The 111354-nt window shown below is 43.0% G+C and overlaps 1 protein-coding gene across 4 annotated transcripts; it reads left to right on the top strand.

Annotated features, from left to right (window-relative positions):
• Positions 1-243: 243 nt before the first annotated feature.
• Positions 244-85315, top strand: LOC129831882 (CMP-N-acetylneuraminate-beta-galactosamide-alpha-2,3-sialyltransferase 4-like). Of its 4 annotated transcripts, XM_055895434.1 has the most exons (13): positions 350-585; positions 9709-9804; positions 12062-12118; positions 55792-55863; positions 57058-57130; positions 57490-57582; positions 66195-66292; positions 73926-73989; positions 74485-74580; positions 76749-76938; positions 77345-77482; positions 84563-84715; positions 84841-85315. In XM_055895434.1, exons 4-13 carry the CDS (start codon positions 55842-55844, stop codon positions 84928-84930), a joined length of 1017 nt encoding a protein of 338 aa, XP_055751409.1. In that variant the 5' UTR covers positions 350-585; positions 9709-9804; positions 12062-12118; positions 55792-55841; the 3' UTR covers positions 84931-85315. The 4 variants fall into 4 exon arrangements, 3 of the variants coding, with proteins under 3 accessions (XP_055751408.1, XP_055751409.1, XP_055751407.1); XM_055895433.1 differs by lacking the exons at positions 350-585; positions 9709-9804 and adding an exon at positions 244-331; XR_008755827.1 differs by lacking the exons at positions 9709-9804; positions 84841-85315 and adding an exon at positions 78015-84087 and having other exon boundaries at positions 346-585; positions 84563-84646.
• The last annotated feature ends 26039 nt before the right edge of the window (positions 85316-111354 follow it).

Raw genomic sequence — 111354 nt, 5'->3', positions numbered from 1 at the left:
CTCTTCACACTAAAATATATTTTTTTGTTGTTGAACAAATATTAATTAATAGGCTATTATAAAATATGATGACTTGAGAATGTGTGAAACTGTTTGTAGTTCACAGAAAAAAGCACATTTAGTTATACTTAACTTCAGAACTTATTTAAATACAAATAGCATGCATATCAGCATTCAATCAATCAATTGATGGATCCTTTTCTGATGGTCAATAGCTCAAGAACTGCATAGGCTGCGCATGCGTCCAGAATACATATTTTGAAAAAGGGTACGCGTTGTACTGACTACGTTCCAATGGACGGTGCAATCTGCCTGTGGAGTTAGCAGCCAGGTAGATTATTGCCAACCAATTATTCATTTACTATGAAAAATCGATTTACTTCTCAAATGTGGTATGTGGCCATATGTTTTCAAGTCGTGTAGGCCTAATCAATGTAAGGGATACCACGGCGCCTCCCACTCGATGCATAAAAACGCCTATTTCTTGCATCTCAAAGACAGCGTTCAACGTTACTAACGTTAGTTTACTTGCCTATGATATTCTGCTTGTGTTTCGGATTGCCAAATGTGTTAACTACATTGCTGGTAAGTGAATTTACATGAGCTTTTTCAAGCTTTTTTTCTCGCAACCACAGCTGCCAAATACTGTGAGCTAGCTGGCTAATTTTAATCATTCAGAAAATAGCGGTTCCATGCCCAGCAATCGCATAGAGGCAACTAAAATACATCTGTTTATTTTCAAATGTATAATTTCTTTAAAAGTTCTCATTGTATAATTTTATGAAAACATTCAATTACTTTGACATCTGTTTGCGAATGGATTTATTTAGCATAGGATTGATACTTTGTAGCTAATAATTCATTTGTCAATTTGATGCTGTTGGTTGGTTGGCAAGTTACATCACATCAATTGAGGCAGAAAGAGGAACGCTCAACTTGGTCATCTTTTTTAATAAAATATGAAAAAAAATATTTTGTTGGAAATACTTTCCAAAAATTAAAAGTGAAAAACAAGTGCAACAAGGCTGTTTGATGGGTTCACAATTGTTCTAGGAAAGTTTGCAGAATGGTTGAATGCTTGTGGAACATTGAAAATGCGGTCAGGTGAGGTGGAAGATGTTATCCTTTCATCTTCACCTTCCTATAATCTCCCTAAGCAGTGTGTTAACAGATTCTTGAGAGTGCATATTCTGTGTTGATTCCCCACATGCTGTCTGTCTGACAGCAGGGACATGTCCTGAGTTTCCCCCTGGTGAAATGAATTTTGGCCCCTGAAATGGAGAGCAATGATGTTGGCTGTGGCAGTTATGACTCTCCGCAAACTGTCATGCACGTTGACAAAATGCAATGTCCATTGTGTTATATTCGATTTGAAAGAAGATAGCAAACAGGTGAAGCTTCACATAACAGGGGAAAAAATAAATAATTATATACATTTAATTATATAATTACTATATTTTACTAACTTTAATTCTAAGGGTGCTGACAGTCTTCTCTTTTCTATTAATGTCCCCAGCATTCTTGGATTAGGCCTGAGAATGATAAAAGACAGATCAATTTATAGGCCTATAGTCTTATACAGCAACACACACAGGGCATGTTCAGTTTCTTGTAGGTCAGCCCACTGGTCCTAGTGTTGAAAAGTATAACTCATTTTTAAAAAAAGTAGCATAGTTGGTGTATGATGAGATGACCAATGTTAACTTCAATAGATTTTGTTTTCTCAGATGAACATTGAGAGACATCCAGCAACCCGAGGGTTTTGTGTTGTTTTCTTAAGCGTCGGTGGGATGTCTTTATTGGATGAGTTGCCCTTTGCCCGTCTGGCTCGTCTGGCTATCTGTCATTCTGATCCTCACAGCTGGATTAAACAAACTCACATCACATCAGTCCTCTGGACAGTACGCTATGGCTGCATTTATTACACAGGCAACCAAATTCTGATATTTTGCTCAGTTAGGGGCTGCCTGTGTACACATGGCCTAAGTCAATGTGCAAAGGTTGCATTGGAGAGTTGACTCATAAACTAATCCATGCCAGGCCCACCCACTGGGGAGCCAGGCCCAATTGATCAACAACAAAAAATGGTATGCTCTTTACTTGTCAGTATTCCAAACAGGACATTATTAGTGTTTGCATGTTTAGGTAAAAATACAATCAGATAGAATTCATAGCAAGCAGTAAACTGGGTTAGTCAGATTTGATTAAATGTAACAGTAACTGGAATGACATTCACTCTCACAGGATGGGTGGCAAAAATAACAAACTAAAAGTCACACCCCCAATAAGCCACGAATAAGACAGTATGTCACTGTGCTTCTATGGCTATATGCACCATTCCACTGCCTATTTCATTTGTTCATTTAGCAAAAAATACAGCTCATAATCCACTGTCTTTATCACAGTCAACACACCTATATTTTAGCTTTAATTAGCACATTTTCTCTCAGCCAGATGGCAAAATGTGTAGAATTGCAGGAAGTTAGTTGCGTTCACAAATATGTATTTTACATGTATTCTACATGCATTTTTTGGGGGGGCCTACCCAAATTTTTACAAGCCCACCCACCAATGAATTTTTGGCCACACCACTCATCCATGCCCACTTCATTCACCATACTACTAATCTGGTGTAGGATGCCTGGTAGCCTGGTAAAGGTGCGGTGTTATCAAAGAACGGAATAGAATAAAAGTAGCGATGCCAATTGTCTCAATAGACTGGCAATCACAATGGTTTCTTGGCAACAGTGGAAACATTGATTAATGTGTTATCTCATAGGCATAGTCCTTTCTCATTATCTATAGTTTCCTCAATCTACAGCCATGATATGATATCCAAGTTTTGAACTACTTATAGGTATGCATAACATTTTAGAACGAACAAACTAGGGATGTACGATATATCGGTGAACATATCGGAATCGGTCAATATTAGCTGCCAACATCGGTATCGGCCCGATGTCTAGTTTAACACCGATGTTAAAACTTCTTAGGGATCAAATCCCGTTAATGGGATCGATTTGACAACATCCGGTGAAATGGCAGAGCTCCAAATTCAAATAAAATTATTAGAAATATTTAACTTTCATACAATCACAAGTGCAATACACCAAATTTAAAGCTTTACTTCTGGTTATCCAGCCTCTGTGTCAGATTTCAAAAAGGCTTTCCGGCGAAAGCAAACCATGCTATTATCTGACAGCACCCCATCAAACAAAAACAGACAATCATATTTCATCCCGCCAGGCGCGACACAAAACTCATAAATAACGATATAATTCATGCCTTAACTTTGAAGAGCTTATTCTGTTGGCACTCCAATATGTCCCATAAACATCACAAATGGTCCTTTTGTTCGATAAATTATGTCGTTATATCTCCAAAATGTCAATTTATTTGGCGCGTTTGATCCAGAAAAACACCGGTTCCAACTCGCCTGACATGACTACACATTATCTAATAAATTACCTGTAATCTTGGTCCAAACATTTCAAACAACTTTCCTAATCCAACTTTACGTAAAAAAAATACCTAAATCGATAAAATTGAAGACGGGATAAACTGCGTTCAATAGCGGATAAAAACAATGTGGAGCGAGCTTTCAGGTCGCGCGCCCCAACCACAACAGAACACTTGGCTATCCACCCAGATAGGAAATGGCTACTTCTTCATTACACAAAGGAAAAACATCAACCAATTTCGAAAGACTTTTGACATCCAGTGGAAGCGATAGGAACTGCAAGCAGGTGCCTTAGAAATCTAGATCCACATAGAAACCCATTGAAAACACTGTCACCTTACCCCCCAAAAATCCTGGATGGTTTGTCCTCAGGGTTTCGCCTGCCAAATAAGTTATGTTATACTCATAGACATTATTCAAACCGTTTTAGAAACTGCAGAGTGTTTCCTATCTAAATCTACTAATAATATGCATATCCTAGCTTCTGGGCCTGAGTAACAGGCAGTTTACTTTGGGCACGCTTTTCATCCGGACCTGAAAATACCGCCCCCTAGCCTAGAGAGATTAAAAACCAATGTCAAAGCTACCGTGCATACATGTATAACGTATGGAAAATGATGACGCCACGTAAAATGATGTGCTACACGTGCAACACAGCATTCCTAACCTAGCCCACAATGTCTGCTGTGTGGATCGAGCAGTTGTTGCGTAGAGTGGTGAGTGTGGAGTCAGGTGCAGAGAGCAGAGGATTCGGAAAAAAACACTTATTCCGTACAATAACCGCGCACAAAGAGGGTGACGCTGAACACAGGCGTAAAGTACTCCAAAATCATGTACTAGCCACCATAAGGATTAGCCACAATAGTGGACTTTGCGGTTTGCCTTCAAAATAAAAGTACGGCATAATTCTACTATTTGTATTAATTTGCATCACTGTCAATGACATTTTTATTTTGACGGAAAACCGCAAATTCCACTATTGTGCTTAATCCTTAACACAATACCCGGTCCGGTCGAGCCAGCTAAAGCTAGCTGGCTGCTTATAACGTTAGCTTTGGACAACAGGGTTAAGTATCTGGCTAGCTATTTATTTTCATGAACTGAAGTTCAATTTCAATAGGCAAACAACAAAGTGGCAACCTAGCTAATACTTAGCTAGCTAACTAACTATAGCTACTGAAACAGTTTGTCGTTTTTGCTATATTTTTGGGGAAAAACATTGTTTGCATACATGAGATAGCTAACTTTTTTTGTTGTGACATATGAAATACAAGTGATAGTGTAATCAATATGTAATAACTACGTAAAAAATGTATGAACACATTCAATTGTTATGTGACGTGCAGTCATATTCAGGTCCTGATTGACCAATCAAACTTTATTTGCCACATGTGCCGAATACCACAAGTGTAGACTTTACCGTGAAATGCCCTTACAAGCCCTTAACCAACAGTGCAGTTCAAGAAGAAGAAAATATTTACCAAGTAGGCTAAAATAAAAAGTATAAAAAGTATATAAAAAGTAACACATTAACAATAACGAGGCTATATACAGGGGGCACCGGTTCCCGAGTCAGTGTGCAGGGGTAATCTGTACATGTAGATGAGGTAATCTGTACATGTAGATGGGTGCGAAGTGACTATGCATAGGTAACAAACAAACAGCGAGTTGCAGCAGTGTACAAGAGTGGGTGTCAATGTAAATTGTTCGGTGGCGATTTTTATGAATTGTTCAGCAGTCTAATGGCTTGGGGGTAGAAGCTGTTGAGGAGCCTTTGGTCCTAGACTTGGCGCTCCGGTACCGCTTGCAGTGCGGTAGCAGAGAAAACAGTCTATCACTTGGGTAACTGGACAATTTTATGGGCTTTCCTCTGACACCGCCTATTATATAGGTCCTGAATGGCAGGAAGCTTGGCCACAGTGATGTACTGGGCCGTTCGCACTACCCTCTGTAGCACCTTATGGTCAGATGCCGAGCAGTTTCCATACCAGGCGGCGATGCAACCAGTCAGGATGCTCTCGATGGTGCAGCTGTTGAACCTTTTGAGGATCTGGGGGCCCATGCCAAAACTTTTCAGACTCCTGAGGGGGAAAACGTGTTGTTGTGCCCTCTTCACGACTGTCTTGGTGTGTTTGGCCATGATAGTTTGTTGGTGATGTGGACACCAAGGAACTTGAAGCTCTCAAGCTGCTCCACTGCAGCCCCATCAATGAGAATGGGGGCCTGTTCGGCCCGCCTTTTCTTGTAGTCCACGATCAGCTCCTTTGTCTTGCTCACATTGAGGGAGAGGTTGTTGTCCTGGCACCACACTGCCAGTTCTCTGACCTCCTCCCTATAGGCCGTCTCATTGTTGTTGGTGATCAGGCCTACCACTGTTGTGTCATCAGCATACTTAATGATGGTGTTGGAGTCGTGTTTTGCCACGTAGTCATGGGTGAACAGGGAATACAGGAGGGACTAAGTACACACCCCTGAGGGGCCCCAGTGTTAAGGATCAGCGTGGCAGATGTGTTGTTGCCTACTCTTACCACCTGGGGGCGGACCGTCAGGAAGACCATGATCCATTTGCAGAGGGAGGTGTTTAGTCCCAGAGTCCTTAGCATAGTGATGAGCTTCGTGGGCATTATAGTGTTGAACGCTGAGCTGTAGTTTATGAACAGCATTCTCACATAGGTGTTCCTATTGTCCAGGTGAGAAAGGGCGGTGTGGAGTGCGATTTGAGATTGCGTCATCTGTGGATCTGTTGGGGCGGTATTTGAATTGGAGTGGGTCTAGGGTGTCCGGGAGGATGCTGTTGATGTGAGAAATGACTAGCCTTTCAAAGCACTTCATGGCTACCGACGTGAGTGCCACAGGGCGGTAATAATTTAGGCAGGTTACCTTCGCTTCCTTGGGCACAAGGACTATAGTGGTTTGCTTGAAACATGTAGGTATTACAGACTCAGTCATGGGGAGGTTGAAAATGTCAGTGAAGACACTTGACAGTTGGTCCGCGCATGCTTTGAGTACATGTCCTGGTAATCCGTCTGGGCCAGCGGCTTTGTGATAAAGGTTTTGTTAATGTCAGCTACCGAGAGCGTCTTCACACAGTCATCCAGAACAGCTGGTGCTCTCGTGCATGCTTCAGTGTTGCTTGCCTCGAAGCGAGCATAAAAGGCATTTAGCTTTTCTGGTAGGCTCGCATCTGGGTATCCCTTTGTAGTCCGTAATAGTTTTCAAGCCCTGTCACAGCCGACGAGCATCAGAGCCGGTGTAGTAGGATTCAATCTTAATCCTGTATTGATGCTTTGCTTGTTTGATGGTTCGTCTGAGGGCATAGCGGGATTTCTTATAAGCGGCCGGATTAGTCTCCCGCTCCTTGAAGCGGCAGCTCTAGCCTTTAGTTCGATGCGGATGTTGCCTGTAAACCATGGCCTTTGGTTGGGATATGTACGTTCAGTCACTGTGGGGATGAAGTGTAACATCCGTCTCATCTGACCACTTCTGTATTGAGCGAGTCACTAGTACTTCCTGCTTTAGTTTTTTCTTGTAAGCAGGAATCAGGAGGATAGAATTGTGGTCAGATTTGCCAAATGGAGGGTGGGGGAGAGCTTTGTATGCAACTCTCTGTGTGGAGTAAAGATGGTCTAGGCCCCCCCCCCCCCCCCCCCTCCACTGGTTGCACATGTGACATGCTGGTAAATATTTTGAAAAACTGATTTAAGTTTGCCTGCATTAAAGTTCCCGGCCACTAGGAGCGCCGCTTCTGGGTGAGCATTTTCTTCTTTGCTAATGGCCTTATAGAGTTGGTTGAGACTGGTCTTAGTGCCAGCTTCGTTTTGTGGTGGTAAATAGACGGCTACGAATAATACAGATGAGACACGCTTATTTGACACGACAAATAGTGTTTTTTGACACACAAAGACCCAAACTGCGTTCATTAGAAATCCTGGTTGGTAATGAAACGACTGAACAAATGAACAGTGAAACAGCACAGCAAGTAAGTGATAGAAATAGGTTTTGATTATGTTTTACTGGTAATGGGGACATACGTAAATGCTAACAAAATAACTTTTTGTTGTGTGTGTGTGTAACCTTTATTTAACTAGGCAAGTCAGTTAAGAACAAATTGTTATCTACAATTACGCCCCGGACGACGCTGGGTCAATTGTGCGCCGCCCTATTTGACTCCCAATCAGGGCCGGATGTAATAGAGCCTCGATTTGAACCAGGGACTGTAGTGACGCCTCTTGCACTGAGATGCAGTGACTGTGTCCGTGTGTGTGTTAACTATTTTACTTATTGGTATAATTTTTTTGGGGCGAGGAAAATATTGGATTTTGGTGTCCGCCAAAAATATCATGTCGGTGCATCACTACAACAAACAAATATGGGAAATGCTTAACCCATGTGGTTTGTCACAACATCGGTGCATCATGTTTGTGCAGACTAAATTTACTTTACAAATGGAAGGTTTGTTATAATATTGTAATAACACATGAAAAGTAAGCACTGTTCATCACCAGTGCAGGCTTGCTCTGTACAGTAGACTATATGTATTTGTCTTTTTTAATGTGATGCTAAGTTTAAACAGTGACAAAATGCCACACCACAGAGCCCAGGGAACTGGAGAGAAAATATGCAATCCTGCTGAAACTTTATCTTCTGAGTCAGGGAGTCATCTGTTGTTAGCCTAACTCAGGAACATGACGGCATCACTCTCCAAGCGTCCTCCATTATGTTAGGCCAAATGTTAAAAGGAAAGGCTGTTTTTGGTGTTGCTGCATTCTCTCATTTTTCACTCTCCTCTATGAGGCCCTCTGGTTGTGTTCGTGACCCATCGTTTGTTGTTATCTCAATGTAACATGCAGGGTGCTGATGTGGCACGCGGTGATTAGACTAAGTCTGGTGTCTCTCGCCAAGTAGTGTTCCTTCTAGTTTCTTATAAGAGCTGTTCAGTTAAACTGTTTTTCAGATACTAAGCACCTTGTTCAGACCTTACCTAACCTAATGCATACTTGAAAGTTTTTTTCACCCCGTAAAAGCTCAGTCATAACATTATTGTTAGGCTATTTTCTAAAGTTGCATGGCATGGCTGCATATGTTATATTGTTTTGTTTTATGGATTGAGTTGTGTGAGCTGAATACATACACACATGGCTTTGTTTTATTCAGGATTGAGAGAAATCAGATGGCCAGTAATGTTTGGATTAGATGGTAATGTTCCTTCAGTATATTTTCATATTGGCTGAAGGATCAAGGCCTGTAGCCTTCTTGCTAGTATTAGCAAGATACTACAATAAGGAGGCCTAATGGTAATGCTTAGACTATTAGCAAGCAGAAAAATGACAATCAGACAATTTCAACTAATGTGTTATAACGGTTTATTAAAGATTATTATTAGTTGATATATTGTTTATAAATAATAATAAACAGTCCAACTACTTATAAACCATTTGTAAATCATTCATAAAGTAGGCTATACCTTAATGTAAAGCGTTGTTACCAGCTTCTATCCCCAAGCCATAAGACTGCTAAATAGCTAAATAAAAGGCTACACAGACTATCGGAGTTGACCTTGGTATTTTATACTTATTTTTGTACTTTCCCTATGCACACTCACAGGGCCTACCCCATAATCACACAAGGGCTGGGCGATATGGCCAAAATATCATATCCCGATATAGGTAATTTCATATTCCGATAACGATGCATATCACGATATAGCACATTTTCTGTAAATTCAATGACTTAAATGACCACATGTAAAGGCCTATTTCTTATTACATGTTTAATTATACTCAACAAATAAAAAGGTACTTACTCGTATTTGAATATTTATTATATATAGAACCTGTGCAAATTTTCAATTAAGCATGTAACAAAATTAAAAAAATTAATGTATAAAATCTAAAAAGGTAAATAGAAAACACTTCAGCTATAGTTCCAAACAAAATAACAAAATATATATAGGCCTAAAATATATATATAACACTTCAGCTATAGTTGCAAACTAAACAAACTAAATATATTTATTTTGTTTGCAACTATAGCTGAAGTGTTTTCTATTTACCTTTTTAGATTTCATGAGTTGGTGCTATATATCGCCCATATATATATATATATGGGTGCCTGCCTGTTTTGCATGTTATTTTGGCGTTAATACGTGTCACATATCAATTTGCATTTGGTACCTTGGGTCGAGTGTTAGCACCAACTCATGAAACCCCCGTTTCTCGACCGTGTAAATTGGGGCCTTGTCTTTGCAGATGTAAGTGGTAACGGCAGCTGTTCTCCTTCCATCTTCGTGATTCTTTGCCATATGGTGTGCCGCTGGCAAAAGCCTCTTGCAACGTCTGAGTCAGGTTTGTTTTGAACACTAAACTGTACTTGTTTGGGTCTCATCCGTAGACTCTCTCTGTACTGTTTCACATGATTCTTGCGTAGGTGGTAAAAGAGGTTAGTGGTGTTTGAGTCTGTTGTCAGGACCGGCCTGTGGCCTATTTTGCAGTGGATGGTTTTCTGGTCCGTGTCAGATGTTTCATACTCAAACCACATCCATGCGACCGAAGTTCCCCCTCTTAGGTACGAGCTCCGTGTCTCTGTGCTCTGTGTCATGTTCACTCTCTTCCAAGTTTGTTTGTGTTGCAAATTCCGTGTGGAAGAACGCAAAGCGTTGTCCAATTGACTAAAACTATTGCCGTAAAGAGTGTGATTTGCGACACAAAGAAATAAACTATAGAAAAACGTCTATTGTTTCATATTATGCTCTATCGTCACACGATATATATCGCCCAGCCCTAACTCACACTGATATTCCAACACGCATACAAACACTCACGCCATAATTTGCTCACACACACATAATATGCAGAAACTGTACATTTATACTGACTCTACACACACACACACACACTCTCATACAATCATCATATAGGCTGCTGCTACTCTGTTTATCATATATCCTGATGCCTAGCCACTTTACCTCTATACATATCTACCTCTATCGACCCAGTATCCCTGCACATTGTTAATATGGACCTGGAACTGACTGACCCTGTGTATAGTATGCTTGCTTACTTACTTTATTGTGTTTTTCTTATTTTTATATCTTGTGTTTTTGTTCTACCTTGTTATTTTTAGTATTACATTGTTATTTATTCCTTCATTGTTTTCACTGTACTTGTGCATGTGACATTGAAACTTAAGTAGACTTACAGTATAATGCTCATCTCAAAATGTTGCAGTTATTTTTCCCATGAAAGGAATTTTTCTCAGTTAAAGACGTAATCTCAAATCCAATAGCATTGGTCTATCATTTCAGGTTGTATGACTCCTTAGGGAGACTATTGACATCTTTATCTCTGCTGTGTTTGCCTCAGCCTGGCCAAACAGCTCCCATCCACAGGTAGAAGACCACTTACAGTTAAGTCGTAAAAAAATCAGCGGTAGCTGTGTGGTGCCTCAGACAGACCTGGATCGGATCCCCTCCACATACGCTAAGGGGCCTGAGGACTTGGGCCTCTGCCAGCCCCACTGTATCCTACCCAGCACTTGGCCCTCTCTTCTCCCAGGCTGCTCCCCACATGCCACACAGACAGTCATTGTGCTGCCTCTGAGGACCTGTGCCTCCTGCTCAGAGCAGGCATGTGGAGCTGGTTAGAGCTCCCCCAAAGAAGTTCTCTCACACACTGCGTCATGGAAAAGAGCACTGGGGCTCATAGAGGCAAGAGTTGTCAGGTAGCATATGGCACCGTTGGTTAGGGAAGGAGCCTTTATACCCTCCTGATGTTGGCATTTTGGTTACAACTGAAAGACAGTGCTAAAAGTTCTTCACACAATGCTTGACTCAAGGGTGGAAGAGTTAGCATTGGAATTAAAAGTCAATTGGGGTTCATTTTAAACCACTTGGGAAATGATTCAATTTGCCTATTCATGATTTGTGAGTCAGAATCTTGTTTAGAAATACTAATTAAATATACTAGGTTGAATGATGAGATCCCTGCATTCTGCACTTAAAGTTGAGGAATGATAATGTTCTTAGCATGGAGATAAAGCAAGCATCCTTTCTTACTGGTTTCCACCAGTCATGCACTCTGTTTGACAGTATCTAATACTGTGTCACGCCCTGACTGTAGAGATCCTTTTTATGTCTCTATTTTGGTTGGTCAGGGCGTGAGTTTGGGTGGGCATTCTATGTCTCGTTTTCTATGTTGTCCTTGTTTTGAATTTCTATGTGTTTGGCCTGGTATGGTTCCCAATCAGAGGCAGCTGTCTATCGTTGTCTCTGATTGAGAACCATACTTAGGTAGCCTGTTCCCACCTGTGTTTGTGGGTGGTTGTTTTCTGTTTAGTGTTTGTTGCACCTTTCAGAACTGTTCGTTGGTCGTTTTGTTGTTTTTGTTCGCGTATTCATCTTTATTAAAAGTATTATGGATACGTACCACGCTGCACTTTGGTCCTCCTCTCCTTCTCCCGACGACGTTCGTTACATACTGGTTGTCTTCATTGTATAAACCACTATTAATGATATTATCTTCTTATAGTCATACATTTGATCACCACATCAGTTACCACTTTATATCATTCCTCATTGTCTTAATAATTACCTTTGTTTTACAGGGAGGAACTCAGAGTCTCAACACATCCACCCTTTAAAGGACATGGAGAAAGGCAAAGGTATGGGATTTAGGTTATCGACAGGGCTTTGATTGCTTATAAGACTGCTTAGTAATATACAGTGCCTTCGGGGAAGTATTCAGACCCCTTGACTTTTTCCACATTTTGTTACGTTACGGACTTATTCGAAAATGTATTAAAAATAAATACATCTTTAGCAATCTACACACAATACCTGATAATGAGCGAAAACAGATTTTTAGAAATGTTTGCAAATGTTTTACAAATAAAAAACAGATTACGTATGTAAATAAGTATTCAGACCCTTTGCTATGAGACTCGAAATTGAGCTGAGGTGCATCCTGTTTCCATTGAACATCCTTGAGATGTTTCTACAACTTGATTAGAGTCCACCTGTAGTAAATTCAATTGATTGGACATGATTTAGAAAGGCACACATTTGTCTATATAAGGTCCCACAGTTGCTCGTGCATGTCAGAGCAAAAACCAAGCCATGAGGTTGAAGGGAATTGTCCGTAGAGCTCCGAGACAGGATTGTGTCGAGGCACAGATCTGGGGAAGGTTACCAAAAACATTCTGCAGCATTGAAGGTCCCCAAAAACACAGTGGCCTCCATCATTCTTAAATGGAAGAAGTTTGGAACCACCGAGACTCTTCTTAGAGCTGGCCGTCCATCCAAACTGAGCAATCGGAGAAGAAGGGCCTTGTTCAGGGAGTTGACCAAGAACCAGATGGTCACTCTGACAGAGCTCCAGAGTTCCTCTGTGGAGATGGGAGAACCTTCCAGAAGGACAACCCTCTATGCAGCATTCCACCAATCAGGCCTTTATGGTAGAGTGGCCAGACGGAAGCAACTCCTCAGTAAAAGGCATTTGACAGGCCGCTTGGAGTTTGCCAAAAGGCACCTAAAGACTCTCAGACCATGAGAAACATGATTTTCTGGTCTGATGAAACCCAGATTGAACTCTTTGGCCTGAATGCCAAGTGTCACGTCTGGAGGAAACCTGGCAACATCATGCTGTGGGGATGTTTTTCAGCAGCATGGACTGGGAGACTAGTCAGAATCGAGGCAAAGATGAACAGAGCAAAGTACAGAGAGATCTTTGATGAAAACCTGCTCCAGAGCGCTCAGGACCTCAGACTGGGGCAAAGGTTCACATTCCAAGTGGACAATGACCCTAAGCACACAGCCAAGACAACACAGGATTGGCTTCAGGACAAGTCTCTGAATGTCCTTGAGTGGCCCAGCCAGAGCCCAGACTTGAACCCGATCGAACATCTCTGGAGAGACCTGAAAATAGTTCTGCAGCAACGCTCCCCATCCGACCTGACAGAGCTTGAGAGGATCTGCAGAGAAGAATGGGAGAAACTCCCCAAATACAGGTGTGCCATGCTTGTATCGTCATACCCAAGAAGACTCGATGCTGTAATCACTGCCAAAGGTGTTTCAACAAAGTACTGAGTAAAGGGTCTGAATACTTATTTGAATGTAATATTTCAGTTTCTATTTCTAAAAACCTGTTTTTGCTTTGTCATTATGGGGTATTGTGTGTAGATTGATGAGGGAAAAAACGATTTAATCCATTTTAGAATAAGGCTGTAATGTAACAAAATATGGAAAAAGTGAAGAGGTCTGAGTATTTTAAGAATGCACTTTATATATACATATATGTTTTATACAAATCGACTTAGTCATGCGTGCATACATTTTGCGTATTGGTGGTCCCAGGAATCGAACCCACTACCCTGCCATTACAAGCTTGTGTCCCTCCGTTATGTAACATGTTGTACAAAGGACAATTTAAGCCTACTAGAAAGTGTGTGCCCTCAGGCCTGGAAGGAAGCAAAAGTCATTCTGCTGCCCAAGAATAGTATAGCCCCCTTTACTGGCTCAATTAGCCGACCAATCCGTCTGTTACCAACCCTTACAAAACTTTTGGCAAAAAATATGTTTGACCAGATACAATGCTATTTTACGGTAAACAAATTGACAACAGACTTTCAGCACGCTTATAGGTAAGGGCATTCAACAAGCTCAGCACCTACACAAATTACTGATTGGCTGAGAGAAATTGATGATAAAAATATGTTTTGTTAGACTTCGGTGCAGCTTTTTACATTATCGATCATAGTCTGTTGCTGGAAGAACTTGTCTAAGGGCTTTACACCCCCTGCTATATTGTGGATGAAGAGTTACCTGTCTAACAGAAAACAGAGGTTGTTCATTAATGAAAGCCTCTCTAACATAATCCAGGTAGAATCAGGAATTCCCCTGGGCTGCTGTCTAGGCCCCTTTTTTCAATCTTTACTAGTCAAATCACATTTTATTTGTCACAAGTGCCGAATACAGCGGGTGTAGACATTACCGTGAAATGCTTACTTACAAGCCCTTAAGCAACAATGCAGTTCAAGAAATAGCGTTACTAAAATATTTACAGGAAATGTACATAACAATAACGAGGCTATATACAGGGGGTACCGGTACAGAGTCAATGAGCGGGGGTACAGGTTAGAGGTCGACCGATTAATCGGAGTGGCCGATCAATTACGGCCGATTTCAAGTTTTCATAACAATCGGTATTTTTGGACACCGATTTGCCGATTTCTTTTTTTTTTTTTTTTTTTTATCGATGCGGTGCCTGTTAATTTCTCATTGAATCACAGCCTACTTCGACAAACAGGTGATGATTTAACAAGCGCATTTGCGAAAAAAGCATCGTCGCTGCACCAATGTGTACCTAACCATAAACATCAATGCCTTTCTTTAAAATCAATACACAAGTATATATTTTTAAACTTGCATATTTAGTTAATATTGCCTGCTAACATGAATTTCTTATAACTAGTGCAATTGTGTCACTTCTCTTGCATTCCGTGCAAGCAGTCAGGGTATATGCAGCAGTTTGGGCCACCTGGCTCATTGCGAACTGTGTGAAGTTAATTTATTCCTAACAAAGGCCGTAATTAATTTGCCAGAATTGTACATAAATATGACATAACATTGAAGGTTGTACAATGTAACAGCAATATATTTAGACTTAGGGATGCCATCCGTTAGATAAAATACGGAACGGTTCCATATTTCACTGAAATAATAATTATTATTATTTTTCTTCGAAATGATTGTTTCCGGATTCGACCATTTTAATGACCAAAGGCTTGTATTTTTGTGGGTTATAATTAAGTCTATGAATTGATAGAGCAGTCTGACTGAGCGATGGCAGGCTCGTAAGCATTCATTCAAACAGCACTTTCGTGTCTTTGCCAGCAGCTCTTCGCAATGCTTCAAGCATTGCGCTGTTTCAAGCCTATCAACTCCCGAGATTAGGCTGGTGTAACCGATGTGAAATGGTTAGCGTGGTGCGCGCTAATATCGTTTCAATCGGTGACGTCACTCGCTCTGAGACTTGGAGTAGTTATTCCCCTTGCTCTGCATGGGTAATGCTGCTTCAAGGGTGGCTGTTGTCGATGTGTTCCTGGTTCAAGCCCAGGTAGGAGCGAGGAGAGGGACGGAAGCTATACTGTTACACTGACAATACTAAAGTGCCTATAAGAACATCCAATAGTCAAAGGTATATGAAATACAAATCATAAAGAGAGAAATAGTTCTATAATTCCTATAATAACTACAACCTGAAACTTCTTACCTGGGAATATTGAAGATTCATGTTAAAAGGAACCACCAGCTTTCATATGTTCTCATGTTCTGAGCAAGGAACTTAAATGTTAGCTTTTTAACATGGCACATATTGCACTTTTACTTTCTTCTCCAACACTTTGTTTTTGAATTATTTAAACCAACTTGAACATGTTTCATTATTTATTTGAGGCTAAATTGATTTTATTGATGTATTATATTAAGTTAAAATAAGTGTTCATTCAGTATTGTTGTAATTGTCATTATTACAAAGAAAAACAAAAAAAAATTGTCCGATTTAATCGGTATTGGCTTTTTTGGTCCTCCAATAATCGGTACCGGTGTTGAAAAATCAATCGGTCAACCTCTAGTACAGGCTAGTCGAGAGAATTTGTAAAATGACTATGCATAGATAATAAACAGCTAGTAGCAGCAGTGTAAAAACAAAGGGGGGGGGGTCAATGTAAATAGTCCAGGTGGGCAGTCTTATGGCTTGGGGGTAGAAGCTGTTAAGGAGGCTTTTGGTCCAAGACTTGGCGCTCCGGTACCACTTGCCGTGCGGTAGCAGAGACAGTAAAACCAGTGTGTCCATGTGTATAGTGTCAAGTCATCCGCATACGTCAGCTACTACAGCGACTGAAATGACTGCAACACTTAACAAAGAGCTGCAGTTAGTTTCAGAATGGGTGGAAAGGACTAAGTTGGTCCTAAATAGAATACTTAAAAAAATATTTAGGACAAATCATTCACTAAACCTCAACTAAATCTTGTAATGAATAATGTGGAAATTGAGCAAGTTGAGGTGACTAAACTGCTTGGAGTAACCCTATTGTAAACTGTCATGGTCAAAACATAGTGATACAACAATAGCTAAGATGGGAAGAAGTCTGTCTTTAATAAAGCGCTGCTCTGCCTTAACAACACTATCAAGAAGGCAGGTCCTACAGGCCCTAGTTCTGTCGCACCTGAACTACTGTTCAGTCGTGAGGTCAGGTGCCACAAAGAGGGATTACAATTGGCTCAGAACAGGGCAGCACGGGTGGCCCTTAACCTTAGACACATCATCATCTGCACATCTATCACTCCAGTATTAATGCTAAATTGTAATTGTTTTCGCCTCTAGAGCCTATTTATTGCCTACTTCCCTACTCTTCTACATTTGCACACACTGTACATAGATTTTTCTATTTTTCTTTTGTGTTATTGACTGTACATTTGTTTATGTGTAACTCTGTGTTGTTGATTTTGATGCACTGCTTTGCTTTATCTTGGCCAGGTCGCAGTTGTAATGAGAACTTGTTCTCAACTGGCCTACCTGGTGAAATAAAAATAAATAAATGGATGTATAGTAAACATGACGCCCCAAGAATACACATGCCGGGTTAAAATGACCCGATAATGTTATTTGTGTTTTATTTATATGGGTCTAAAATATTATCCATTTTGTTGAACATACTTATTTTGAGTTATTATTTGGACCTTTTCAATAATTATTTTATTGTTTGAAATGTTTTTAGTCACTCTTCAACAGTTTGATATACACTGCTCAAAAAAATAAAGGGAACACTAAAATAACACGTCCTAGATCTGAATGAATGAACTATTCTTATTAAATACTTTTTTCTTTACATAGTTGAATGTGCTGACAACAAAATCACACAAAAATTATCAATGGACATCAAATTTATCAACCCATGGAGGTCTGGATTTGGAGTCACACTCAAAAATAAAGTGGAAAACCACACTACAGGCTGATCCAATTTTGATGTAATGTCCTTAAAACAAGTCAAAATGAGGCTCAGTAGTGTGTGTGTGGCCTCCACGTGCCTGTATGACCTCCCTACAACGCCTGGGCATGCTCCTGATGAGGTGGCGGATGGTCTCCTGAGGGATCTCCTCCCAGACCTGGACTAAAGCATCCGCCAACTCCTGGACAGTCTGTGGTGCAACGTGGCGTTGGTGGATGGAGCGAGACATGATGTCCCAGATGTGCTCAATTGGATTCAGGTCTGGAGAACGGGCAGGCCAGTCCAAAGCATCAATGCCTTCCTCTTGCAGGAACTGCTGACACACTCCAGCCACATGAGGTCTAGCATTGTCTTGCATTAGGAGGAACCCAGGGCCAACCGCACCAGCATATGGTCTCACAAAGGGTCTGCGGATCTCATCTCGGTACCTAATGGCAGTCAGGCTACCTCTGGCGAGCCCATGGAGGGCTGTGCGGCCCCCCAAAGAAATGCCACCCCACACCATGACTGACCCACCGCCAAACCGGTCATGCTGGAGGATGTTGCAGGCAGCAGAACGTTCTCCACGGCGTTTCCAGACTGTCACGTCTGTCACGTGCTCAGTGTGAACCTGCTTTCATCTGTGAAGAGCACAGGGAGCCAGTGGCGAATTTGCCAATCTTGGTGTTCTCTGGCAAATGCCAAACGTCCTGCACGGTGTTGGGCTGTAAGCACAACCCCCACCTGTGGACGTCGGGCCCTCATACCACCCTCATGGAGTCTGTTTCTGACCGTTTGTTTCTGACCATTTGTGGCCTGCTGGAGGTCATTTTGCAGGGCTCTGGCGGTGCTGCTCCTTGCACAAAGGCGGAGGTAGCGGTCCTGCTGCTCGGTTGTTGCCCTCCTATGGCCTCCTCCACATCTCCTGATGTACTGGCCTGTCTCCTGGTAGCGCCTCCATGCTCTGGACACTATGCTGACAGACACAGCAAACCTTCTTGCCACAGCTCGCATTGATGTGCCATCCTGGATGAGCTGCACTACCTGAGCCACTTTTGTGGGTTGTAGACTCCGTCTCATGCTACCACTAGAGTGAAAGCACCGCCAGCATTCAAAAGTGACCAAAACATCAGCCAGGAAGCATAGGAACTGAGAAGTGGTCTGTGGTAACCACCTGCAGAACCACTCCTTTATTGGGGGTGTCTTGCTAATTGCCTATAATTTCCACCTGTTGTCTATTCCATTTGCACAACAGCATGTGAAATTTATTGTCAATCAGTGTTGCTTCCTAAGTGGACAGTTTGATTTCACATACGTGTGATTGACTTGGAGTTACATAAGTGTTCCCTTTTATTTTTTTGAGCAGTGTACATTTCAATGATAACATATTATGAAAATTCATAACAGCTATTGAAAATATTAGCATATCTTTCTTACAATCAAAGTTTCAAATTGAACCTTTTAGTGTGAACAGAATAAAACCACCTTAAGTTAAGCATATTTTATAATATTTCAAAACATTTATTTGAAAATCCAGAGTTCATCATCAATATAAACGACAACACTAACAATTGTGAATTTAGAAAACATGAACACTAAAAGGAACAGAGTGTATGTGATGCTTACTTATGCTGTCTTAGTCCATGCATTTGTTACAAAGAACAAGCATGTGACTGTGCTCTTTGCAGACGGGTGTGTTGCACTGAGAACACCAGCAGCTGACTTTTCTATCCTTTGCACTTGGGCAGAGCTGGCACCTCTTCCTCTTCTGGCCCTGGCTGCTCTGAGTGGTGGCTCTCTTTCATCACCCCACATATTTCCATTGCCTCAGTTCTTCTGTGGAGATGGGAGAACCTTCCAGAAGGACAACCATCTCTGCAGCACTCCAACAATCAGGCCTTTATGGTAGTGGCCAGAGGGAAGCCACTCCTCAGTAAAAGGCACATGACAGCCCGCTTGGACGGAATGCCAAGCGTCACGTCTGTAGGAAAGCTGCTCATCCACTGTGACGCAGTCGCTGGGTGGCCACATGGTGGCCTAATACATTGGATTCTTCAGTGGATACAAAAATTGCTCCTGTGTGGAGACACCCAGCTTTTCTCCATGCCGGCAAGGAGTGTTAAACAAATGAAGGCCTTTAGTTCCTCTTTGACTTCTCTCCACTCTGTCCCTTTTGCTGTTGCTGTTCTCCGTCCTTCTAAATGTGTACACTTTAGGACCTCCTCAATGATGTTGTCGCTAATGAACAGCTCCCAGGCATCTGTTGGTTGTATATCTGGCAACATTCGTATGAGCCCCCTTATGAAACTCCTTTTACATTTACATTTACATTTAAGTCATTTAGCAGACGCTCTTATCCAGAGCGACTTACAAATTGGAAAGTTCATACATATTCATCCTGGTCCCCCCGTGGGAATAGAACCCTGGTCCCCCCGTGGGAATTGAACCCACAACCCTGGCGTTGCAAGCGCCATGCTCTACCAACTGAGCCACACGGGACCACATGTATTTTTACTCAATGAGTTAAAAAGGAGAAATGAAAACGGTGATTAATGAATATTAAAAACAAGATATTTGGTACATATTTTATTAATTACATTAATTTTATTGTTGGAGCAGAAAGATATGTCAGTTTGACGAGTGCAATGCAGTGAATTCCATAGGAAATACATACGGGTCATATTTGACCCACATATGAAAACTTGGTAGTGATGCAAAAACAATTTTTACTTAAAAAAATAAGAAATTAAAAAACAAAACCAGGATGTTAAAACATTAAAGACACATGATTTACTGGAATATTAGATGATGACATTTTTTGTGAGGATCAATACAGAAAAAAAAAAACATTCGGCCGGGTCATTTTGACCAACATATGCATCCTAGGGTTAAAAGTACACGGGGAGCTAACATTAATGATATGCATGTCAATCTCTGATAGCTCAATGTGGAAGAGATATTGACTTCATCACTACTTGTTTTTGTAAGAAGTGTTGACAAGCTGAATATACCAAGCTGTCTGTTTAAACTACTAGCACACATCTTGGACACCCCGCAAGACATGCCACCAGAGGTCTCTTCACAATCCCCAAGCCCAGAACAGACTATGGGAGGCGCACAGTACTACATGGGGCCGTGACTACAGTCCAACAATAGACATAGGTAGATACTGGTTGATCCTGCGACATGGCACACTTTTTACTACAAACAAAAAAACTGTGTCTCAACGAGCTTCCAAGCTGGGGGTAGAACACTTCCTCTCTCGTCCCACTGTCACAACCCCCCTTTGCACAGCTGATGCTGGCTATTTAATAGGGAATTAAAGGGGAAGCGCCCTATTATAAAGAGAAGCACTAAGACGGTTCAGACAAATTCAGGGCCGTCACACACTCCCTCCCCTGGAAAAAGCAGACCATTGCCCTGGAAGGCACATCCTTGTCTGGCAAACCCGAGAAAAGTCTCCTCATCACTTTCCTCTACAAAAATATTCAGGACATAGCGGCGGTCACCCACCTCAGCTGAGGGGCAACAGGCCTTAAGGCGTGAGACTTCTTGGTGTTGGAATTCAAGAAAAGTCTCCTTGTCACTTTCCTCTTCAAAGATATCCAGGACCTTGTGGTGCCAAATCTCCTCCAATTCCTCCGCCACGGGGATAACAGGCCTTAAGGCGGGAGACATGGACAACACGCATACCTTCACGTGTGTCCTTTTTCTCCACTCTGTAGTTCAGAAGGCCCATCTGCTCCACAATCCTATATGGGTCTTGCCATTTATGAGCGAGCTTGGCTTAAAAGAATTGTTCAACTTTTGAGTATGGATGATCGCGAAGCCACACCCGATCACTAACCTGGAACTGGATGTCTCTTCTTATCATAACTTCTCTTCTGTTTGAGATGAGCCTTGATCATGTTCTTTGAGACGAGCTCTCAAGTCGTGAAGATGGACTACCTGGTCATAGCAGAGTCTGGAGTAACATGCTGTAGCACCATATCCAAGGGTCCTCAGAAGGGACGACTGGTTCAGCTCTGCAGGGGTGACTCTAGTGGACTCTTGCACAGCAGAATTCAGGGCAAATCGTAAACTCATGAAGGTGCTAGTCCCAGTGTTTTTACTTGGTCCCTACATAGGAAGCAACCATTGTTTTCAAGGTTCTATTAACCCTCTCTGTGAGGTTGGTCTGTGGGTGATCGGCCGTGGGAAACTTCTGTCTCAGGTTCAATCTTTGGCAGGTCCAGCGAGTCAGGATCTCTTTCATGAGGATGTTAGGTCCTCGCTGTGGCCTGACAAAGGGCAAAGAGCTCCACCCACTTGGAATAGTAATCAACAAAAACAAGAATGTACACATTCTGATTGGAGCTTCTTGGAAATGGACCCATCAAATCCACTCCTAACATTTCCCAAGGTTGGGTAACCACAGTTTTCTGTAACAAAAGCCAGCAGGCTTTCTGCCTTGTGGTTTGTACATTTGACAAACCTGACAGTTTCGGATGTGTGACTTCACATCCATGCTCAGATGTGGCTAGTACAGTAATGCTTGTAACCGCTTGTAGGTTTTGAACCTGCCCAAATGACCAGCTAACGGGTCTTCATGGAAATGTTGCAGCAGTTGAAGGTGTGGAGGTTCAGTCATGTACATTTGGTAGAGTGTTCTGTGAGGTAGTTGTACAACACGGTAGACTTTGTCTTCAATGATGGTCAGCTTTGTGGTAGGATTGACCATCTTTTCTACATCTTCCAGGATCGTCTGGTACAAAGCCTGTACTTCTGGATCATCCTGTTGGGCCTTCCATAAGGCTAGACAAGACAGTAGCACATGTAAGATGAGGGCCACTGTTACCACCAGCAGGAGCTCTGGATAAGGCATCTGGAACAGTGTTGTACTTTCCTTTTCTTGTTTCTACAGCAAAGCTCAACTCTTGCAACTGTAGAGCCCATCAATGGTTTTGATTGGAAGAAATGCTTCTCACTCTGATTGTGTGGAAACCAGTAGCAATTGTGTGCGATATCAATCTGGACACCACTGAAGTACATTAAATCAATTCCCAACATGACAGGAAAAGCAAGGGTCGTGGAATGTAGAATAACAGAAGGAATCAAATAGGAGTGGTTACACAGGCGGAACTCGACCTCACGCCGTCCAAGACGTCGTTTAGCCTCACCGTCAGCCAGATATAGAGGACCTTCTGTCCACGGCTTCAAGTTGTATTGTGGACCTTTTTAACTTCCTTCCACAGCTTCTCAATGAGCAGTGTGTAGGATGACCCGGTGTCCAGGATGGCTCTCCCTGTCCAAGGACCTTTGGACAGAGGTAACACCAGTTGGTGCGATATTGACTGAAAGGAAGGGGATGTCGATAGGTGGGCATAGGCAGTGACTGTTGGGGTTTCATCTCTGGTCAAAGCACCCGGAGTACGATGGTCGTTCCTGTGAAGGGAGTTAGGTGTGTTGGCCTGTTGTGATTTGTTGTACTGTTTGTGGTTTCTGGAAGGGTTTACTTGATACTGATTTGGACATGTAGCCGAAGAATGTCTCTACATCTCCAACAGAACATGGGAGGGTTCTTGGCTGGAGACTCTGGCTGTTGTTGATGGTCTGGCTTGGGTAACTGTTTGGGTGTCTTTTTCTTTCTCTGTTCATATTGCTGTTGGCATTCTCTGTCCTTCTCCAACTGCTGTGCCAGGCGAACTAGTCCATCGACAGTGGTGACTCTTTCTCTGAGTTGACTGGCTAGTAGTGGGTTGATGTTCTTCAAGATCAACTTAATGACCTTTTCCTCATCAATGCCAGGATTCCGCCTTCTGCACAGGGAGTGGTAACAGTATGCAAAGTCATGGATACTCTCTCTCTTTGCACTCGATTCCTGACTGTCTGCCAGCTCATCTGTGTAGTCCTCAGACAGAAATGCAGAGGAAAAGTTTGCCTCAAAGCCAGCCCAGGAGGTAGTGGTGAGGCGTGCCACGTCCCACCAGTCTCGATCTGTCCCATGCAAAACATTCCTTAATGTGGCAAGGAGTTATTTGTCAGCCAGGGGATTGAGGGCAAGAACATCATGACATCTTTCCAGATACATTAGTGGATCAGTATTGTCATCCTTTTTCCCCAAAGGTGGGAAATTGCAATTTAATGGGCTTCACCCCCACATGACGTCTACTCAAATCACCGTGAACAAGAGAGCTAGGAGGGATTGAGGATGTAGAGGGTGATGGAGTTATCAGACCATGAAAATGAACACTAGGATGCATCCTGAAGGGAGTGGCTGCAGCATAGCCTTGTCTTGGCTGTTCTGCCAGCTTGGTCCTCAGTGGTCTGAACAGAAGTGGACACCAGAGAAGCTCTGTGCAAGTTGTGCCTAATGGATAAGGCACTGGCCTAAGCCAGGGATTGTGGGTTTGAGTCACATCTGGAGTGCCATTTTTTCTGTAACAGTTTTGACATGAGGTTATTGTTTGTAGGGCTGCCAGGTAGGTTGTGCCTACCACAGAAAATATAGATTTCTCATTTTCCAACACTATCAAGAAAGCAGGTCCTACAGGCCCTAGTTCTGTCACACCTGGACTACTGTTCAGTCGTGTGGTCAGGTGCCACAAAGAGGGACTTGGGGAAAATACAATTGTCTCAGAACAGGGAAGCACGATTGGCCCTTAAAAGTACACAGGGAGCTAACTTTAATGATATGCATGTCAATCTCTCATGGCTTTAAGTGGAAGAGATATTAACTTCATCACTACTTGTTTTTGTAAGAAGTGTTGACAAGCTGAATGTACCAAGCTGTCTGTTTAAACTACTAGCACACAGCTCTGACACCCATGCATACCCCACAAGTGTAATGACTTTCGTCGGTAGAAGGAGAGGAGGACCAAAGCGCAGCCTGGTACGTTTCCATATTTATTGGAATACTTTTTCAATACGAACAAAAACAATAAACAGACGAAAACCAACGAAGCTACAGTCCTGAACTAGTGAACATAGAACACATGAACGCACGAACAGGAACAATCACCCACAAACCAACAGTGAAAACAGGCTACCTTAATATGGTTCCCAGTCAGAGAATGCAAAACACCTGCCTCTGAGAACCATATCAGGCCAAATGACAAACCTCAACATAGAAACACATAACATAGACTGCCCACCCCAACTCACGCCCTGACCATACTAACTAAAGACAAAAACAAAAGAAAATAAAGGTCAGAACGTCCGGGTTAGGGAGGGTTTGGCCGGTAGGGATATCCTTGTCTCAGTATGTAAAAATGTAATGAAAATATAAAAAATGTAATAAAATGTATGCACTCTACTGTAAGTCGCTCTGGATAAGAGCGTCTGCTAAATGACTAAATGTAAATGTAAACGTGACAACAAGACATGCCACCAGAGGTCTCTTCACAATCCCCAAGTCCAGAACAGACTATGGGAGGTGCACAGTACTACATAGATCCATGACTACATTGAACTCTATACCACATCAGGTAACTGATGCAAGCAGAAGAATCAGATAAAAAAAAGAAGGTAAAATACACCTTATGGAACAGCGGGGACTGTGAAGAGACACACACAAAGGTACAGACACACACAAACACACACAAGCGCTAGCACACACTTACATTGTAATATTGTTGTATGGTGGTATTATACATTTTGTATTGTGGATATGTAGTGGTATAATAATGTTATATGATGTACTGTTTTATATTTAGTTTTATATGTATTGTAATTGCCTTAATGTGTTTGGACCCCAGGAAGAGTAGCTGCTGCCTTGGCAACAGCTTGTTGTCGTTCTTTTCCTTGTTCCTTGTCAATCATTGGCTCATCGGTGAAATTAGCATTATGACAATATCTTTAATTAAATCATTAATTAATGCAATTGCAGACAGAAGTTGACAACAGGAATATAACACATGTTTCCTAGTAAGTTCTGCATCAAAGAAAAGGTCCCATGTTATTTTATCAAATCCGAAGTCCAGCCCTCGTGATGTCACTGCCGACGTGATTATCTTTAACTCATGAGACATTTTACATTTTTAGTCATTTAGCAGACGCTCTTATCCAGAGCGACTTACAGTAGAGTGCATACATTTTATTACATTTTTACATACTGAGGCAAGGATATCCCTACCGGCCAAACCCTCCCTAACCCGGACGACGCTATGCCAATTGTGCGTCGCCCCACGGACCTCCCGGTTCCCGCCGGCTGCGACAGAGCCTGGGCGTGAACCCAGAGACTCTGGTGGCGCAGCTAGCACTGCGATGCAGTGCCCTAGACCACTGCCCCACCCGGGAGGTCATGAGACCAAAACCAAGCCTACACAGCTAGAGTGGGGAGATGCTTGTTCTCCCCACTGTATATAAACAAGGCTTTTAGTGTGTTATCTAAAAGCTTAGCAGTAAATGTCCAAGTTGATTTATAGGGGAATGTCTGACTAGTCTTTTATATCTTACACTCCCCTGCAGAGTTCTGTCTTCACAGTCACATTTCTCAGACAGTTTCTTCATAAGAGGCAGAGAGCCTAGAAAAGTACTGTGGAACAATATTAAACCTCATAATGTATGTATATTGTTAATCTGTAGTCTAGGACCCTATACATGTAAGGAGGCAGGGTTCTTATAGTCTGTCTCTGTCTGTTTGAATAATAATCTCATCTAATCCGTAATTTAATCTCGGCCACTCCAAAGCACAATTTAAAGTAGCAGATTGTGGTGAGCTGTATGCGGCGGTGTGGGATTGAATGGATGGTGATGAAGTGTCATCTCTCCCGTTCATCCTCTTACTGATCTGACCCATTTCTCTCTCTATATGCCTCACTCTCTATTCATCTCTCTATCAATGCACTCTCTCTCTATGCGCCTCTCTCTACAGTGCCTTGCAATAGTATTCACCCCCCGTGGCATTTTTCCTATTTTGTTGCATTACAACCTATAATTTAAATCTGTATTTTATTTAGATTCCATGTAATGGACATACACAAAATAGTCAAAATAGGTGAAGTGAAATGAAAAAAAAAAAATACTTATTTCAAAAAATTCAAAAAAATAAAAAACGGAAAAGTGGTACGTGTATCTGCATTCACCCCCTTTGCTATGAAGCCCCTAAATAAGATCTGGTGCAACCAATTACCTTCAGCAGTCACATAATTAGTTCCGGCGCCGGCGCCGACAGATTCGCGTTACTAGGAAACTATGCAGTATTTTGTTTGTTTATGTGTTATTTCTTACATTGTTACCCCAGGTAATCTTAGGTTTTATTACATACAGTCGGGAGGAACTATTGGATATAAGAGCAACGTCAACTCACCAACATTATGACCAGAAATACGACTTTCCCGAAGCCGGATCCTCTGTTTGGCCCACCACCCAGGACAATGGATCAGATCCCAGCCGGCGACCCAAAACAACGGCGCCGTAGAAGGGACAGACGGAGCGGTATTCTGGTCAGGCTCCGTAGACGGGCACATCGCGCACCGCTACCGAGCATACTACTCGCCAATGTCCAGTCTCTTGACAACAAGGTAGACGAAATCCGAGCAAGGGTTGCCTTCCAGAGAGACATCCGAGACTGTAACATTCTTTGTTTCACGGAAGCGTGTCTCGAGTGAGACATGCTATCTGAGTCGGTACAGCCACCTGGTTTCTTCACGCATCGCGCCGACAGAAACAAGCATCTCTCTGGTAAGAAGAAGGGCGGGGGAGTATGCCTTATGATTAACGAGACGTGGTGTGATCATAACAACATACAGGAACTCAAGTCCTTTTGTTCACCTGACTTAGAATTCCTCACAAACAAATGCTGACCGCATTATCTACCAAGAGAATTCTCTTCGATCATAATCACAGTCGTGTTTATTCCCCCTCAAGCAGTCACATCGACGGCCCTGAAAGAACTTCATTGGACTCTATGTAAACTGGAAACCACATATCCTGAGGCTGCATTTATTGTACCCGGGGATTTTAACAAGGCTAATCAGATAACAAGGCTCCCCAAATTCTATCAGCATATCGAGTGTGCTACCAGGGCTGGTAAAACCCTAGACCACTGTTATTCTAACTTCCGCAATGCATATAAGGCCCTCCCCAGCCCTCCCTTCGGAAAAGCTGACCACGACTCCATTTTGTTGCTCCCTGCCTATAGACAGAAACTAAAACGCGAAGTTCCCGCGCTCAGGTCTGTTCAATGCTGGTCCGACCAATCGGATTCCACTCTTCAAGATTGCTTCGATCACGTGGACTGGGATATGTTCCGCATTGCAACGAACAATAACATTGATGAATACGCTGATTCGGTGTGCGAGTTTATTAACAAGTCCATCGGTGATGTTGTACCCACATCGTCTATTAAAACATTCCCCAACCAGAAACCGTGGATTGATGGGAGCATTCGCGCAAAACTGAACGCGCGAACCACTGCTTTTAATCAGGGCAAGGTGACCGGAAACATGATCGAATACAAACAGTGTAGCTATTCCCTCCGCAAGGCAATCAAACAAGCTAAGCGTCAGTACAGAGACAAAGTGGAGTCGCAATTCAACGGCTCAGACAAGAGAGGTATGTGGAAGGGAGAGCCCTGCTTGTGGCCTGCTGGAGGTCATTTTGCAGGGCTCTGGCAGTGCACCTCCTTGCACAAAGGCGGAGGTAGCGGTCCTGCTGCTGGGTTGTTGCCCTCCTACGGCCTCCTCCACGTCTCCTGATGTACTGGCCTGTCTCCTGGTAGAGCCTCTATGCTCTGGACACTACGCTGACAGACACAGCAAACCTTTTTGCCACAGCTCGCATTGATGTGCCATCCTGGATGAACTGCACTACCTGAGCCACTTGTGTGGGTTGTAGACTCCGTCTCATGCTACCACTAGAGTGAAAGCACCGCCAGCATTCAAAAGTGACCAAAACATCAGCCAGGAAGCATAGGAACTGAGAAGTGGTCTGTGGTCACCACATGCAGAACCATTCCTTTATTGGTGGTGTCTTGCTAATTGCCCATAATTTCCACCTTTTGTCTATTCTATTTGCACAACAGCATGTGAAATTTATTGTCAATCAGTGTTGCTTCCTAAGTGGACAGTTTGATTTCACAGAAGTGTGATTGACGTGGAATTACATTGTGTTGTTTAAGTGTTCCCTTTATTTTTTTGAGCAGTGTATAATGTTTACATACCCTACATTAGTCATCTCATATGTATACACTGTACGCTATACCATCTACTGCATCATGCCATCTTGATGTAATTAAACAATGCTTTATATACTGTAAACAATGCCACTTTATATAATGTTCTCATACCCCACATTACTCATTACATTACATTACATACTCATTACATTACATACTGTACTCTATACCATCTACTGCATCTTGCGTATGCCGTTCGGCCATCACTCATTTATACATTTTTATGTTCATTTTCGTATTCTTTCCTTTACACTTGTGTGTATAAGGTAGTTGTTGTGGAATTGTTAGGTTATATTACTTTGTTAGATATTACTGCATGGTCGGAACTAGAAGCACAAGCATTTCGCTACACTTGCATTAACACCAGCTAACCATGTGTATGTGACAAATAAATTTGATTTAGATTGCACACAGGTGGACTTTATTTAAGTGTGACATGATCTGTCTCATGATCTTAGTGTTTATATACACCTGTTCTGAAAGGCCCCAGAGTTTGCAACACCACTAAGCAAGGGGCACCACCAAACAAGCGGCACCATGAAGACCAAGGAGCTCTCCAAACAGGTCAGGGACAAAGTTGTAGAGAAGTACAGATCAGGGTTGGGTTATACAAAAATATTCAAACTTTGAACATCCCACGGAGCACCATTAAATCCATTATTAAACATTGAAAGAATGTGGCACCACGAAGACCAAGGAGCTCTCCAAACAGGTCAGGGACAAAGTTGTGGAGAAGTACAGATCAGGGTTGGGTCATAAAAAATAATCAAAACTTTGAACATCCCACGGAGCGCCATTTAAATCCATTATAATAAAATGGAACGAATGCGGCACCACAACAAACCTGCTAAGAGTTGACCGCCCACCAAAACTCACAGACCAGGCAAGGAGGGAATTAGAGAGGCAACAACGTGACCAAAGATAACTCTGAATGAGCTGCAAAGCTCCACAGCGGAGATTGTAGTATCTGTGCATTGGACCACTTTAAGCCTTACACTCCACAGAACTGGGTTTTACGGAAGAGTGGAAAGGAAAAAAAAACATTGCTTAAAGAAAACAATAAGCAAACACGTTTGGTGTTTGCCAAAAGGCATGTGGGAGACTCCCCAAACATATGGAAGAAGGTACTCTGGTTAGATGAGACTAAAATGTAGTATTTTGGCCCTCAAGGAAAACGCTATGTCTGGCGCAAACCCAACACCTCTCATCACTCCGAGAACACCAGATACTGGGAACTGGTCAGAATGTAAGGAATGATGGATGGAGCTAAATACAGGGAAATTCTTGAGGGAATCCTGTTTCAGAGGTTCACCTTCCAGCAGGACAATTACCCTTAGCATACTGCTAAAGCAACACTCCAATGGTTTAAGGGGAAACATTCAAATGTCTTGGAATGGCCTAGTCAAAGCACAGACCTCAATCCAATTTGAGGATCTGTGGTATGATTTAAAGATTGCTGTACACCAGCAGAACCAATCCAACTTGAAGGAGCTGGAGCAGGTTTGCCTTGAAGAATGGGCAAAAATGGTTAGATGGTTAGATGTGCCAAGCTTATAGAGACATACCCAAAGAGACTTGCAGCTATTTTAATTCCAGGTTGTAAGGCCACAAAATCTCCCTTTAAGAGTGTGGTCCTAATCTCAGCTCGTTACCTGTATAAAAGACTCCTGGGAGACAGAAATCTTTCTGATTGAGAGGTGGTCAAATACTTATTTCCCTCATTAAAATGCAAATCAATTTATAACATTTTTGACATGCGTTTTTCTGGATTTTTTTGTTGTTATTCTGTCTCTCACTGTTCAAATAAACCTACCATTAAAATTATAGACTGATCATTTCTTTGTCAGTGGGCAAACGTACAAAATCAGCAGGGGATCAAATACTTTTTTCCCTCACTGTATATAAATGTTGTGACCAACAGCAATAATAATAGTAGTAGTGGACATGGGATTACCATTAACAACAACAATATTAATGAAAAAAACAATATATTAAAGCAATGGTAGTAGACCAGTCTCAACATGACTGAGAAGACACGTGACATGGTATGAAAGACAAAACAAGATTATATAATCGACATTATATTGCACTTTTCACTGGCTGTCCCTCAGGTTGTGGCAGGAGGACACATATTTGGCTGCCAAAACTGCACATTTTGGCATTTCACGCAATAAATATTAGATTTTTTCTCGATATTTTATAGTTTCAATATCTTTGTATTGAATTATAATTATGGGAAAGACATTCTCTTAGGTCTGAGTATTTGTCACAGTGTAATAGGAAATGCAGCTCTGTCTCTACCTCTCCCCTGGAGCAAAGTGAGCTCAGCCTGTCCTCTCTGGGCAGCCAGGTTTGTCTGTGTCGATCGGTCTCTATAGCCAGACTGTGCTCACTGAGTCTGTACCTGTGCTCACTGAGTCAGTGTTTTTCTCAGTTTTCTATCGTCACAGTGGTCAGATAGTCTGCCAACATGTACTGTCTGTTTAGAGCAAAATGGCATTGAAGTTTACTTTGATTTTTGTGGTGTCTCTCTTTGTGGTGATATATTTTTATTTTTGTTTTGTGATGATTTGTTTCGGTCAGATTTTCTGAGTGCTGTCCTGAGGCTCTATAGGGTTGGTTTGGGTTAGTGAACTGAGCCTCAGAACCAGCTGGCTGAGGGGACTCTTCTCTTGTTTCATCTCTTGACATTGTAGAGCTGTGTGATGGAATGTTTTGGGGTCACTTGTTTTTAGATGGTTGTAAAATTTGATGGCTCTTTTTCCTATTCGAATGAGGAGGGGGTATTGGCCCAATTCTGCTCGACATGCGTTATTTGGAATTTTTCTTTGCACTTGCAATACAGTCTTGCAAAACTCTGCATGCAGTATTTCGATTGGATGTTTGTCCCATTGGTAAAATAATTATTAGAGAGCGGACCCTATACTTCGCTTCCATATAGAGCAATTGGTTCTATAACTGATTGGACATTTTTTTGCCAGATTCTAATTGGAATTTCGATTTTAATGTTCCTTTTAATGGCATAGAATGCTCTTCTTGCTTTGTCTCTCAGCTCATTCACAGTCATGTGAAAGCTACCTGTGTTGCTGATATTTAGTCCTAGATATGTGTGGTTTTTGGTGTGTTCTAATAGAACTGTGTCCAAATAGAATTTATATTTGTCATCCTGATTTCCAGACCTTAATTTTGGAATATCATTATATATATATTTTTTAGGTTAACGGTCAGAGCCCAGGTCTGACAGAACCTGTGAAGACGGTCTAGGTGCTGCTGTAACCCTCTTTAGTGGGAGACAGCAGCACCAGGTCATCTGCGTACAGCAGACACTTGATTTCAGTGTTGTGTAGCGTGATACCAGGTGCTGCCGATTCTTCTAATGTTTTTGCCAATTCATTAATGTAGATGTTAAATAGTGTTGGGCTTTTTGGGCAGCCCTGTTTCACTCCCCGTCCCTGAGAGAAGTCTGTTTGCTTGCTGCCAATTTTAACCGCACATTAGTTTTTAGTGTACATTGATTTAATAACATCATATATTCTCTCCAATACCACCTTCTATTAGTTTATAAAAAAGACCTTCGTGCCAAATTGAATCAAATACTTTCTTGAAATCTACAAAACACGAGTAGATTTTGCCTTTGTTTTGGTTTACTTGTTTGTCAATTAGAGTGTGGAGGGTGTAAATGTGGTCTGTTCTACAATAATTTTTGGGTAATCTAATCTTGCTTCTGCTCAGGACGTTGTGTTCGTCAAGGAAATTATGTAGTCTGCTATTTATAATACTGCAGAGAATTTTCCCCATGTTGCTGTTCACGCAAATTCCTCTAATTATTTGGGTCAAATTTATCTCCATTTTTATAGATTCGTATGATCAATCCCTGGTTCCAAATATCGGAGAAAATACCTGCAGTGAGGATAATGTTGAAGAGTTTGACTATAGCCAATTTGAATTTGTGGCCTGTATATTTGATCATTTAATTTAAAATACCATCAGCACCACAGGCCTTTTTGAGTTGGAGAGTGCATAGTTTTTCCAATAATTCTTCTTCCTTATTTGGGCTATCCACAGGATTCTGACAGTCTTTGACTGCTGATTCAAGGATTTGTAATTTTTCTTGTATATCTTTTTGTTCTGGGCTCTTTGTTATATTGCTGTAGATGTTTGCAAAGTGATTTCTCCACATATCCCCATTTTGGATAGCCAATTCCTCCTGATGAGGTTTAATTTATTCCAATTCTCCCAGAAGTGGTTTGATTCTATGGATTCCTCAATTCTTTCCAGCTGATTTCTAATGTGCTATTCCTTTTTTGTTTAAATATAAAGTTTATGTTCCAAACGGCCAAATGTACACCTTCATTGCTGTAGGAGAATGTTAAGGCTAAAAAGTTGTCCAGGAGAGATTGTATTTTTTGGCTACTAATTGCTTTTTGGTAGGTGTCTGTACTGTTTTCACTCCATCTATAGGCCTGTCTGGTACCATGTCATTTATTGGGCCGTGATGCTTCATGGTTGGGTTCTCCTCTTCTCAGATACACTGTGATTTTACTGTGGTCTGAGAGAGGTGTTAGTGGGCTGACTGTGAAGGCTCTGAGAGACTCTGGGTTTATGCCGGGGAGGAAGTAGTCTACAGTGCTGCTGCCAAGGGATGAGCTGTAGGTGTACCTACCAAAAGAGTCCCCTCTCAGCCTACCATTGACTATGTACAGACTAGAGGTCGACCGATTAATCGGGGCCGATTTCAAGTTTTCATAACAATCGGAAATCGGTATATTTGGGCGCCGATTTGCGGATTTTTTTTCTTCTTTTTACACCTTTATTTAATCTTTATATAACTAGGCAAGTCAGTTAAGAACACATTCTTATTTTCAATGACGGCCTAGGAACAAGGCAGAACGACAGATTTTTAACCTTGTCAGCTCGGGGGATCCAATCTTGCAACCTTACAGTTAACTAGTCCAATGCTCTAACACTGATTACATTGCACTCCACGAGGAGCCTGCCTGTGCCGCGAATGCAGTAAGCTAAGGTAAATTGCTAGCTAGCATTAAACGTATCTTCTAAAAAACAATCAATCAATGACTGTCATTGCTCCAATATGTACTTAACCATAAACATCAATGCCTTTCTTAAAATCAATACACAAGTATATATTTTTAAACCTGCATATTTAGCTAAAAGAAATCCAGGTTACCAGGCAATATTAACCAGGTGAAATTGTGTCATTTCTCTTGCGTTCATTGCACGCAGAGTCAGGGTATATGCAACAGTTTGGGCCGCCTGGCTCTTTGCGAACTAATTTGCCAGAATTTTACGTAATTATGACAACATTAAAGGTTGTGCAATGTAACAGGAATATTTAGACTCATGGATGCCACCCGTTAGATAAAATACGGAACGGAATATACGTTTTGTTTTCGAGGTGATAGTTTCCGGATTAGTCAAAGGTTTAGAGAGAAATAGTCTTGCGGCTGAACTTGTCAGGGGTTCCTTCGTTATTTTACATTTCATGTCTTCCATAGAGAATGTCTTGATCTACTTCAAATAAGGTCTGTGTTTCGTGCAGGCTTAAACCGCCTCGACGTTTTGATACCCGTGTAAATCTCACTAGGATAAGGTAACGTTTGTCAACATATTTTCATAAATCCACTCTACAAAAAAAAAATGGTCTTCGCTTATATTTAGCCAATATTGATCAGAGTTACCTTGTCATATGGATATCTACACAGTTATAAAATTGGCAAGGTGTTGTAAGCCTACACGAAACACAGACCTTATTTTAAGTGGATCTAAAAATATCCTAAGGAATAAATGAAGAACCGCTTTTCAGATTTTGCTAGAAGGTGTCATGGGAATTATGACTCGCACTTTGGTCGTCAATTCTTACCATGCCCATTATTAAAATAGGATTTCCTGCATATAGAAATGACAGTTTTTGTTTTCAACATTAATCACAGGTAACTTAAACTCTATTTATATTCAAACAGTTGAGAGTATTTGTCTCCTAAGCAGACTCTTCAGTATCATTGTCACTTCAGAGCTGTGTGTGTATTTATGTATTATATTAAGTTAAAATAAAAGTGTTCATTGTTCATTCAGTATTGTTGCAGTTGTCATTATTACAAAAATGTGTGTGTGTATGATATATATATATATATATATATATATATATATATATATACATTTTTTTATAAATCGTACGATTTAATCAGTATCGGCTTTTTTTTTGTCCTCCAATAATCGGTATCGGTATCGGCGTTGAAAAATTATAATCGGTCGACCTCTAGTACAGACCCAGTGTTCGACAGAGCTTCACGAGCTGTACTCCATTTTTGTTTTTCACTTTGTCATAGTTGTTTCTGTGGGGGTATGTGGGGAGGGAAAGGTTGTTGCTTCCTGGTAGGTGTTTATCCCCATGAATGTTAATAGTGTCCTGTTCTTCTGCTGTTCTAGCATTCAGGTCTCCACAGACCAGTACGTTGCCTTGGGCCTGAAAGTGACTAATTTCCCCCTCTAGAATGGAGAAACTCTTTTCGTTGAACAGTAGGGTGACTCTGATGGGGGAATGTATATCGCACAGAGGAAGACGTTTTTATCTGTAAAGATAGCCTCCTTGTTGATTTTTAACCAGATAAAGAATTCTCCTGTTTTGATCAATTTGATTGAATTAATTAGTTCAGATTTATACCATATTAGCATTCCCCCTGAGTCTCTGCCCTGTTTGATTCCTTTAAATTTTGTGGATGGTACAATTATCTCCCTATAACCTAGTGGACAGCCAGTGGAAACATCACCTCTGCACCATGTTTCCTGTAGTACTACAATATCAACATCATCAATTTCTTTCAGGAAGTCTGCGTTTCTGCTATTTAGCCCAAAAGCAGAGGACTTCAATCCTTGTAAATTCCAACATGCAATATAAAAATATTTCATAACTTTTTTTCTCTCTTTAACTTCAGAATGAGACAAACACTCACAATCCAACAAGAACTATTAAAATAGGATTTTTAAATTAATGTAAATTCTTATTATGCAAATGTGATTTGTTTATCATTTAAGATTTGTGTCATGCCACTTGGGTGGATGTAGTGTGAGGATGGTGGAGTTCTTGTGCTCATCTTACCATGACCCTCGGCCGATCACATGTGAGCATAGTAGACTCAGCATTTGTTTAATGTCACTCATTTCGTTGGTGGGGGCTGGGCTAGTTGCTCCTCTCACAGCCTGTGCGGTGCTCTGCCTGCTGGGCTGTGGCTCTTCCAAGTGTGGGTCTGCGGTGGGGGGCGGGGGGGTGAGAAGCCTCGTTTGGGTGGCTCTGAAGCTGGGCTGTGGTGGTCTGTGCTGCGCTGGCTGTGATGGGCATTGAGGTTGGTGGCTGGGGGTTCCAGGGTGCTGGTCCGGGGTGTTGTCTCGGTGATCTCGGCGGGGTGGAGATTGCTCCGCTGTTCCTGGGTGGAGAGGTCGGGCTGCGGTTTCTCAAGGCTGCGACGTCCTTGAGAGTCTTGGCAACATGGTCATAGAGACAGTCCAGATCGATGGTGGGCCAGGTGTACATGGGTCACAGGGCACAGTCCCGGGAGAGGCTGGCGTTTATTCTTTGGATTGTGGCAGGCTTGGAAGTCCTTCCTCTGTAGAAGGGTTGACACCACGATTCTTGAGTTGGGGAAGATTGCGGAGGCCTTCTCAATCACTCCCCGTAGTGAAGTCGGCACCCTCTCCTGTTGAGCACACAGGTCGTTGCTTCCGGTGTGTATGATTATGTGGTTTGGCGACCCAAGATGGGCCTAATCAAGCAGCTCCATGGCACTCTGTGTTGTTGGGCAACACGTCTTTCTCGTTTTGTGTCTAGGGAAAAGTTTATTCTCCTAAACAAACTTCCTATTTGAGTCCATCAACAGGACGATGTCAGCCAGTGTTTCTTTTGGACTGGGGGGGGGGGGGCGCAGAGGGGGGGCTGGTGGGTGTTGGAGCTGGGGTGTGGCTGGTCTGTGCCGGTGCCGCTGTCAGTGGGAGGCTGTTCTGTGGGCTGGGGAGGAGGTGTGCAGCAGGCAGGGCTGGAGAAGCCTGGCTGGTTGAGGTGGGCTCCTCTGCTTTGTGAGGGCAGGTCATAGGGTGGTGATCTAGCTGCTCCTGCAGCCTGTCCTCTGCTCTCTTTCTCTCCTGCAGCTCCTCTCTTCGTGTGGTCAGATCATTATTACTGCTCTGCCTGTCTTTTTGGAGCTCTCTCACCTCTTTTGTTATATCAGCCAGCTCTCTCTTGAGTCCGTCTCTCGCTTTCTGAACCTCTTTCAGCTGTGTTGCAAGGCTGCTGTCCTGCTCTGTCCTCACCTTGGTTAGGAGCTCTTCTAAGGTGTGGTTGTCTGATTGCTGTTTGCTCACGCTCTCCCTGAGCAGGACCACCTCCCCCTCGAGTTTGCTGAACTCATCGATCATGGCAGCCATGGTGGTGAGGAGGGCCTGAGCCTGCTCTGCACTGAGGGGGTCGCTCTCCTCCTGGGGCGTGTCCTCCACTATGGTGGGAAGAGAGGTGCTGGATGAGCCTTTTTGGGTGGGGATAGTAGGAGTGAGGGTGGTGCTGGTGGAGTTTGTCTTGTGGCAGGGCATACCTTTCTCTCTCTCTCTCTCTCTCTCTCTCTCTCTCTCTCTCTCTCTCTCTCTCTCTCTGCCTCTCTCTCTTTCTCTCTATGCCTCTCTCTCTCTCTGCCTCTCTCTCTCTGCCTCTCTCTCTCTGCCTCTCTCTCTCTGTGCCCCTCTCTCTCTCTCTCTGCCTCTCTCTCTGTGCCTCTCTCTCTATGCCCCTCTCTCTCTCTATGCCTCTCTGTCGCTCTCTCTCCATGCTTCTCTCTCGCTCTCTCTATATGCCTCTCTCTCTCTCTCTCTCTCTCTCTCTCTCTCTCTCTCTCTCTCTCTCTATATGCCTCTCTCTCTCTCTCTCTCTCTCTCTCTCTCTCTATATGCCTCTCTCTCTCTCTATATATATGCCTCTCTCTCTCTCTCTTTCTCTCTATGCCTCTCTCTCTCTATATGCCTCTCTCTCTCTCTCTCTCTCTCACTCTTTCTCTCTATGCCTCTCTCTCTCTATGCCTCTCTCGCTCTCTCTCTCTCTCTCTCTCTCTCTATGCCTCTCTCTCTCTCTCTCTCTATGCCTCTCTCTCTCTATGTCTCTCTCAAATTCAAGCTGCTTTATTGCTGAAGCAACAATGTATACAATATACATTGTAATAAAATTATAAAGCATAACAAATGTTAATGTACAATGGTAGTAAATAATAATACAAAAATCACAACAATGAAGTGGTAACAGTCAGTAGCAGAAATGTAATAAATATAAAAAGCTAAACATGGAAATTAAACTATAACTGTCATCTTCACCATCATCATCATTACTACCACCACCATTATCATCTTCATCATTACTACCACCAACATCATTGTTATTACTACTACTACTACTACCACCACCATCACTAAACTGCTATGACTACCATCACCCCTACTACCCATACCACTACTATTTGGCATGATAATCACAACAACATCAATAATAGTAATAACAATAATAGTATTGTCACGCTGGTATGAAGAGATTCGGGAGACAGGCGCAGGAATGCGTAATAGTTTTTTTTATTGTACCCAAATTATGGCGTACCATGTAAAGGCACGGGGACAAAGACCAAACAAACACTATACAAAAACACAGGGTGAAACCCAAACAAAAGAGCGAGGAGTACCTTGAATAAATAACACAAGCGCACAATGATTAACACACGGGACGAGATCCGTAATCATCTACGCAATCCACAAGGGCACGAAAGCCCAAAACACACAGCACAGGTACTCACACGCACCAACGGACATTGTAACAATAATCGACCAGACCATGGTGAACAAAGGGCATATATATACAAATACAATCAGTGGGAATAAGGGCCAGGTGTGCGCAATGAAAGTTCCAGAGGGATCCGTGACAACTATGCAGATGTTATTATTCAGTATCCCTCAGGCTATGGGAGACAAAGACATATTTGGCTGCAAGAGGAGCCATTACTCCTTCCCCATGAGTATTTTTAGTTTTTCCTCTGGGTTTAATAAGTTAACATTTGGAATAAATGTAGTAATTTCTGTAAATAATGAATCACTTGGTGAGGAATATTTAGTAAAGGAGAAAGTGCGTCTCTGTTTCTACCTCCCCTGTCGTGCAGTGACCACATACACGCTCCTCTTTGGGTAGCCATGTCTTTTTATCTGCCGGTTTCTATTGCCAATCGGTGGTCACTCACTTACTTGGTAAGGATCTGTCTCTGCTTTGTATCTCTGACAGAGTAGAGATAAACAGACAATTCATATTCTCTGTTTAGGGCCAGATAGCAATTTAGTCGGCTATGGGATTTTGTTTAGTTTTTCCAATGTTGTAAATATGAGTCCTTTGGTTGGTTCATGATTTTGTTTAATGGAATTCTTTCTTTTGAAGCAGTGCTGGTGTCAGCTTGGTTGGTTAGGTCCAACACCAGCTGATTTTAATGAACTTTTCTGTATTTTCATTACCACTGGAAAGCGGCCCAATTCTGCCCTACATGTATTAGTTGGTGTATTTCTATGGACTTGTAGATTCTTCCGACAGAATTCTGCATGTAGGGCTTCAACTGGATGTTTGTCCCACATATTAAAGTCCAGTTTGAGTGGCCCCCAAACCTCACTTCCCTAAACAGCTATTGGTAGCATTACACTGTCAAATAATTTGGTCCAAATTCTAATTGGGATGTTGATATTGAATAATTTCATTTTTATTGCATACAATGCTCTGCGGGCTTTTTCTTTGAGTGCATTCACTGCCATATTAAAGTTTCCCGATGCAGATATGGTCAGACCAATGTATGTGTAATTTTTAGTGTGTTCAATTATGGTGTTGTTCAGGGTGAATTTATATTTGCGTTTCTGACATCTGTTTTTTGGGGGGGGAAATCATGATTTATTTATTTTTTTATTTACTGCCAGGGCCCAGTTATGGCAATACTGCTGTAGAATGTTAAGGTTCTGTTGAAGACCTTCTTTGGTTGGTGATAGAAGTACCAAATCATCAGCATATAGCAGTTATTTTACCTCTGTGTCAAATAGTGTGAGTCCTGCGACTGGAGAATGGTCCGACATGTCTGCTAATTCATTGATATAAATGTTGAAAAGATTTGGACTCAAACTGCAGCCTCGTCTCACACATCGACATTGTGAAAATAATTATGTTCTTTGGTTTTTGATTTTTATTGCACACTTGTTTTCTGTGTACATACAATTTATTACCTTACCACCAAGCCCACTTTGGAGAATTTTGTAGAATAGCCCTTCGTGCCAAATAGAATCAAATGCTTTTTTAAAGTCAATAAAGCAAGCAAAGATTTTGCCCTCTTTTTTTTGGTGGACGTGTTTATTAATTAGTGTGTGTGTGTAAGGTGTATATATGGTCAGTATTGCGATGGTTGGGGATAAAGCCAATTTGACATTTACTTATTTACTTATTTCTTGAAGAAAGGCTTGAATTCTTGCATTTCTAATTGGTTCTGTTGTAAGTCTTTTTGTGGGATGTTTTTGTATAGATTATCAAAATACATTTGACAAATTCCTTCATCTTGTCTGGCTAATTCTTGTGGCTTTGTCGTGCTTAATCCTGTGTCTGAATCCTGGTTTAGGAAGGCAACCAAAAACCCTGAAATTTCCCTCCCAAACTATAACATTTACCAACAAGATAGAACTGCCAAAGGGGGCGGAGTTGCAATCTACTGCAGAGATAGTCTGCAGAGTTCTGTCTTACGATCCAGGTCTGTGCCCAAACAATTTGAGCTTCTACTTTTAAAAATCCACCTTTCTAGAAAAAATTCTCTCACCGTTGCCTCTTGCTATAGACCACCACCTGCCCCCAGCTGTGCCCTGGACATCATGTGAATTAATTGCCCCGCATCTATCTTCAGAGCTCGTGCTGTTAGGTGACCTAAACTGGGACATGCTTATCACCCCGGCCATCCTACAATCTAAGGTTGATGCCCTCAATCTCACACAAATTATCAATGAACCTACCAGGTACAACCCCAAATCCATAAACACAGGCACGCTCATAGATGTCATATTAACCAACCTTGCCCTCCTAATATACCTCTGCTGTCTTCAACCGCGGTCATCCCCCTCTTCAAAGGGGGAGACACTCTAGACCCAAACTGCTACACACCAATATCTATCCTACCCAGCCTTTCCAAGGTCTTCGAAAGCCCTAAAAAACAGATCACCAACCATTTCGAATCCCACCACACCTTCTCCGCTATGCAATCTGGTTTCCGAGCTGGTCATAGGTACACCTCTGCCACGCTAAAGGTCTTAAACGATATCATAACCTCCATCGATAAGAGACAATACTGTGCAGCTGTATTCATAGACCTGGCCAGGGCTTTTGACTCTGTCAATCACCACAATCTTATCGGCAAACAACCTTGGTTTCTCAAATGACTGCCTCGCCTGGTTAACCAACTACTTCTCAGACAGAGTTCTGTGTGTCAAATCGGAGGGCCTGTTGTCCGGACCTCTGGCATTCTCTATGGGGGTGCCACAGGGTTCAATTCTCGGGCCGACTCTTTTCTCTGAATACATCAATGATGTCGCTCTTGCTGCTGGTGATTCTCTGATTCAACTCCTACGCAGATGATACCTTTCTGTATACTTCTGGCCCGTCTTTGGACAATGTGTTAACCAACCTCCAGAAAAGCTTCAACACCATAACTCTCCTTCCGTGGCCTCCAACTGCTCTTAAATGCAAGTAAAACTAAATGCATGCTCTTCAACCGATTGCTACCAGCACCAGCCCGCCCGTCCAACATCACTACTCTGACTTAGAATATGTGGACATCTACAAATACCTAGGTGTCTGGTTAGACTGTAAACTCTCCTTCCAGACTCACATTAAGCATCTCCAATCCAAAAATAAATCTAGAATCGGCTTCCTATTTCGCAAAAAAGCATCCTTCACTCATGCTGCCAAACATTACCTCGTAAAACTGACTACCCTACCGATCCTTAACTTCGGCGGTCATTTACAAAATAGCCTCCAACACTCTACTCAGCAAATTGGATGCAGTCTATCACAGTGCCATCTGTTTTGTCACCAAAGCCACATATACTACCCACCACTGCAACCTGTATGATCTTGTTGGCTGACTGTTGCTTCATAATCGCCACCAAACCCACTGGCTCCAGGTCATCTATAAGTCTTTGCTAGGTAAAGCCCCACCTTATCTCAGCTCACTGGTCACCATAGCAGCACCCACCCGTAGCACACGCTCCAGCAGGTATATTTCACTGGTCACCCCCAAAGCCTGTTCTTCCGTTTGGCCGCCTTTCCTTCCAGTTCTCTGCTGCCAATGACCTAAACTAATTGCAAAAATCACTGAAGCTGGAGACTCATATCTCCCTCACTAACTTTAAGCATCAGCTGTCAGAGCAGCTCACAGATCACTGCACCTGTACATAGCCCATCTGTAAATAGCCCATCCAACTACCTTATCCCCATACTGTTATTTATGTTTCTCCTTTGCACCCCAGTATCTCAACTTGCACATCTATCACTCCAGTGTTTAATTGCTAAATTGTAATTATTTTGCCACTATGGCCTATTTATTGCCTTTACCGCCCTTATCTTACCTCATTTGCACACACTGTATATAGACTTTTTTTCTAATGTGTTATTGACTGTATGTTTGTTTATTCCATGTGTAACTCTGTGTTGTTGTTTGTCTCGCACTGCTTTGCTTTATCTTGGCCAGGTCGCAGTTGTAAATGAGAACTTGTTCTCAACTAGCCTACCTGGTTAAATAAAGGTGAAATAAAACATTTAAATAAAACTTGTTCCACATGTCCCAGAATTGATTTTGGTGAATTGCGTTTTCAATTTCATCAAGTGTCTGGTTGGTATAATTCAGTTTCTTGCATTTCAGTGTATGTTTATACTGTTTCAGAGTTTCAAAGTATTCATAGACTAGCTCTGGGTTGTTTTGCTGCTTATGTTTTTCATTTGACATTTGTGTTAGGTGTTTTCTAATAATTTTACATTCGTTATCAAAAAAAATTCAGAAACAGTTGTTTTTTTGTTTCTGAGGTTGCATTTCTTTGGTTTTCTCAATTTTGCTTTCGATGCTACTTTTTGGAATATGCAATTGATGTTTTGAGTAGCCGAATTGACACCTTCTTTATTGTTTTGGTATTGTGAGTTATTGAAAAACTGTATAGCGTTCATCATTTCATTTGAGTTCAATGTTTCAATGAATCTCTCTGCACTGTTTTGACCCCATCTGTATGATTGGTTTATGTTGTAGAGATAGGGCTGTTTTTTTGAATGAATATTGACGGTTAATTTCTTCAGAAACACGTTGATCTGACTGTGACCTGACAATGGTGTCTGTGGTCTGACAGTGAATGCACTAATGGAGGAGGGTCAATGTCAGTGATGGCATAATTGACTACACTTGTCCCAAGAGCTGAGCAGTAAGTAAAGGGACCTAAAGAGTCCCCTCTGATTCTACCATTAAGCATGTACAGGCCTAAGGCTCGACAGAGATGTACTAACTCCTTCCCATATTTGTTCAGTATTTGGTCAGGACTGTTTCTGTTATTTATAATATGGCTTTTGTACAAGAAGGAGTGTCCAAATATGTGGTGGTTACCTCCCGCATCAGTGTAGTCAGGCTCAGAACCTGTTCTTGCATTGAAATCTCCATAAATAAGCACTTTACCCTCTGCCTGAAATGTAATGATTTCTGTATGGAGATTGTCAAAAAACTGATCATCATAATATGATGAATCTGAAGGAGGAGCATAAGCTGCATGTATGTATATATTATTGTCACAGCAGATTGTACCTTTTGTTAAGTTTTAGCCAAATGTGATTAGTACCTTTTTTCATTTCATTCAGTGCTAAGTCCTGCTTATGCCAAATGATGATTCCACCTGAGTCACGGCCCCGTTTAAAATTTTTACATTTGATTGATGGTAGTAAACTTTCTCTATAGCCTGAGGGACACTGAGTATCTATGTCTCCACGACACCAGTCTCTCTCTTTCTCTCTCTCTCTCTCTCCCTATCTATGCCTCCCTCTTTATGCATCTCTCTCTCTCTCTCTTTCTCTCTCTCTCTCTCTCTCTCTCTCTCTCTCACTCTATGCCTCTCTCTCTATATATATCGCTCTCTCCCTATCTATGCCTCTCTCTTTCTGCATCTCTCTCTCTCTCTCTCCCTCTCTCTATGCCTCTCTCTCTATACCTCTCTCTCTATACCTCTCTCTATACCTCTCTCTCTCTATATACACTGCTCAAAAAATAAAGGGAACACTTAAACAACACAATGTAACTCCAAGTCAATCACACTTCTGCGAAATCAAACTGTCCACTTAGGAAGCAACACTGATTGACAATACATTTCACATGCTGTTGTGCAAAATGGAATAGACAAAAGGTGGAAATTATAGGCAATTAGCAAGACACCCCCAATAAAGGAGTGGTTCTGCAGGTGGTGACCACAGACCACTTCTCAGTTCCTATGCTTCCTGGTTGATGTTTTGGTCACTTTTGAATGCTGGCAGTGCTTTCACTCTAGTGGTAGCATGAGACGGAGTCTACAACCCACACAAGTGGCTCAGGTAGTGCAGCTCATCCAGGATGGCACATCAATGCGAGCTGTGGCAAGAAGGTTTGCTGTGTCTGTCAGCGTAGTGTCCAGAGCATGGAGGCGCTACCAGGAGACAGGCCAGTACATCAGGAGACGTGGGGGAGGCCGTAGGAGGGCAACAACCCAGCAGCAGGACCGCTACCTCCGCCTTTGTGCAAGGAGAAGCACTGCCAGAGCCCTGCAAAATGACCTCCAGCAGGTCAGTTCCTTGCTCAGAACATGAGAACATATGAAAGCTGGTCGTTCCTTTTAACATGAATCTTCAATATTCCCAGGTAAGAAGTTTTAGGTTGTAGTTATTATAGGAATTATAGGACAATTTCTCTCTATACCATTTGTATTTAATATACCTTTGACTATTGGATGTTCTTATAGGCACTTTAGTATTGCCAGTGTAACAGTATAGCTTCCGTCCCTCTCCTCACCCCTACCTGGGCTCGAACCAGGAACACGTCGACAACAGCCACCCTCGAAGCATCGTTACCCATCGCTCCACAAAAGCCGCTGCCCTTGCAGAGCAAGGGGAACAACTACTCCAAGTCTCAGAGCGAGTGACGTTTGAAACGCTATTAGTGCACACCCCGCTAACTAGCTAGCCATTTCACATCGGTTACACCAGCCTAATCTCGGGAGTTGGTAGGCTTGAAGTCATAAACAGCGCAATGCTTGAAGCATTGCGAAGAGTTGCTGGCAAACGCACAAAAGTGCTGTTTGAATGAAGGCTTACGAGCCTGCTGCTGCCTACCACCGCTCAGTCAGACTGCTCTATCAATATCAAATCATAGACTTAATTATAACATAATAACTCACAGAAATATGAGCCTTAGGTCATTAATATTGTCAAATCCGGAAACTATCATTTTGAAAATAAAACGTTTATTCTTTCAGTGAAATACGGAACCATTCCGTATTTTATCTAACGGGTGGCATCCATAAGTCTAAATAGTCCTGTTACATTGCACAACCTTCAATGTTATGTCATAATTATGTACAATTCTGGCAAATTAGTTTGCAACGAGCAAGGCGGCCCAAACTGTTGCATGACTCTGCGTGCACTGAACGCAAGAGAAGTGACACAATTTCCCTAGTTAATATTGCCTGCTAACATGAATTTATTTAAACTAAATATGCAGGTTTAAAAATATATACTTCTGTGTATTGATTTTAAGAAAGGCATTGATGTTTATGGTTAGGTACATTCGTGCAACGATTATGCTTTTTTCGCAAATGCTCTTTTGTTAAATCATCCCCCGTTTGGTAAAGTTGGCTGTCTTTGTTAGGAAGAAATAGTCTTCACAGTTCGCAACGAGCCAGGCGTCCCAAACTTCTGCATATACCCTGACTCGGTTGCACAGAACGCAAGAGAAGTGACTCAAGTTCCCTAGTTAAAAGAAATTCATGTTAGCAGGCAATATTAACTAAATATGCAGGTTTAAAAATATATACCTGTGTATTGATTTTAAGAAAGGCGTTGATGTTTATGGTTAGGTACACATTGGTGCAACGACAGTGCTTTTTTCGCTAATGCGCTTGTTAAATCACCCATTTGGCGAAATAGGCTGTGATTCAATGATAAACTAACAGACACCGCATCGATTATATGCAACGCAGGACAAGCTAGATAAACTAGTAATATCATCAACCATGTGTAGTTAACTAGTGATTATGTTAAGATTGATTGATTTTTATAAGATACGTTTATTGCTAGCTAGCACCTTACCTTGGCTCCTTGCTGCACTCGCATAACAGGTAGTCAGCCTGCCATGCAGTCTCCTCGTGGAGTGCAATTTAATCGGCCATGATCGGTGTCCAAAAATGCCGATTACCGATTGTTATGACAACTTGAAATCGGCCCTAATTAATCGGCCATTCCGATTAATCGGTCAACCTCTACCATCAACACCACATGCCTTTTTGGGTTGGAGGGTTTTTATTATGTCCTGTAGCTCATTCAAGATAATTGGAGAATCCAGTGCGTTCTGGTAGTCTTTAAATCAAATCAAATCAAATCAAATTTTATTAGTCACATACACATGGTTAGCAGATGTTAATGCGAGTGTAGCGAAATGCTTGTGCTTCTAGTTCCGACAATGCAGTAATAACAACAAGTAATCTAACCTAACAATTCTTTAATAGTTGATTCTAAGATTTGTATTTGATCATGTATATGTTTTTGCTGTTTGTTCTTTGTTATAGAGCCAAAAAGATTGGCGAAGTGGTTTACCCATACATCTCCATTTTGGATAGATAATTCTTCATGTTGTTGTTTGTTTGTTTGTTTGTTTAGTGTTTTCCAATTTTCCCAGAAGTGGTTAGTTTATGGATTCTTCAATTACATTGAGCTTATTTCTGACGTGCTGTTCCTTCTTTTTCCGTAGTGTATTTCTGTATTGTTTTAGTGATACACCATAGTGAAGGTGTAGACTTTTCCGGGTCTCTATGTTTTTGGTTGGACAGGTTTCTCAATTTCTTTCTTCGATTTTTGCATTCTTCATCAAACCATTTGTCATTGTTGTTCATTTTCTTCGGTTTTCTATTTGAGATTTTTAGATTTGATAGGGAAGCTGAGAGGTCAAATATACTGTTAAGATTTTCTACTGCCAAGTTTACACCTTCACTATTACAGTGGAACGTTTTACCCAGGAAGTTATCTAAAAGGGATTGAATTTGTTGTTGCCTAATTGTTTTTTGGTAGGTTTCCAAACGGCATTCCTTCCATCTATAGCATTTCTTAATGTTACTCAGTTCCTTTGGCCTTGATGCCTCATGATTTGAGTATTGCTCCGTTCAAGTAGACTGTGATTTTGCTGTGGTCTGATAGGGGTGTCAGTGGGCTGACTGTGAATGCTCTGAGAGCCTCTGGGTTGAGGTCAGTGATAAAGTAGTCTACAGTACTACTGCCAAGAGATGAGCTATAGGTGTACTTACCATAGGAGTCCCCTCAAAGCCTACCATTGACTATGTACATACCCAGCGTGCGACAGAGCTGCAGGAGTTGTGACCCATTTGTCACAACTCCTGCAGCATTTCAAGGTCCTGGAGTGGCCTAGCCAGTCTCCAGATCTCAACCCCATAGAAAATCTTTGGAGGGAGTTAAACGACTACCGCCCCGTAGCACTCACTTCCGTCATCATGACGTGCTTTGAGAGACTAGTCAAGGACCATATCACCTTCACCCTACCTGACACCCTAGACCAGGGGTGTCAAAGTCAAATGGACGGAGGGCCAAATAAAAAATTTAGCTACAAGCCGAGGGCCGGACTGTTCGAATGTTCATTGAAATTTTTTTAAATGACGCATATAGTCTAGTGAACCTAATTGAACCTACTGAAAACCTAACAAATATATTCCAATATGATCAGATAAATAAAGCAATATTTTCTTATGGCTCTGTCAGTAATCTTTAATTTTCAACAGACACAAAAGACAAATTTCCTTTATATAAAAATCCCCATAACATGAACATTAAATGAAAGAAACCGGTATTCAAGGCACCATCAGTAGCCTATATTTTCTATTTTAGCAAAAGTGGGCTAAATTTACTTCAAAGAAAAAAACAATAATAGCAATTTTCTATCATCCACTCAACTGAAATATTTTTAAAATATAATTGGATTGAAATACAATAAAATAAAGTGCAAAAATCTATTAATCAAAAACAACACTTTGTTTAAGGAGAAGTAACATGCAGTGAAAACAAATATTAAACTTTAACTTTTAAACTTGAACTGAGTAAAAACTCTAAATATGTGATTGCACAGTAATGTTCACTTGTTTGAGGTTGAGGGTGATACTTGGTGGTGTCCCATCTTTTCCACAAGTTCATCAATGTTCGGGGTAAGGCTCTGAGCTGAGGAATTCCTCAGAATTGAGTGGAGGTGTTCAGCAGTAAGTCGACTTCTGTGTGATGTTTTGTTCAGGTTCATCAAAGAAAACAGTTGTTCACACAGGTATGTGCTGCCAAACATAGACAACGTTTGAGCAGCCTGGATGCGCAGCTGGGGCATTGTGTCGGGGAGGAAACGGGCGAACTCCGCAGCACCCACTGCCGCATATTTTGCCCTCAGTGCATCATTGCATTGGAGGTCAATCAACTCCATTTGGAGGTTTGGTGGTGAGCTTTCCACGTCAGCAAATGGGTTACCGAGCAGTTCCAACCTGCTTTTTTGTGCTTCAAAGTCAGCAAATCGGCGTCGAAAGTCAGCGGCAAGCATACCTATTTTATCAGCCAACTGTGCGCTCGGGAACGCACTGGTAGAGAGCTTCTCTTTCATGGTCTGGCAGCTGGGAAAGTGGCTCAAATTTTCTTTCCGCATCTGCGTCTCCCACAGAGTCAGTTTGGTTTTAAATGCCTTCACTGTACTGTACATATCAGAGATGACATGATCCCGACCCTGCAGCTGCAAGTTCATTGCATTCAGATGACTCGTAATGTCACACAGAAAAGCCATTTCACACAGAAACATTTCGTCTCGGAGTTGTGTTGTGTCTTTCCCTTTGCTGTCCAAGAACAGACAAATCTCCTCACGAAGCTCGAAACATCTTTGAAGCACCTTTCCCTGGCTTAGCCATCGCACCTCTGTGTGATAAGGCAAATCACCATGCTCCGTTTCTAACTCCGTCAGAAATGCCTTGAACTGGCGGTGATTCAAACCTTTGGCTCTGATAAAGTTAACTGTGCGCGTGATGATGCTCATTACATGCTCCATTTTCAAGGCTTTACCGCACAACGCTTCCTGGTGTATGATACAATGATAAGCTGTCAGCTCACCTGTCGCGTTTTCCTCTTGCATCTTTTCCCGTATCTTCGCCACCAGTCCGCTCCTGTGTCCACACATCGCAGGTGCTCCGTCGGTTGTCAAACCCACGAGTTTTTCCCAAGGCAGCTCCATCTCATTTACACATCTTGACACCTCTTCATACAAATCATGCCCCGTAGTTGTGCCATGCATAGGACGTAAAGCCAAAAACTCCTCTGTCACGCTTAGGCTGGAGTCCACTCCGCGGATGAAAATTGACAACTGGGCAATGTCAGAAATGTCGGTGCTCTCATCCACAGCCAAGGAATATGCAATGAAATCTTTTCCCTTTTTCACAAGCTGCTCTTTTAGATTGATGGACAACTGGTCTACTCTCTCGGCAATGGTGTTTCTGCTCAGACTCACATTTAAAAAGAGTTGCCTTTTTTCTGGGCAAACTTCGTCACAAACTTTAATCATGCAGTTTTTGATGAAATCCCCCTCCGTAAATGGCCGGGCTGATTTAGCGATCTCTTCTGCCAAAATAAAACTGGCCTTGACAGCAGCCTGGCCTTGTGATTTGGCTTTTTTGAACAGAGCCTGTCGAGATTTGAGGCCTCGTTTTAATTCCTCTGCCTTTTGTAGCCTTTGTTCCATGTCCATATTCTTGTTTTTGTCCGCGTGTTTCGTTTCATAATGTCGTCTCAGATTATACTCTTTCAGTACCGCCACACTTTCTCCACACAGAAGACACACAGGTTTTCCAGCTACCTCCGTGAACATATACTCCGACTCCCACCTTGTTTGAAACCCCCGGTTCTCAGTGTCCACCTTCCGTTTTGCCATTTTTGATGGGTATCTGAAAGTTAATTTTACTGTGATGCTGACGACTGCTGTGCCAATAAATATTGAAATGAAGCAGCCTACTGCTCGGTGCGTCACCGTTGCATTGTGGGAAATGTAGTATTGGTGCGTGTAAAAGATCTGCGGGCTGCCGGCTTGCTGCGGTCTGCGGGCCGGTTCTAATAATAAATCAAGATCATCCCAGGGGCCGTAAAAAACCTTCTCGCGGGCCGGATGTGGCCCGCGGGCCTTGACTCTGACATATGTGCCCTAGACCCACTCCAATTTGCTTACCGACCCAATAGGTCCACAGACGACACAATCGCAACCACACTGCACACTGCCCTAACCCATCTGGACAAGAGGAATACCTATGTGAGAATGCTGTTCATCGACTACAGCTCAGCAGCTCAGCATTTAACACCATAGTACCCTCCAAACTCGTCATCAAGCTCGAGACCCTGGGTCTCGACCCCGCCCTGTGCAACTGGGCCTTGTACTTCCTGACGGGCCGCCCCCAGGTGGTGAGGGTAGGTAACAACATCTCCACCCCGCTGATCCTCAACACTGGGGCCCCACAAGGGTGCGTTCTGAGCTCTCTCCTGTACTCCCTGTTCACCCACGACTGCGTGGCCATGCACGCCTCCAACTCAATCATCAAGTTTGCGGACGACACTACAGTGGTAGGCTTGATTACCAACAACGACGAGACGACCTACAGGGGGGAGGTGAGGGCCCTCGGAGTGTGGTGTCAGGAAAATAACCTCTCACTCAACGTCAACAAAACAAAGGAGATGATTGTGGACTTCAGGAAACAGCTGAGGGAGCAGCCCCCTATCCACATCGACGGGACAGTAGTGGAGAAGGTGGAACGTTTTAAGTTCCTCGGTGTACACATCACGGACAAACTGAATTGGTCCACCCACCCAGACAGCGTTGTGAAGAAGGCGCAGCAGCGCCTCTTCAACCTCAGGAGGCTGAAGAAATTCGGCTTGTCACAAAAAGCACTCACAAACTTCTACAGATGCACAATCGAGAGCATCCTGTCGGGCTGTATCACCGCCTGGTACGGCAACTGCTCCGCCCACAACCGTAAGGCTCTCCAGAGGGTAGTGAGGTCTGCACAACGCATCACCGGGGGCAAACTACCTGCCCTCCAGGACACCTACACCACCCGATGTCACAGGAAGGCCATAAAGATCATCAAGGACAACAACCACCCGAGCTACTGCCTGTTCACCCGGCTATCATCCAGAAGGCGAGGTCAGTACAGGTGCATCAAAGCAGGGACAGAGAGACTGAAAAACAGCTTCTATCTCAAGGCCATCAGACTGTTAAACAGCCACCACTAACAATTAGTGGCCGCTGCCAACATACTGACTCAACTCCAGCCACATTAATAATGGGAATTGATGGAAATTATGTAAAAATGTACCACTAGCCACATACCCTACATTACTCATCTCATATGTATATGTATATACTGTACTCTATATCATCTACTGCATCTTGCCATCTTTATGTAATACATGTATCTTTATGTAAGCCACTTTAAACTATGCCACTTTATGTTTACATACCCTACATTATTCATCTCATATGTATATACTGTACTCTATACCATCTACTGCATATTGCCTATGCCGTTCTGTACCATCACTCATTCATATATTATGTACATATTCTTTATCCCTTTACACTTGTGTGTATAAGGTAGTAGTTGTGGAATTGTCAGGTTAGATTACTTGTTGGTTATTACTGCATTGTCGGAACTAGAAGCACAAGCATTTCGCTACACTCGCATTAACATCTGCTAACCATGTGTATGTGACAAATGAAATTTGATTTGATTTGAAGTCCGTGTTGCCCAGCAACATCCCCAAAACATCACTGCTCTAGAGGAGATCTGCATGGAGGAAAGGGCCAAAATACCAGCAGCAGTGTGTGAAAACCTTGTGAAGACTTACAGAAAACGTTTGACCTCTGTCATTGCCAACAAAGGGTATATAACAAAGTATTGAGATAAACTTTTGTTATTGACCAAATACTTATTTTCCACCATAATTTGCAAATAAATTAATTAAAAACCTACAATGTGATTTTCTGGATTTTTTTTCTAATTTTGTCTGTCATAGTTGAAGTGTACCTATGATGAAAATTACAGGCCTCTCATCTTTTTAAGTGGGAGAACTTGCACAATTGGTGGCTGACTAAATACTTTTTTGCCCCACTGTATATATGCTTCTCTCTCTCTTGCAGTGTATGCTGGTAGTGTTTGGTAGTTGAGAAGCCGTGTGTAGTTTTTCTTGAATTTCTTATTGATGCTTTCAATTGTTATTTTCTATGGTGGAGGGTTAACACACTGTTCGTTTAGCGGTACCCACTGTTTTCTTTCAAAGTTAAGGAGAATGAGGACAGAGTTTTAGTTACCTGGGGTTTGGAAGGTGTGGTGTACGCGATGGCTTCACTGCCTATGGCTTCAGGTGTGTTCCTGAGAACGGAAGCAAGACAGTCCTGCTCGCCATCGGTGAGCAGGTAGGAGCTGAACTTATACATTAATGAACAAAGCTGTGGTTGTGTTCATGAAAATAGTGAATTTGGTGAGTAGGCTCATTGCTAGCGAAATATTTGTAAGGAATGTGTTGGTGCCGATTTCTCGAGGTCAATGTGCAGGGGGGGCAATGAGATGCAGGCAGCAAAGACTGGGCCAAGTCATGCCATGGATGGTGTTGTAGATGAGGCTGGGTCTAGTCATGTTATGGATGGTGGTGTAGATGAGGCTGGGCCTAGTCAGGTTATGGATGATGGTGTAGATGAGGCTGGTTCTAGTCATGCCATGGATGGTGTTGTAGATGAGGCTGGGTCTAGTCATGTTATGGATGGTGGTGTAGATGAGGCTGGGTCTAGTCATGCCATGGATGGTGTTGTAGATGAGGCTGGGTCTAGTCATGTTATGGATGGTGGTGTAGATGAGGCTGGGTCTAGTCATGCCATGGATGGTGTTGTAGATGAGGCTGGGTCTAGTCATGTTATGGATGGTGGTGTAGATGAGACTGGGCCTAGTCAGGTTATGGATGGTGGTGTAGATGAGGCTGGGTCTAGTCATGCCATGGATGGTGTTGTAGATGAGGCTGGGTCTAGTCATGTTATGGATGGTGGTGTAGATGAGGCTGGGCCTAGTCAGGTTATGGATGATGGTGTAGATGAGGCTGGGCCTAGTCATGCCATGGATGGTGTTGTAGATGAGGCTGGGTCTAGTCATGTTATGGATGGTGGTGTAGATGAGGCTGGGCCTAGTCAGGTTATGGATGGTGGTGTAGATGAGGCTGGGTCTAGTCATGCCATGGATGGTGGTGTAGATGAGGTTGGGCCTAGTCAGGTTATGGATGGTGGTGTAGATGAGGCTGGGTCTAGTCATGCCATGGATGGTGGTGTAGATGAGGTTGGGCCTAGTCAGGTTATGGATGGTGGTGTAGATGAGGCTGGGCCTAGTCATGCTATGGATGGTAGTGTAGATGAGCCTGGGTCTAGTCATGTTATGGATGGTGGTGTAGATGAGGCTGGGCCTAGTCAGGTTATGGATGATGGTGTAGATGAGGCTGGGCCTAGTCATGCCATGGATGGTGTTGTAGATGAGGCTGGGTCTAGTCATGTTATGGATGGTGGTGTAGATGAGGCTGGGCCTAGTCAGGTTATGGATGGTGGTGTAGATGAGGCTGGGTCTAGTCATGCCATGGATGGTGGTGTAGATGAGGTTGGGCCTAGTCAGGTTATGGATGGTGGTGTAGATGAGGCTGGGGTTAGTCATGCCATGGATGGTGGTGTAGATGAGGTTGGGCCTAGTCAGGTTATGGATGGTGGTGTAGATGAGGCTGGGCCTAGTCATGCTATGGATGGTAGTGTAGATGAGCCTGGGTCTAGTCATGTTATGGATGGTGGTGTAGATGAGGCTGGGCCTAGTCAGGTTATGGATGATGGTGTAGATGAGGCTGGGCCTAGTCATGTTATGGATGGTGGTGTAGATGAGGCTGGGCCTAGTCATGTTATGGATGGTGGTGTAGATGAGGCTGGGCCTAGTCATCTTATGGATGGTGGTGTAGATGAGGCTGGGCCTAGTCATGCTATGGATGGTGGTGTAGATGAGGCTGGGCCTAGTCATGCTATGGATGGTGGTGTAGATGAGGCTGGGCCTAGTCATGTTATGGATGGTGGTGTAGATGAGGCTTGGCCTAGTCATCTTATGGATGGTGGTGTAGATGAGGCTGGGCCTAGTCATCTTATGGATGGTGGTGTAGATGAGGCTGGGCCTAGTCATGCTATAGATGATGGTGTAGATGAGGCTGGGCCTAGTCAGGTTATGGATGGTGGTGTAGATGAGTCTGGGTCTAGTCATGCCATGGATGGTGTTGTAGATGAGGCTGCGTCTAGTCATGTTATGGATGGTGGTGTAGATGAAGCTGGGCCTAGTCAGGTTATGGATGGTGGTGTAGATGAGGCTGCGTCTAGTCAGGTTATAGATGGTGGTGTTGATGAAGCTGGGTCTAGTTAGGTTATAGATGGTGGGCTAGATGAGGCTGGGTCTAGTCAGGTTATGCTAGTGGATGAGGAGAGTATAGTGGGGAAATGTAAGAGACTAGGGGGGAGGAGGAGGGTGTCAAGCGGGAGAGGGAAAACGGGGAGATGAAAGGAGGTGGGAGGGGAGATGCTGGGGTGGTCAAAGGCACCAAGGAACCTTTGCCTGGTGCTTGGTGGAAGGCCCCGACCAGAGAGAAAGGGCAGGTTGTCAGGATGGGAGATGGCGACGAGGAAGAGGAAGGTGAGTCTGAGGAAGATGGTGATGAGGAGTTTTTTTTCCCTCAATGGGTCCGGAGCTGACAGCCAGTCAAGCAGAGGGGTCAAAATGCACAGTGAGGGAACTGACAAGGTTCCTGAATGAGACCAAGGGGAAAAAGGTTCATCTTGAGGCTTTTTTTTATCGATCTGAGAGTTTGTAAGCTCAGTACAACATGCTATGAAAAATGAGGGGAATGGTGTCCTCTCACCCAGGAAACGGTTTAAGTTGAGTAAGTGGGTCACAACTGTGCGTAAAAGTCTACCTTCAGACACTGTTTAGATTTTCATTTTTATTCTGGCACTGGGGCTTTTTGAGCATTGTTATTGGTCTCTTTCTTTGCTGGCTTTTCTCCCACTTCTAATGGAGACTCTTTGGGTAGGCTCGCTTAATATAAATGGCGCCAGAGATTTATTTTTTATTTTTATTTTACCAGGTAAGTTGACTGAGAACACGTTCTCATTTGCAGCAACGACCTGGGGAATAGTTACAGGGGAGAGGAGGGGGATGAATGAGCCAATTGTAAACTGGGGATTATTAGGTGACCATGATGGTTTGAGGGCCAGATTGGGAATTTAGCCAGGACACCGGGGTTAACACCCCTACTCTTACGATAAGTGCCATGGGATCTTTAGTGACCTCAGAGAGTCAGGACACCTGTTTAACGTCCCATCCGAAAGACGGCACCCTACACAGGGCAGTGTCCCCAATCACTGCCCTGGGGCATTGGGATATTTTTTAGACCAGAGGAAAGAGTGCCTCCTACTGGCCCTCCAACACCACTTCCAGCAGCATCTGGTCTCCCATCCAGGGACTGACCAGGACCAACCCTGCTTAGCTTCAGAAGCAAGCCAGCAGTGGTATGCAGGGTGGTATGCTGCTGCAGGAAAGAATGTGTTGGAAAGGTGGGAAAGGTGTTTCATCTCAATCCCAGTTTCTCATTTATCATCCTGGAGGAGAAAGATGTCATTTATTGTGCCGTTTATTAAGGCATATGGTTAATTTATTTTGCTCGCGCCACTTCTGTCCAATTGAGCCAGATGTTAGAGGTGCTAATATGCTGTTCTTCCTTCACCTTCCCCCTCAGGGTAACATCATGTGCAGTACCGAGATGAGAGGGCGAAGGAGCATGTGAAGATGTCCCTAAAGACTGCTAAAAGTAAGCTCCCCCGCTGCTTCCTTACAGGAGTTGTTGTCAATACACACCTGCACATACAATACTTTAATCAGACATTTAACTCCTGTCTTCATTTGTGGTAGTTGTACTTGAAATGAAAAACATGGGATAGTTTTGTTTTCTTCTGTTTTCTTTACTTTTCTTTTTATAGAAGGTTTACAGTATTTGTAAAACTCTAGCCTGGTACAGTTTCATTCTTTCAATTCACTCAAGCTTTTGGTAGATGTAGTGTTACACAATAACATCCTTGTGTTATAGCTCTCACATACTGTGTTTTGTCCTATACAGTACATTATTAATTCCATTGTACATACTCCATTGTACATACTACAAGACACATTCCAAGCCTGTCATGTATAATCCAGATGTTCATGGATGTGTTATGATCATCATACAGAAACACACAGCTTGGCGCTGCCTTGATCTGGCCATTTCATTTTCTCTTCATTTTAGCTTTGACAGAAAACACTGGCCTTGCCTTCAGAGCGGGATGCTTGCTTTTGTCATTTACACTTTTTTCAGTCCAGCTCATTTCAGTTTGACTAGCTGCTGTGTTGAAAATGAAAAGCCAGTCCATGGTTTCTCTGGCTCAGTTAATGGCAGTACCAGAAAGCAGATTCAGCTCGATGGAGACCATGTTTAGTTTGGCACTACATGCTTGCCTTTACCGTATAAGTAGCCATTTGTATTCCTGGAACAAATGACTGGGAAGTATGTCTTTGAGCCGGAGGACTACCCTCCCTCCCTCCCTCCCAAACTCCTGTACATGTAGACCACTGTCTGGGCTGGGGAGTGTTTATCTACCAGACGAGAGAATGTTTGTGGTCATTGACATGTTGCTAGTGTGGAGGTAGAGGGGACTTTTGTTCGGCAGAGTTGTTTGATATGGGAACTGAAAGTTCTAGGGGCTGCTCTGTTTTTTATTTATTTACTGCTCAAGTATTAGCACTCCTCTGTTCCACTCCAGTGGATGTTAAGTTAGTGATACTGTAGAAAGTGAAAATCTGCCTGCAGTCCTGCCTGCCTGCTTGCCTGCAGATTGGGTCTCATGCAATCTCATGCCATAATTAGCATCAATTTGAAATATCATATACTAGGATTTGACCACAGGCTATACAAGAAAAGCATTATGTTGGTTTCTAATCTATTGCATGTGGTTGTTCTCTCCCTCTCCAGGATGGTGCTTTAGACTGTTCGCTGTTGTACTGTTCTTAGTCTCCTACTACTGCTTCCACGTCTTCCTCCAGAGGTAAGGCTTCTCCTGCTCGGCCCTCAGGCCTCAACCCTGGTCTACTGCCTGGAAGCTCCCTCTCTGTGGAGCAGCAGGCAGAGCAATCACATAGATGCTCATCTATGCTTTACTGAAGGAAAGGGAAACCTTGAAATAAGGCCCGCTGCTGAATCACAACATGTTGACAGCCCACTCCAATCACCTAGCCAACATCTTGTCTACCCACAGCTTTAAGTGGGTGAACGGCAGTCAATTTAGGCCTTCAATAGATACCCACCCTTTACATTTTTTTAACCTAAAGTCACTGGGCATGGTGAGTGTTTAAACAGTCAGCAGTTTCTGTCCCAACTGTGGTGATTTGTGTGCTTTTCTTTCAGTTATGGAGGCACCAGCAAGTCTCCTCTGACTCCTAGCAAGTCACTGTGTGGTGGCTGGCTAAAGCAGAAGAAGTGGGAGAGCCTCAATTTTAAGTGAGTAATGGAGTGTCTGTCTTTAAAACGAGGAGGGGGGGGTGATGGGTTTCAGTCTAACTAATTTCTGCCAATGCTTTTACTGGAATGCGAGGTGCCAGCTTCTTTCGACATTTGGGGTCTGTTTTCACCCGGTCACCAGTAAATTTCATAATTTTTTGTAAGTAGGAACAATTCTATTATGAAAATAAATAATTTTCTACCAATTGACTCAGTAAAGTACATTTTCTGGAACAATTGTTTAAGTTGAAACTGCTGATGGATCGTCAATGAAAACAGACCCCTAAGAGCAAGTCTGGTTTTTTAAAGGAGCTTTCGATTCACACAATTAAACGTTTTTTTTCAGGAGAACAATGGACAAATGTATTTCTCTAGCTTGCTGAGTACCTTTGTCCAGGACACTTGAATGGTCCTCTATTTATTTTTACTCTGTGCTATTATCAGTTTATTTAACTGGGCATATACTGGAGCTGTTCTGTTTCTGTGCCCTGCTCAAGCGTGCAACAGTGATATGCTCCATCCAGCAACCTTGGGGTCAGCCATTTCTTTCTCTGACCACTAGACCATAGAGTTCAGTTGGCCTCCTCTCAGCTCCCCTCAGACATGACCAGTAAAACATAGAGATTAACAACGCTCCATTTTCTCAAGATCAATACTGTTTACCAACTGATTTTGATTTATGTGTTGAGAAGGTCAGGTCATTTTTCACATGCAAATCCGATGCTTAATTACAGTATCAGACACTGGAAGGCCTCCTAGGCAATAACAATGTCACTCTTAATTGAAAGCCCCCAAGTTGTCCCTTAGTCTTTCACTGACAACTACAACTGGCACACCATGGTAATATATCTCAACGACTAACTGTCAAAGACTGTTACTTACTCGTAAACAGCGGGCATCCAAAACATAATAATGTTCAATTCCAACCAGAGAACAAACACCAGGAGACAGTAATACAGTAATACATTGTGCTTGTGATGTTTGTCTCACCCTTTTCCTTGGAGTCTCAGTACTGTACAGTACATTCAGAAAGTATTCAGACCCCTTCACTTTTTCCACATTTTGTTACTTTACAGCTTTATTCTAAAATTAATAACGTTTTTTTCTCTCATCAATCTACAAACAATAACCCGTAATGACAAAATGAAAACGTTTTTTTAGAAATGTTTGCAAGTGTATAAAAAAACAAACTAACAGATATACCATATTTACAAAAGTATTCTGACCCTTTGCTATGAGACTGAGATAATGGCACTGGAGGGGATGGCTGCCGTTTTACGGGCTCCTAGCCAATTGTGCTATTTTGTGTGTTTTGCTTTTGCATTGTTTGTAACTTAGTTTGGATATAATGTTGCTGCTACCATATGTTATGACCAAAAAGAGCTTCTGGATATCAGAACAGCGATTAATTACCTCGAACTGGACAAATCTTTTTTCTTTAATGAGTCTGACTCGAAGGATATACTGTTGCTCACAGACCAGCCCAAATCCCCATCATTCGCATGAAGAAAAGATGGAGATACAGGGGGCGCAGATCTGGGTGCCTTGTGAGAATTTTTCGGCGAGTGGGTAACCCGCCTCTACCATCTGTTCTATTGGCCAACGTAATAAGCAATGTCCAGTCATTGACCGTACGTAATAAACTGGATGAGCTCCGATCAACACTATCCTACCAACGGGACATTAAAAACTGTAATATCTTATGTTTCACCGAGTCGTGGCTGAACGGCGACATGGATAATATACAGTTGACTGGTTTTTCCGTGCATCGGCAGGACAGAACAGCTACGTCCAGTAAGACGAGGGATGGTGGTGTGTGTCTATTTGTCAATAACAGCTGGTGCGCGATGTCTAATATTAAGGAAGTCTCGAGGTATTGCTCGCCTGAGGTAGAGTATCTCATGATAAGCTGTAGACCACACTATCTACCAAGAGAGTTTTCATCTATATTTGTCATGGTTGTCTATTTACCACCGCAAACCGATGCTCGCACTAAGACCACACTCAACGAGCTGTATACGGCCATAAGCAAACAAGAAAATACTCATCCAGAAGCGGCGCTGCTAGTGGCCGGGGACTTTAATGCAGGTAAACTTAAATCCGTTTTACCTCATTTCTACCAGCATGTCAAATGTGCAACCGGAGGGAAAAAAACCTCTAGACCAAAAAACCTCCACAAGCAGACACGTCTACAAAGCTCTCCCTCACCCTCCATTTCACAAATCTGACCATAATTCTATCCTCCTGATTCCTGCTTACAAGTTTAAAAAAATAAAGCAGGAAGTACCAGTGACTCACTCAATATGTAAGTGGTCAAATGACGCAGATGCTACGCTACAGGACTGTTTTGCTTGCACAGACTGGAATATGTTCTGGGATTCATCCACTGGCATTGAGGAGTATACCACCTCAGTCACCGGCTTCATCAATAAGTGAATCCACGACGTCGTCCCCACAGTGACCGTACGTACATATCCCAACCAGAAGACATGGATTACAGGCAACATCCACAATGAGCTAAAGGCTAGAGCTGCCGATTTCAAAGATCGGGACACTAATCCGGACGCTTCTAAGATATCACGCTATGCCCTCAGACGAACCATAAAACAGGCAAAGCGTCAATATAGGACTAAGATTGAATCCTACTACACCGGCTCTGACACGACCTGGCCAAGATAAAGCAAAGCAGTGCTACACAAACAAAAACAGAGTTACACATCGAATAAACAAACATACAGTCAATAATACAATATAAAAAGTCTATATACAGTGTGTGCAAATGAGGTAGGATAAGGGAGGTAAAGGCAATAAATAGGCCATAGTGGTGAAATAATTACAATTTAGCAATTAAACACTGGAGTGATAGATGTGCAGAAGATGACTGTGCAAGTAGAGATACTGGGGTGCAAAGGAGCAAAATAAATAACAGTATGGGGATAAGGTAGTCGGATGGGCTATTTACAGATGGGCTATGTACAGGTGCAGTGATCTGTGAGCTGCTCTGACAGCTGGTGCTTAACCTCTCTGGGATATGTGGGACGCTAGCGTCCCAACTGGCCAACATTCAGTGAAAATGCAGAGCGCCATATTCAAATAAATTACTATAAAAATGTAACTTTGATGAAATCACACATTCAATATACCAAATTAAAGCTACACTTGTTGTGAATCCAGCCAACGTGTCAGATTTCAAAAATGCTTTACAGCGAAAGCAAACGATGCTACACTGCTCAAAAAAATAAAGGGAACACTTAAACAACACAATGTAACTCACATTTACATTTACATTTAAGTCATTTAGCAGACGCTCTTATCCAGAGCGACTTACAAATTGGTGCATTCACCTTATGACATCCAGTGGAAACTCCAAGTCAATCACACTTCTGTTCAATCAAACTGTCCACTTAGGAAGCAACACTGATTGACAATAAATTTCACATGCTGTTGTGCAAATGGAATAGACAAAAGGTGGAAATTATAGGCAATTAGCAAGACACCCCCCAAAAAGGAGTGATTCTGCAGGTGGTGACCACAGACCACTTCTCAGTTCCTATGCTTCCTGGCTGATGTTTTGGTCACTTTTGAATGCTGGCGGTGCTCTCACTCTAGTGGTAGCATGAGACGGAGTCTACAACCCACACAAGTGGCTCAGGTAGTGCAGCTCATCCAGGATGGCACATCAATGCGAGCTGTGGCAAGAAGGTTTGCTGTGTCTGTCAGCGTAGTGTCCAGAGCATGGAGGCGCTACCAGGAGACAGGCCAGTACATCAGGAGACGTGGAGGAGGCCGTAGGAGGGCAACAACCCAGCAGCAGGACCGCTACCTCCGCCTTTGTGCAAGGAGCAGCACTGCCAGAGCCCTGCAAAATGACCTCCAGCAGGCCACAAATGTGCATGTGTCAGCATATGGTCTCACAAGTGGTCTGAGGATCTCATCTCGGTACCTAATGGCAGTCAGGCTACCTCTGGCGAGCACATGGAGGGCTGTGCGGCCCCACAAAGAAATGCCACCCCACACCATGAATGACCCATCGCCAAACCGGTCATGCTGGAGGATGTTGCAGGCAGCAGAACGTTCTCCACGACGTCTCCAGACTCTGTCACGTCTGTCACATGTGCTCATGTGCTCAGTGTGAACCTGCTTTCATCTGTGAAGAGCACAGGGCGTCAGTGGCGAATTTGCCAATCTTGGTGTTCTCTGGCAAATGCCAAACGTCCTGCACGGTGTTGGGCTGTAAGCACAACCCCCACCTGTGGACGTCGGGCCCTCAAACCACCCTCATGGAGTCTGTTTCTGACCGTTTGAGCAGACACATGCACATTTGTGGCCTGCTGGAGGTCATTTTGCAGGGCGCTGGCAGTGCACCTCCTTGCACAAAGGCGGAGGTAGCGGTCCTGCTGCTGGGTTGTTGCCCTCCTACGACCTCCTCCACGTCTCCTGATGTACTGGCCTGTCTCCTGGTAGCGCCTCCATGCTCTGGACACTACGCTGACAGACACAGCAAACCTTTTTGCCACAACTCGCATTGATGTGCCATCCTGGAACGAGAAGTGGTCTGTGGTCACCACCTGCAGAATCACTCCTTTTTTGGGGGTGTCTTGCTAATTGCCTATAATTTCCACCTTTTGTCTATTCCATTTGCACAACAGCATGTGAAATTTATTGTCAATCAGTGTTGCTTCCTAAGTGGACAGTTTGATTTCACTGAAGTGTGATTGACTTGGAGTTACATTGTGTTGTTTAAGTGTTCCCTTTATTTTTTTGAGCAGTGTATTATCTGAGAATAGCAACCAACCAAACAAACACAGACCATCATATTTCAACCCTCCAGGCGTGACACAAAACGCAGAAATAAAGATAGAATTCATGCCTTACCTTTGACGAGCTTCTTCTGTTGGCACTCCAATATGTCCCATAAACATCACAAATGGTCCTTTTGTTCGATTAATTCCATCAATATATATCCAAAATGCCCATTTATTTGACGCGTTAGATCCAGAAAAACACCGGTTCCAACTTGCGCAACGTGACTACAAAATATCTCAAAAGTTATCTGTTAGCTTTCTCCAAACATTTCAAACTACTTTTGTAATACAACTTTAGGTATTTTTTAACGTAAATAATCGATAAAATTGAAGACGGGATATACTGTGTTCAATACCGGAGGAAAACAAAGTGGAGCGTGCTTTCAGGTCATGCGCCTCTAACAAAGAGTACACTTCCCTCGAGCTTCATTCTGAACAGTGTTACTTCTTCATCTCTCAAAGGAAAAACGTCAACCAATTTCTAAAGACTGTTGACATCCAGTGGAAGCGATAGGAACTGCAAGAAGGTCCCTTAGAAATCTGGATTCATAATGAAAACCCATTGAAAAGAGAGGTTTCGGGGTTTCGCCTGCCAAATAAGTTCTGTTATACTCACAGACATGATTCAAACAGTTTTAGAAACTTCAGAGTGTTTTCTATTCAAATCTACTAATATTATGCATATCTTAGGTTCTGGGCCTGAGTAGCAGGCAGTTTACTTTGGACACACTTTTCATCCGGACGTGAAAATACTGCCACCTATCCCAGAGAAGTTAAAGTTAGTAAGGGAGATATGAGTCTCCAGCTTCAGTGATTTTTGCAGTTCGTTCCAGTCATTGGCAGCAGAGAACTGGAAGGAAAGCCGGCCAAATGAGGAATTGGCTTTGGGGGTGACCAGTGAAATATACCTGCTGGAGCGCAAGCTACGGGTGGGTGCTGCTATGGTGACCAGTGAGCTTAGATAAGGCGGACTTTACCTAGCAAAGACTTAAAGATGACCTGGAGCCAGTGGGTTTTTCAACGAATATGAAGTGAGGGTCATCCAAGGAGAGCATACAGGTCGCAGTGGTGGGTAGTATATGGGGCTTTGGTAACAAAACGGACAGCACTGTGATAGACTGCATCCAATTTGCAAGGTAGAGTGTTGGAGGCTATTTTGTAAATGACATCGCCGATGTCAAGGATCGGTAGGATAGTCAGTTTTACAAGGGTATGTTTGGCAGCATGATTGAAGGATGATTTGTTGCGAAATAGGAAGCTGATTCTAGATCTAATTTTGGATTGGATATGCTTAATGTGAGTCCGGAAGGAGAGTTTACAGTCTAACCAGACACCTAGGTATTTGTAGTTGTCCACATATTCTAAGTCAGAACCGTCCAGAGTAGTGATGCTGGACGGGTGTGCAGGTGTTTTTAACCTCTCCCTGACCGGATCTGTAATACCAACATGTTTCAAGCATACCGCCATAGTTCCTGTGCCCAAGAAAGCAAAGGTAACCTGCCTAAATGACTACCTCCTTGTAGCACTCACGTCTGTATTCATGAAGTGCTTTAAAAGGCTGGTCATGGCTCACATCAACATCATCATCCCGGAAACCCTAGACCCACTCCAATTTGCATATATCCCCAACAGATTCACAGATGTTGCAATCTCAATCGCCCTCCACACTGCCCTTTCCCACCTGGACAAAAGGAACACCTATGTGAGAATGCTGTTCATTGACTACAGCTCAGCGTTCAACACCATAGTGCACACAAAGCTCATCACTAAGTTAAGGACCCTGGGACTAAACACCTCTCTCTGCAACTGACCTCTCTCTGCAACTGGATCCTGGACTTTCTGTTGCGCCGTCCCCTGGTGGTAAGGGTAGGCAATAACACATCTGCCATGCTGATCCTCAACACAGGTGCCTTTCAGGGGTGCGTGCTTTACTCCCCTTCTGTATTCCCTGTTCACCCATGACTGCGTGGCCAAGCACGACTCCAACACCATCATTAAGTTTGCTGACGACAACAACGGTGGTATGTCTGATTACCGACATCGATGAGACAGCCTATAGGGAGGAGGTTAGAGACCTGGCATTGTGGTACCAGGACAACAACCTCAACCTCAACGTCAGCAAGACAAAGGTGCTGATCGTGGACTACAGGAAAATGAGGGCCGAACACGCCCCCATTCACATCGACGGGGCTGTAGTGGAGTAGGTCGAATGTTTCAAGTTCCTTGGTGTCCACATCATCAACAAACTCTAATGGTCCAAACACACCAAGATTGCTCAGTTTGGCCAGGCGGCAAACTGGCACCAGCTCTTGGTGGTTCCAAACTTCTTCCAATTAAGAATGATGGGAAACCACTGTGTTCTTGTGGACCTTCAATGCTGCAGAAATGTTTTGGTACCCTTCCCCAGATCTATGGACAATTCCTTCGAAATCATGGTAATTTGTACATGTAGATAGTGGTAAAGTGACTATGCAAAGATAATAAATAGTTACTATCAGCACTGTAAAAACCCTGGCTGGTACAGTGCATTCAGAAAGTATTCAGACCCCTTTTCTTTTTCCACATTTTGTTACGTTACAGCCTTATTCTAAAATAGATTAAATACAACATTTTCCTCATCAATCTACAAACAATACCCAATAATGACAAAGCAAAAACAGGTTTTTTGATATTTTTTCAAATTTATTGCAAATAAAAAACAGAAATACCTTATTTACATAAGTATTCAGACCCTTTGCTATGCGACTCAAAGTTGAGTTCAGGTGCACCCTGTTCCATTGATCATCCTTAAGATGTATCTACAACTTTATTGGAGTCCACCTGTGGTAAATTCAATTGATTGGACATGATTTGGAAAGGTACACATCTGTCTATATATGGTCCCACAGTTGCTAGTGCATGTCAGAGCAAAAACCAAGCCAAGGTCGAAGAAGAGTTTGCCAAAAGGCAGCTACAGGACTTTCAGACCATGAGAAACAAGATTCTCTGGTCTGCTGAAACCAAGATTGAACTCTTTGGCCTGAATGCCAAGTGTCACTTCTGGAGGAAACCAGGCACCGCTCATCGCCAGGCCAATACCATCCCTACGGTGGAGCGTGGTGGCAGCAGCATCATGCTCTTGGGATGTTTTTGAGCGGCAGGGACTGGGAGACTAGTCAGGATTGAGGGAAAGATGAACGGTGCAAAGTACGTAGAGATCCTCGTGGCATCATACCCAAGAAGACTCGAGGCTGTAATCGCTGCCAAAGGTGCTTCAACAAATTACTGAGTAAAGAGTTTGAATAATTATGTAAATGTCAAATTTCAGTTTTTATTTTTGATAAAAAGGATTAAAAAAGGATGTAATATATTTTAGAATAAGGCTGTAAAGTAAAAAAAAAAATGGAAATAGTGAAGGGATCTGAATGCTTTTCCCGAATGCAATGTACATCATTGTTTTTTACTTCTTCTTGGCAGTAAAAATGCCAACAGTTGATTTTATGGAGGGGCATGCTTGCTGAATGACTCATGTAAACATATTACTTGTTGAGTTGGGAACATTTTTATTGAAATCGGCTTTGCTTATAATACATATGATTTGTCTGCCTGATAGACATGGGGGTTGATTAGACTGATCTATGAGAAGGAATTATGGCTACGGTCATTTCCATTTTAATGACTGAAACTAAAACTGCCTGGTCAGCAGTGTGTACTTTATATCCCCATACCATTGGCAGTATGGAATATTTAGTAGGAACTGTACACACTATATCCTTGCGTATTTCCAGGTTGTAATGTGAATTATTTTCTCCACTGTTCCTAATACAGCATTAGCAGACAAACAGAGCTCTTCTTCAAACTGGATGATTTCTTCTGGCGACAACATCAGTCCACACTAGCGTTGCCCTACGGTATTAAAGGAAGTGGTATGTTCTCTCATTTCATTGTGTCATTTCTTTGTTTTCCTCTCTTTCCCACAAAGCACAAAGCCTTTAATGGAACATGTTTATGAAAATACATTTCATTCTAATTACACTTTTATTAAAAAAAGGTATTGATGCCATCCAAGTTCTCACTATCGCTCCCTATCTTTGATAAACACCGATATTAAATGTTTTTTCCAAAATGTTGTCGTCTCAAGACTTACTTACCCAAATTGATCCACATGGACCTAATCGGGTTTGTTAAAAAGTGTTTATCCTTGGATAACCTCCATCGACTATTACATATCTTCGATGCTTCATCAGAAACAACAGCTCCTTGGGCTGTATTATCTCTTGATGCAGTAAAAGCTTTTGATAGAGCAGAGATATGACCATTCTAGACTGTCTTGGAACATATAGGAATTGGCTCCAATTACATGAATATTGTTAAAATACTATATATCAATCCCTCAGCCATAGTTATAACATGCAATATCTCCTCTGCTCCATTCAGAATCACTAGAAGTAGCAGACAAGGCGATCCAATTTTGACTTTGCTATTCTTATTATCCGTGGAACGTCTGGCCCAAGCAATTCATCAATCGTAGGAATTAACACAAATTTCTCTCAAATCTACAGATCACTTAATCTCATTAGATGCAGACAATATTTTAGTACACTGCTCAAAAAAATAAAGGGAACACTAAAATAACACATCCTAGATCTGAAGGAATGAAATATTCTTATTAAATACTTTTTTCTTTACATAGTTGAATGTGCTGACAACAAAATCACACAAAAATGACCAATGGAAATCAAATGTATCAACCCATGGAGGTCTGGATTTGGAGTCACACTCAAAATTAAAGTGGAAAACCACACTACAGGCGGATCCAACTTTGATGTAATGTCCTTAAAACAAGTCAAAATGAGGCTCAGTAGTGTATGTGGCCTCCACGTGCCTGTATGACCTCCCTACAACGCCTGGGCATGCTCCTGATGAGGTGGCGGATGGTCTCCTGAGGGATCTCCTCCCAGACCTGGACTAAAGCATCCGCCAACTCCTGGACAGTCTGTGGTGCAACGTGGCGTTGGTGGATGGAGCGAGACATGATGTCCCAAATGTGCTCAATTGGATTCAGGTCTGGGGAACGGGCGGGCCAGAGGAAGGCCATCAATGCCTTCCTCTTGCAGGAACTGCTGACACACTCCAGCCACATGAGGTCTAGCATTGTCTTGCATTAGGAGGAACCCAGGGCCAACCGCACCAGCATATGGTCTCACAAGGGGTCTGAGAATCTCATCTCGGTACCTAATGGCAGTCAGGCTACCTCTGGCGAGCACATGGAGGGCTGTGCGGCCCCCCAAAGAAATGCCACCCCGCACCATGACTGACCCACCGCCAAACCGGTCATGCTGGAGGATGTTGCAGGCAGCAGAACGTTCTCCACGGCGTCTCCAGACTCTGTCACGTCTGTCACGTGCTCAGTGTGAACCTGCTTTCATCTGTGAAGAGCACAGGGCGCCAGTGGAGGGCTCTGGCAGTGCTCCGCCTGCTCATTTACATTACATTTAAGTCATTTAGCAGACGCTCTTATCCAGAGCGACTTACAAATTGGTGCATTCACCTTATGACCTCCAGTGGAACAGCCACTTTACAATAGTGCATCTAAATCTTTCTAAGGGGGGGGGGGGTCAGAAGGATGGCTTTATCCTATCCTAGGTATTCCTTAAAGAGGTGGGGTTTCAGGTGTCTCCGGAAGGTGGTGATTGACTCCGCTGTCCTGGCGTCGTGAGGGAGTTTGTTCCACCATTGGGGTGCCAGTGGTAGGGAGGCGAGCAGGCCAGAGGTGGATGAACGCAGTGCCCTTGTTTGGGTGTAGGGCCTGATCAGAGCCTGAAGGTACTGAGGTGCCGTTTCCCTCACAGCTCCGTAGGCGAGCACCATGGTCTTGTAGCGGATGCAAGCTTCAACTGGAAGCCAGTGGAGAGAGCGGAGGAGCGGGGTGACGTGAGAGAACTTGGGAAGGTTGAACACCAGACGGGCTGCAGCGTTCTGGATGAGTTGTAGGGGTTTAATGGCACAGGCAGGGAGCCCAGCCAACAGCGAGTTGCAGTAATCCAGACGGGAGATGACAAGTGCCTGGATTAGGACCTGCGCCGCTTCCTGTGTGAGGCAGGGTCGTACTCTGCGGATGTTGTAGAGCATGAACCTACAGGAACGGGCCACCGCCTTGATGTTAGTTGAGAACGACAGGGTGTTGTCCAGGATCACGCCAAGGTTCTTAGCGCTCTGGGAGGAGGACACAATGGAGTTGTCAACCGTGATGGCGAGATCATGGAACGGGCAGTCCTTCCCCGGGAGGAAGAGCAGCTCCGTCTTGCCGAGGTTCAGCTTGAGGTGGTGATCCGTCATCCACACTGATATGTCTGCCAGACATGCAGAGATGCGATTCGCCACCTGGTCATCAGAAGGGGGAAAGGAGAAGATTAATTGTGTGTCGTCTGCATAGCAATGATAGGAGAGACCATGTGAGGATATGACAGAGCCAAGTGACTTGGTGTATAGCGAGAATAGGAGAGGGCCTAGAACAGAGCCCTGGGGGACACCAGTGGTGAGAGCGCGTGGTGAGGAGACAGATTCTCGCCACGCCACCTGGTAGGAGCGACCTGTCAGGTAGGACGCAATCCAAGCGTGGGCCGCGCCGGAGATGCCCAACTCGGAGAGGGTGGAGAGGAGGATCTGATGGTTCACAGTATCGAAGGCAGCCGATAGGTCTAGAAGGATGAGAGCAGAGGAGAGAGAGTTAGCTTTAGCAGGTGCGGAGCGCCTCCGTGATACAGAGAAGAGCAGTCTCAGTTGAATGACTAGTCTTGAAACCTGACTGATTTGGATCAAGAAGGTCATTCTGAGAGAGATAGCAGGAGAGCTGGCCAAGGACGGCACGTTCAAGAGTTTTGGAGAGAAAAGAAAGAAGGGATACTGGTCTGTAGTTGTTGACATCGGAGGGATCGAGTGTAGGTTTTTTCAGAAGGGGTGCAACTCTCGCTCTCTTGAAGACGGAAGGGACGTAGCCAGCGGTCAAGGATGAGTTGATGAGCGAGGTGAGGTAAGGGAGAAGGTCTCCGGAAATGGTCTGGAGAAGAGAGGAGGGGATAGGGTCAAGCGGGCAGGTTGTTGGGCGGCCGGCCGTCACAAGACGCAAGATTTCATCTGGAGAGAGAGGGGAGAAAGAGGTCAGAGCACAGGGTAGGGCAGTGTGAGCAGAACCAGCGGTGTCGTTTGACTTAGCAAACGAGGATCGGATGTTGTCGACCTTTTTTTCGAAATGGTTGACGAAGTCGTCTGCAGAGAGGGAGGAGGGGGGGAGGGGGAGGAGGATTCAGGAGGGAGGAGAAGGTGGCAAAGAGCTTCCTAGGGTTAGAGGCAGATGCTTGAAATTTAGAGTGGTAGAAAGTGGCTTTAGCAGCAGAGACAGAAGAGGAAAATGTAGAGAGGAGGGAGTGAAAGGATGCCAGGTCCGCAGGGAGGCGAGTTTTCCTCCATTTCCGCTCGGCTGCCCGGAGCCCTGTTCTGTAAGCTCGCAATGAGTCGTCGAGCCACGGAGCGGGAGGGGAGGACCGAGCCGGCCTGGAGGATAGGGGACATAGAGAGTCAAAGGATGCAGAAAGGGAGGAGAGGAGGGTTGAGGAGGCAGAATCAGGAGATAGGTTGGAGAAGGTTTGAGCAGAGGGAAGAGATGATAGGATGGAAGAGGAGAGAGTAGCGGGGGAGAGAGAGCGAAGGTTGGGACGGCGCGATACCATCCGAGTAGGGGCAGTGTGGGAAGTGTTGGATGAGAGCGAGAGGGAAAAGGATACAAGGTAGTGGTCGGAGACTTGGAGGGGAGTTGCAATGAGGTTAGTGGAAGAACAGCATCTAGTAAAGATGAGGTCAAGCGTATTGCCTGCCTTGTGAGTAGGAGGGGAAGGTGAGAGGGTGAGGTCAAAAGAGGAGAGGAGTGGAAAGAAGGAGGCAGAGAGGAATGAGTCAAAGGTAGACGTGGGGAGGTTAAAGTCACCCAGAACTGTGAGAGGTGAGCCGTCCTCAGGAAAGGAGCTTATCAAGGCATCAAGCTCATTGATGAACTCTCCGAGGGAACCTGGAGGGCGATAAATGATAAGGATGTTAAGCTTGAAAGGGCTGGTAACTGTGACAGCATGGAATTCAAAGGAGGCGATAGACAGATGGGTCAGGGGAGAAAGAGAGAATGACCACTTGGGAGAGATGAGGATCCCGGTGCCACCGCCCCGCTGCCCAGAAGCTCTCGGGGTGTGCGAGAACACGTGGGCAGACGAAGAGAGAGCAGTAGGAAGAGAGAGCAGCGGAGGTAGCGGTCCTGCTGCTGGGTTGTTGCCCTCCTACGGCCTCCTCCACATCTCCTGATGTACTGGCCTGTCTCCTGGTAGCGCCTCCATGCTCTGGACACTACGCTGACAGACACAGCAAACCTTCTTGCCACAGCTCGCATTGATGTGCCATCCTGGATGAGCTGCACTACCTGAGCCACGTGTGTGGGTTGTAGACTCCGTCTCATGCTACCACTAGAGTGAGAGCACCGCCAGCATTCAAAAGTGACCAAAACATCAGCCAGGAAGCATAGGAACTGAGAAGTGGTCTGTGGTCATCACCTGCAGAACCACTCCTTTATTGGTGGTGTCTTGCTAATTGCCTATAATTTCCACCTGTTGTCTATTCCATTTGCACAACAGCATGTGAAATTTATTGTCAATCAGTGTTGCTTCCTAAGTGGACAGTTTGATTTCACAGAAGTGTAATTGACTTGGAGTTACATTGTGTTGTTTGTGTTCCCTTTATTTTTTTGAGCAGTGTATATGTAGACAATGTATCCCAATCGCTCCCAAACGCATTGAAGATAAATTCAGCTTCATCTCAAGTTATAAAACTAATCTAACCAAATCAGTGATACTGCCTCTCAAGACCCGATGGAGGACTCTATCTCTATTTATGGAATCCCAGTCGTTTCCCATTTGAAATATTTGGGAGAAGATATATTTCCTTCTTTATATAAAACCATTGCCAGAAACTTCAACAGAACGCTCAAATCAATTAAATTTGACCTCAATAGATGGAATTATATCCCAATTGCTTTAACAGTCAAAATGAATATATTGCCACGGCTAAATTTCTGTAGTTTAATTCTTCCCATGGCTCCCCCTTTTGGCTATTGGGATACAATTCATAGTGCGGTTGTAAAATGTATATTGCAAGGAAAGACGTATGAGGACTATTTGTACCAAACTTTAAATAGTATTTCCAGGCTCTAGCATTACACCCCATCCTAAATTGGTTTAGACATGATTCTTCTGCCCCACTGGCTGAGTATAGAGAAATATGGTGTCTCATATGACCCTGGAAGAGGTGGTCTTCATTGATTTATCCCTTAAGACAATGTCAACTATGCTTTGGTCTTATTATTGCTCACACTTTCTATTTGATGCAAAATTTTAAAACGATGTAATTATTAATCAAAATGAGTGTTTTGCAATTATTAGTAATGTAAATTCTGCATTTCTTCAGTTTGATCTGTGAGCAAGAATGAATAAACTCAAACTCAACTAACAAACAAATATAGGCACTGTCGTTTGAAAACTTAGCACCCAAGTCTTTGCAATCACAAAAAATCTCTCCTTACATCAACCCTCAGCACTTTGATGTGCGAGTCCAAGTATTTATATGCTGACCTCATGCCTCAACAAGCTTCTGATTGGTCCGAGTCAATACTCCTGGTCACCATTGATTAACAGATGTGTGAAGCAAATGTGCGTGCCCTCAGAACAATTTTTCGAGATCAAGGGATGGTGTGAGAGAAACATCCGCACGAGCTTCGCCATCTACATAAAGAGATGAGCTCAGCCATCCACATAAAAAGATGAGCTCAGCCATCCGCATAAAGAGATGAGCTCAGCCATCCGCATAAAGAGATGAGCTCAGCCATCCGCATAAAGAGATGAGCTCAGACATCCGCATAAAGAGATGAGCTCAGCCATCCGCATAAAGAGATGAGCTCAGCCATCCGCATAAAGAGATGAGCTCAGCCATCCGCATAAAGAGACGAGCTCAGCCATCCGCATAAAGAGACGAGCTCAGCCATCCGCATAAAGAGATGAGCTCAGCCATCCGCATAAAGAGATGAGCTCAGCCATCCCCATAAAGAGATGAGCTCAGCCATCCGCATAAAGAGATGAGCTCAGCTATCTGCATAAAGAGATGAGCTCAGCCATCCGCATAAAGAGACGAACTCAGCCATCTGCATAAAGAGACGAGCTCAGCCATCCGCATAAAGAGATGCACGTGTAATTATTGAACTGGGAATATTTTCAAGCTGGGATAAATTTTACAGCATGACGTCACAATGAAGAACGATCAGAACGATTGGGAACTATTTCACGCTGGGAAGATTTTTACATGACACTCTGCAGTTAAATGCTTCTGGGGAAAAGTTACAAAATACATTTTGAAGTGCAGAAATGTAGGTATTCAATGCTTTCCATCTATTTTGTTACTTAACAATGAAAGCCCCTTGAATCTCTCAATCAGAGAAGAGTTCTGCTGGCAGGAAGCAATGCTGCTGCAAAATAAATTGTCTCTATGATGGCAACCACCTCACTCTCTCCCATTTAACCAGTGGATACAGTTACTATTAGAAGTTATTGCATTAGGATTATCGACAGCGAGAATGAATGGTGCTAGTGAAGGAACAATTGAGGCCTGGACAAATATACTTGACTCTGTAAAGAACAATCTCAGTTAGGCAGGGTGGGAAGCATATTTCTAGGTGGGGAGGGAGGATGCGGGCGGGTGGATAGGGCCTTAAGGGGGAACGGGTCAGGGTTATCTTTGTATGCATTTATTTTAATGTTTTTGTACATGTAACGGCCCTCTGCAAAAGAAAAATGACATCTAAATAAAAAGTCACTAAATATATATACATTTCATTCTCAGCCAAGCTCTACACGCAGTTCACCAAGAGTTGACTTGAGTTCTTTCCTGTTTTGTTTGGTCTAGTTCCTTTTTGAATGAGCAGCCATTTGCATATACTGCTCTAAAAGTCACCACTGCTCCCCTGCTATAAAGTAATACGTACTCTTTGGGGTTTTAGGCTGGGTATCTGTATAGCACTTTGTGACAACTAATGATGTAAAAAGGGCTTTATAAAATACATTTGATTGAGAAGCATTATGGAGTCAGTGTCCACTTTCCAGAAAACATGTGCGACATGTATGGAGTTTGACTAGTTAGTTGGAAACAGTATTGGGTCATTGGTCCTCTCAATATGAACTTCTCTATGTGAAGACAAACTGTCCTCAGCATCTGGGCTCCCGAGTGGCACAGCGGTCTAAGACACTGCATCTCAGTGCAGTCCCTGGTTCAAATCCAGGCTGTATCACATCCGGCTGTGATTTGGAGTCCCATAGGGCGGCGCATAATTGGCCCAGGTTTGGCCGGGGTAGGCCGTCATTGTCAATAAGAATGTGTTCTTAACTGACTTGCCTCGTTAAAAAAAGGTTAAATGTTTTTATCTACAGTCAGTCTGAATGATCACACCTTTAGTAATCCCTTTTTCCTTTCCAGAGTTACTGCTGCTGAGAGTGTTGGCCATTATTGCCAATTACAAAATGCCGGCCAGCATTGATCGGTAAGTGTGATGGGTGTTTCTTAGCCATATTAGCAAGGTTGTTAACCTCTGGTGTGCCGTATGAACCACTTTATTTCTTACAATAATTGTTAAGATCACAAAGAACCCCCGATGGGTGATATGCGTCTGAGAGCAATATACACAAGGGTCTTTAAAAAAAAAAATCCACAATGTATTGTAGTGTAAATGCTGTGCTAACATAATGACTCAAATCATCCCTGTGGTGTGTGTATAACGGGTGGACAAGGAAGCTGCCTTACTTAATTTCAAGCAAGAATGCCAAATGTCAAACCAAGCAGTGTGACCAGTCACTATTACAATGGCAGTGTTGGAAAATGTCCAGTGGTTCTACGGTAGTGTGCAGTTACAGTCACCCTTCTGAAAGTGGTCTTGAACTCTAAAATGATAATACAGGCAACACTAAAGTAAATGGATTGTAATAATAGGAAGCAGTGAATTATACTGAACTTAATTTATTTTGTTGAATTTCCTCAGTCTAGACTGCAGAACATGTGCAGTCATAGGAAATGGGTTTGCCATTAAAAACAGCTCCTTGGGGGCCGTCATCAACGAGTATGATGTGGTGATCCGGTAAGTATTAAGCCTAATGGTTCCATCCTGTTTTCTACCACAAAAATCTTCATTAAGTCCATCCTCCCTCCTCTTCTGTTGAACTATTCCTATGACTCCCCATTTCTGTTTTATCCAATGATGTTCCTGCACAATTAATGGTTTTCCTAATCAATATCAGTACATAGAGTGCATTATATTGCAGACAGTACAATCAAGAGCCATATCATTTGCAGACCTGCCAACATGCACGCATTTTGCGTACCAGCTACACAATTCTCTGTCCATGTACGCAGGTACGAGATCCGAGTTAAAAGTACGCAGAAATGAATAGAGCCTGATTTTTTATTGTATTTTTAAAATATTTAAAAAAATAAATCCACAGAGTAAATGTAACATCCCGATTATCGAGCTGCAACACACAAACATGTACAGAGTTTGTGTCAACGGACATGGAGATGAATACATCATTATTCGACGTAGCTACCCGGTGTCTGCACCTCCTGTTTGTTGTGATGCTGAGTTTTCCGACTGTCAGCTGTACGTGAACACATGGACAAATCCCTTTTCGACTCCGTGTGTTGTGGAAAGGTTAACACCAATTGTTACAAGCTAACGTTAGCGAACATAAGATGGACATTCAAAGTGCCAGCAGTTCATTTGCTATTGAAAGAAATTAAATGCAAATACGAAAAATAACTGGTCGCATTTGTGCGAGTGTGATATACATTTAAATCTGCGTCCCAATAGTTGTATTTTCCACGTAACATTAGGAGGATCACGCAATCTGATAGACTGTAACTGTAATTATGATCCACGTCACAAAAAGTATTACAAAAGTATAATCAAAACCAAATATAAACATCTTGACATTACATGGAGTCGTGAGTTTAGAAGACTACGCAATGAATAATGAATGAGTGTCCGGTATTAGCTATAGAGGCATTGCTTCTAAAATGCCTTTGCCCTAGATTTGCGAGTTGAATCTCCAATTTGTCGCGCCCGTCTGGTACTCTAAAAAGTTGGACAGGGTTGGCAGGCCTGCATTTGATATCTAAATATGGCTCAGGGTACAGTCTATAGCTACAATAACATTTAACCAGTCCCCCAATGGCCTTTTCCATAGCAATTCCCGCAATCCAGTAAAAAACTAACAGATTTTCTATGATGCGTTGTCCTCTAAAGAGGGGTAGTCTAATTCGTTTTGCCCATGGAAGCATAATGCTATAATGCTGTACTATAATGGCCACCTCAGACTGGTGACCTTGCTTTAATGCCTTTCTCTATGTAATCAGTCAACTGTTGGGTTAACTCAGGCGCTTAAAAGGGGGATTTGGTCTACCATGCAGAAAAACACCCCAGCGCCCTCTTCAAATCAGATTTATAGCCTTGGAAGGAACACATGCATTTTTTTTATTTTTTTTATAAGCCTCTTACCAACAGCCCAGGCAATTTTGCCTGGTCATATCCAGGCACAATGCACTCTGGTCTGTTCTACTTTGTTCTGTTCTGCTCAGCTCTTACTTCTCCCATTCTCTGAATCTAATCTCACAGGCGGAGGAAATAGAGTTCATTGACATTTGGTGCTCTGTTCTCCTACCAAGCCTGATGTTTCCCACGCTTGCATTAGGCTGGAAAAATCTTAAAACGCCAGACACAATTAGAGCAATCCTGTATTAAAGTGTACAATCCTAAACACTAGAAACTAGACAGGGATTTTTACCTGTTTTGATACATGGTGGTGAAAAAGTGGAGTGCATTCTGTTACATAAGAGGGAGGGTAGAACAGCTTCCAACTTATCACGCGAACACTCAGAATATGAAGGTTACTTGAACTGTAGTCAATTTCACCAGTGATGGTGTGACTGACATTCCTGGCATGCAAGGATACTGGAACTGTGACTGGTGGCAACCGTAGAATGAACTCCTCCATGTGATTTTTGTCCAGTGTAGCATTGTTACTTGTTTGCTTTTTTATTCAAATGTAATGAACACAATCCAACAAACTTACATAGGTGCAGGGTACAAGTATCGTCATGGGAAGATAAGATAAATAGGAAGTCTCACTAAGAAAACCTGTTGTGGTTGGAGTGTTGCTATTTACACTACAGAAATTGTGTGCTGGTGTTTTTACTGTTTTATTTTTTTATAGAAGTGAATGGCTAAGGTTTCTCTTTCTCTGTGTGCAGGCTGAATGACGCCCCCGTCAGAGGTTATGAGGATGACGTGGGGAACAAGACCACTATGCGTCTCTTCTACCCTGAGTCGGCCTCCTACAACCCCAGCATGCACAACGACCCCGACACCCTCATGGTCCTAGTGCCTTTCAAACAGCAGGACCTCCGCTGGCTCAAAGAGATCCTGTACGACGAGAAGAGGGTACTGGATGTGTGCGCACACACACCTCCATTTTAGCTGCTTCCCTGGTACTTGCAATCCATCCACGCTGTGACAAAATGTACATTATCAATGGCAGCCTTGCCAAACCTACTTGAAAATCCAACTGTAGTCTCAGCAGCCCAAACACCTCCACTCTCTGGTTTAGCTCAGGCTGCTACGGTCGCTATTAGCACGATTAGGAACAGGGTCATTACTCCTTCATTTACATATCGATTAGGTTGCCCTGAGAAACTGAGGAGAATGAGACTTAAACAGGGCCTCAAATGTGTAGACACGGGCTCTGTGTGTGTGCACTCACTAATCAACACACATTTTCCTCTGTGTGTGTGTGTGTGTGTGTGTGTGTGTGTGTGTGTGTGTGTGTTTGTGTTTGTGTTTGTGTCAGGTGAGGAAAGGTTTCTGGAAGCCCCCTCCACAGATCTGGCTGGGCAGGACCAGTCGCATCCGGGTGCTGGACCCTCACTTCCTGCATGGGACGGCCAGCAGTCTGCTACAAATCCCACTTCAACCAAAGAGCAAACAGGTAAGGGATCATCTCTGTTGGGAAACAGGTAATGGGCAGAAAATAAATCCATGTGAAGTGGCCAGTGTTCTGTGCTGTCTGTTGTGCTGTCTGTATACATTTCTATCAGCTGCAGTTTGGAAAGGAGGTCAGTCCCAAACGCTCTACTGATTACCCAGAAATGGATGAGCAAGAAAAAAACGATACTGCAGGGAATTCCACAAAATAACAGTAGAACATATGCAGAATGGAACAAAAGAACTAATGGAATGAAGAAAAATGATTGCGGAATAGAATATTGTGATGGATGACATTTGAATACTAAGCCATTGAGCTGTTTTCTGTTCACAAATTGGGAATACAATTTTCTGTTTGGCCGAGGAATTGTGGGTTTTGAAATACATGATACATTGATTTGAACTATAACTAATGTGGAATTATGTTTTCATTGGCCAAGAGGTCCATCTGCCAAGAGGGCTTGTTCAGTGCATGGTGGAGATGGCTTTGAGATGGAACAAAGCCAGGTTAAGTTTGGTTTAATTTGTTCCCCCAGCGAGCCCCTGTGTCAGAGACTGAGGCTGTGCACTCTTTGGACTGCTGAAACGCAAACACAACTGGCTGGTGTCTGTGCCGAGGAAACAGTGGGAAAGAAGGGGTCCTGCAGGCGATCAGCGGGGCAGCCCGAGCATAGCACTCCTCCTCCATCTGCATGGCCCTACAGGCCAGATGAGCTCAACCTTGGCTGGCTGTCTCCTGGCTGGCTGGGTGTCTGGCTGGAGGGCGTAGGCTGTTTACTCTGAGCGAGAACAGGAACAGGAACCATGCCGAGCTCTCGATCCTGGCCCCGTTCCCCTCATTCTTCTCTCCCCTGTCGCTTTTCTGGGTCACAGGGGTCCGACCGCAGCCCTACATCCTCAATGCCAAACTCTCACCCCTCCCCGTGGCTGCCATGTTGGCAGTCATCCAAATGCCCTGTGAGAAGTCGGCAGCAGCAAGCAGTCCCCCTGGTTACAATACAGAGGCTGACTGAGCTAAGGAGAGCTAGAGGGCTAACTAATGCCCCTGTCAGTCAGACAGCCGCCGCCGCCACCCCCACCCCCTTCCAAAACAAAGGTCTGACTCCCACCAATCTGGTCTGGTTGGCGAACAGCAGTGACAATATTCACCTCACCAAGGCTCCATGGGCCAATGTCCAAACTATGCGAGGCACTACAGAAGTTGGAGCGCTCGGTGACCGACCACATGAGACTAATGCTCACAGAATGTCAGATTTAGCCCAGCCAGGCTCAGGAAGAAAAGGCACTTACACTAAGTGCATTAGGAACCAAGTTTGGAGGAATGTCCCGTACAGTGTGATGAAGAGAGGAGAAGCACAGGTTTGAGAACTTGGCTGTTCCGGTCCAGTTTCTCTCTCCTTAGGGCACAAGTAATGGCTCTCCAGGTCAGACAGCATGCTTGTAAAGCCCTGCAGGACTCACTCACTCACAGACAGACATTTACCTTGGAAAGGCTCCTGCACTCAGTATTGGTTGGCCATTTTTAAGGTTTTATGTATTGTTGTTTTATTTTATATTTTATTTGGCTGATTTATACTGCAGACTAGAGGTCGACCGATTATGATTTTTCAACGCCGATACTGATACCGATTATTGGAGGACCAAAAAAAGTCGATACCGATTAATTGGCCGATTTTTTACAAAAAAATATTTTATTTGTAATAATGACAATTACAACAATACTGAATGAACACTTATTTTAACTTAATATAATACATCAATAAAATCAATTTAGCCTCAAATGAAAAAAAAACATGTTCAATTTGGTTTAAATAATGCAATAACGAAGTTTTGAAGAAGAAAGTAAAAGTGCAATATGTTCCATGTAAAAAAGCTAACGTTTAAGTTCCTTGCTCAGAACATGAGAACATATGAAAGCTGGTGGTTCCTTTTAACATTAGTCTTCAATATTCCCAGGTAAGAAGTTTTAGGTTGTAGTTATTATAGGAATTATAGGACAATTTCTCTCTATACGATTTGTATTTCATATACCTTTGACTATTGGATGTTCTTATAGGCACTTTAGTATTGCCAGTGTAACAGTATAGCTTCCGTCCCTCTCCTCGCCACTACCTGGGCTCGAAACAGCAACACATCGACAACAGCCACCCTGTTGAAGCAGCGGCCCATCGCTCCTCAAAAGCCGCTGCTCTTGCAGAGCAAGGGGAACAACCACTCCAAGTCTCAGAGCGAGTGACGTTTGAAACGCTATTAGCGCGCACCCCGCTAACTAGCTAGCCATTTCACATCGGTTACACCAGCCTAATCTCGGGAGTTGATAGGCTTGAAGTCATAAACAGCTCAATGCTTGAAGCACAGCGACGAGCTGCTGGCAAAACGCACGAAAGTGCTGTTTGAATGAATGCTTACGAGCCTGCCATCGCTCAGTCAGACTGCTCTATCAAATCATAGACTTAATTATAACATAATAACACACAGAAATACTAGCCTTAGGTCATTAATATGGTCGAATCTGGAAACTATCATCTCGAAAACAAGACGTTTATTCTTTCAGTGAAATACGAAACCGTTCTGTATTTTATCTAACGGGTGGCATCCATAAGTCTAAATATTCCTGTTACAATACACAACCTTCAATGTTATGTCATAACTACGTAAAATTCTGGCAAATTAGGCGGCCCAAACTGTTGCATATACACTGACTCTGCGTCCAATGAACGCAAGAGAAGTGACACAATTTCACCTGGTTAATATTGCCTGCTAACCTGGATTTCTTTTAGCAAAATATGCAGGTTTAAAAATATATACTTCTGTGTATTGATTTTAAGAAAGGCATTGATGTTTATGGTTAGGTACAGTCGTACAACGATTGTGCTTTTTTCGCAAATGCGCTTTTGTTAAATCATCCCCCATTTGGCGAAGTTGGCTGTCTTTGTTAGGAAGAAATAGTCTTCACAGAGTTCGCAACGAGCCAGGTTAGCAGGCAATATTAACTAAATATGCAGGTTTAAAAATATATACTTGTGTATTGATTTTAAGAAAGGCATTGATGTTTATGGTTAGGTACACATTGGAGCAAGACAGTCCTTTTTCGCGAATACGCACTGCATCGATTATATGCAACGCAGGAGACGCTAGATAAACTAGTAATATCATCAACCATGTGTAGTTAACTAGTGATTATGATTGATTGATTGTTTTTTATAAGATAAGTTTAATGCTAGCTAGCAATTTACCTTGGCTTTTTACTGTTTTCGCGTAACAGGCAGTCTCCTCGTGGAGTGCAATGTAATCAGGTGGTTAGAGCGATGGACTAGTTAACTGTAAGGTTGCAAGATTGAATCCCCAAGCTGACATGTTAAAAATGTTTCGTTCTGCCCCTGAACAGGGCAGTTAACCCACCGTTCCTAGGTCGTCATTTGAAAATAAGAATTTGTTCTTAACTGACTTGCCAAGTTAAATAAAGTTGTGGGGTGAAAAAAAAAAATCGGACAACTCTGTGTCCAAAAATAGCGATTTCAGATTGTTATGAAAACTTGAAATCGGCCCTAATTAATCGGCTAATCCGATTAATCGGTCGACCTCTACTGAGGTAAACAACTTAGGGCCAAAAAACTGATATTCACCAAGTCAAATTAATTTATTGTGTTTGAGGTTTCACGATGCTTGTATCTAAGTAGAAAGTAGATACTTTTAAGATTGTTCTATACATCAGTTGGTGTTTCTATAAGCTTCAATATGAGGTCCTAAACGTAGCAAGATGGGGCATCCTTGTAGCTATGTGGGCTAATATAGTCAAAACGTTTGCCTTGGAGTAAATTGAATCAATGGTTTCGCTAATGGGAAGTTGAGCAAGGCATTATCTCTGGAATCAAATCAAATGCTATTTGTCAAATGCGCCGAATACAACAGGTAGACCTTATAGTGAAATGCTTACTTACAAGCCCTTAACAACAATGTAATTATACATAAAATAACAAATAATTAGAGAGCAGCAGTAAAATAACAATAGCGAGGCTATATACAGGGGGTACCGGTACAGAGTCAATATGCGGGGGCACCGGTTAGTCGAGGTAATTGAGGTAATATGTACATGTAGGTAGAGTTATTAAAGTGACTATGCATAGATAATAACAGAGAGTAGCAGCAGTGTAAAAGAGGGGGGGGGGGATTCAAATAGTCATTTGATTAGATGTTCAGGAATCTTATAGCTTGGGGGTAGAAGCTGTTTAGAAGCCTCTTGAGCGTAGACTTGGAGCTCCGGTACCGCTTGCCGTGCGGTCGCAAAGAGAACAGTCTGTGACTAGGGTGGCTAGAGTCTTTGACAATTTTTAGGGCCTTCCTCTGACACCGCCTGGTATAGAGGTCCTGGATGGCAGGAAGCTTGGCCCCAGTGATGTACTGGGCTGTACGCACTACCATTTGTAGTGCCTTGCGGTCGGAGGCCGAGCAGTTGCCATACCAAGCAGTGATGCAACCAGTCAGGATGCTCTCGATGGTGCAGCTGTAGAACCGTTTGAGGATCTGAGGAACCATGCCAAATCTTTTCTGTCTCCTAAGGGGGAATAGGTTTTGTCGTGCCCTCTTCATGACTGTCTTGGTGTGCTTGGACCATGATAGTTTGCTGGTGATGTGGACGCCAAAGGAACAAAGCTCTCAACCTACTCCACTGCAGCCCCGTCGATGAGAATGGGGGTGTGCTCGGTCCTCCTTTTCCCGTATTCCATAATCATCTCCTTTGTCTGGTTCACGTTGAGGGAGAGGTTGTTGTCTTTGCACCACATGGTCAGGTCTCTGACCTCCTTCGCTTAGTGATTAGCTTTGAGGGCACTATGGTGTTGAACGCTGAGATGTAGTCAATGAATAGCATTCTCACATAGGTGTTGCTTTTGTCGAGGTGTGAAAGGGAAGTGTGGAGTGCAATAAAGATAGCACCATCTCTGGATCCGTTGGTGCAGTATGCAAATTGGAGTGGGTTTAGGGTTTCTGGGATAATGGTGTTGATGTGAGCCATTAGCAGCCTTTCAAAGCACTTCATGGCTCCAGATGTGCTACAGGTCAGTGGTCATGAGGTAACAACAGGGCCTGGCCTATGTGTTTTTCTTTTTAAATAGAAACTGTTTGTTAGGTCTTAAGCCTGTGTTAAAAGATGTTTATAATGATTAAATGACAAAAAGCAGTTGGGATTGTGTAGAATTGTGTTTTGGAAATAAAGGTAGACATGGTTTTAGAAAGGAAGTGGTAATTATTTAATTCAGTACAGACATTTGTATGTGGATTAACCCCATACCCGTTATAAATTTTGCCAAGAGAGAACTTTTTCCCCCAAAACTGTACTGTTTACATGAATTCTGATTATTTCCAGGGATACACAACATCCTGAAATATATGTAGATATCTTTGTTAGAAAGAATACTATATTTCCCTTGATGGGAGTGATGCATACCACCCTGCATACCACTGCTGGCTTGCTTCTGAAGCTAAGCAGGGTTGGTCCTGGTCAGTCCCTGGATGGGAGACCAGATGCTGCTGGAAATGGTATTGGAGGGCCAGTAGGAGGCACTCTTTCCTCTGGTCTAATAAAATATCCCAATGCCCCAGGGCAGTGATTGGGGACACTGCCCTGTGTGTAGGGTGCCGTCTTTCGGATGGGACGTTAAACGGGTGTCCTGACTCTCTGAGGTCATCTAAGATCCCATGGCACTTATCGTAAGAGTAGGGGTGTTAACCCCGGTGTCCTGGCTAAATTCCCAATCTGGCCCTCAAACCATCATGGTCACCTAATAATCCCCAGTTTACAATTGGCTCAATCATCCCCCTCCTCTCCCCTGTAACTATTCCCCAGGTCGTTGCTGCAAATGAGAACGTGTTCTCAGTCAACTTACCTGGTAAAATAACGGTAAAATAAAAAATAAATAAAAAATGCTGGAAGTAAAAAATAGCTCAATTTACCCTACTCTTTGGAAAAGGGGATTTTATTCCCCCTCACAGCTCTCATGTGGAAACAATTTCCCTCTGCTGCCTCTGTGAACATTGGTAATCATTATTTACACACAGCAGTTTTATTTAACCTTTATTTAACTCGGCAAGTCAGTTAAGAACAAATTCTTATTTACAATGACAGCATCCCAGAAGGCAAAAGGCCTCCTGTTGGGACGGGGGCTGGGATTAAAAATACAAAATAAAATAAAATAAAAATATAGGACAAAACACACATCACGAACAGAGCGACACCACAACACTAGATAAAGAGAGACCTAAGATAACAACATAGCATGGCAGCAACACATGAAAACACAGCATGGTAGCAACACAACATGGCAGAAGAACAACATGGTAGCAGCACGAACATGGTACAGACATTATTGGACACAGACAACAGCACAAAGGGCAAGAGGGAAGAGACAACAATACATCACGTGAAGCAGCCACAACTGTCTGTAAGAGTGTCCATGATTGAGTCTTTGCATGAAGAGATGGAGATACAACGGTCCAGTTTGAGTGTTTTTTGCAGCTCGTTCCAGTCGCTAGCTGCAGCGAACTGAAAAGAGGAGCTACCCAGGGATGCGTGTCCATGAACGGAATCAAACCAGGGACACCCCTCGCATGGTACTGGAGACAAAAAGTCAAAAATCCTAGTATCTTGCTTTGCCTAAGTACACATTAAGAAAAGGGTACACTGCTCTGTAATTTACTTGTCATGCCAACTAATGTACTAGAAGTGCAGAACTATGGGATTTTTTACTGGTCTTGGATGCCCCCTAGTGTGTCAACCATAATACTACATGTATATTACTTAAGCAAAAAGGCACGAGGGGGTGTGGTATATGGCTAATATACCATGGCTAAGGACTGTTGTTAGGCACGAGAGCATCGCAAAGTTGGCCATATACCACAAACTCCTGAGGTGCCTTATTGCTATTATAAACCAACGTAATTAGAGGAGTAAAATTACATGTTTTGTCATACACGTGGTATACGGTCTGATATACCACGGCTGGAAGCCAATCAGCATTCAGGGCTGGAACCACACATTTTATAATATACTGTAGGTCTCATTTGGTTTTGGTTCTCACTCCTACAGAAACTGGTGCACCCCACTACAGGGATCCTAGCCGTGTTCGTGGCACTCAACTACTGTGATGTGGTCCACATAGCTGGGTTTGGATATCCAGCATCCAAAAACCAGAAGCATCCTATACACTACTATGGATATGACACTATGAAATCCATGAAGGTGAGTGTGCATGGGATTTTACTCAACTCCTGTGACAGATCAACACTCAGTGTTATATGCCATGCTAGTAGATGTTTCAGTGCACTGTGATGTTATGTTTAGGCTCTGCTTTTGTTCTGTTCCAGGATTCCTACCATGACCTTGCCCACGAAGCAGAAGCCTTAAAAAAACTAGAGGATTCGGGGGCTATCCTGTACTTACATCCTCACTCCTAACACACACACACACACACACGGGCACGGTCCAGAAACAGCCCCTATCCCTGACCACCTAGGAACTTCATCAAAATCTGCAAGGAATTTTCACTGCACTGCTAATACCTATAAATGTTTCTTCAGATCTACACATACCTAGATGGTAGAGGCTAGTGGGTGTTTTATGGACTAGGCTACACACAGATGGCAGTTGTGGACTCTCTGCTGACAATACGGTCCATACAGTCCAAACATTGAAAATAACTAAATCATTTCCGTTTTGTTTTCCTGAGTTCTGATTTTAATTAACTTAAAAATATATATTGTTGTCTTTGAAATGGTACCACTGGATATTTTATTGTATGTAATACATTTTTATTAAAATTAAATCTAAATGAAAATATCACTCTGTTCACTTTACAATTTCTTAGTGAAGACTGTGCCATGGTCAAACATTTTTCCAAATGTTTTCATTTAATGATGTTGTTTTTTTAGTTGGGAATAATTTAGTCTGTTATGAGACATACACTGAGTGTACAAAACATTATGAACACCTGCTCTTTCCATGACAGACTGAAGTTATGATCCCTTATTGATGTCACTTGTTATATATTTTTTATTTAACCTTTATTTATTTAACCATTCTTGATACACACGGGAAGCAAGAATTGTTAAATCCACTTCAGTGTAGATGAAGGGGAGGAGACAGGTTAAAGAAGGATGTTTAAGCCTTGATACAATTGAGACATGGATTGTGTACATGTGCCATTCAGAAGATGAATCAGCAAGACAAAACATGTACGTGCTTTTGAACAGGGTCTGGTAGTAGGTGCCAGGCGCAAGGGTTTGTGTCAAGAACTGCAATGCTGCTGGGATGTTCATAGTTTCCTGTGTGTATAAAGAATGGTCCATCACCCAAAGGACATCCAGCCAACTTGAGACAACAGTGGGAAGCATTGGAGTCCACATAGGCCAGCATCCCTGTGGAACACTTTCGACATCTTGTAGAGTCCATGCCCTGATGAATTAAGGCTGTTCTGAGGGCAAAAGGGGCTACTACTCACTATAGGATGGTGTTCTCAATGTTTTGCACACTCGGCGTATGTGGCTTAGTTTTTTGTTATTTGGTTAATGGGAAAAGCGATAATTGACCTGTCTTACCTAAATGGAAGTATATTTGCAGCTGAGGTGCTGTGTCAGCTTTTGGCCACTAGATAGCGTAAAGGCACTCCATAAAGGTGGCGAAGGATACAGTAGGTAGCGTCCCAAAAAACAGCCACTTCAGAGATAGAAGCTGAAGCTTGGGGCAGTTCCAACAAACTAGCAGCCGGTCGTACCGTGCAGTACATGTACTAAAGCCAATCCTGAACATCTGGAGCACCAGGAGACAGTGAGATTATTCAAAATGACTGAATAATGTTGCTAGCGACAGATCAATCAATCAAATGTATTTATAAAGCCCTTCTTACATCAGTTGATGTCACAAAATGCTGTACAGAAACCCAGCCTAAAACCCCAAACAGCAAGCAATGCAGGTGTAGAAGCACAGTGGCTAGGAAAAACTCCCTTGGAAGGCCAGAACCTAGAGAGGAACCAGGCTATGAGGGGGGCCAGTCCTCTTCTGGCTGTGCCAGGTGGAGATTATAACAGAACACGGCCAAGATGTTGAAACGTTCATAGATGATCAGCAGGGTCAGATAATAATAATCACAGTGGTTGTAGATTGTAGATGGCGCAACAGGTCAGCACCACAGGCGTAAATGTCAGTTGGCTTTTCATAGCCGATCATTCAGAGTATCTCTACCGCTCCTGCTGTCTCTAGAGAGTTGAAAACAGCAGGTCTGGGACAGGTAGTACATCCGGTGAACAGGTCAGGTTTCCATGGCTGCAGGCAGAACAGTTGAAACTGGAGCAGCAGCACGACCAGGTGGACTGGGGACAGCAAGGTGACATCAGGCCAGGTAGTCCTGAGGCATGGTCCTAGTGCTCAGGTCCTCCGAGAGAGAAAGAAAGAAGAAGAGAGAGAATTAAAGAGAACATACTGAATTGACACAGGACACCGGATAAGACAAGAAAAATACTCCAGATATAACAGACCCTAGCCCCCCGACACACAACTAGTGCAGCATAAATACTGGAGGCTGAGACCGGAGGGGTCGGGAGACACTGTGGCCCTGTCCGACGATACCCCCGGACAGGGCCAAACAGGCAGGATATAACCCCACCCACTTTGCCAAAGCACAGCCCCCACACCACTAAAGGGATATCTCCAACCACCAACTTACCATCCTGAAACAAGGCTGAGTATAGCCCACGAAGACCTCCCCCACGGCCAACCTGGACAGGACGATCACATCAGTGACTCAACCCACTCAAGTGATGCACCCCTCCTAGGGATGGCATGGAAGAGCACCAGTAAACCAGTGACTCAGCCCCTGTAATAGGGTTTGAGGCAGAGAATCCTAGTGGAGAGAGGGGAACCGGCCAGACAGAGACCGCAAGGGCGGTTCGTTGCTCCAGTGCCTTTCCGTTCACATTCGCACTCCTGGGCCAGACTACACTCAATCATAGTACCTACTGAAGAGATGAGTCTTCAAAAAGACTTAAAGGTTGAGACCGAGTCTGTGTTTCTCACATGGATAGGCAGACCATTCCATAAAAATGGAGCTCTATAGGATAAAGCCCTGCCTCCAGCTGTTTGCTTAGAAATTCTAGGGACAATAACGAGGCCTGTGTCTTGTGACCGTAGCGTACGTGTAGGTATGTACAGCAGGACCGAATCGGAAAGATAGGTAGGAGCAAGCCCATGTAATGCTTTGTAGGTTAGCAGTAAAACCTTGATATCAGCCCTTGCCTTAACAGGAAGCCAGTGTAGGGAGGCTAGCACTGGAGTAATATGATACATTTTTTGGGGGGGGGGTTCTAGTCAAGATTCTAGCAGCTGTATTTAGCACTAACTGAAGTTTATTTATTGCTTTATCCGGATAGCCGGAAAGTAGAGCATCACAGTAGTCTAACCTAGAAGTGACAAAAGCATGGATACATTTTTCTGCATCATTTTTGGACAGAAAGTTGCTGATTTTTGCAATGTTACATAGATGGAGAAAATCTATCCTTGAAACAGTCTTGATATGTTCGTCAAAAGAGAGATCAGGGTCCAGAGTAACGCTGAGGTCCTTCACAGTTTTATTTGAGACGACTGTACAACCATCAAGATTAATTGTCAGATTCAACAATAGATCTCTTTGTTTCTTGGGACCTAGAACTAGCATCTATGTTTTGTCTGAGTTTAAAAGTAGAACATTTGCTGCCATCCACTTCCTTATGTCTGAAACACAGGCTTCCAGGGAGGGCAATTTTGGGGCTGTTTTATCGAAATGTACAGCTGTGTGTCGTCCGCGTAGCAGTGAAAGTTAACATTATGTTTTCGAATGACATCACTCTGAGGTAAAATATATAGTGAAAACAATAGTGGTCCTAAAACGGAGCCTTGAGGATCACCGACGTTTACAGTTGATTTGTCAGAGGACAAACCATCCACAGAGACAAACTGACATCTTTCCGACAGATAAAATCTAAACCAGGCCCAAAACTTGTCAGTGTAGACCAATTTGGGTTTCCAATCTCTCCAAAAGAATGTGGCGATCGATGGTATCAAAAGCAGCACTAAGGTCTAGGAGTACGAGGACAGATGTCGAGCCTCGGTCTGACGACATTAAAAGGTAATTTACCAACTTCGCAAGTGCTGTCTCAGTGCTATGACGGAGTCTAAAACCAGACTGAAGCGTTTCGTATACATTGTTTGTCTTCAGGAAGGCAGTGAGTTGCTGCCCAACAGCTTTTTCTAAAATGTTTGAGAGGAATGAGAGATTCGATATAGGCCGATAGTTTTTTATATTTTCTTGGTCAAGGTTTGGTTTTTTCAAGAGAGGCTTTATTACTGCCACTTTTAGTGAGTTTGGTACACATCCGGTGGATAGAGAGCCATTTATTATGTTCAACATAGGAGGGCCAGGCACAGTAAGCAGCTCTTTCAGTAGTTTAGTTGGAATAGGGTCCAGTGTGCAGCTTGAAGGTTTAGAGGCCATGATTATTTTAATCAATGTGTCAAGAGATATAGTATTAAAAAACTTGAGTGTCTTCCCTTATCTTAGGTCCTGGCAGAGTTGTGCAGACTCGGGACAACTGAGCTTTGGAGGAATACGCAGATTTCGTATTAATCCAAACTCCTCCGGAGTTCGTAATTTGCTTTCTAATGATCATGATCTTTTCCTCAAAGAAGTTAATGAATTTATCACTGCTGAAGTGAAAGCCATCCTCTCTTGAGGAATGCTGCTTTTTTTCAGATGCTAATGATGTTTTTTAACCTCTCTAAATGCACTGCCATCCTTATTAGAGCTGACATGAATGGAGTTCTGCATTTTGCTACATCATCACTGCCAGTGAATGGCCAAGCAGAGCCTCACAAACTGTAAGAGTCTAACCAATGGAAGTGTCTGAAAGCATCCGAGTGCGCGAAACAGTGCCCCTCTTTCTTACTAAATGTAGCCCATTTGTCTGATACTGTCTTGCCAAAAAGATTATGACATGCCATAGTCTTTTTGGCCAGACAACATCACATACAGTGCCTATAGATAATCTACACCCCCCTTGGATTTCTTCACATTTTATTGTGTTACAAAGTGTGATTCAAATGTATTTAATTGTCATTTTTTGTCAACGATCTTTCCAAAATACTCTAATGTCAAAGTAGAAATAAAATATATATATTTAAATATTTATGAAAATAAACACTAATATACCTTGATTAGATACGTATTCACCCCCCTGAGTCAATACATGTTAGAAACACATTTGGCAGCGGTTACAGCTGTTAGTCTTCTTGGATAAGTGTCATAAGAGCTTCGCACACCTTTATTGTACAATATATTCCCATTATTCTTTTCAAAATTCGTCAAGCTCTGTCAAGGTGTCAACGATCATGGATAGACAGCAATTTTAAAATCTTGACCATAGATTTTCAAGCAGATTTATGTCATAGCTGTAACTTGGCCACTCAGGAACATTCACTGTCTTCTTGATAAGCAACTCCAGTGTCGATTTTGGCTTTGTGTTGTAGGTTATTGTCATGCTGAAAGGTGAATTCATCTCCCAGAAAGAGACTGCACAAACCAGTGTCTAGTGTAAAGCAGACTGAAGCAGGTTTTCCTCTAGGAATTTGTCTGTGCTTACCTCCATCCCGTTTATTTTCATCCTGAAGACTCCCCACCCAGTCTTTGCCGATGTCAAGTATACCCATACTATGATGCAGCCACCACCATGCTTGAAAATGAGGCAGTTACTCAGTGATGTGTTGTGTTGGATTTGCCCCAAACATAAGGCTTTTAAAAAAACTATTACTTTAGTGCCTTGTTGCATACATACAGTCATGTGAAAAAGTAAGTACACCCACTGTAATGTCGTCTTTTTAATATTATTTTTTTTTTAAACATATTTGGGCACATGGATATTTGATCTAAATTCCAACCACATTCATTGATCAAGGTAACCCGATTTAACAAATAACACAAAAAATGTTTTACTTTCAAAATGTTATGTAATTAAAATAAACAAAAATGAAATTTCTTTCTGCGGGATAAAGTTAGTATACCACTACCTTAACCATCACATAAAATGGTTAAAATTAGAATCAGGTGCACCAAAACAGGTGCAAATTATTAGAAAATGATTAGAGAGTAATTTGGGAGGGTCCAGCCTTCCATAAATATTAGAAACTCGGTCTAGTTTGGTCGTAACCATATGGGTGTGTGGTAACATCATGCCAAGATCAAAATACCTACCTGAGCCCCTCAGAAGAAAGATTATTGATGCCCATGAGTCTGGGAGGGGTTACATTTCCAAGCGATTTGAAGTACATCATTCCATTTTCTGATGGATCTTCTACAAATGGCAACAATTCCAGACCACTGGCAATCTACCTAGGACAGGTCGTCCCACCAAATTCAGCCCAAGAGCTGACCGAAAGATCTCTAAGAATCCCAGGGTAACATCAAGGGATCTTGTGATAGGAAAATTACATATTTAACTGATCTATTTGATATTAATGGTTAACAATTAATATTTAACTAATGTAAGACATTTCCTACTAGTGTCTGTGTTTTCATGGTCTCCACTCTAGTTCCCTGCAGCTAATCTGGGCGTATGGTCACTGGAGATGGCTTAAACTGACAAATGAGTTAAAGACTGCGTTACATAGACAATAATGTGTTTTACTAGAGATAGCTTAGAAGTAGAACAATCCCTCATTGTCTCAAATTCATCCTTGCATCTGGGAAACTAAGCCAGGGTGGGGTTAAGACAACAGACCTCGTGCAGATAACGACAGGATGAACCCAGAGTGGCTTATGATGCTCCTTGGTGTCACACCCTGGCCTTAATATCTTTGTGTTCATGATTATTTTAGTTAGGTCAGGGTGTGACATGGGGAAGTTTGTGTGTTTTTGTATTGTATAGGGTGTTGTATGGTTTAGAGGGTTTAGGTGTATAGATGGTTTAATGTTGTGTGTAGTTGTCGAGAAAAGTCTATGGTTGCCTGAATGGGTTCCCAATTAGAGACAGCTGGTTTCAGTTGTCTCTGATTGGGAGCCATATTTAAGGTAGCCATAGGCTTTAGTTTGTTGTGGGTAATTGTCTATGTTATACGTTTGTAGCCTGTATGTGCACTACGTTCATAGCTTCACGGTCTTTTGTTTGTTTTGTTAGTTTTGTAAGAGTGTTTTGTTTCGTTTCTCCTTCTTCGTAATAAAAAGAAGATGGCTTATTTTCCAAATGCTGCGTTTAGGTCCGTCAATCCCCCACACGATCGTGACAGAATTACCCACCAACATCGGATCAAGCGGCATGTAAAGCGGCAACAGGACCCACCTACACAGGATTCTTGGACATGGGAGGAGATACTGGATGGTAAGGGACCTTGGGCACAACCGGGAGAATATCGCCTCCCTCGTGAAGAGCTGGAGGCAGCGAAAGCCGAAAGGAGGCGATATGAGGAGGCAGCACGGAAGCAAGGCTGGAGACCCGTGAGTAATTCCCAAAAATTTCTTGGGGAGGGGCTCATGGGGAGTGTGGCGAGTCCAGATGGGAGATCTGCGTCAACTTCCCGTGCTACCCGTGAGGACTCTAAGAGGGAACCTGAGCCAGTCGGGCTGATATTGGAGGTGAGCAATGGGAATGATACAGAGACTGTTAAGGATTTATTGGGGAGGTTGGAAGAGAGTGAAATGAGGGAGCTGCTGTGTTGGTGCGTGAGGCACAAGATCCACCCGACAGAGCGTGTGCGGGATGTGATGTTACCTGAGTCAACTCTCCATGCTCGTCCTGATGTAAGTGCTAACCGTCTGGGAATGACAGTCCCACGAACCAGGCCTCCTGTACGCCTCCCTAGTCCTGCACCTCCTGTATTAGCCCCACGTACTAACTCTCCTGTGACAGTCCCCAGCCCAGTACCACCAGTGCCTCCTCCACGCACTAGCCCTATGGTGCGTGTCTCCAGCCCTTTACCACCAGTGCCTAAACCACGCACCAAGCCTCCAGTGTGTCCCCAGAGTCCTGTGCGTCCTGTTGCTGCTCCCCGCACTAGCCCTGAGATGCGTGTCCCCAGTCCGGTACCACCAGTTCCGGCACCACGCACTAGGCCTAATGTGCGCTCCCAGGGTCCAGTATGCCCTGTCCCTTATCCCCGCACTAGCCCTGAGATGCGTGTCCCCAGCCCGGTACCACCAGTTCCGGCATCACGCACTAGGCCTAATGTGCGCTCCCAGGGTCCAGTATGCCCTGTTCCTTCTCCCCGCACTAGCCCTGAGATGCGTGTCCCCAGCCCGGTACCACCAGTTCCGGCACCACGCACCAGGCCTACAGTGCGCCTCAGCCGGCCAGAGTCTGCCGTCTGCACAGCGATGCCTGAACTGCCCGTCTGCCAAGCGCCATCTGAGCCATCCGTCTACCCAGCGCCATCTGAGCCATCCGTCTACCCAGCGCCATTAGAGCCGCCCGTCTGTCCCGAGCCGTCAGAGCCGTTCGTCAGTCAGGAGCCGCTAGAGCCATTCGTCAGACAGGATCTGCCAGAGCCGCCAACCAGACAGGATCTGCCAGAGCCGCCAACCAGACAGAATCTGCCAGATCCGCCAACCAGACAGGATCTGCCAGATCCGCCAGATCCGCAACCAGATCCGTCAGCCAGCCATGAGCAGCCAGATCCGTCAGCCAGCCATGAGCAGCCAGATCCGTCAGCCAGCCATGAGCAGCCAGATCCGTAAGCCAGCCATGAGCAGCCAGATCCGTCAGCCAGCCATGAGCAGCCAGATCCGTCAGCCAACCATGAGCCGTCCAACCAGGATCCGCCAGAGCCGTCCAGCCAGGTTCCGCCAGAGCCGTCCCTCAGTCCGGAGCTGCCGTCCCTCAGTCCGGAGCTGCCGTCCCTCAGTCCGGAGCTGCCGTCCCTCAGTCCGGAGCTGCCGTCCCTCAGTCCGGAGCTGCCGTCCCTCAGTCCGGAGCTGCCGTCCCTCAGTCCGGAGCTGCCGTCCCTCAGTCCGGAGCTGCCGTCCCTCAGTCCGGAGCTGCCCCTTATCCTGGTGCTCCCCCTTATCCTGGTGCTGCCTCTCATCCTGGTACTGCCCCTTAGTCCGGAGCTGCCCCTTAGTCCGGAGCTGCCCCTTAGTCCGGAACTGCCCCTTAATCCAGTGGGGTTAATGTGGAGGGTGGCCATTTGGAGGAAGCTACGGAGGCGGGTAGTGACTGTGGTGGGGTGGGGACCACGACCAGTGCCGGAGCCGCCACCGTGGACGGAGGCCCACCCAGACCCTCCCCTAGACTGTGTGCTGGTGCGCCCGGAGTTCGCACCTTAAGGGGGGGGTTATGTCACACCCTGGCCTTAATATCTTTGTGTTCATGATTATTTTAGTTAGGTCAGGGTGTGACATGGGGAAGTTTGTGTGTTTTTGTATTGTATAGGGTGTTGTATGGTTTAGAGGGTTTAGGTGTATAGATGGTTTAATGTTGTGTGTAGTTGTCGAGAAAAGTCTATGGTTGCCTGAATGGGTTCCCAATTAGAGACAGCTGGTTTCAGTTGTCTCTGATTGGGAGCCATATTTAAGGTAGCCATAGGCTTTAGTTTGTTGTGGGTAATTGTCTATGTTATACGTTTGTAGCCTGTATGTGCACTACGTTCATAGCTTCACGGTCGTTTGTTTGTTTTGTTAGTTTTGTAAGAGTGTTTTGTTTCGTTTCTCCTTCTTCATAATAAAAAGAAGATGGCTTATTTTCCAAATGCTGCGTTTAGGTCCGTCAATCCCCCACACGATCGTGACACTTGGTCTGCATGAGGGGGATTGAACCAACCATGACTGAGCATTGTTAGTGTCAGCTATATATAGTACTCTGCATTTGTGTAAAGGTTAGGTTACTCGGTCCAACACTCAAGGGTGTGGGGTCGACCAGCCTCATTATTGCAATAATTAATCGAAATTAAATAAAGATGATTGTTTGAAGAAATGACAAAGTCTCTCTCAGTACTGAACTTCCACGACAATCTACAGGCCACTCTCTGTAACAGCTTTCGTCCTCTTCGTCTGAGGAGGAGTAGGAAATGTCGGACCAATGTGCAGCGTGGTACGTATCCATAATAACTTTTAATGAGAATGAATACAAAATACAAAAAGAACAAGAGAATCAAAATGAAAACCGAAACAGTCCCGAATGGTGAAAACACTAAAACGAAAAACAACTACCCACAACCCATAGTGGGAAAACAGGCTACTTAAGTATGATTCTCAATCAGAGACAACGATCGACACCTGCCTCTGATTGAGAACCATACTAGGCCAAACACATAGAAATATAACGTATAGAACAAGACATAGAAAAACAACAGAATGCCCACCCCAACTCACGCCCTGACCAAACTAAAATAAAAACATAAAAAAGAAACTAAGGTCAGAACGTGACACTCTCTGTAACGACTCCTACCGAAGGTGGCTCCCCTTCCTGTTCGGGTGGCGCTCGGCGGTCGTCGTCACCGGCCTACTAGCTGCAACTGACTTTTTCTCCCCCTCCTTTTTTGTTTAGTGGCTACACCTGTTTGTGGTTAGGGTGATAAATGGGGCTTTATTACCCAGCAGCCCGGCCTGCTGGGTGTGCGGGATTGTTTTGTGTACAGGTTGTACATGCTTGTGTGTCACGGTTCGTGTACGTTGTCTCATGGTATTTCGTGTTCTCGTTTATGTGGTGGAGCATTCATTTTAGAGTGGCGTCGTGTTCACCTGTTTGTGGTATTAAATTAGAACGCTACTCTGAACTCTCTGTCTCCTGCGTCTGACTCCTTCCTCCACTACACCCCGGGCATTACACTCTCGCCACAATCAATGTCGACATGGAGAATAAAATCTATGACCTACGCGGAAAATTAAACTACCAACGGGACATTCAAAACTGTAATATCTTATGCTTCATGGAGTCGTGGCTGAACGACGACTTTATCAACATACAGCTGGCTGGTTATACGCTGTACCGGCAGGATAGAACAGCGGCGTCTGGTAAGACAAGGGGCGGCGGACTATGTATTTTTGTAAATAACAGCTGGTGCACGATATCTAAGGAAGTCTCAAGCTATTGCTCGCTTGAGGTAGAGTATCTCATGATAAGCTGTAGACCACACTATCTACCTAGAGAGTTTTCATCTGTATTTTTTGTAGCTGTTTTACATACCACCACAGACGGAGGCTGGCAATAAGACAGCCTTGAATGAGCTGTATTCCGCCATAAGCAAACAAGAAAACTCTCACCCAGTGGCGACGCGCCTAGTAGTTGGGGACTTTAATGCAGGGAAACTTAAATCAATTTTACCAAATTTCTATCAGCATGTTAAATGTGCAACCAAAGGGAAAAATACTCTGGACCACCTTTACGCCACACACAGAGAAGCATAAAAAGCTCCCTCTCCCTCCATTTGGCAAATCTGACCCTAATTCTATCCTCCTGATTCCTGCTTACAAGCAACAATTAAAGCAAGAAGCACCAGTGACCAGATCAATAAAAAAGTGATCAGATGAAGCAGATGCTAATCTACAGGACTGTTTTTCTAGCACTGACTGGAATACAGTTGAAGTCGGAAGTTATATACACTTGAGATACTCTACCTCAAGCGAGCAATAGCTTGAGACTTCCTTAGATATCGTGCACCAGCTGTTATTTACAAAAATACATAGTCCTGCCCAGGGACTGCGGTTTAAAATTAGCCAGCTGGCTAAAACCGGCACTTTAACTGAAACGTTGATTAATGTGCACTGTCCCTGTAAAAATAAAATCAACTCAACTCAACTCAACTCAACTTAGGTTGGAGTCATTAAAACTCGTTTTTCAACCACTCCACAAATATGTTGTTAACAAACTATAGTTTTGACAAGTCGGTTACGACATCTACTTTGTGCATGGCACAAGTAACTTTTCCAACAATTGTTTACAGACAGATTATTTCACTTATAATTCACTGTATCACAATTGCAGTGGGTCAGAAGTTTACATACAATATGTTGACTGTGCCTTTAAACAGCTTGGAAAATGGATGTGAATATATTGAAGCAACATCTCAAGACATCTGTCAGGAAGTTAAAGCGTGGTCGCAAATGGGTCTTCCAAATGGACAATGACCCCAAGCATACTTCCAAAGTTGTGGCAAAATGGCTTAACTTCTTATGGCTGCAGGGGCAGTATTAAGTAGCTTGGATGAAAGGTGCCCAAAGGTGCCCATAGTAAACTGCCTGCTCCTCAGTCCCAGTTGCTAATATATACATATTATTATTTGTAATGGATAGAAAACACTCTGAAGTTTCTAAAACTGATTGAATGATGTCTGTGAGTATAACAGAACTCATATGGCAGGCAAAAATCTGAGAAAAAATCCAAACAGGAAGTGGGCATTCTGAGTTAGGTCGATTTTCAACCAAGCCCCTATTGAATACACAGTGGGATATGGATGAGTTTGCACTTCCTACGGCTTCCACTAGATGTCAACAGTCTGTAGAACCTTGTCTGATGCCTCTACTGTGAAGTGGGGCCGAAGGAGACAGGAATTAGTCAGGTCTATCATGACCTGACCATGCTCTGACCATGCGCGTTCACATGAGAGTGAGCTCTGTTACATCGCACATCTGAAGTCAATGTAATTCTCCGGTTGGAACGTTACTGAAGATTTATGTTAAAAACATTCTACAAATATATTCAATACATCGTTTGACATGTTTCTACTGACTGTTACGGAACTTTTGCACATTTCGTCTGCTTTTAGTGAACGCGCTTCCTGACTTTGGATTTGTTTACCAAACACGCTAACAAAAATAGCTATTTGGACATAAATGATGGACATTACCGAACAAAACAAACATTTCTTGTGGAAGCGGTGTCATGACGTTGGCCTGGGGGTAGGTTTATGACAGTCATAAATACCTCTTCACCCCTTTTTCCTCTCCCTACTCTACTGACGTGACATTAGAAAACCCCTTGGTTAACATAGAGATTCTGGGAACATCAGAAATTGGGGGGAAATGAACTATATTCTGGTAATCCGACCAACTGAACATATGCGGTGGTACTTAAGGTATATTCTGTCAGTTCGGTTGTCATCTGGCACATTCTCATCAATGATAGAATGACATAAACTCTACTGTGGAAAGTCTACACATCAGAGGTATCGGATTCACATGGAATTGTTGTTCAATTCAAATGTTTGAATATGAAATTATTTGTGAAGAGATTAAATGTAATTTAAGCTTCCAAATGAGAGATTTGGGTTTTCATAAGTTTGGGCCTCTGCTCAACCAGTGGCCCGCCCCTGTGAAGAGACATGGGTTATAAACTTTTCAGACACACCCTTCTCCCTCCACTATATAAGCCATTGACCAAAATTTGACTTCCTGTTCCGAGGATGTGAGGACGACAGTCCGATGTCAGAATGGTTCAGATAACATGTCAACTACAGAACTAAGCCAACCTCAGCATGAGCTTTGGTTGCGAATGGTATGAACTTTGAACTCTTATTCACTATAGAAGTGATACCTCCTAGACGTTGAGTTAGCAACAGCAGCTGCAAACGTAAATTAGGATAGGACATACAGAGTATTATATCTACCACACAACGACGTTACTACAACGTACCCAATTGACCAGCAGAGACATTCTTCAAAGGACAAAGGACTCGGTTGGGCAACACGGCCTTCCATCTACCACCAACCTACCGAAGCGCAGCTCAGAGTAAATATTTATTGCATTTTCCTTTTCCAAATGGCCGGTAATTTAGAATGCATAAGATATTGTATTTACGATAGCATAGCTTTGCCCTTTGTTCCTCAGTCTTCCCGCTCTTTCACTCAAACGCAGCCCCTTTTCTTTTGTGTAACAAACTGTCATATCTGTTCCGCCCGCTAGGGACGTTTTCCTTTATGACGTAATTTGTAATAAAAGTTATGATTAATTATGTGTATGTGTAATTCTGTGTGATTAGTTAGGTATTTAGTAAATAAATAATTAAACCAAATTTTGTATTGCTGATTCAACTTGTTAGCCAGTGTTCGTGAAGAATTTACAACTTTTTACAACTTTCAGATGAGACTGATAAAAGGTGACGAATAATATTGACTGCTATTGATGTAAAATATTATTAGGTCTTTAAGAGTTTATTCGGAAGATAACAGCTCTATAAATATTATTTCGTGGTGCCCCGACTTTCTAGTTAATTACATTTACATGATTATCTCAATCAGGTAATATTAATTACGGAGAAATGATTTTATAGAATAGCATGTCATATCACTTAATCCGGCATAGCCAAAGACACGACAGTGGGAGTCCTGGGAGTGCATTCTGATGAAAATCAGCAAAGGTAAGTGAAGATTTATAATCCCTTTTATGAGTTTTGTTGACGACACAATTTGGCGGGTAACTGTATGGCTTCCTTTTGTGGCTGAACACTGTTCTCAGATTATTGAATATTGTGCTTTTGCCGTAAAGCTTTTTGAAATCTGACACAGCGGTTATATTAAGAACAAGTGTATCTTTAATTCTATGTAAAACATGTATCTTTCATCAAAGTTTATGATGAGTATTTATGTTATTTGACATGGCTCTCTGCAATTTCTCAGGATATTTTAGAGGCATTTCTGAACATGGCGCCAATGTAAACTGAGGTTTTTGGATATAAATATTAACTTTATCGAACAAAACATATATGTATTGTGTAACATGAAGTCCTATGAGTGTCATCTGATGAAGATCATCAAAGGTTAGTGATTAATTTTATCTCTATTTCTGCTTTTTGTGACTCCTGCCTTTGGCTGAAAAATTGCTGTGTTTTTCTGTGATTTTGCGGTGACCTAACATAATCGTTTGTGGTGCTTTCGCAGTAAAGCCTATTTGAAATCGGAAACTTTGGTGGGATTAACAACAAGATTACCTTTAAAATGGTATAAAATACATTTCACATTCTTAAAATAAAGTGGTGATCCTAACTGACCTAACACAGGGAATGTTTACTAGGATTAAATTTCAGGAATTGTGAAAAACTGAATTTAAATGTATTTGGCTAAGGTAAACCTCCGACTTCAACTGTATATCTGAGAGATTTAACCTGTTTTGGCTGCAGGGGCAGTATTGAGTAGCCGGATAAAAGGTGCCCATTTCAAACGGCCTTGTACTCAATTCTTGCTCGTACAATATGCATATTATTATTCCTATTGTCCCGTGTGGCTCAGTTGGTAGAGCATGGCGCTTGCAACGCCAGGGTTGTGGGTTCAATTCCCACGGGGGGACCAGGATGAATATGTATGAACTTTCCAATTTGTAAGTCGCTCTGGATAAGAGCGTCTGCTAAATAATGTAAATGTAAATGTAAATGTAGAAAACACTCTCTAGTTTCTAAAACCATTTGAATTATATCTGTGAGTAAAACAGAACTCCTTTTGCAGCAAACCTCCTGACAGGAAGTGGAAAATCTGAAATCGATGCTCTCTTCTAGGGCCTGCCTATTAAAGTCCTTGATATTTATTCGTTTAGATGCACTTCATACGTCTTCCACTAGATGTCGACAAGCAGTGAGAGAAGAAATGGAGTATTTAACTTGATCTGGGCTCGAATAAATGCTCTTTGTATGACGTGCCACCAGTTTCCTGTTTTCTGGAGAGCGCGTCAAGGGACCTGGATTTGCCTTCTGATAAGTTGTCGTTATGGATGACTAATATCTCCGGCTTTGATTTTATTTGATAAATGTGACAATATCATCGTAAAGTATGTTTTTTCAATATAGTTTAATCAGATTATTGAAATTTTTTCGGGTGTTTTGCCGTGTTCCGTTCTCTGAGTTTGTTGACGATGGAGAGATTCGTGCCACTTGGTAAGTGTGCTTGCTAAATCGAGAGGGAAAAAGGCCCTTCTAAAACCAAACAACGATTGTTCTGGACAAAGGACCCCTTGTACAACATTCTGATGGAAGATCAGCAAAAGTAGGACCCATTTTATGATGTTATTTCATATATTTGTCGCACATGTGAACTAGTCGTTTGCGGCCAGGTTTTGGGTACTCTCTCGCCATAACGTAAACTGCATATCGTAATGAAGTTATTTTTAGAATTCTAACACGGCGATTGCATTAAGAACTAGTGTATCTATCATTTCCTATACAACATGTATTTTTTAGTTATGTTTATGAATAGTTATTTGGTCAGAATATGTGTGTCAGAAAAAGTGTCAGAAAAATATTCGGACGTTGTGGGAAAAAGATGCTACGTTAGCACAATGTATAACCACTGATTTCAGCTCTAAATATGCACATTTTCGAACAAAACATAAGTGTATGTATAACCTGATGTTATAGGACTGTCATCTGATGAAGCTTATCAAGGTTAGTCAAAAATTATATATCTTTTGCTGGTTTGTTACGATCGCTAACTTTTGCTACTGGGGAATGGCTTGTGTTTCTGGCTATTGTGGTAAGCTAATATAACGCTATATTGTGTTTTCGCTGTAAAACACTTAAGAAATCGGAAATATTGGCTGGATTCACAAGATGCTTGTCTTTCATTTGCTGTACACTATGTATTTTTCAGAAATGTTTTATGATGAGTATTTAGGTATTTGACGTTGGTGTCTGTAATTATTCTGGCTGCTTTCGGTGCAATTTCTGATTGTAGCTGCAATGTAAACTATGATTTATACCTGAAATATGCACATTTTTCAAACAAAACATAGATTTATTGAATAACATGTTATAAGACTGTCATCTGATGAAGTTGTTTGTTGGTTAGTTTGGTTGGTTCTTGGTTAGTTAGGTTGGCTTTGTGCATGCTACCTGTGCTGTGAAAAATGTCTGTTGTTTTTGTATTTGGTGGTGAGCTAACATAAATATACGTGCTGTTTTCGTTGTAAAACATTTTAAAAATCGGACATGTTGGCTGGATTCACAAGATGTGTACCTTTCATTTTCTGTATTGGACTTGTTAATGTGTGAAAGTTAAATATTTCAAAAAATTATATTTTGAATTTAGCGCCCTGCACTTCAAGTGGCTGTTGTCGTATTGTGGCCGGCCTTGGGCTTGCAGCCAGAAGAAGTGAAAGATCTGAAGAAAAATGGTTGGGATCATGGAATTACTTGTATATCTTTTACATAGATATGCCATCTTCACTTCCCTTCATTTTTTTAACCGGCACTCGGTTACCTTCAGAAGAATCCCGTCACTCTTGTGGGGGTAGAGCAAAACGGAGAACATCATTTTGTTCGTGAGAGTCTTATCTTTCCATCGAGGGGACATATTAGTCTGCTCGGATACTACAGACATTTTCCTGAGAAGACCAATTTTTGGGATGTCTCCTGGTCTGACAAAAACCGCTGTAGCTCAGCCACCTTTCATCGCAGATGTGGAAGGCCGATATTGGCAATGCAGTGGATCAAGTTGTAGCCCGGCTCATGAGGCCTCTTCATGATGTAAGGCCTGAGGCAATTGCCTCTTATGCCTAATGGTAAGTCCGCCAGTGCTTACACATGCCCATGTCCCTTTAGTTAGGAGATGCACAATTAGATTACAATTACAGGGACATTTGTTTTCTTCTGGATCATAGACATGTAAGTGCTTCTCTCTCCGCTGTAATGAGTGAACTGATGATGCGCAAATGCTGCTCAGGGACACACAGACTGTCAATGCAGATATACTGCAGATACACTGCAGATATGTCTCTGTGCAACACAATCTAACGTTATAGGTTATTTTCAAAGACAGAGTGATTTACTGTGCTTTCAACTACAGTACTGTACATTAGACAAGCCGGTGATCAAAATTGGTTGAATGACGTCTTTTCAACCAAAAATACCCCTTTCAATGTCTTTCTGAAGTCTTATGCATATTGGGAGGTTCAGCTCAGCTCTCAATTACAACAATGTCAAGCTTTGAAAGGTTCTACTGTTGTTTATATCTGTGCTGCTCATAATTTAAAAAACTGCTAAATTAAAACATTTGTTTTTTATTTCAGTTGAAATGGAGCCTGAAATGCATTGCCGCTCGATCAAGGCATGTCCTCTGCGTCTCTGTGCCTTGACCCGTCTGTTTACACTGTCAATAACCGTGTGGTGCAGCCAGAGAAGAGACCTTTCATTCAAATCAAAATCAAATCAAAAGTTATTTGTCACATGGTCTGGTGCAGATCTTACTTACAAGCCCTTAATTAACAATGCAGTTTTAAGAAAATATAAGTGTTAATAAAGTATTTACTAAATAAACTGAAGTAAACAAAAAAAAATCTTTTTATTAACAAATAAAAATTTTTTTTTTTTATTAACAAATAAGAAAATAGATGGGGGGTCAATGCAAATAGTCTCGGTAGCCATTTGGTTAGCTGTTCAGGAGTCTTAAGGCTTGGGGGTAGAAGCTGTTTAGAAATATTTTGGACCTAGACTTGGCGCTTCAATAACGCTTGCCGTGCAATAGCAGAGGGAACAATCTATGACAAGGGCAGCTGGAGTCTGTGGTGCCATTTTCCTGTATTACCAAATGAGGAGAGAGAGACAAACTTCACAAACCAGTCAGAGTTATACTTAAACTACAAATTTTATAATATGAGCTTTAAAATAGCCCTTTGACTTTCAACAATTCACTATCTATAATGAACCATTGAGAGTGACTACAGAAAATACAAAGATCTTTTATAGCCAAGATACACCCCTCTCAACTTACATGACGAACCACAGATCTTAGGAACTCTTCACAAAGGGACTTTTACTTGAGAAAGGAGTATCCCTTAGGCAGATAGCATTCGCTATAAATTACCGCTCAGTTTGGTCTCTAAAACAAGGTTCTAATCTCGTTCCTGGTATTTCCTGGTATTTCATAGTACAAAAACATTACCTTATCCAAGGCATAACTCAATTGTCAACTCTAGATACTCCCATCTCAAGTAAACCCCCTCTTGATCCCACTTCTGGACAAGCTCACTGAGGTGAGTGAACCTCTAGGTCATACACTATCCCAGGATAAGCGCACAGACATTGTGGAGACAAGTAATTGGTTCCCCATTAATCACGCCATCCCTTCACATGGTTTAAGAATAGGTAAAGACACATTCACATATGAAGACAATGTTCCATTCTGTCCTCTTCCCTTTCTGATATTCTGCATAGCACCAGGGACATGTGAAAGACAAGCCTGACCTCTCCCCTTTCTGGGCCTTCTACATTCTAACGACAAGTATCTCAAAAAAGCATATTATGCAAATAAAACATCTTATCTATGTTACCCAACTAATTCTGATTCATCCGCCACAAGTCTTTGGCAATTTTTAGGGCCTTCCTCTGACAGGTCCTGGTATAGAGGTCATGGATGGCAGGAAGCTTGGCCCCAGTGATGTACTGGGCTTTAGGCACTACCCTCTCCTACAGTCTCCTCATGGTGGCTGACCTTTTACTAATCAGAGGCCAAGCAGTTGCCATACCAAGCGGTGATGCAACCAGTCAGGATGATCTCGATGGTGTAGAAATTTTTGAGGATCTGAGGACCCATGCCAAATCTTTTCTGTGTCCTGAGGGGGAATAGGCTTTGTCATGCCCTCTTCACGACTGTCTTAGTGTGTTTGGACCATGACAGTTTGTTGGTGATGTGGACACCAAGGAACTTGAACCTGTCAACCTTCTCCACTACAGCCCCGTCGATGAGAATGGGGGCGTGCGCAGCCCTCCTTTTCCTGTATTCCACGATTTATCCCAGAACAACAGCAAAGGACCTTGTGAAGATGCTGGAGGAAACAGGTACAAAAGTATCTATATCAAAATTTAAAACGAGTCCTATATCGACAAAACATGAAAGGCCGCTCAGCAAGGAAGAAGCCACTGCTCCAAAACCGCCATAAAAAAGGCAGACTACTGGAGAAATGTCCTCTGGTCTGATGAAACAAAAATATAACTGTTTGGCCATAATGACCATCGTTATGTTTGTAGGAAAAAGGGGGAGGCTTGCAACCCGAAGAACACCATCCCAACCGTGATGCACGGGGGTGGCAGCATCATGTTGTGGTGGTGCTTTGCTGCAGGAGGGACTGGTGACATCATGAGGCAGGAAAATTATGTGGATATATTGAAGCAACATCTGAAGACATCAGTCAGGAAGTTAAAGCTTGGTCGCAAATGGGTCTTCCAAATGGACAATGACCTCAAGCATACTTCCAAAGTTGTGGCAAAATGGCTTAAAGACAACAAAGTCAAGCTATTGGAGTGGCCATCACAAAGCCCTGACCTCAATCCTAAAGAACATTTGTAAGCAGAACTGAAAAGTGTGTGCGAGCAAGGAGACCTACAAACCTGACTCAGTTACACCAGCTCTGTCAGGAGGAATGGGCCAAAATTCACCCAACTTATTGTGGGAGCTTGTGGAAGGCTTCCCGAAACGTTTGACCCAAGTTAAACAATTTAAAGGCAATGCTACTAAATACTAATTGAGTGTATGTAAACTTCTGACCCACTGGGAATGTGATGAAAGAAATAAAAGATAAAATAAATCATTCTCTACTATTATTCTGACATTTCACATTCTTAAAATAAAGTGGTGATCCTAACTGACCTAAAACAGGGAATGTTTACTAGGATTAAATGTCAGGAATTGTGAAAAACTGAGTTTACATGTATTTGGCTAAGGGGTATGTAAACTTTCGACTTCAACTGTAGGTGTTCCTTTTGTCCAGGTGGGAAAGGGCAGTGTGGAGTGTAATAGAGATTCCATAATCTGTTGATCTGTTGGTGCGGTATGCAAATTGGAGTGGGTCTAGAGTTTCTGTGATAATGGTGCAGATGTGAGCCATGACCAGCCTTTCAAAGCACTTCATGACTACAGACGTGAGTGCCAAGGGTCAGGAGTCATTTAGGCAGGTGTTAGCCTTGGTGTTCTAGGGCACAGGGACTATGGTGGTCTGCTTGAAACATGCTGGTATTACTGAATTGGTCAGGGACAGGTTGAAAATGTAAGTGAAGACACTTGTCAGTTGGTCAGCGCATGCTTGAAGTACACGTCCTGGTAATCTGTCTGATCCTGCGGCCTTGTGAATGTTGACCTGTTTAAAGTTCTTACTCACATCGGCTACAAAGAGTGTGATCACACAGTCATTCCGGAACAGCTGGTGCTCTCATGCATGCTTCAGTCTTGCTTATCTAGAAGCGTGCATAAAACTAATTTAGCTCATCTGGTAGGTTTGTGTCACTGGGCAGCTCACGACTGTGCTTCCCTTTGTAGTCCGTAATAGTTTGCAAACCCTGCAACATCCAATGAGCATCGGAGCCAGTGTAATAGGATCCAATCTTGTATTGACGCTTTGCCTGTTTGATGGTTCGTCGGAGGTTATAGCGGGATTTCTTACAAGCATCCATATTAGAGTCATGTTCCTTGAAAGCGTTAGGTCTACCCATTAGGTCAGTGCCGATGTTGCCTGTAATCCATGTCTTCTGGTTGGGGTATGTACGTACAGTCATGTAATATGCTGGTAGAAATGAGGTAAAACAGATTTAAGTTTCCCTGCATTAAAGTCCCTGGCCACTTGGAGCGCCGCCTCTGAATGAGCATTTTCTTGTTTGCTTATGGCCTTATACAGCTCATTGAGTGCGGTTTTAGTGCCAGCATTGGTTTGTTGTGCAAAATAGACAGCTACGACAAATATAGAGGAGAATTCTCTTCGTAAATAGTGTGATCTACAGCTTATCATGAGATACTCTAACTCAGGTGAGCAAAACCTTGAGACTTTATTAATATTATGTTTCGTGCACCAGTTGTTATTGATAAATCGACACAGACCGCCACCCCTTGTCTTACCGGAGGCCGCTGTTCTATCTTGCCAATGCACGGAAAATGAGCCAGCTGTATGTTATCCATGTCGTCATTCAGCCACAACTCGGTGAAACATAAGATACTACAGTTTTTAATGTCCCGTTGGTAGGATAGTGTTGATTTGAGCTCATCCAGTTTATTATCCAATGATTGCATGTTGGCTAATAGGACTGATGGTAGAGGCGGGTTACCCACTTGCTGTCGGATTCTTACAAGACACCCTGACCTGCGACCCCTATATCTCCGTCTCTTCTTCATGAGAATATCGGGGATTTGGGCCTTGTCCGGTGTCTGAAGTAAATCCTTCGTTTCTTACTTGTTAAAAAAAAAATCTTCTTCCAGTACGAGGTGAATAATCGCTGTTCTGACATTCAGAGCTTTTTTCAGTCATAAAAGACGGTGGCAGAAACATTATGTACAAAACAAGTTACAAATAATGTCAAAAAACACCCACAATAGCACAATTGGTTAGGAGCTCCTCCGGCGCTGAGGAGGCCAGGGTAATCTCACCACCCAACTTATCAACAGTAACAATTGTGATTATGATACTGTAGCATGGCCATTCCATCCAATTTAAAAACAATTTAATACCGCATGTTCAAACAAATTAACTTGATCCATTTTACCCCTCAATTTCAGTCTCCAGGGCCCAGTTTTTCAAAAGTTATGCATCCAGATTTCGGTTATCATATAGAATTAAATGCAAAGAAATAGAATGATTAGAATGGGAGTCCCCATTCAAGTCAATTATTCATCCTTCCTATTCATTCTATTTCTTTGCATTTAATCCTATCCGAAAGGCAAAATCCACATATATAACTTTGGAAAAACCGGGCCTAGAACACTACCATTATATTTATATTCTGTTCGAGACACTACTGGCCACAACTAAAGAATCAGATGATTGTTGATACACGTAACTGCCAGGGTGTTGATGTGTTGATGAGAGAAGCTCACCCTGTCATGCTGGATGAGCTGTTCTCTCTCTCTCTCCCTCTCTGTTCTCTTATGCAACTGACTGAGTTACATAATTGAACAGGACGGTGTGAAACTGTGCACTGTTTACAAGACAACTGGAAACCAGGTCAGTCTGTTGGAGGAGGATGCCTGGCTGGCTCTAGACATTCGTGTTGGGAACAGTACACAGATGTGTATCTCTGGCTCATTTATTTATGGGTGCAAACAGATAGATCCAACTGAGATGTATTTTCTTGCCTTCTCAGATATTTACACAGCAACACCATCATTTTCTAAGCTCCTATTATTCTGAATCTGATTAAACCATGACTTTAAAGGCCAAGTGGAGACAAAAGCATGATTTTCTTGTGTTTTTTGTATATTTACACACTGAGGTTCGAATAATACTATGAAATTGTGAAAATGATGATAATGCCCTTTTAGTGTTAGAGCTGTTTGAAAAGACCTCCTGAAATGTCTGTTTTGGTGGATGGAGTATTGGCCTGCCTGGTGTCATAACTAGGCTGTAAACAAAAATATAAACGCAACACGTAACATGACCAAGTGTTGGTCCCATGTTAAATGAGCTGAAATAAAATATGAAATATTATTATTTCTCTCAAAATTTGTGCACTATTTTTATTACACTTATGTTAGTGAGAATTTTATCCTTTGCCAAGATAATCCATCCACATGGCATATTTGGCATATCAAAAAGATGATTAAACAGCATGATTATTACACAGGTGCAGCTCGTTCTGGGGACAATAAAATCCCACTCTAAAATTGACAGTTTTGTCACACAACACAATGCCACAGATGTCTCAACTGTTGAGGGAGTGTTCATTTGGCATGCTGACTGCACGAATGTCCACCAGAGCTGTTGCCAGAGAATTTAATGTTAATTTATCTACCATAAGCCGCCTCCAATGATCTATTAGAGCAGTGGTTCCCAAACCTTTTATAGTCCCATACCCCTTCAAACATTCAACATCCAGCTGAATACAACCTCTAGCACCAGGGTCAGCGCACTCTCAAATGTTGTTTTTTGCCATTGTTGTAAGCCTGCTACACACACACACTATACGATACATTTATTAAACATAAGAATGAGTGTGAGTTTTTGTCACAACCCGGCTCGTGGGAAGTGACAAAAAGCTCTTATAGGACCAGGGCACAAATAATCATATAATAATAATCAATAATTTTGCTCTTTATTTAACCATCTTACATATAAAACCTTATTTGTTAATCAAAAATATGAATTACTCACCACAGGTGAATGAGAAGGGTGTGCTTGAAAGGATGCACATAACTCTGCAATGTTGGGTTGTATTGGAGAGAGTCTCAGTCTTAAATCATTTTCCACACACAGTCTGTGCCTGTATTTAGTTTTCATACTAGTGAGGGCCGAGAATCCACTCTCACATAGGTATGTGGTTGGAAAGGGCATCAGTGTCTTAACAGCGCGATTTTCCAAGGCAGGATACTCTGAGCGCAGCCCAATCCAGAAATCTGGCAGTGGCTTCTGATTAAATTAGATTTTCACAGACCCGCTTGTTGCAATTTCGATCAGGTTCTCTTGTTCAGATATCGATAAGTGGACTGGAGGCAGGGCATGAAAGGGATAATGAATCCAGTTGTTTGTGTCATCCGTTTCGGGAAGGTACTTGCATAATTGTGTACCCAACTCACTCAGGTGCTTCACTATATCACATTTGACATAGTCCGTAAGCTTGAGTTCATTTGCACACAAGAACTCATGCAATGACGGAAAGACCTGTGTGTTGTCCTTGTTAATGCAGACAGAGAGGAGCTCCAACTTTTTAATCATAGCCTCAGTTTTGTCCCGCACATTAAATATAGTTGCGGAGAGTCACTATAATCCTAGTTTCTGATCATTCAGGTGAGAAAAAACATCACCCAAATAGGCCAGTCGTGTGAGAAACTAGTCAACACGCAAGCGGTCAGACAATACTATGGTCAGTAAAGAAAACTTTAAGCTCGTCTCACAATTTTAAAAAAATGTCAATACTTTGCCCCTTGATAACCAGCACACTTCTGTATATTGTAAAAGCGTTACATGGTCGCTGCCCATATCATTGCATAGGGCAGAAAATACATGAGAGTTTAGGGGCCTTGCATTAACGAAGTTAACCATTTTCACTGTAGTGTCCAAAACGTTTTTCAAGCTGTCAGGCATTTTTTGGCAGCAAGAGCCTCTCGGTGGATGCTGCAGCATTACCACTCCACTATGTCTGCCTGTTATGGCTTTTGTACCATCAGTGCAGATACCAACATGAGCAGCAGCTATGTTTGGCTACATACGGACGTTAGTGAAATTCCCGCGAGAGAGTAATGTTTAATGTGATTGGATGTTCATTATTTGACTAGGGTACCTGTATTTGACATTGTGTTGTTATTTCGCTGAACACTAGATGGTTGAATTTTATTTTTGGCAGTGAAACGATGCTACTCAGGCGAGAAAAATACCTCACTCAAATGTATAGCCCCGTTGGAAAATATAAATGGACTGTTTGAAAAGTTGAAGGAAAATACGTTAGAAAAAAATATATATATTTATTTTTTATGTGAATCACATTTTTATTTGGCGTAGCCCCGACGGCATTGCGCGTACCACAGTTTGGGAATACCTGTATTAGACAATTTGGCAGTACGTCCAACCGGCCTCACAACCTCAGACCAGGTTAAACCATGTCAGCCCAGGAACTCCACATCCGGCTTCTTCACCTGCGGGATCATCTGACACCAGCCACCCGGTCAGCTGATGAAACTGAGGAGTATTTCTGTATGTAATAAAGCCCTTTTGTGGGGGAAAGTCACTCTGATTGGCTGGGTCAGGCTCCTCAGTGAGTGGGCCTGGCTCCCAAGTGTGTGGACCTATGCTCTCCCAGGCCCATCCATGGCTGCACCCCCGCCCAGTCATGTGAAACCCATAGATTAGGGCCTAATGAATTCATTTAAATTGACTGATTTACTTATAGGACCTGTAACTCAGTAAAATCGTTGAAATTGTTTCATGTTGCATATATATTTTTGTTCAGTATAGTTAATAGACCAATAAGCAAGAGTTCCAAACCTTTATGCCATTGACAGCTAATTTTCAGTTTTCCCCTCCCAACTCTGACCACTCCCAGACAGTCCTAACAAAATTCTTCTTTAGAAATGGCTCTTTCTCAAAAAGCTGTTTTTGTTATTTTTTTCCCCCATTTTAATTGAAAACAGTCACAGTAAGGTACTTCATTGTTACCCAGAAATTATTTTATATTGAGATAAAAACAGCTGCATTGGACCTTTTAATAAGTGTTCCCTGACAATAATAAGAGCCATTTCAGCTAGAGACTTACCTCATATCTAATTTCACCATCTGGTACATACTGTACATACATACTATCCACCTATTATAATACTGTATATTGCTTTAGCTCATCTGTCTCCTTTTCTTAAGTTTCTTTCCCCTTCAGTTTAGTCATTTAGCAGACGCTCATCCAGAGCAACTTACAGGAGCAATTAGGGTTAAGTGCCTTGCTCAAGGGCACAGCAACAGATTTTTCAACTAGGCAGCTCAGGGATTCAAACCAACGACCATTCCGTTACTGGGCCAACGCTCTTAACCGCTAGGCTACTTGCCGCCGCATAACTCCGGAAGTCACCCCCTTGAGGCCAATTTGGGTATTTTGTATTGTATATCTCACTCCTCCCGAAGCGGGTGAGAGAAGGAGACTCAATGCTGAAGTTTTGGAGCCTGGAGCACAGAGGAAGGCTTCTCTCCGGATTGTGTGGGAAGCAAGGAAGAAGAGTTGTATTTTACCTGGAGAAGGATGTAGCTTTACACACCACTCACTCGCCCACAGTGAGGGGAACTGTGGCGATTCAGCTACTGCTCACATAAACCCAAACACCAATGCTAAGGTAAGTAGGGAACTGGGTACATCGGGGAGAAAAAAAGAGTGAAAAGAAAAAGCTTATTTTGGTGTGCGTGCTGTGAGCCTGCGTGGCTGTGTCTTCTGTGCGGAGCCCCTGTGTTTGTTCACAGCATGGGCACTCTTTAGTGATGACTGGCTGTTTTAGG

Source organism: Salvelinus fontinalis, chromosome 33, assembly GCF_029448725.1.
Source record: "Salvelinus fontinalis isolate EN_2023a chromosome 33, ASM2944872v1, whole genome shotgun sequence".
NCBI classification, from domain to species: domain Eukaryota; kingdom Metazoa; phylum Chordata; class Actinopteri; order Salmoniformes; family Salmonidae; genus Salvelinus; species Salvelinus fontinalis.
Note: the sequence above shows the minus strand (reverse complement) of the source record. Positions and strands in the feature narration are given on the sequence as shown.

Bases quoted from the DNA above. Each gene is read 5' to 3' on its own strand.
- LOC129831882 (XM_055895433.1), top strand. From the start codon at position 55,842: ATGTCCCTAAAGACTGCTAAAA. The intron at 55,864-57,057 runs GTAAGCTCCCCC...CTCCCTCTCCAG, and splicing joins GTCCCTAAAGACTGCTAAAA to GATGGTGCTTTAGACTGTTC. The intron at 77,483-84,562 runs GTAAGGGATCAT...TCACTCCTACAG, and splicing joins TTCAACCAAAGAGCAAACAG to AAACTGGTGCACCCCACTAC.